General features: G+C 41.3%; 14 protein-coding genes and 1 non-coding gene across 20 annotated transcripts in view; 11 read left to right on the top strand and 4 right to left on the bottom strand.

Moving 5' to 3' along the window:
- The window catches only part of rps6 (ribosomal protein S6), a 4,042-nt gene extending 514 nt beyond the window's left edge, over nt 1–3,528 (top strand). Inside the window, exons 2-6 of the mRNA XM_086210212.1 lie at nt 262–393; nt 1,082–1,292; nt 1,859–2,005; nt 2,852–3,009; nt 3,399–3,528. Of these exons, the coding sequence (XP_086066338.1) occupies nt 262–393; nt 1,082–1,292; nt 1,859–2,005; nt 2,852–3,009; nt 3,399–3,494 (744 nt within the window). The 3' untranslated portion in view covers nt 3,495–3,528. The remainder of the gene's footprint in view (nt 1–261; nt 394–1,081; nt 1,293–1,858; nt 2,006–2,851; nt 3,010–3,398) is intronic.
- Nucleotides 3,529–3,927: 399 nt separating this feature from the next.
- On the bottom strand, nt 3,928–6,472 carry LOC147257570 (perilipin-2-like). Of its 2 annotated transcripts, none has more exons than XM_086211577.1 (7): nt 6,349–6,472; nt 6,227–6,255; nt 5,835–6,039; nt 5,538–5,620; nt 5,240–5,411; nt 5,022–5,158; nt 3,928–4,264 (listed from the first exon to the last, which is right to left on the bottom strand). In XM_086211577.1, exons 1-7 carry the CDS (start codon nt 6,356–6,358, stop codon nt 3,995–3,997), a joined length of 906 nt encoding a protein of 301 aa, XP_086067703.1. In that variant the 5' UTR covers nt 6,359–6,472; the 3' UTR covers nt 3,928–3,994. The 2 variants fall into 2 exon arrangements, with proteins under 2 accessions (XP_086067703.1, XP_086067704.1); XM_086211578.1 differs by having other exon boundaries at nt 3,928–4,261.
- Nucleotides 6,473–7,082: 610 nt separating this feature from the next.
- trnas-cga (transfer RNA serine (anticodon CGA)) lies at nt 7,083–7,164 on the bottom strand. Its single transcript has one exon. It is a non-coding gene; the product is annotated as a tRNA-Ser (tRNA).
- An 872-nt stretch (nt 7,165–8,036) lies between these two features.
- LOC147257568 (WD40 repeat-containing protein SMU1-like) lies at nt 8,037–18,066 on the top strand. Of its 2 annotated transcripts, XM_086211576.1 has the most exons (13): nt 8,037–8,254; nt 8,535–8,579; nt 9,748–9,958; nt 10,036–10,188; nt 10,267–10,383; nt 10,893–11,009; nt 11,626–11,745; nt 11,842–11,958; nt 12,308–12,435; nt 14,024–14,150; nt 14,837–14,998; nt 16,042–16,194; nt 16,306–18,066. In XM_086211576.1, exons 3-13 carry the CDS (start codon nt 9,764–9,766, stop codon nt 16,402–16,404), a joined length of 1,488 nt encoding a protein of 495 aa, XP_086067702.1. In that variant the 5' UTR covers nt 8,037–8,254; nt 8,535–8,579; nt 9,748–9,763; the 3' UTR covers nt 16,405–18,066. The 2 variants fall into 2 exon arrangements, with proteins under 2 accessions (XP_086067702.1, XP_086067701.1); XM_086211575.1 differs by lacking the exon at nt 8,535–8,579.
- Nucleotides 18,067–18,288: 222 nt separating this feature from the next.
- Nucleotides 18,289–25,629, bottom strand: dnaja1 (DnaJ heat shock protein family (Hsp40) member A1). 2 transcript variants are annotated; one of them, XM_086211570.1, is made up of 9 exons: nt 25,500–25,629; nt 23,941–24,092; nt 23,550–23,742; nt 23,150–23,254; nt 22,681–22,908; nt 22,483–22,597; nt 21,853–21,968; nt 21,266–21,366; nt 18,289–21,170 (listed from the first exon to the last, which is right to left on the bottom strand). In XM_086211570.1, the coding sequence occupies exons 2-9, from the start codon at nt 24,070–24,072 to the stop codon at nt 20,937–20,939; spliced, it is 1,224 nt and encodes a 407-aa protein (XP_086067696.1). In that variant the 5' UTR covers nt 24,073–24,092; nt 25,500–25,629; the 3' UTR covers nt 18,289–20,936. The 2 variants fall into 2 exon arrangements, with proteins under 2 accessions (XP_086067696.1, XP_086067697.1); XM_086211571.1 differs by lacking the exon at nt 25,500–25,629 and adding an exon at nt 24,814–24,838.
- On the top strand, nt 25,593–30,923 carry aptx (aprataxin). 2 transcript variants are annotated; one of them, XM_086211574.1, is made up of 7 exons: nt 25,593–25,824; nt 26,148–26,194; nt 26,296–26,541; nt 26,662–26,721; nt 26,874–27,052; nt 27,508–27,611; nt 27,759–30,923. In XM_086211574.1, the coding sequence occupies exons 1-7, from the start codon at nt 25,695–25,697 to the stop codon at nt 27,911–27,913; spliced, it is 921 nt and encodes a 306-aa protein (XP_086067700.1). In that variant the 5' UTR covers nt 25,593–25,694; the 3' UTR covers nt 27,914–30,923. The 2 variants fall into 2 exon arrangements, with proteins under 2 accessions (XP_086067700.1, XP_086067699.1); XM_086211573.1 differs by having other exon boundaries at nt 25,598–25,824; nt 26,826–27,052; nt 27,759–29,766.
- Nucleotides 29,497–34,231, bottom strand: scpp1 (secretory calcium-binding phosphoprotein 1). Its single transcript, XM_086211572.1, has 9 exons — nt 34,129–34,231; nt 33,704–33,758; nt 33,211–33,258; nt 32,831–32,884; nt 31,825–31,851; nt 31,679–31,714; nt 30,742–30,774; nt 30,575–30,634; nt 29,497–30,483 (listed from the first exon to the last, which is right to left on the bottom strand). Exons 2-9 carry the CDS (start codon nt 33,755–33,757, stop codon nt 29,776–29,778), a joined length of 1,020 nt encoding a protein of 339 aa, XP_086067698.1. The 5' UTR covers nt 33,758; nt 34,129–34,231; the 3' UTR covers nt 29,497–29,775.
- Nucleotides 34,232–36,659: 2,428 nt separating this feature from the next.
- sparcl1 (SPARC-like 1) lies at nt 36,660–44,280 on the top strand. The gene is made up of 11 exons (XM_086210211.1): nt 36,660–36,740; nt 37,747–37,802; nt 37,882–37,947; nt 38,036–39,148; nt 40,002–40,095; nt 40,926–41,047; nt 41,133–41,253; nt 41,332–41,468; nt 41,694–41,842; nt 42,737–42,885; nt 43,733–44,280. The coding sequence occupies exons 2-11, from the start codon at nt 37,749–37,751 to the stop codon at nt 43,759–43,761; spliced, it is 2,034 nt and encodes a 677-aa protein (XP_086066337.1). The 5' UTR covers nt 36,660–36,740; nt 37,747–37,748; the 3' UTR covers nt 43,762–44,280.
- Nucleotides 44,281–47,755: 3,475 nt separating this feature from the next.
- On the top strand, nt 47,756–49,435 carry scpp9 (secretory calcium-binding phosphoprotein 9). Its single transcript, XM_086210327.1, has 6 exons — nt 47,756–47,872; nt 48,740–48,832; nt 48,923–48,979; nt 49,068–49,133; nt 49,222–49,272; nt 49,370–49,435. The coding sequence occupies exons 1-6, from the start codon at nt 47,759–47,761 to the stop codon at nt 49,433–49,435; spliced, it is 447 nt and encodes a 148-aa protein (XP_086066453.1). The 5' UTR covers nt 47,756–47,758.
- A 1,942-nt stretch (nt 49,436–51,377) lies between these two features.
- Nucleotides 51,378–54,093, top strand: odam (odontogenic, ameloblast associated). Its single transcript, XM_086210326.1, has 9 exons — nt 51,378–51,437; nt 51,965–52,000; nt 52,086–52,187; nt 52,277–52,477; nt 52,558–52,614; nt 52,699–52,821; nt 53,441–53,473; nt 53,621–53,683; nt 53,848–54,093. The coding sequence occupies exons 1-9, from the start codon at nt 51,378–51,380 to the stop codon at nt 53,878–53,880; spliced, it is 708 nt and encodes a 235-aa protein (XP_086066452.1). The 3' UTR covers nt 53,881–54,093.
- A 1,820-nt stretch (nt 54,094–55,913) lies between these two features.
- On the top strand, nt 55,914–56,792 carry LOC147257561 (uncharacterized). The gene is made up of 5 exons (XM_086210325.1): nt 55,914–55,940; nt 56,045–56,119; nt 56,204–56,278; nt 56,376–56,444; nt 56,520–56,792. Exons 1-5 carry the CDS (start codon nt 55,914–55,916, stop codon nt 56,712–56,714), a joined length of 441 nt encoding a protein of 146 aa, XP_086066451.1. The 3' UTR covers nt 56,715–56,792.
- A 13,648-nt stretch (nt 56,793–70,440) lies between these two features.
- Nucleotides 70,441–72,446, top strand: LOC147257560 (uncharacterized). Its single transcript, XM_086210210.1, has 10 exons — nt 70,441–70,466; nt 70,548–70,621; nt 70,704–70,763; nt 70,867–70,929; nt 71,025–71,075; nt 71,167–71,235; nt 71,360–71,389; nt 71,468–71,518; nt 71,640–71,723; nt 72,170–72,446. Exons 2-10 carry the CDS (start codon nt 70,568–70,570, stop codon nt 72,185–72,187), a joined length of 480 nt encoding a protein of 159 aa, XP_086066336.1. The 5' UTR covers nt 70,441–70,466; nt 70,548–70,567; the 3' UTR covers nt 72,188–72,446.
- A 2,573-nt stretch (nt 72,447–75,019) lies between these two features.
- On the top strand, nt 75,020–76,782 carry enam (enamelin). 2 transcript variants are annotated; one of them, XM_086210209.1, is made up of 7 exons: nt 75,020–75,194; nt 75,322–75,380; nt 75,476–75,496; nt 75,650–75,712; nt 75,795–75,836; nt 75,921–75,944; nt 76,086–76,782. In XM_086210209.1, the coding sequence occupies exons 2-7, from the start codon at nt 75,327–75,329 to the stop codon at nt 76,140–76,142; spliced, it is 261 nt and encodes an 86-aa protein (XP_086066335.1). In that variant the 5' UTR covers nt 75,020–75,194; nt 75,322–75,326; the 3' UTR covers nt 76,143–76,782. The 2 variants fall into 2 exon arrangements, with proteins under 2 accessions (XP_086066335.1, XP_086066333.1); XM_086210207.1 differs by having other exon boundaries at nt 75,131–75,194; nt 75,647–75,712.
- A 1,157-nt stretch (nt 76,783–77,939) lies between these two features.
- cnga1a (cyclic nucleotide gated channel subunit alpha 1a) lies at nt 77,940–86,287 on the top strand. Its single transcript, XM_086211569.1, has 9 exons — nt 77,940–78,365; nt 79,343–79,433; nt 79,527–79,586; nt 79,710–79,754; nt 79,837–79,974; nt 80,060–80,164; nt 81,115–81,221; nt 81,941–82,551; nt 82,641–86,287. Exons 2-9 carry the CDS (start codon nt 79,357–79,359, stop codon nt 83,775–83,777), a joined length of 2,280 nt encoding a protein of 759 aa, XP_086067695.1. The 5' UTR covers nt 77,940–78,365; nt 79,343–79,356; the 3' UTR covers nt 83,778–86,287.
- Nucleotides 86,288–100,731: 14,444 nt separating this feature from the next.
- LOC147257557 (neuromedin-K receptor-like) lies at nt 100,732–127,632 on the top strand. The gene is made up of 5 exons (XM_086211568.1): nt 100,732–101,296; nt 108,455–108,643; nt 109,217–109,367; nt 122,409–122,605; nt 123,888–127,632. Exons 1-5 carry the CDS (start codon nt 100,929–100,931, stop codon nt 124,219–124,221), a joined length of 1,239 nt encoding a protein of 412 aa, XP_086067694.1. The 5' UTR covers nt 100,732–100,928; the 3' UTR covers nt 124,222–127,632.
- The last annotated feature ends 11,415 nt before the right edge of the window (nt 127,633–139,047 follow it).

Raw genomic sequence — 139,047 nt, 5'->3', positions numbered from 1 at the left:
TTGGGTTCACTGTTGGTGGGAAAGCTAACAGGCCGTAGCATCGCTGAATGATGGTTTAAACTGGCAGTGTTGAATGAGTCAGTGGTAGCATTCTGTTAGTGAAATTATTTGAAAGCGTCAGTTAATTTACCTCAAAGTCATGAAAACCTACATTTTCTGAAGTTACTTCCTACATCTGACTGTTTGAAGACGTCTGCTGTCTTGGATATGGTTTGAGTCCCTGGATGCAAGAGTGTAAAGGTGTACTTTCTCTCCCTGCAGCTGAACATCTCATTTCCCGCTACTGGCTGCCAAAAACTGATAGAAGTTGATGATGAGCGTAAGCTGCGTACCTTCTACGAGAAGCGTATGGCCACTGAGGTGGCTGCTGACCCCCTGGGAGATGAGTGGAAGGTAAGCATTGATGTTTTATGGTCCTGTTTTTGCTATTGGTGTGTTTGCATTTGAGTTTACATTTATGTGGCACATAAGTAAACTCTTTATAGCAACACTCACTCAAATCCTTTCATCCACAGAGTAGCTCCTTGTCTACTCGATGTGATACTGTTCCCCCAAAGAATCTTTTGTTGATGAAAGCACTGACAAATTTGTTCTGAGCTCCTTAAAGATGTTCTTTCCTCACCATGTTAATCTTTCTTAATGCAGAAAGAGCCAGCTTGAGGCAAACGTCGACCTCTTGACTAACTACTATTAGTAAATGACAGTTCATAAACTTAAGAGCCTCATTAGGTATAATCCACGTCCAATATGAACTTACCTCTTGTGGCTGAGGCTGCATTTTACTAATTTTAAGCCTCCTGTACAGCTGGGATGCATTGTAATGATCTGTAAACAGCCCACACTTGAACCATTGCCTTATATATTAGATATTGCCTTAGATATTGTTTTTTGTGGGAAATCTGGACTGAACTTGTTTGTATTGAACCAGTAGGCATTAATTAACAGAGGTTAATTATTTTCTAAAGTGTCTCTACGTGTGGAGAAACCTCATGTCAGCCAGACCAGTTGAAGGTAGAACTCTTTTGTATGCATCATTATGCTATAATATGGTAACTGTGACATGTTTTCTCTTTATTTGTAGGGGTATGTGGTGCGCATCAGTGGAGGCAACGACAAACAGGGCTTCCCCATGAAGCAGGGTGTGCTGACCCACGGCCGTGTGCGCCTGCTGCTCAGCAAGGGTCACTCCTGCTACCGTCCCCGCAGGACCGGTGAGCGCAAGCGCAAGTCTGTCCGTGGTTGCATCGTTGACGCCAACCTCAGCGTGCTCAACTTGGTGATCGTCAAGAAAGGTAACTTTTACTGAGGTCATTCTGGACCCAGAAACAGCGGCAAACACCCTCAGCCTAACAAGATTGGCCAACACAGCAGGATTACCTGCAATTATGATTTAAATTAAAAATACAGGTAATTCTTTTGGAAGAGATATTGGCACACCGGCAAACCCTTTTTGAGTTGTCCGTAGTCATTAAGGTGGGACAGTGTGTGCCAGAGTAACCGTGGAGCTGCTCACCAGATGCGACCGACCTCTGACAGTGGCTGGTTGAACTGCATTGCTCTCTCATTGCTGATGGTATGGCTTTGTTTTGCCATTCCTTCAGATGCGCTGAGTGTCACCAGGGGCAGAGGCTTTCATTTGGCAGCATCGTTTATTTGACATTGCAGTTATTTGGGGATCTTCTCATGGTGAACCAAGTCGATGTCTTCTGCCCTTTTCTTTTTTTTTTTGGAAATTTTTTTTTTTTTTTGCTTCTCCTCACATTTGATTTTGAGTGAATATGATGTTGGTATTTGAATGTACTTTGTGCAGTTTGCAGCTAAGCTTTGCTGTGTCACTGAGTGAGTTGGTCCTTCACAGGTGAGAAGGAAATTCCTGGCCTGACTGACAGCACAGTCCCTCGCCGTCTGGGTCCCAAGAGGGCCAGCAAGATCCGCAAGCTCTTCAACCTGGCCAAGGAGGACGATGTGAGGCAGTATGTTGTGAGGAGACCCCTGACTAAAGAAGGTAAGGCAGACTGTTGCCAGTTTACAGGACTGTCATGTAAGTGATGTCGCTGAGAACCACTATGGCTTTTCAAGTTAATTCAGTGCACCCTAAGATGTATGTGGTTCTGAGGGATATTTCAGATTTAATTTATCTTAAACTTTTAGCATGTTAATAGGAAAGGTTTGGATTTTGATCTTACTGTAATTGTTTTGGACGTGAACTACATATAATAATTGTAGTTGGCATTGTGACTTCCTGTTAGCTGTTTGGAGAATCATGACGATTAAAAGTCAGGCTGCAGGTTGGGGTCAACTTCAATGTTGTCACAGTGGATCTTAGTCAGGGAATGTAAAGTTTCCACAAAGGTCCTGATCCTGGAATTACGCTATCAACCAGAGGAAAGTGCACCCTTGATTCAGTCATTCATGGCAAAAGTTGCAGGGTGGGGCAGGGATCCTTAACTTTAGTGGTGTTTCTTTAAAGAAGTAGAGGCTTGTTTTGTGGGAAGAGATGTTCATGGCACACCGGCAAACCCTTCTTGATTGGTCTGTAGTCATTAAGGGGGGACAGCGTGTGCCAGAGTAACCGTGGAGCTGCTCACCAGATGCGACCGACCTCTGACAGTGGCTGGTTGAACTGCATTGCTCTCTCATTGTTAATGCTATAGATTTATTTTGCCATCCCATCAAATGTGGTGAAGGTGAAAGGTTTTTATGTAGAATTCTCTACATCAGATTGTCTTGGATAGGTCTTGACTGCAGCACATGGAGCTCATGTAGCTGACAGTCTGATTGAGGACCTGTTAAACTTTTTAGTCACCATCACTGATCAAAGATGTCATGGTATCCCTCCCTGTTTTATAAGGCAAGAAGCCCAGAACTAAAGCTCCCAGGATCCAGAGACTGGTGACGCCCCGCGTGCTACAGCACAAGCGCCGCCGCATTGCCCTCAAGAGACAGCGCACCCAGAAGAACAAGGAGGAGGCTTCTGAGTACGCCAAGCTGCTGGCTAAGAGGATGAAGGTATGACAAAGTGCTCGTCTCATTCATGTGCTTAGCCAGGTGATGTTATGATACAGGCTACGTCAATTTACCATGGGACAAATGTAACGTGAATTTTCACTTGTTAAAAACTGAAGTCCCTTGTAGGCTGGGCTTGATAACTGGTCTGTTAAATTTCATCAATGTAAAGTTAGCATTGCATTCTGAGTGCCGTTTTTCTACTAGTTTAGGTTTGGAGCAAGTCTTAGCTTACGTGTCACATATGCATCGTCTTTTTTTTTTTTTAATTCCTTTGACAAATACAAATGTAGTTGTGAAATGAATCATGTGGTTTTTAGCTTTTTGGTACAATTGGCCGCTACTTGGAAAACATTGCAACACTTCACTGAAACACATTCTGCTGTCAACAGGAGGCCAAGGAGAAGCGCCAGGAACAGATCGCCAAGAGGCGCCGCCTCTCTTCTCTGAGGGCATCTACATCCAAGTCAGAGTCCAGCCAAAAGTAAAATCAAAGTCAAATAAAGTAAATGTTTTGCTGAACATTTTGTTTGTCATTCTTACAAAACCATTTTGCCCAGGCGCTGGGCTGTGTGTGCCTGGCTTTGTTTCTGCTCTATGGTGGGGATGGGATGTTTCTACCCATGAAAACTTTGCACAGACATCCAGTCTGAAGTCCAGTCAACCCTTCCATCAGTGCTGTCACATGAGACAAACATTAGTAAAAGACTTCGTGGAAAACTTCGGCTTCAGGGATCAGCTCCACACTTCATTTGTCCGTACTGGTATCCAGTATGGCTGCATAGCTCACCCTTTGGGGCGGATCTCTGCCACTGTGTGTTGCTACCAAGTGCATCCACATCCCATAACTAACCAAAAAGCCCCAACTACTTAATGCTATGCGGTGAGTTACAGGAAAGTATTGAAAGAAATTCACAATAGTTGAATTTTATTGAACATTCAGTGAACAAACCTGGCAGTGAATCAGCACAGACGTGACTCAGTCACATCAGGGTTGCACACTGCCATTGTCAAGCACTGAGGGCTTGGAGGGCACTCTTATATGCCAGTTTGTAACTGGAGGGTGCATTTTAACCATGTCTGCTTGAGCTGGGAACCCTTTAGCAACTTTGAGGGCATTTCTGTCTCCATTATGCTGGGGGGGTTGTGAGGGGCTGCTCAAGTTGTACATCTGGAAGATGAAGAACAATACAGAGACGACCTGATGCTGGAGATACTGGGGGAGACTTGAGAACCCGGACAGGGCCTTCATTCCCTGCTGACAATACAGAAGACAAGGCAAGCTAAGAAAAAAAAAAACAGTACCAACTGTAAACCAAAGATAGTAACTACTCAACAGAAGAAAGCACTTAAAAGTTACAGTAAATAACATTGCTTTAGAAGAAATGCACCATATACTACTTGTGTAGAGGTCCAATCAGTTCAACTTGGAACTGAAACAATTTGAAAAAATTCACAAGTCCTCATTGATTTGACAGTAAATCTGAAGCAAAATTGAAAATGTAACAAATGCACCGCAACTGTTGCTGGAGTTGGTGAATTGAATTCATCACACGATGCTTTTCAAGTTCTCTCTTCATCAGATATGCTGTAGCTACCTTGCCTTTTGGGTTTACTTATAAAAGTGAGATGGGCAAAATTCCAAAACAAAAAGTGTGTATCTAAACCCGTTCATCACGATGTCTTGGACTGTAAAAACACTTAAGCTGTCCTGTAGTGTTTGTATAAAATTTATTTTGCAAATTAAAAAAATAGTGTATGGAGATCTCAGCTGTCTGTAAATCTATGATAAGGGATTGTGATGACTTGTGTTCATTTAACGCCGTGTTCTTTTACGGCATCAAGTCATAGTGGAAAAAGGCGTCAGTCAACTTAACATCTGGTGTCTGAGTTGAATTACTGAATTTAGGGAATATACCAAATATCTGAGAGAACCAATTAAACTATTTCACTATAAAGCCATTTTGAAGAATTCCATGTCTGCTGGAGACACGCCCACACCGCTGCTAGCACACCTCAATAGAAGGCATCTTGGTTCCAGCCAGCTGGTAGGCTCTCCTGCACAGTTTTACAGTGAGTGTAACCAGTCGCACAGGGTAACTTCTCCTGAAAGCGGCAGCCTCGAAACCCTCCACCAGCCGGACCGCGTCTTCTAGAGAGCCAGGAGATTCAAAGACTTACAAGTGGACATGATATCTAGTAGTTTCACACCAATGACTTCTTGGCGACGAACCCTTTTCTGCCTCGGTGGGAGGAAGTATATGGTCGATCAGAGCCTCAGATATGTTCAGGGCGGTGTCCAGTCCTGCTTTGGCCACACAGACGACTCTCTGCACAAGCAACTGGGTGTCAAACTGCTGCAGCCTCAACACATCCTGGAACCTATTCCTGACAACAGCAACCACCTCACCCAACCAGGAGAGCACAAAAATCCACTTTACTTTCCCAAAAAGAGACTGAACTTTGTCAATAAAGGCACTATTTTTGGTGACTTGAATTCAATATCTGTGGATTACCAAACAAAAAGTCACCTGCTCTGCTGGTGTGTGAAGCACTGGGAATGTCACCTCCAGCAAGTCAAGACTTTTGCATGCAACATCATTTGCAAAAGAAACTGGAAATATTGAAGACAGTGAAGCCGTTACTGAGCCTGCACCCTCATCCGCAGTCCACCTCTTTGTTTGGTTTCAATGAGTAATTGGGATACTCAACTTGTGTTAATGTATCAAAATATATATACACACTTTCCTGCATTAACACCATGCCTTATAAATATAAACAGGGAACAAACAGCAGCAAAGAGAAGGGACTGTCCCAGCAGTACTCACTCTGTGGCTCCAGTTTTAGAATGACAGGGGAAACTCGGTCACCTGCCGCTGAGCCTAGAAGGACCACACTGGTCTCCAGCACCTCACACACAGATCTCAGGCCAGGGTGACGGCACTTAGTGTCTCTGTACAAGACTGACAGCTTGGCACATGCTGACTGGACCAGGGGCAGTTTAGCCAGTCTGGCAGTAACAGTCGGCACCTTCTACAAGAAACCAGCAGACACATACATTCCTGTCCAACAATGACTGGCATAACTTGATAAGGGCTTTTTTAACCATGATATCTGCACATATCAAGATAGCACTACTCAGGTTTACGCAAATTATTTGGAGGGCCTGTTAATATCTACACAAAAGTGAAGAGATTTAGCAATTAGAAAGCTTGCTCACCTGGTTGAGGTTGTTCATTGGCATGTTTCCTGCATTATGATGGAAGGAAACAAATAAAGAAGAGTAAGAAGACTGTCCAAACGTGTATTTTATGAGTTTAAGGAAGGTAGTGATCCACTCACCAAACATCATGCTGCTGCACGGGAGAACCGCCGTTCACACCGTGTCGTTAGCAAATCAGCCTCACCTGTTCCTCTAACGCTCTCTGCACGGAAACTCTCGATCTGATCTCGCGAGATGGCAGCTATTACGTCACAGGTGGCAGCTATTGCGTTACATATACAACGTCACCTATATATTACGTCACATAGCTATATATATCGATTGTCTTCCGCTTGTTCCTATTACTATTAAGGGCCGCGGGGGAGGGGGGGGGGGGGGGGGGCTGGAGTCTATCCCCGCGGCAAGGGGCGAGAGGAAGGGTTCACCCTGGACAGATCACCAGTCCATCACAGGGCCAACACATAGAGAAAGACAACCATTCACACTCACAGTCACACCTACAGTCAATTTAGAGTATCAATCAGCCTCGTCCCCTCTTGATGTCTTTGGACTGTGGGAGGAAGCTGGAGTACCAGAGAGAACCCACACAGGAACAGGGAGAACATGGAGACTCCACACATGAGATGACATTGCTAACCACTGCACCGTGCCGCCTTATATATATATATATATATATATATATATATATATATATATATATATATATATATATATGTGTGTGTGTGTTTATTACGATGTATATGGTTTTATAGACCTAAAGCACTAAATGCCTTTCTGAGAAAATGCTTCTTCAACTTTCTTTTCCTTGAAGATTCTATTAATGCCTTTAGAGTCACATTTCTTTATACTTTAACGCTGTGAGCAGGATTTGAACCTGCGCGGGGAAACCCCATTGGATTTCGAGTCCAACGCCTTAACCTCTCGGCCATCACAGCTGTGTCCGACACGTGTTCTTTAAGGATTTCCAACTCATCTCCCGCACGTGTGCTTATTTAAGCGTTATCGTGTCAAACGTTTATGCCTGGCGGAGCTTGTTTGCATCTCCAATAAGGGATAGAATGAATGAGGGCGGTAACTCAACTCCAGGCGCCCCAGTGAAACTCTGGAGTTGAACCTGATTTGACCTGATGTGACCGCACAACTGAGCCTGCTGCAGTGAACGTTCCAGACCTTTCTGGAGCTGATTATCATTCCTGGAAATACAGCTGAATAGAACCTGGCCTTTTCTAACAATACAACCACGGCAGGGCAGCAGACATTGCATATTGATTAGTTTGTTCGTGTTCTATCTGAATTAACAGTGAATGTGTCGTTAATTGTAGGCTATGTGTATTGTGTTGTTCTGTAATGAGCAAAAGGAGTGAAGGGTTTCATTGCCTCCTCCAGGCAACAGGTAGCTTCTATCAACCAAAACACTCTCCAAATGAGAATAATTGGTTTCATGAAAGCGCCTTTGCGCGGTTGTTCTGCAGCTCTGCTCCTCTTAACGAGCAGCGTTGCTCAGAAACTTCATCCGCAATGTGCATTCAAAAGGCGTGAAGTTCGAGAGATGATCCTCAAAGTCAAAAACATGGCGCACTCATTTCTGTATCTGAACACTGACGAGGTGATTTTCCGGTCGAAGACCTGTGGAGCAGAGTTTTGGAGGCGAGCACGCTCTGAGACACGAGGGCTGTCCGTCCGTGGTGCTGATGCTGCGGTTGCTGCGGATGCTGCTGCTGCCTCCTGCCGCTGGAGCCGCGCCTCCTGCACACAACGTGCGCGGAAAAATATTTCTGTGTGTCGGTATGCGTCTGGGAGGAGGTGCGGCTCCGAGATTTTTGTGTGGCAACGGCAGTCACAAGGTCTGGGACTGTTGGCAAAATACGACACACAAGAGAAGCACGTGTAGTGGGCGGGTACCTGCAAACGGTTTTCACGTGGCTCTAGCGAGCAACGAGCTGGGTCTGGGCAGAGAGGCGCGTCAGTGTCAGTCGCACCTGCAGGAGACAGCACCAGCATGGCCGTGGAGATGGAGCCCTCCGAGTAAGTCAACATTTATTAAGACTAATGTACTCAGTAATGTACGGACCACCTGTTTGGTGGTTGGAACAGGCTAACTCCTAGATATTCCACTTTAGAGGAGAATATAATTTCAACTGTTTGGCACCACTGACACTCCTTTATGAAATCATTCTTTTGTATTATTTGCCTTTACCCTAAAAATCGTCAATAGAGTGAAAAATCTCTAAAGCAATCCTGCGTTTCCTGTGATAAAAAACAACTGCGTAGTTCGTGCACCCATGTGGCGTTTGTTTGGTTGTAGGTCTGTCTGATGACGGAGGCTTGTATTATTTACTGCGGATCCTGCGTATGGTGACCATGTGCAGTACACACAGTCATTACTGCATGCCAGAATGCTGTTGTTTTTACTTCATGTGTTGAGTGATTATACAGAGAAAAAGACAGTGTGTGTGTGTGTGTGTGTGTGCAGACTGTATATGTGTTTCTGCTTCATCGACCGGTGCCTGTTGAACCATAACGCCCCTTTCCAGTATATGTTTTTATTTCTTTATTGGTTGATCGTTGATTTTCCTTTTTTTTGGGGGGGGGGGGGACTTGAGAATTTATAAAAAATGGTGTCACTTTGTTTTGGGTTTTTATATGAAAAAGCTATAAGGAGTGTAGATTTAACATTAGGCATCATCGAGCATCGGAGTGATTTTTCAAAAATGGTAAATGAATAACTACAGTTACAAATTTGTTAAATACAAGTAAACTATTAGGTTTATAGCATCGTTTGGCCAACGAAGCATCTATTATGTACTGATAGAAATATTTAGAAGAGGGCACAACAATACAACATATGTATGTAGATCCACAAACCAACACGCACCAAAGCATTATGCAAATACTGCACTGCACAAAAGTTCAGCCTACATGCAAGCAGCTAAACCAAATACATGAACATGTGGATGCACATATATATTTTTCAGAAAGGCAGATTTGCAGTGCTGTTACCACCATTAAGGATACAATTGTCAAATTAATGAATTTATCCTGCAGTTCTGACAGTGAAACAAATCACTTTGCTGGGGGATTGTGTGATGCTCAAAACAATGCTACCAACTTTTTAGTGCAGTGACAATAATGCTGCCGTTTGGCTCAGTGGAGCCGGTGATGTCAGAATATGTCAGTGGTTGTGGTAACTGTCACTGCCACAAGATGGAGACAAATGTTCCTCCCTAGAGCTTTAACTGTGCATGTTATGTAAGAGGAAAGTTCAAGAGGAGGAAAGTTTTTAACACTTGCAACTTGGAAACGTGATACAGGTTGATGTATGCTACGCGGCGACTGATTATGCTGCCTGACGTGTCCGTTCTGACATCGTTATCTCTGACTTGTGTGAGCAAAACACCGGTGAAGAATCTCAGAAGTTGTTTTTTTTGCTGGATATGATTAAATCCTACACACACCAACTTCACACTGCAGTTTGTCAGTGGGTGGGTGGCTCTAACGTACCCTCCTGGTCTTTGTAGCGTGATCCGCCTGATAATGCAGTACCTCAAGGAGAACAACCTCTACCGGACACTGACCACCTTACAGGAGGAGACCACTGTCTCCCTCAACACGGTGGAGAGTATCGACAGTTTCATCGCTGATATCAAATGTGGCCACTGGGATTCTGTCTTGCTCGCCATCGAGTCCCTCAAACTTCCTGACAACACACTCATCGATCTTTATGAACAGGTGAATCTCATATTTTTCAGCTGCTGATCTTTGTCTGGATTTGTGAAGAAGCTGACGAACGCTGACTTCTCCTCCAGGTTGTAATGGAGCTGATTGAAATGAGGGAGGTGGGAGCAGCACGCTCTCTCCTCAGACAAACAGACCCCATGATCATGCTGAAGCAGACCCAGCCGGAGAGGTACAGCCACTTGGAAAACCTGCTCACGTGCTCCTACTTCGACCCACGTGAGGTGAGACAATAAAGGGTGTGTGTATTCGAGCAACTCCGTCGATACGTCTTCAGTAACACCCTGTGACCTCCATGCCAGGCGTACCCGAGAGGCAGCAGCAAGGAGAGGCGGCGCAGGGCTATAGCCGAGGCGCTGGTGAGGGAGGTCAGTGTGGTCCCGCCTTCACGCCTCATGGGGCTCCTGGAACAAGTCAGTGTGAGTACGCTGATCAATACCTTTGTCAATAAGAACCCTAATTATTTGAAAAAGGAGACAAGCTTATTGATCTAATTCCAAACAATGATCTCTTTATTTCTCCTCTTATCCACCACTGTCATGTTAGATGTTAATCTCACTTCATCTGTGCTATTCTTAGCACAGCCGTACATTTTCCCTCTGGCAAGGCTCTTGGTGATAATGATTCAGGTGCTGCAGATTTCGAGTAACAGAAATGTTTGTAGCTTGTGAGTTGAAACTACTGAATGGTATTACATGTATTACTGTTGATGCTGCCAGTGTCTAAATATCAAATATGAAGTAACAGTGTATTTCCTAAAACAAATTAACTTGATTAATTAGTTTTGGATGTTAACACCATTGATCATTTCTTATGAGTATTTTCAAATAGATTTTCCCTGTTTCGTTTCATATCGCTAATTACATTACAGTCACTAATTGAGTGGAACGTGTTTGTCTGTTGACTGTTCTTCATTCCTGACGTTCAGTCTCTGAGGCTAAACTCCCCGGAACAGCTGTCCCCTGAACTGACTATCGACACATCTGGCAACAAGGACAGACAAGAGAAAGAGAGCTTTCCAACCCAGCTGTACCGCCACATCAAGGTAGACCAGAACATTCTGTATACTATTGTAAACAGTTTTGAAATGAACAAAGTATCAAGAAATAAACGAATGACGCAATTAAAAAAGGAATTACATTGTCAGAATTGATTATTTTATAAAATTACTTTATATTTTTAGTTAATTTAGCGGAGTCTGTTTTTGAAATGTATTTGCATTTGATAACAATTGTATGAACGTAATGTTGATTCATCAATTTATTATACATTTTAATGTTTGGTATTTAATACCTTATAATAAATGTTAAATTGAATGCATATATATAAATACGTAATAATGAATATCTAATATTAATAAATAAACACAATACTTACATTAGATTATTTCACATTCATGTTTTGTCTTGTAATTAAATTTTTAGTCCTTGTTCATTGGCTTTAAAACATGAGTATAATACACACACGCACACACGCACACGCACACACACACTCTTACCTGGAGGCACTTGTCTCTGCCTGTGCTTTCATCTCCTGCATCCAGATGGATTTGCTTGTCCTTCTCTGCTCAAGGTGAATGTCGGCCTGTGATGCTGCAGTGGAGAACTCTACACTTCCTCTGTCTAACCTGACCTTCTTCTGACTGTCATCTCAATTTACAGTTTTCACGGCGGTCACATGTGGAATGTGCCCGCTTCTCTCCCGATGGCAAGTACCTGGTCTCCGGGTCTGTGGACGGGTTCATTGAAGTCTGGAACTTCAACACTGGAAAAATTAGTAAGGTAAATACCATGATAGTGATGTCCACGTATCAAGTATAGACATCAGGCCTTACTCATCGTTTTCTCTGCTTTCCTCTTTATACGTGGACACGTTAGGATCTGAAGTACCAGGCCCAGGATAGCTTCATGATGATGGATGATGCTGTGTTGTGCATATGCTTCAGTCAGGATACGGATCTACTGGCCACTGGAGCTCAGAATGGAAAAATAAAGGTTCAACCATCTTTTAAACGGATAATAATGGTGTTTGATTATAGTGTTTCCCAAAAGTTTAAGTCCTTTCAGAAGTGCAGTAGAACTATCAACACTAAAAATCACAGAAGCTGTTGCATACAAACAATTCAACAAATTATATATAACTAGAAATAAGTGTGTAATCCAATGTAAACAATAAGTAAATGTTTTAATTATTCAATTAACTTATTTTTCCCCTGTAAATATGCCAAAGTAACAATGACCATTATTCTAGTCAAGTTAGATTTATTCTGCGTGTGTGTGTGTGTGTGTGTGTGTGTGTGTGTGTGTGTGTGTGTGTGTGTGTGTGTGTGTGTGTGTGTGGAAGGTGTGGAAAATCCAGAGTGGCTTGTGCCTGCGCAGGTTTGAGCATGCTCACAACAAAGGCGTGACCTGTCTGAGTTTCTCCAAGGACAACAACCAGGTCCTCAGTGCATCTTTTGACCAGACCATCAGGTGGGATGTGACATTATTGTGTCTTGTTACAGTACAAGTATTTGCATTTGGTGTAGTAAAAGTGGTAACACTTCGTAATATCACAGAGGGAACTAAATCCTCACAACCCTTGTGCCAACATATTCATTGTGAAGCCATAAAATCACAGGATATTTAGCTGGACAGGAAACAAAGAGATAAAATTACTGACTTTAACAAATTAATGGATGAATACCATTTACGCGAGAGCCCAAATCAGCAAAATTAGACGCATTTATTCCACTTCTGTTTTCCTGTTGTGGCAAAACTTCACTCCTCCAGTGTGGGAGGACGTTCGCTCTCCCCGACCCCAGACATGATTCACTAGCGTTTCAAACGTACACTCATGGTGTGAGCTCTTTTTACAGCCCACAGTGGATTAGGAAGATATTGCAACAACGAGACTTCGAAGTGATGATACAATGGTAAACAGAGGGTCTGCACGTACGTCACTTTCCCTCCCACTGAATGAAAGCCACAGTAAAACAAACCTTAAATCACTTATTTTGACATGTTACAGTAAACACACGTGGAGTTGATTAGCCAGTCTAGTCAACCAGCAAGCCCATCAGAGTGGAGAAGCCCAACACTGGAAACTGTAAAACACTGTTAAACGTACTGCAAAGTGTGTGTGGTTGTATGTTTTCAACCAGTTTAGGTTGGTCTTTTTGAGCTGAGTTGAATTTGTGCCCGTTTGTCATGAGAAACCAGATTTCACTATGCTGTGTTTCTTCTATCAAAATATTGAACACAATTATCTCAATATGATGTGAACCGAGTCGTGCAGCGCTACTTTCTTCCACTGCAGCAGAGACTTCATCCTACCGTGAGATCATGCGCACAGCCTCCACTGGAGATTTGGGGCGTCAGGGATTTCAGCTGTGTAGTCAGAATGATTCACAAATGCTGCAGCTTATTTAGGCATCAACTGATAGCTGCCATCTTAATTCTCACTCCTAAAACCTCCATGCAGCAAAACTCAGCGCCTGATATCACATGTTGCTTGCACGCTTGTGTACTTGGGCGTCAATATACAGCTCCTTGGTTATGAAGTATCTCTGTCTCTGTCTCTCTCTCTCTCACACACACACACACACACACACACACGCACGTTGGAGTCACACTGACTCCCCATCACAGTTGTGGAGTTGAATATCTATTTCTGACTCCTGGGGGGTGTGGGCTGAGCCGCACTGTTGAACGTGCATGTGCTGTGTGGGTGCAGCTGAGACACCATGTGCTCAGACACAAAGCTGCAACGTGTTCCTCCACTTGATATTCCACAAGCCTGCAGTCTGAATTGTTTACATCCTCCCAGAGATGGAGTGAATCAGTGAGCATTAGGCCTTTTGTCATGGTTAAGCTAATCTGCACCCAGTCTTTCCACAGGAGCTAAAAATAACTTGTGCTCGTCTGCTAAGGAACACGTTTTGTCTGCTGTCACAAAAAGAAAAGGGGGGGGAAAAAATCCCCCCTTTTAGTTAAAAATAACATTTTTTATGAGTCAGAGAAACTGGTTTGAGTATTTTGAACAGCTTTTACATCGATATTCTATCTATTTAATTTTCAGGATCCATGAACTGAGGTCAGGCAAGACTCTAAAGGAGTTAAATGGCCATTTATCATTTGTAAATGATGCATCTTTCACTCAAGATGGACTTCACATCATCAGCGCCTCATCTGATGGCACTGTTAAGGTACGGGGACCAGTTTTTATGACTGTCTGGACTGCGTACTGTTATGTAAGATACTGACTTGTCCTTGTGGATTTGGTCATGCTTTAGTTTAAATACTGCAATAAAATAAGGGTCCGGGTACCTCCACTGTAACAAATGTGTAAAGCAAGGGAATAAAAAAGGAAGTTAGCACATTGGGGGTTGCAACTTAGTGTTTAAGAGGAACTAAAAAATAAAGAAGGCTGTAATTGTTTTAAGTACTCAACGTCGAAGGAGAGTGCAGCAATCGTGCTATGGGGTGAGAAGATTGTAGAGCATTGGGTATAAATGCTGAAATTGTAATTCAATTAATTGTAGAAATATTCTGATATATTGAAACAATGCAGTTGTAAGAACATTTATGAACACGCAAGCTCTGTCATTACACAGACTTAACAGTGACACTCTGCAGCTCTGTACACTCTAAGCCTTTTAGCTCTGGTCTCTACCCTGCAATTATTTAATTTTAACAGGTTATTAATAATAAACTGCAGCTGTTTCCTAGATCTCCCCCTTAATCCTATTACTTCCTCCCATGTACCCAACATTAGGTAATCACAGTATTTCAGAGGCGCCGGTGCAAAAATATTTACTCTGGTAATTAACATGCTGGATTCTACAGTGTGACCCAGTATGTGTGTGAATATTTCTCCATGTGTATGTTTTAGATTTGGAACATCAAAACTTGTGAGTGTATCAACACGTTCAAATCTCTGTCTCGGACATCCGACGACCCCGTCAACAATGTGATTCTTCTACCCCAAAACCCTGAGCACTTTGTGGTTTCTAACCAATCCAACGTGGTGGTCGTCATGAACATGCATGGCCAGGTGAGAGCTCTTAAACATAGAAAAGGTTCTTTCATGTCAAGACTGACTGTATTTACTCAACTGGAATGATGCTGTATTCATTTTAAAGGGATAGTTCAACCTTTTCAAAATAAAAAGTGCTAGTTCATTGGGAAACTAAAGGTCAAGTTGAAGTGACATTCTGCTTGATTGTGATGTATTTCTGAGTCAAGCAGGATGGAGAGTGATTGGAGATTTGATTGGAACACTGAAAAGCCAGCATACTCGGTGCATCTCATAAAATAATTACAGATGATGACCTGATGGCAGATACTCACGCTAGCAGTATACGTGTAAAATGTCCAACTTAAAAAGTTGTCACACATCCTACTTTCTTCAAGATTTAATACACTGAGCAACTGGGCTCCTTGAGCCACCTTATTTTGGGTAAAGAAAACGGTTTGAGGTGGCAAACAACCGCCGACACGCCATTATTGAGAACTACCCATGAATCTTATTTGCTCGACTTCTGTACACAGTGCAAAAAGCTGTAGATGGTTTGATGAGGGGTCGTCAAGCACCTATCATTTATTGTACAGAAAGAATGAAACGCTACAATTTATGGCCTTAGGTTTTTGAATAGGTGAACAATGTAGTCAAGGATCTGAAGAAAAAAGGTTCAAAAGGAATTTTTCATTTCAGGTGGACTTAAACAAGCAGCTGCTTAGCTTAGCATAAAGACTGCATATTCTTATATTCAAATGTAAAATGTTTATGTGATTTGTGAGCCTGACAGATGTTTGAGATAAGAGGTTTTGCTACTACAGAGAGCAAGGATAACAGCTTCCCCATTTCCTGACTTTATGCTAACCAAAGCGAATTTAGCCAGCTGCTTGCTCCAGCTCAATACAGACATGAGTAGGAATGTTTTCCTCTAACAGACGTTCTAATTTATCGATAATAAAACAAGATAGTGAATTTTTTTTTGTAAAGTCTTACAACCCATTATGAATCAGGATTTTAGTTAAGCAGGCAGCTACACCATACCTATCGTTATCGATGCTAAATGCGACCTTTCTCCTCAGATTGTAAAGACTTTCTGCGCGGACAGCAGAGCAGGGGCAAACTTTGTGTGTTGCACCGTCTCGCCTCGCGGGGAGTGGATTTACTGTGTGGGGGAGGACTTGGTGCTCTACTGCTTCAACTATGTGACAGGAAGGCTGGAGAAAACGCTGACCGTAAGATCCAATGCTTGTATCACTCATTATTACAGCCTGTGAGAGGAGGCGGTTTATCAACACTCATGAGAAATGTGAATTATTACATTTGTTTTCTTTTTGCATCCACAGGTTCATGAGAAAGATGTGATTGGCATCGCTCACCACCCGCATGAGAATCTGATTGCTACATACAGTGAGGATGGCCTCTTACGGCTATGGAAGCCCTAGACTGCTGCCTACATCATAATATGGAGGACCTAGACAACCAAAATTTAATGAAAGGACAGGGATTAAATATGTTTTTCATCAATTTTACAAACACTAAATCGAGATGATTTTGCCACAAGATAATCTGAACTTCAGCTTTTGTCATATTTTTTGTGGGCTCAGCATATGTTTATATAATTAGGCTACTCTCACACTTTCCTTTGTTTCTACGTCACAATCTTAATCCAAAAGAACATGGTCTAAGTATTACTGTTGTTGCTAATATTATTTTAGCATAAAGAGAATGGAACCATCAGGCCTTTTCAGCATTTAATTTTTACTAAGAAGTAAAAGTGAGACTAAAGATGGTATGCAACTCCAGTTTTATTGGAAGGTGGATAAATGTGAAAACTATGCAGTGATATTTTTGTGTTTGCAATACTTCCATCTAACTACAGTATTTGTGTTTAGAGGAATGAACAATGTTAAATAAAAAGACACGGCCAGAAGCAAACACAAACTGAATTCTGAGTTGCTCCCATCGGGCAGGCCAGCGTCACTGTATGAATGTGAATGAATGGCTAAATGAGAGGCCATATTGTAGCCCTTTTGGTATTAAGGTAGAAAGGCGCTATACCAAAGCTGGCCGTTTAGCTTTCTGACAGTTAATAGGCATTTTCAGCCTGTAGCCTGTAATTTTTCAACCCGTGATGGCAATGCAGCAGCTCTTCAGGAACCGCCATTGTTTTGAATATGAACCGCACCTGCATATCCTCAAAGGTTGCTAATTGGTCCAAACAACTGGCAGCTCGGACACAAATACATGAATTTGAAGCCTGACCAGATGGTTTCTTGGGTGAGACTTTGTGATATCGGCTGCCTTGTAAGGTAACTGGTCACATATTGTAGCGAAGTTTGTTCCGAGAGGGATTTCAGAGTACGACACCTCTCTGTGGTCATTGCAAATACACACCCCGTTTTTCCAAAAACTCAACGTGGAGTTTGTATTCATGTTATCTGCAGTGATTTACTGATTGATTTGTCTTTGCACTATCTAGGTCCTCCATAGTGTACATGTGTTCCTCATGGATCCAACCTCACCAGTGCAGTTTGAATCCCCATTTTCATATCTTTCATTTTTAGACATGAAAATGCATGATGGTGAACTGTCGTGAAAATATTTTGTAATAAAAATGCTTCTTGTTTGGGCATAAACAAACAATATCAGGTAAACAGTTTGTCAATTTTTGTTTATAATGATACTTTTGTAATTTTGATTTCTTTAGATGGATGTCATTTGTTTTGTCTGATACATTCCTGCATGCTACCTCATTACACGGCCTAAACATTACTCTACAATAATTGTAGTACTTTCCTGAAAAATATGCATGACAAAAAAATATCAATAGAGCTCCAGTGACACATTCTGTATAATCAGTGTATTTAACGTGGTCATATTACTGTCATGTAATTTGTGTTGGCTGTGCCCAGTATATCTGTGTATTAGTGGGACATGTACGCCTGCAAGAAACAGAGCTATTTCCTTGACAAATATTAATTATTTTTACTGTCTCAAATTTGTCATTGTTGCAAAAATACTGTTTAGTCATTGCAGTCTATTTTGTGTATTGTGTTGTATATAACTTTGACAGGCATTGTCTAAAATTCAATAATAAAATTTAAAAGCTGTTTCATTGGTTTGTGTGCGCCTTAAGAAATGTTTTCTACAACATCATTTTTTACTTAAGTGTATATTTAAGTTGAAAATTGTGTCTTAACTAAGTCTTAATAAATGAAACTAACTGACTAAAGTATATTAAATATAGGACAGGAATTTCATGCAGTAGCCTTAATCTTATGTGTGGTGAAGTTGTAAAAGTAAATACCACTCAAACAATTCAGAGAGGCCATCAATCCATTTAATCAGAAAACATGAGTATAAACAAGTACATGAAGATGCGTGCATCAACTAACGGTCCAGTGTGTAGGATTTAAGGGATCTACAGGCAGAAACAGAATGTAAAATTCAGAGCTATGTGTCCATATCATCAACTGAAGAACCACTGTGGATTCATTGCTTAGCACAAGTCCCCCGTATGAACACAAGGAGAGTCTTTTTCCATGGAGCCAGCCATGTAATACCACTATGTTTCAACAGGAACCTGGATGGGACAAACCAACCACTTGGCTTGTCATGTTGAAGTGGCAGCTTCTGATACGGTAATGACAAAGCACCACTTGGAAGACGGACAAGAAGTAATTGGTTGCTGAATTTTCTAAGGTCTGAAAAATCAAAATTAGCCAAATGAAAATATGGACAGGCAACAGCGGTAAGAAAGGACAAACACTGGTGTGACCCTTTGCAAATGTAAGTTATGGAAAATGGATTTACACTGAAGTTGCAATCTGCACCTTAAATTCTAGAAGCCATTAAATCCTTCACACTGTTTAAAAAAAAAAAATTGTTTTCACACGACCCACACAAACAAATTGCATTTTTAAAGGTTGCACTGTGAAATGAATTACCCTGACATCATGAATACTCATAAACGTGCAGCTGCTTCAACTATTTCAGAACCACCCACTCCATAGAGCGTAGTCATGTTTTCAATATTCAAGGCAAAAAAAAAGGGGGGGGGGGAAACAAAATTAAATTGCATCATCAAGCTTAAAAACAGACACTTCAATGAGGTATCAGGTGTGCTGATTTTAAGTACCTTCCACCAGCCCCTTTGGCATTTACAATTGCAGCTATTGTGCATGAACATGTTTAATTTACTATGTAGATTAAAATCTAGAAGAGGGTCATCAGATTGACCAAAAAAATACCTAAACAATTTATCTGATGTTCTTAAAACCTACAATTATGTCACAAACAATGACGACAACCAAACATTAGTCACTGCCTCTTAGTGCTTGATCACCATCGAGGCACTAGGAGCCTGGGACAACTGAAATTAGCTCTGAGTTGAGAGTCCTCAAAACTCGCAATCACGCAGACATTACAAGACAGCAACAGAGCTTCAGAAGAGAGAACTTGTGTGTTTGTTTCTCTTACCAAAAAAGAATAACTCAGCATAGTCACTGAATGTCAGAGTGGAGCAGCTGTCAAACCTTAAGTCACAGATAAATCTGGAGAAGACGCGGTTTAGTGCATCGTACGCCGAACAACTGCCAGCTGCAGAACAACAAGACAAGATTTTTCAGCCTTCTTCAGCGCAACAGTAATGCACCTGGTTGTCATTCTGCTGTGCATTTTTAATTCTTTAATAACTAATAAAATTCAACTGCCTTCAGGTCTGACTCAAGACATTCTGTGTTTGCCTCACTACAAACTTCCATGTTTTCTTTATCACTACTCCTTTACAGGGTCTTGGGAAGGTGGAGCCCATCCTCGCTGACACCCTGAAGTGGGTATCAGTTAGGTGCACAATCTGGGATGTTACACACACACACACGTTAGTTTTACTGGTTTCCTGGCCATGTTTTCAAAACAAAAATGTTTGACATGACAGCTTGTAGTAATTAAAATGTTACAAATTAAATTGCTAAAGCACATAAAATAGATTTCTTCAGTTTAGTAGTTTGAGCCTCAATACTCTTACCATCAGTCTCAACGCAGATCTTCTAGTCACATCTGAAAGATTGTTTAGAAAATAGCCCTTGAAAGGGTAAAGCTTGATTTGTAGCTGAGTGAACACCGTTGCCCAATCATGCAGCCTGTGCCACTGATGGGCATTTCAACCTTCACTGTGGTCGTGGAAACGCGAGCTGACCGTATGTTGAGTTTCTGTCAGCAAAGGCAGTTTATGTGTAGCAAACAGTTTTGGAGTTTGAGCCAATAAAAATTGATTCGTTACATTTATTAAAACAAATAAATTACAGAGGAGCGGAGGAGGGGATGATGGGCGATGCACTGGAGGACATGTTATATTTCAAGACGCTTAGTTATCCTTCTGAGGAGGCGCAGGTCAGGCTATGCTCTAAATCTGATGCACAACCAGAAATCAAGCTTAAAACAATATCAACTGTTTTAAATTAAATATCAGTGTACATCTTCAACATCTGAAGACTGTGTTCACATGATGGGTTGAACTAGTGGTGTACAACTGCAACAGGTTTAGTAACACTACAAAACAAAGACTATTTTATATTCATATTGGCATCAGGTTAAGAGTTGCCTCATGAATTGCAGGCAGTCCTTGTTCAGACAAAGTTCATCTTTGCCTCCGTTAACACCAGCCCTCGACTTTTGTCACAGTGATTGAAAAAATTAAATAAGAAATAAGATCCCAGAGAGGATGATGAGTCCCACTCAAACCACCTTTATGCCTGAAACTTACTGCATCTTAAAGTTGAAGCATAAAGTTGGGTTATTAATGGTCCTTAAAACAATCAAGAGGGCGTTTTACAGTTCAGCTTGAAAGCTAACTTCATTGAGTTATAATTTTAAGAAAAATAACCCCCAAAAAGTGCACATAATTACAAAAAAGGTGCTTTGTTTTCAGAGATGATAGTTTGGGCTTGTGGAATAAAAACGAACCAGCTGGGATTTAAGACGTCTGGCACTGAGCGCCGCCAGCACTGGCGTAGTCATCTTCATCCATGTAGTAGTGCTGACGGCTGTGTCTCCTTCTGTTCTCAAAGTCACAGTCCTCCAGGTCGGCGTAGATGTAGAGGTCGTCATCCATGCTGTCTTGCTGCTCCGCTTCCATCTTTACTGGGAGGTAGTGCTCCAGCTCCTTCAGCCTGTGCTTTGGGAGGAAGTTGGCTTGTGGAAATACCACCTAATGGGACCAATATCATTACATAAATGGATGAAGCGCACCGCAAAGTCGAGTTCATACAACATTTTAGACAAATTAGTAAAAATGACACTTACAGAGAAGTTAATGATCAGGTGTCCTTTCTCAAATGGTCTTCGGTGCATTGGCATCCCTTCATTCCAGACGCACTTTGTGTCCCCAGGCTTTATTAGTTCCCCTGGGGTAAACAAAACAATAACATGGTTTGTTTCAGTGATGACATGAAGAAGGAGTCAACACATTTATCATGTCTGCACCAGGGCTGTGCTCTGACCCTCGATGAAATAAATCTGTGGTTTATTTCCAAGCCTTTTATGAAGCTGAGCATGATTTTGAAAAACACTCTCTCTGGACAAGTGTTATGAGGCCTCCTCACACAATCTGTTCTGCCCTGTGCCAGATGAAACTGCCTGTATGTTGTCATCTTTGGTGGCTATTTGTAACGTCATGCTCCAGACATCTGTTGTGTAACTCTTCTAACACTGCAGCTTGGGTGATTGACAGTTAGATGTCAGCGGCTAAGAGTTACAAATAACCACCAGGCTTTGCTTCCTGTCTGTAGGACTAACTGAGGGCAAGAAGTCCCTAAGGTGTGTCAGAGCAAGCGAAAGGGTAAGGACATGCTGTGAATGAGGCCCAGTGTCTGTTGAAGCACATGTTGGACCTGGATGTGAGGTGATGAGGAGAGTTCTGTTGTCCAGTGTCTGGACAGGCTTCTGGAAACCACACAAAGCCTCTACCAGCTGCAACTCCATCGGCATGATCAGGTCCTCCCCTTTCCTGGTAGCAACAAAAAACAAGGTCAAAAGATAGAATCACCTTCTTCCAATTGTATGTCTCTGCCAACCACGTGTACGTACATGTTTTGAAGAAATCTAAATAAAATAAAGGGGGGGGGGGATTAAGTGTGCAGTGAATACTGCCTAAAAGACTGTTTCTGCAAAACACTACAGGGAAGTTTGACCTTTAAACTTTTAGATACGAATTATCATCTCTTTTCCATTTGATCCTGTCAGACATTTGGGTGAAATTGTACCCCCATCGGCATTTACATTCTTGAGTTATGGTTCTAAACATGTTTTGTGAGGTCATGGTGACCTTGCACTCTGACCACCAACATCCCTTCAGTTGAACCTTGAGTCCCATTTGTGGATGTTTTCCCTCTAAGTCCCTCCAGCTGTTCTTGAGAAATCACATTGCCCAGAGTGTGATGGACAGGGTTCAAAACCGTGACCGGAATGTAATTTCAATACAAGAATGTGAAACAAAAGACCTTGGACTGAGAAGATGTTACCTGGTGAACAATGGATGTTCTCGCTGGTCCAACACAATGACGATGTCACCTGGTTCAAGTCCTGGCTCCTGGTCTCCCTCTCCATGAAGAACTATCTTCTGGCCATCTCTCATTCCTGTAACAGATATGTGAGAAGGCAATGTGTGTGTAATATCAGAATTTCAGACACATTTAGGTCAGCTCTCGCTTAACTCTTACCCTTGTCAATGTGGACCTCTAATATCTTCTTCTGTCGCAGGATTTTCCGACCTGCGCATGCTTTGCAGCGGTCCTTCTGATTGATTCTCTGTCCCTGGCCCTGACAGCTGTGGCAAACAGTGGAGACTTGCTGGACCATCCCTGGTACCAGTTGATGTACTCTGACCTGCATGCCTGTGCCATGGCACGACATGCAGGTCTGAGCAGCTCCTTTCCGACTGCCACGACCTGTCATTGGAAAATAACACGAGCTCTTTATATGGACAACAAAGTTAGTCTTTATAGTTTAAGGGCCAATGTTCACACAATATACGGAATGAAACCACCAGGTAGGAAAATATAAGATTACAATTGCAAAACAGATGCATTGTGTGAAAGGACAAAGGGCCTTTTCATGGTCGGCTTGAGGCTGCTTGTGCTGAGAATGTGAAATGACCCAAAACCTATCGCTGCACAACTAGAGACATACCTTCACATCTTTCACAGATAGTATTCTTCTGGACTGAAAGTTTTCGTGTAGCTCCATTGTAGAGTTCTTCCAGTGTAACTGTAATCTGATGCACAATAGTTTTCCCTGCATTGGTGGGGAAATAACAAACACACACACACACACACACACACAAAACAAAGTGATGAAAGATAAATCATAAATGATCATATATTTACAAAGCAATTTACAAGTTAAGAATAATTCTCATTCCAAGTGTTAAAGCCTTTTATACAGCTGCCACATGAAATAGAACCGGCTTGAGTTCAATAGCTCTAACCAGCTGAAACATAGTTTTGCATTATGAAACTGTCATACGTGTCAACTCTGAGACACAAATTCAAAGTATCATTCAGACAAATGATTATCTTAACAACTGTACCTTTTCTCTCTCTGTGCATCCGACTACCACCTCCAAAAAACAAGTCAAAGATGTCCATGGGTGATGCAAAGCTCCCTCCACCACCGCCGCCGCCGCCACCTCCTTCCTTTATAGCTTTTTCACCTCCACGGTCATAAAGCTCTCTCTTCTTGGCATCTGACAACACCTCATATGCTTGTGAGATTTGCTTGAACTATAAAAAGAATGACAATACATCTTTGAGGAGGGCGAGGGGGCAGAAAATAGTGCTGTAAATATAAGACTGCTTAGAAAGCACTGAACTCCATGATGTAGTCAAGAAGACAATTACTGTGGTCCAAATATGACTTAAGTATTAGTTTTAGATGGCACTACCAAATCAATCAAAAATTAGTGTAAAATACATTCTTACCTTCTCTCCTTCCGTTGGATTTTTGTCAGGGTGATACTTTAAGGCAAGTTTGCGATAGGCCTTTTTTAGCTCATCAGGAGTTGCATTTGGTTTCACACCCAATGTGTCATAAAACCCAGTTTCTTTGACCATCTTTGCTTCAGAGTAACAACCTAAGAAACGTAAAAGCAAACGGTTAAAGAGTTCAAGATACCCCTGGAAAATGTATCTCTCACAAAAATGATTTTTAAAAACTTGTCTAGAAATATTAAAATTTCTGAAAAAGGGTGGCAGCGTGGAAAGTAATGGGCAACCTTCATGAAGAGTGAAAGTGAAACATAAATGCAGGGACAAAGCTTTTCATCACGTAGCTGAACTGAGTCAGCATTCTGTTGATGTGGCAAGGAAAGGATTGAGGGCTTTATCAGCTGAAAAACAGGCCAGATTTAAACACGTGCTTATTAACTGGAGAAAAGACATAAGACCCGAATACAAGTTCAGTACAATGTCACAACTAAGTACCATATATTCAATTAGTGTACACATCAGCCACACAAATTTAAAGAAAAATGAACATTTCGCATTTTGACAAAAGATTATTTTTTGCAGATCATTACCTACTCGGTGTATGAAAGAGTGACACACACACAAAAAAACATGAACAAATGAGTGGAGAAACAGGATGATAAAGTCCCAAAGGGACACAATGCATGACAGATCAGTTAATGCTTTAAAGCATGTGAAAGAGAAGTGAATCGTATGCTACAGCGGTTCTCTGCTCCCGCAAGTCCAGTGGTGGTACACACTGTAACGACAGAATTATAGCAAAAGAGGACGCAAAATCAGAAATCACACCTAAAAACCCAGGTGAGCACCTATGAGCACCTCTTTTACCATTAGCAAACCTGCATGAAGTCAGTCAGTCATATTTTTGGGGTTGTTTTGAATAATCATGCTCCTGCAATGTCATGAAAAGTAATACAGTAAGACAAACGTGATGAAATTTCATTACACGGGTTAATATTCAAACACAAAAGGCATGACTCTTCATGAATCAATTACAGAATTATTAATCAAAGTATCAATTCAGTAAATTTCCCGTCATCAAAGACTGCAAAGGAGGTTATCTGACAATGATGCGGTCGTAGATGTGCTAAGGGGGATTTCAGTTCGAGGTATCTGAGTCAACTTTATTCTAACTTATTCTTTGATTAAATGTTATAACGTGAAATTAAAAAACAACAAAACAGAAACACTGGCGACGACGGCAAGAAACTGGAAACAACGCACACGCAATTGAAGGTACATGACCAATCAGATTTATCACCACAAACCATGAAACTCAAAATAATTTTCTGTTTGACACTAGTGATACTTCAGCAACCACTTGTTCCTCATGTAAATGATAAATAACATTCGCTCTGAGGCCCTGCGTGAATTAGCCATTACCTGACCACTGATAGCAAGGCTAACGCTAACGGCTAGCTACGCTACCAATGGCTAACTGTTTTCTGACAAGGTAATTTCAGTGAGAAACCTATAAAAGCAAAACATGTACAATTATAGTATTATATTCATACCTTATTTAAGAAGAATCACAACAGGTGAACGAGGACTCTCGTGGACGACTCTTCCAGAAGATTCGGATTCAGTACCATAGACAAAACTGCGACACGGTGACGTCAATCTCATGAGACGCAGAACGGAGAATCAACAAAAGCAAGCGTGGGGGCACTTTTTGTGCATTTGTTTGAAAGGCTACAAAAGATGATAAAATGCCCACTTGTTGGCTTGTCAGCCTGGAACGAATTCATAAACCTATTCAGCTGCTTCACCTCCAGACGGTGGTCCTGGGTCGAGGTCCAGAAACGACCATTAAAGACAAAAAATGCTCCCGGCAGCAAGGTAATACAACGACACTCTTATACTGTATGATACCTTGCTAGCAAGTTGAAAGGCAAGTGCACTCAAACCACTAATAATAATAATGTACGAAGCATAATACACATTAATGCACCATATTAGAATATTTACTTGAACGGTTTTAATAATCTGTTGACTGCAGGTATTTAAAAGCCTCATCGATGCGAGCATTATGATTTCTGTTTTTATTATAGTTCTGCACCATTGCTAAAATGATTGTCTCATCCATCTCAAATTACTTTTTTAAAAAGAGTTTTGTAAAAGATATTAAACATACTTTAACTTGTGCATATGTTCTCGATCAGTTGAATTGAATGCAGAGTGCAACAAAGGTTATGTCAAAGTTAAACAGGTGAGAGCATCGTATTTTTTGTCCAACTCATAAAATAAATCTGTACTATTACTTATTGCAGAAAATTTAATTTGAATTTCCTTTCTTTCTTTCTTTCAAAGCTGGGCTTGAACCCCACCTCTGTAGACTCTGTGGTGGTGGGTAAAGGACATGAGATCAAAATGAAGCCGGGACAGCGGCTTCATATTGTCAACCAGCTCTACCCGTATACTGTACAGTTCAAGGAGGATACCAGGTGCTTGAAAAGACCACAAGAGCTGGCGTCAGATGATGACAAGAGCCATGTAGAGGCTCTGAATATGAAGGCAGCCACACCGACAGGCCACGGAGAAGCCAATGATAGAAGTGTAAGATCTGCAGAATCTGGAAGAAGTGTGCTCATGTTTAAAATGTAGATTTTTTTCCATCGCATAGCTACAGATATAATGTAAAAGCATGACGAGAGAAATAAAGAAAATCTTTTGCAGGAAAGTGGTGGACACTGGAGCCAAGGCCTGAAGACTTCAATGCAAGACCCCAAGATGCAGGTGTTTAAAATGAGCTTTTCTAGACGTTAGCTGATTTAAAAAAAAAATTTTGGCTTCATTATTTTCTCACCAAGTCTGACGTGTTGGAGGTTGTTTTTTTTTAGGTGTACAAGGATGATAAAGTAGTAGTAATCAAAGACAAATATCCTAAGGCTCGCTACCATTGGCTGGTCCTCCCATGGCAGTCCATCCCAAGTCTGAAAGCCCTGCGTGAGGAGCATTGTGACCTGTTGAGACACATGCAGGAAGTGGCTGACCAGATGGTTCAGCAGTGCCCACATGCTAGCTCGTTACGCTTCCGCAAGGGATACCACGCCATCCCCAGCATGAGGTTAGTGATGGAAACAGCCTCAATGATGTGTAACTAGCATTGCTGCTCTTATTTAAGAAAAACAAACAAAAAAGGTTTTGCATATTCAGTCCTTTTTGCTTCCAGCAAGATTTTCAAACTTTGCTTTAAGAACAGGGTTTTGCATTATTTGCAAGAAAAAAAAACTTACAGTGTACCAGCATGACAGGCTTCAGATCAAATTCCAAAGGGAAATTCCAAATTACAACACAGGGATGTAATGTGGGTGGGCGTCGTCAGTCATTATTCCTGTAGTATGTAAACAGGAATATGAGTATAAAGTTTGTAAGAAACTCACACAAAAACCCTAATCAAAATATTGCCTTATTTAGGATAAGGCAAATACTCAAATTATTGCAGTCCCTGTAAACCTAGTCAAGGTTTCAGACTTGTTTCCTAAGTAGACGACTAAACATGTTCTATTTGAACTCCTACAGTCATGTTCACCTCCACGTGATCAGCCAAGACTTCGACTCTCCTTGTTTGAAGAACAAAAAGCACTGGAACTCATTCACAACCGACTATTTTATTGAGTCTCAGGGTGAGAGAACCTTTGTTTTATGAATATTTAAGTAGAATTGATTGTAAGATGTGTGAACTGTCATTAGATGTTTTCTAGGTATACCTAATAAACTTGCAGTCAATTGATTTGTACGTTTTTTGTGGTCACTTGTGTTTTCCTCCACAGATGTCATTGAGATGCTTGGAACAAACGGACGGGTCACGGTGAAAGAAGGTGCCAGTGAGCTGTTGAAACTACCTCTCCGCTGCCACATGTGTCACACACAGCTTCCCACCATCCCAGCTCTCAAGCAACATCTGAAGTCTCACTTTCCCAGCTGAAAATGTGTCCTCGAACTCAACACAATATGTCAGACATTCACATGTTCAATATGGGTTTCTTCCTGTGTTGGCAGTTTTTACCTGTTAAGTAGGATATATTGTGTTCTAAAACAGTCATCAAGTCACAGCATTGTGGAGCTTTAGCTGCATGACCAACATGTTAATTTTCCGTGTGTATGACAGGATGCATATTAGTAATGCAGGATGTTAATTGTTTGAGGACATATGCTTGGGTGTTACAGTCCTTGGACTGCACCATTTGACTACATTTTCTGACCTCTTTCAATATATTACATTTTTTTTTTATAGAATTATTGTTTACAATGTATTTAAATTATCTGACGGCACAGCTGATTTTACCTGTGAATAATGTTACAAGTTTTTTGGGACTCCTGAGATTTTTAGAGCTTAGCCGCAATGATGTTTTGAAAATGAACATGGCCAAATGTACCTCCACCCATCTAAAACTGCTACCAGCTATATTGGTTGGCCTGTATAGCTGTCCATCAACAGCCGAAACCAGAAGGCACCTGATTGGGCAGCTTAGCTGTACATCAAAAGGCTGAGGCCGGGAAACCTAAAGCGGGCGTCAACGCCTTGTTGGATCGGCTCTGGGTGAGCAGCGGCAAGGAGGATGAGCATGGGTCCCCAAAAGCCAAAAGAAAAAGGCATTTTATAGAACAAACAATAGATAAGAGGGAGAGGGATAAAAGGCGCAGTGCAACACGAGTGATTCTTGGGGAATCGTTTGCTCGCTGGAGGAGACGAAAAGAATCAAAAGGTTTGCACAAGTTGCAGCCTTTCTTTTGGACAGGTAAGAAACCCATTTGCCAACTTTGCTTGCTACTTATGGAGGCTATATTTGCTGTAATTTAGATTTAGGGGAAGGGCGAGTGGGAGCAAGGAGGGAGGGTTCATGATCAGAGTATGATTCAAAAACAATTTGGACAGATTTATGCTATATTGCTTGTATATTGTGTTTCTTATAAAAGAAAAGATAAACACAAAAACAGGCAGCACCTACCCCTTCTTTAAGCAGCATATTTAACAACAGGAATAAGGGCTTTCCGGCTTAATTCCGTAACTGAATTTGTCTGTGGCAGATGTGTTGTTTGTCGCCATCCAGTGGCAGAGTCAGGAGGTCTGATCTGGTAGGAGTTAAAGGTCAGTTCAGTATATAAGGTTACCAGAGAGCGTATTTTATGTTACACTATAATACTGTGTTTGTGTTGGAACTCCTTCGTGTTGGTTCGTGTCACTGACGAAGGAAAAACATGCATGGCCCGTATGGGGATCGAATTCGCGACCTTGGCGTCATTAGTACCACACTCTAACCAACTGAGCTAACCAGCCTTATAAGACTTTAGCCACGGCATTGGAAATTCACTTGAGACAATAACATTTTTCTTTTTTGTTTTCATACATTGACGCTCTTGTAATCACAATCCCAACAAAACTAAAGGTTTGTTTGTTTTGTCCTGTCTTATTCACAAACTGACAACCAGGGGATGTGAGAAAATCCCACGATACAGATAACTGAAGAAGAGAGCAACATATTTGTTTGACAAGTAATTGTAATGTGATTTCTGAATTTAGGAACAGTTACACTTTACATTGTTGTATTACAGACAACATACATGGATAAAAACAGGCTAAAGGTTTAGGCTACATAACCATTGCAATAAAAACACACACACACACACACACACACACTCACACACACACACACACACAAATTAGCTGGAGGTAATATTATTGTGATAGAATCAACTATTTGTAGTTATAGGCAAGAGCCACCTGAGGCTGTTTTTTTAATGGTGTACAAGTTCATACTGGGAGATGTAACGCTGCACATAATGATGTCATCGTCTCCTTAGGCGGAACTCTCTGTCGTCATCATCTGGCACCATCAAATTGTCCACTGAGTGGAGGCCATCGTCGCCTATATCCTGGAAGAAGTACTCCTCGCTTTCACAGCTCTGAGTTCCGTTCACGCAGTCTTTGACTTTGATCTGCTCCATCTCGTCGCTGTCGCTCGCATTACTGTCTTCTGTGCTTTCACTGGTCTCGCTGGTCTCATTGCTCTCACTACTGGAACTCTCACTGGTCTCATTGCTCTCACTACTAGAACTCTCACTGGTCTCATTGCTCTCACTACTGGAACTCTCACTGGTCTCATTGCTCTCACTACTGGAACTCTCACTGGTCTCATTGCTCTCACTGCTGGAACTCTCACTTGTTTGATTGCTTTCACTACTGGTACTCTCATTGGTCTCGTTGCTTTCACTACTGGTACTCTCGCTGCTGTCACTGGTACCACCCATGATACCAGTTAAGCTCATAGTGTCTGCGCTGTCACTGGTGGTGTCGCTGCTGTCGGCGTGGTTCTCTAGCAGCGGCAGGTTTGTGTCACCCTCAGCGTTGTTGACTCTCTGTCTGAAAATCATACCGGTGGAGGTTTGAGTGGGCTGCTTCTTAATCAGTTCCTCCGACTGACCTTTGACCTCTGAGCTGCTGTTGTTCTCTTTGCTTAGGAGTTTTACAACACTTGCAAACACTTGAACCCAACTCTGAAGTAGAGAATCAACAAAGCGTTGTGTTAATGTCAAATAAACTGGACATAGATTTAACTCAGTTGCATGAGCGGAATGTTCCTCCCACCTTTCGAACGTTCTCCTCGCTGCCCATGTTGTTATCGCTGGTTTCAGCCAGGAAGTTTATCTGTGGAAACAGAGGGAAGAATATGATCAGGGTGGAGATCAGAATGATAGCGTAACATGGATTCGCCAAGCCTGTACAGGTAGTTATGTGTTTTATTCTTTTCTTACCTCATCTTCATCTGATTGACTGTTCTCTGATGTCTGTTAAAATTAGAAAATGGTACAAATCAATGAATCATCAAATGGACAGAGCAGCAAAGCGTTTACTTTGTCGTACTTTATCACAGGTATCTGCACTGCACCAACAACTGTAAAAATACATTGAACTGGGTGTTGTGGATGTTCCATAGCTTATCTCTGTTTGTCTGGTGGTGACTTGTTTATCTCAACAACTGCTCATCCAATCAACGTCAAACCTGCTGTGTGCATTGCTGGTGCAATGAAGTCTAAGGGGGGTCAGGGATCTGAGGGTCTAGGGTTTGTGATGACAATCGTAATGAGTGAGATGCCAGACAGAGCTAACTGAGATGACAGACTCCAAAACTGAAAAGCTCTGAGCAGACAGAGCTAACTGAGATGACAAACTGGGAGGACAGACTGGATCCTGGATAGCTTTGACATTCTCTATCTGTCTGTCTGTCCGTCTGTCTGTCTGTGGCAATTAGCAAAATAGTCAGAAAGGGCCCTGAGATGGCAGTCTGAATTACTGAGATCAAAGACTGAGATCAAAGTCAGATTTTTGTTTTTTGACATCATAAAACTCACGGCTCAACTTCTATGGCACTGGACTAGATACCAGTGGTGTGGTCTGGTATAATTATGCCACTGACATTTATGATTAGATGGGCTGTCTTGATGTTTTGTGATGTCACAAAACCCACACCCTTGCCCCCCCCCCCAAAAAAAACAGGCACTAAAAAGCAAACCAGTTTGAATTCTGAGAACTGTATTCATTCCCAACACAAACCACTAAATGCCTGCACAAATGTGAAATAGGTAAGATGTAGGTTGATCGTAGTAACAAACAAGCCTTTGTTTTTTTCCAGTCACTGATGACTATAACAATCCAAAGAATTTAGCATAACATTGTAGCAATATTTCCCACCTCTGAATTGGATTCCAGTGATTCAGACTCTGTACTCTTTAAAAAAAACAAACAAAACAGACACATCAGTTAAACACATTAAAGTTAGGAAATGTAATCATTGGATTAACCTGCCAGGCAGGAAATAGTAAAAATAAAAGACTCACTTGATTTGATGTATTTTCTTCAGAGCTCTGCAACACAAATAAGTATACTCATCACAAAAAAGTGAAATAAGCAGCGAAAATTTTTAAGGTGCACAAAGCGTTGTTGCCTGACGTCACTTCCGTTCACATTTGCTGTAAATACCAAACAAAAACAGAGCAAGCTCGCCCCTCCCCCCGTGTTTCTATAAATGGCGTGAGCGCGCATCAACATGGAAAGGGGACCTGTGCTGCGCTAACTGCTGAGATGAGTGAGCAAACTCCAACTGTTCGGCGAGTAAATTTATATTCTGTTTTTATACAATATCTTAACGAAATTAGATTATGAGTTCCAGTTGATATATTTAGCTCGCAGGATAATTTGGAAATAATGACTTTTTATGGGCGCGGGGGCTCAAGGGAGCAGCTCATGCATATACTACAACCAATCTTTATGTTTACCTCCCTGTCAAGTAAGGACGTAGCCAACTGTGCATTGGATGGGAAGCCCTTCTGTAGGCGGAGTTCTGCCCACTTCTGAAACGATTCCCCAAAGTAAATGCAGGTCTTCATTCGTTCCTTCTCAATCTCTCTTCTTCTTGCCAAATATTCATCTGAGCGTCTTTTCTTCGGTTTCCCAGAGTGTAACAAAGAGTTGCTAGACGCCGTCCTGCTACTACCATCTACTATCTACTCAATCGACTCTGCTTATTCCCCAATGTATGCATGCGCACTAACCACCCCCCCCCATCCCCAACCATCTTGTCTGTGATTGGCTTGAACGTGGTTTGTTATGTTTGTGTGCACATCCTGTGCACTCAGTGTTCGTTTGCCGTTTGTGAGCCCCGTGTTGTCTCCAGAGACCAGACGTTTTCATAGTGTATTCAGGGGGCAGGCAGCTAGTGGATCAAGGGGAGACGACCGCCATCGCGCTGAAACCATGCAGCAAGGCTTAGTGCACCTTTAAGGGAAATTTATTCAGCATGAGAAAATAACAATTTTCTCATTACATTTATACAGATGATCCTACCTGAATCTCAGAGGTGTCGTTTTCAGATGACTGTGAACCAGACAAACTTGCGGTCTGGGCAAATAACGAGAAATCAAACATACACAGAAGATTTAATGATAGCTTTCACCACCATAAGCAACATCGATAACCCTGTTATTCATTTAAGTTTCATTCCTGTCAGCTTTTTCCCAGACAAGTTGTAGCAGCCAGACCAGCTGCAAACACTGTGTAAACAATAGTCTCTGGATATGTTCTGAAGTGGAGAACATTTAAGCAACCACACCTATTGTGAGGGTATTCTGCTGACAGAGGAACGCAGCTCTTACAAGGTCAAATTTATGGGTTAATTGTAGGGTTCATGCTCCGTACACTCAATCTCTTAAAAGATGAACACTCACCATGTTAGCTTCAAGCTCACTTGTCTCCAAAACAGCGTCAAATGAAACCTGACAAAAAGAAAACCAAGATTTGATACAGATCCATGCAAACTAGACACTTTTATCGTGCCCACACAAGTCCCGCTAAAAGTCGTTCAAGGTGATCATTGTATTTGTTTTGTGAAACACTGCTGCAACTTGAAATACCTCAGATAAATCAGTGCGATTGTGAGATTAAAATCCACGTCGAAATATTTTTGAAATTTGGATGGATTAGGTTTTGTGTCTCACTGCACCACTTTACTCAAATTGTAAATGTAAATAAATCTAAATATATCATAATTGCATTTAGCTTTAAATTCTGCTGTTGTAATGACAAGTAGATAAGCCCTTGCACTTATTAACTTTCGAATAATGTCAATTAAATCATTCTACAGAACCCAGTGGAGATCTTTCAAATGTTTCGACAGCTTCATAATAAACTCATCTTTATTGTTCAAAAATTCATACTTACTGGGTTGGTAAAAACGACCCCAAACAGGAAAAATGTTAAAATGATAACCTTCATTCTGGAACAGAAAAGCGTTATTCATATTATACTTCTGTTTAATTCAATTGGAGACAGAAACAATACTTTTACATGCGTCAATTATGTATAAAAAAAACCTTTTCACGTCAGTTATCCAATGTTCCTCTTGTGTCTAAACATAAAAAAAGTATTTCTCAAAATATTTCCAATCCATTTTTAATTGACAAAAATTACATAAAAATCCTACTGCTCCTGATTTTTGTTCAGGATCTTTGTATAACTATAGTGGGTGGATCAAAAATGAAATAAAATAATTGAATACGCTAAATGAAAAACAACAGCAACATATAGTGAGGTTGCATGCTGCTGTGCAAAATAATAAGTACAAAAACAAAAGAAAAATAAAATACCTTTTTGTTCTTAGGATGCAGAGCTGGTGTGAGAAGCTGTCAGTGGCATACAGGAGAACCCGGCGCCTATTCTGAGCCACGAATGGGAGCTGGCGGTGAATATATGTGCTAGGAACGCCTGAGCACTACCGTATATAAGTAACCTCAATTAAGATCTGGTTGCATCACTTCCTTCCGGATTTCTCTGCTGTCGACATGCCAAGGTGTATTTCTTACAGAGAGAGCGAGCTGAAAACAAACTCATTCTGGCAGCATGATGATTGCGCATACACACCACAAACATACGCGCGTGTCTGTGCTTCTATCCTTGTGAGCTCATTACTGTAACGCTCAGCATCCCAATGAAGAGCCTAAACTAAACCGTCTTCTAACCTTTCAAACAAACCCTCAAACTGGCCGCTGTCAGACAGCACAGCGGGAACCGAAATAACCTCAAGTCTAAACAACAAAAGTGGGTCCTCACACGGATAGACGGACACACACAAACACACACACACACACACACACACACACACACACACACACACACACACACACACACACACATACACTTATTTCATTCAGTCACTTCATTTCCTCCCTCTGCTCCTCCCAAGTCTTAAGTGAAATACAGTTTAGATTACAAAACCACAGGATTTGAGGCCCTTAGAAAAAACAAACTCACCCACTCAGAGAGGAAAGAGGCCCAGACATGTTACGCTTGTTTCCGGTGACATAGATTTTCTTTTTTAAAATGGAGTAATTTGACTTTAATTACTGTCAGGCAGGAGATGTATTCTAGATTCAATACATTCATGAAAAAAAATGGAAAAATGAACACTGCAACATCTTTCTCATAGAGTTCAACTGCCAACTCGATGAGGCTGATAACACTGGAAATTAATGACTGCTGAGTTTTAACAACGTTCTTGGAAACAGGATGTTCTTGGAAACTTGAGCACTCACAAAAAGCTTAAATAAAGACATGCATATTTCCTCCCTCCAACTCATAATTGTTTCCTGGATATCCATACATGGTCAGGCCTAAAATAAGATTATAGAATTCCTTGTTTAACCTCACTTTGGATGTCAACTATGTAAGAGAAACATGTAATTAGTCTGGGGATGTTCAACCACAGCTACCAGTTGCTGTAAGGTCCTGCTTTAGAAAGAGGAGGAGTGAGGAGAAGATGATTGATGCTTGTTATGAAACACAGACACGCAGTCAGCAATGGCTGCACATTCACCCAAAAGCCTCTGAAGTTTTTAGGATTTATTGGCTCTTCTTTCCTCTGTGTGAGTGGCTGTGAACACCAAGTCAGTGTGTCCGAACCGGATTCGTAAAGTACGTCCAGCTCGTTGTTTCAGTCCAAGCGCTTTTGAGCAGAGCGATCGTTTGTTCTTTTTTTGCATTACTATGTGCAGGACATCAACACTCAGTTGTCCTAAAGTGTGTTTTAAGCTCAATTCGATGTTCTTTTAACAACATTGAAAGCAGATTATGGCCAAGTTATTTTATTACTTTCAGTGCATTGTTTTTTTTTTATTTATTGGTAAATCAGTTTAATCATCTTTTAACAACCAAATTATCTTGAGAAAAGACATTCAATCAGTACTTCACCACAGTCTGTGTTTCATAAACGTGCCTGTACTTTTGAAGACTATATACTTTTCCACCCTCTGATATCAGTGAATCAGCAGCTGGCAAATAAATGTACATTACTGAGATTTTCCAAGGATGTTGTTCAGTTAACTGATGCTCCCAAGTTCAAGAATGGAAGCCCAACATTTAAGCCAACATAGATGTAAAATAATATTTAGATTAAATCCTTCAATCCATAATCCCGATCTTAAATGGACATTTACATGTCCAGAGAGCTTTTATGTGGACCTGGAGGTGAGACCATTGGTCAGATGATGTTTTGATATTGAATGTAATTACAATTTGGCAAAAGTAAGCAAGAATTTGTGTCACGATATCAATTACTGCGTCAAAGAATTTGATTAAGAGTTACTGTAGATTACATTGATATTACTGAATTGTAACACAGGGACATCGGGTGGCAGAGCAAAGAATGTATTCATTTTTTTATTGACTGATATTTGAAGTTCAAGTTCGAAAAAGAAGAAGAGAGCAGCAACGCATCACAATGGTTCGCGTTTGTTTCTCTCGTTTCTTGGATCTGCTGTCATTCACTGAGCAAATTTGTGTGTATTAAAAGCCTTTCCAGTGTAAGAAAACAAGCTTTCTGTTCAATATGTTGATTCAACGATAATTTGCAGAATACTGGTATGTTCCTGCCTCTCCCTCATTTTTGCTGTATTTCTATAGCCCAAAAGAACCCCCCCCCCCCCATTAGCAAACAGAAAAGATCCCCACAAAAAAAGTGTGTTAGTGTGTGTGTGTGTGTGTGCGTGTGTGCGCGTGTGTGCGCGTGTGTGCGCGCGTGTGTGTGTGTGTGTGTGTGTGTGTGTGTGTGTGTGTGTGTGTGTGTGTGTGTGTGTGTGTGTGTGACATGCCCCTGTGTGGACAGTGTGAGTGCTGTCTGGAATACAAAAGCACTTCTTCACAGGTTCAGCGTCGGCACATACTGGTATTGGATTCTCATTTCTCTTGCGACCACCAGCCTCAGGTAATATTCTACTATTTACAGAGTTGTGATTTTGAATTCATTCACAGCTGAAACAGATCCAGATACTATCACATTATCGTGTTGCTGCATGGTGTAACAACTCACTCACTTGTGATGCTACTTTTTCTCTCAAACGTTTCATGCTCTAATATCAATGCCTTTATGATGTTTGTGCAAATCTAAAAAAAGAAAAGACCAAATTACAAGGTTGACAAATGATTACACAAGACTTTCTTTGACTGATCTGTTTTATGTGTCTGCAATTTATGGAATTTTAAAATGTTTTTAAAGGTATTGCATTGATTTTATTTTGCATTTATGCCAATTGTGTTATTATTGGGAGAAAGTCTTTATTAATATCAGGTTATAAAGCTAAAGATAGTAGAAGATACAGATTGATAAAAATGTGTCCACTGTGATATTACTGCTAGACTTCTAATTATCCAAAAATATTGAGTGATTTTTGACATATTGTGAATAATCCACATGCACCCCAGCTGCCTGCATCAGTCGTGGGTTTACTGGACCAAACCATGCAGCTATTGTTCCGCCGGACCGGATCAGTAATGTCTGTTTTGTTTCCGTCCAGAGACGGAAAAAAAAAAAAAAAAAGTTTGTGGACTTAGTCAACTTTTTCCAGTCTGGTGGCTTCTGATGTTTACTTTAGCTCTGAATGTGACTTTTGAGAGCAGCACATCTCAGAGGCCCGTTACCGTGACAACCGTGGAGGCCAATGCTGCAGCTCTGCTTGACATGAATGTGTTTGCAGCATACAGATGCACTCATCTGCTTTGAACGATTGGCCAAGTTCAAGTTGTTGTGACGAGTTGGATGACAAATAATCATGCATTGATTGTTTGTTGTGCGTCTTGAAGCTGTTTGTTTTGTCACTTTATCTGATTTGAAGCTGTGAATCTGTTCTCGGCAATGTTCATTTGAATTTCTTTGAGTGATTTTTATTGGAATTCTTAAGCAACTTTTTAAACTCTTCATTTCAATGTTGCAGATATGAGGGCCTGCTTTGTATTCCTTTGCTTACTGGCAGCAACGTTTGCCCAGTCTGTGAGTATTTAATGTTTTTGTCAATGAAACAAGTATTTGTCATTTACCGAATGGATGATTATTATTTCATTATATGCAGGTAAAAAGTAAACCTCATGGAAAACATCATGGTTTGCACAAGACTTCACACAAAGCTAAAGAAAAGGTAAATCCCAAATCTAGATAAAGAGTCATATTTAAAATGTCAACTTTTCAGATTACGAGGTGAATATGTGTCTTTTCTCTTCAACAAGGACATCATCGTAGAGGAGGCCAACAGGGCGCAGATCTTCCCCACTTTAGTGACATTTGAAGCCATCAGCCAGGAGCAGGAAGATGAAGAGTTGAGCTCTGAGGACAATGCAAACTCCAACAAAGAGAACGGGCATTTTGACAAGAGAGAAAGGAGCGATAAAAGTACAGCGGTCCTGCTGAGCGAGGAGGAGCTGGTAGACCTCCTGAAGAAGGAAGCAGAAGAAGAGGAGGAAGCAGAAAAAAAAGAGCTGGACAGACAGGTGGAGGCAGACCAACACAAAGAGGGTGAGGATGAGGAGAAGAAGTCAGATGCTGACATGGAGAGTGACAGGAAAGAGGTGAGCAATAAGGAGGAGGTGGAGAAAAAGCAGGCTGAAGACGCTGAGATGCTGGAGAAAGAGGCTCAAGTAGAGGAGGATGTGAAGAAGACCCATGAAAACGAGGAAGAGGATAAAGCGGATCCTGGAGAAGAGCGAGGGGCTTTGCTGGAGGAGACAGATGGCAGCACAGAGTCAGAGATACCGTTTGATATCGATTACGCTGCTGATAGTGGCATTTTACAACCTCTGCAGTTTGTCTCAGCCAATGTAAAACCCCACAGTGACGAGGACAAATCCACCACAAAAACAGATGTCAAGGAGAAGGAAATAAGTGAGAAAGAACTCACTGACACAACCACCATAGCAAGTGACTATGAGCAAGACATACAAAACACAGAGGCAGCAGGCAGTGAGGAAGTATCAGATGAGGAATATCAGCTTCAAAATGGTACCAGTGACAAAGACTCGCAGGCCAAAGCTATAGAGAGAAACGGTGATAGGAGAGAACCAAGGGACGACATGGAGTCCCCAGAACTGAGGAGCAGTATGGACCTCGAATCGGGGTTAGAACTGGCTGGAAAGGAGAAGGAGAAAAATAAAAATGAAAGCGGAAATCACACCAAGGGGAAAGCGAGGAAACAAAAGAAGAACCAGAGGATGAGGAAGCACTCACTGCAAAGGGACGAAGCAGCATTTGGACAGGAACAGAGCCAACCGGATCCTCAGGAGTCAGAGGACAGCAGCCTTGACAATACAGTCCAAAAGGCAAAGAGGAGAAGGGCAGGGAAATGGGTACAGTAAACATAATGTCAACTTCTAATTTCAAAGTATAGCTGCAATACACATTTTCAGTTTGACAATTGCATCAATCGCAGCGAAGGGAGTTCCTTCTCTTTTAAGTGAGCCAGATCATTTGGTTTGGCTCATTAATAAGAGGCAGCTTGTCACTTACTATCAGCTGTTGCTTGATATACTGTGTGGGTAAATATACAAAACAGCTGCAACCATCAGTTGGAGTTGCATGAAAAATGATCTCGTGATTTTATGAAAAAAAAGAAAGAAGACGAAAATAAGTAAGGGGACTCCCACTGTTCACCACCTAACAAGACTGTGTTGACAGATTTGAAAACATTATTTCCCTACACCGAATGTAATTTCAAGAAGCTGCTGTTAGTGCAGTCCTGTTAGTCAATCAAAGGACCATAATATGGCTGTTATGTGTTTACAGCATGTGTATGCTGCCCCCAAGTGGTCAAAAATACTAGTTTGATTAAGTAGCTTTAAAACAAAAAAACTATCAATACATTCTCCCATTTATCCTGTTTAGGGTTGCGGGGGGGGGGGGGGGGGGGGTCCCAGCAGCCTCCGAGGGAGAGGCGGGGTTCATCCTGGACAGGTCACCAGTCCATCACAGGGACAACACATACAGACAGACAACCATTCACACTCACAGTCACACCTACAGTCAATTTAGAGTATGGATTAACCCCTCCTGCATGGCTGGAATGTGGCAGGAAGCCGGAGTACCTGGAGAACCCACGCAGGCACAGGGAGAACATGGAGAACACGGAGACTCCTTTTTAAAAACACATCTCATCTGGTTACATTGACATGTGTCTTGTGTCTTTTTTTTTTTTTTTTTCAGGGTCCTTTAGTGGGCATGAATCCAGTGCAGATAAGAGCCACGGTGGATCTCTACCCAAACACCAGGCCCTCTCCCCACCCAGAAGCCCCCTCTGGTTGGTGTCTGCTTGACTCAACCGCAGCAGCAGTTGGCCATACTGACTAATTCACTACACCAACAATCTCTCAGGGGAATCTGCTGACTGGATCATTTAGATAAGACTCCCACATGAATAGTGACTCTCTGCTTCACGCTCACTGGCCAAACACAGCTCTGCTGGCTTACCCAGTGAATAAGAGACATCAGGTTGAATTTATTCACTGTACAAACTCTAATGGTGGTGGAATGCAGTTAGTGGTGGACAGTACATGTACTTGAGCATTGTATACAGGTACGATTCTGACGGAATTTACTTGATTATTTCAGTTTTATGTTACTTTGTACTTCCACTGCACTAATTCTACTCAGCTATATGTATTTGAAAGCGAAGTTGAAGATTTTACACAGAATAATGTAATAAAAATCAGCACGCAACTATAAGTTGTTAGCAGCGCCACCAAACAGGGATTTGCATTATGTTTGACCTTGCTTGACCTTTTGATCACTAAAATATTTCCAGTCATTTTGGAGTACCAGTGAATGTTTTTACTATATTTAAACACATTCACTCAAAGCATTCCCTGAGATTTTATGATCATGTGCGGTGACCCTGACTTTGACCTTTGATAGCGCCATCGAAAAGGGATTCATGTGACATTTGACCTTGCTTGAACTTGAACCCCTGATCACCAAAATCTTTTCCGTTTATCTTTGAGTCCCAGTGGATGTTTGTGCTAAATTTGAAAAAAACAAACAAACAAACAAACTCTTCCTGAGTAACCACGAGTCATTAATGTACATATTTAGTTTTTCTATTCTTTGCTTGCGGTGTTTGTCTTGTTTTAGATCCATGTGATAACTTCCGCTGCAAACGTGGGAAGACGTGTAAACTGGATGCAGACAATAAACCCAGCTGCGTGTGTCAGGAACCGTCTGAATGTCCCCCCAGTGTCAACGAGTTTGATCATGTGAGTATCAACCAGTCAGACATCTACAGTGGAGTTGCTATGCAAAGCTGTGGAATTGTAACTGATTGTTGCTCTACGTCTGAAGGTTTGTGGGACGGACAACAAAACATACGATACATCGTGTGAACTCTTTGCTACTAAATGCAACCTGGAAGGCACCAAGAGAGGACACAGACTTCATCTGGACTACACCGGGCCTTGCAAATGTGAGCCTCGCGTGGGTTTTATTGATGACATTTTGAATCAGTGCGTGCTTAACTAAATTCTCTCTGTTGCTCTTTCAGTAATACCTCCATGTGTGGATACTGAGTTGGTACAGTTCCCACTACGAATGAGAGACTGGCTGAAAAATGTGCTGCTGCAGCTCTATGAACACGACTCCATGTCCCCTGGCTTCCTCACTTCAAAGCAGCGTTTTAGGGTATTTTATCTTGCTCAGACTCTACAGAAAGCCGCAGTGATAATGTAGTTTCATCATTAGAATATTTACAATACATCTTAAAACGCAAAGTTTATATTAATTCTCAACATGCTGTTTGTTCTTTTTATCTCATGAGTCAATGAGTCACATATCTCATTTTTGTGCAAAATGTATGTTGTTAACAGTTTCGTGTTTTAGGTAACCAAAGTCCCCTGTTTACTGTAGGTGAAGAAGATCTTCGAGAGCGAGCGGCGTCTTCATGCTGGCGATCACTCTGTTGAGCTACTCGCCCAAGACTTTGAGAAGAACTATAACATGTACATCTACCCAGTACACTGGCAGTTTGCTCAACTGGACCAGCACCCGTCTGACAGGTCATTTTTATTGTTCCTAATTACTTCACCCATCCATCCACCCATCCATTTTCTTCTGCTTATCCTGTTAAGGGTCGTGTGGGGGGGGGGGGGGGGGGGGGGCTGGAGCCTATCCCAGTAGCCTTCAGGCAAGAGACGGGGTTCCCTGGACAGGTCGCCAGTCCATCACAGGACCAACACATAGAGACAGACAACCATTCACACTCACACTCACACCTACAGTCAATTTAGAGTATCAATCAGCCTCGTCCCCTCTTGATGTCTTTGGACTGTGGGAGGAAGCTGGAGTACCAGAGAGAACCCACACAGGAACAGGGAGAACATGCAGACTCCACACAGAAAGATCCTGTGTCTGAGCCGGGACTAGAAGCTGAAACCTTCTTGCTGTGAGGCGACAGTGCTAACAAATGCACCACCGTGCTGCCCTTACTTACTTCACATTAAGTTGAATTATGCACAAGCTCATATTTGCATATAGGCAAATATATAGACTGTATATGGTCTGTTTTGCCCCACCCACCAGATCATAGCTGGATCACTCGGACATGTCTGAGTCTGACAGAACTGGTTTTGAGGAACAAAAAAACTCTGGGTTGAAAAAGGACGGCGGAAGAGCATTGCTAGTTTAGTGTGTTGTTTCAGATCTTAATTAAACTTCTGTTATATTAGTACAGGACAACTTTGATTGTGTAGTCATGAGCAGAAACACATTAACAATGCAGGCCTGAATACCAGTAATCTGAACAAGAGAGGAATTAGCTGAGAGGCACCTTGTCAATCCCTGCTTTATTACTCCAGATCCTAACTACCATTGCCTCAGTGTGTGTATTGTGACAAAAGAGATTATGCTGAATGCTCAGTGATCTGGACTTGCTGTTCCTCTCTGTCACATAGGTTCCTGTCCCACTCAGAGCTGGCTCCTCTCAGGGTCCCTCTGGTGCCGATGGAGCACTGCACCTCACTCTTCTTCCAGGAGTGCGATGCTGACAAGGACAAGCAGGTGTCCTTCAAAGAGTGGACTTCCTGTTTTGGTATCAAGAACGGTGAGATCACCAGCATCAACACAAACATACAACAATATACACATGTAAATAAATTTGTGGCAAATGATATTTTCATTTTAACTTTTGAATTATGAGACATGACAAGGTTTAAACGAAATTACACTAAACTGACTTTCAGCTAAGGCAGAATGAGACTAGACATAACCATAATGATAATAAAAAAAATCAAAGAAGAAAGGAAAGAAAAATGAAAACGCAGCAGTTGAAGAAGTTAGATGAAATGAGCTAGGAGAGAGGAATCTGTGCCATGTATTATTTTTCACTTTATGTCATAATGTATATAAATCGTGTTATTATTGTAATCCATATCACGTTAAACTCACAGATTTTTTTTTTAGCTTGTACCATTACTTGAATTCACATTTCGATGATCAATATCGATACCATCTCTTGTAACCTTTGACACATTAACATTTCTTAAATTCCCAGCATTTTATACCTTGTTTACATTTGAATATGCAATAATATATAAGATTTTAAAAAAGTCAGTCATAACCATGGAGGGAGGAGAAGAATCCAAGCATTCCGTGCGAGACTCACTTGAAAGACATTTATCATTTTAATGTGACATTGTTTTAACCAAAGGCAGAAACAGGAAATGTGTTTAAACATGTAAACCTCCTGGGAAAACACATTTAGTTCTTGCATTAATGTACCAGAATATTCTTAGCCTAGTCCTCATATAGCATTTTGTTTCCATCGTTCGCCTTCAGTAATACACTGAGACCTCATCCATCAGTTGTCAGTGTGCGTAAGCTTCACTGACCACGCAGGTCAATAATTATTTTTTCATCCTATTAACACCTGCTACCGATTGTCTCCACAGAGGATATTGATGTCAACCTGCTCTTCTGAGCCACATTTTGTACCTCATCTAAAACACCCGCTGGTGTTCACCTCTGTGTGGAGAACTCTGATACGTAAAAATGAGCTGAACTCGTTTTTCCTCCTGCTACAGAGGCCAAGTGATGGTGCTGATATGTTATGTCTGGTTACGCTTGGACATTTCATTCTATTCTATAATTTAGATGCAGCTAATAGATGTTTTTCTTTTTTTTTTGCAATAGAATATAAGGAAATGTTTAGGATGTTTTATGCTAAGTCTGTTTTCTGATGCATTCCAAACTGGGGAAAAGTTTACAAAAGCTTATCAGTAGAAAATGTTTTGCAGTGTACTTCAAAAGGACTGTTCTGAATGTTAGAGTGATTTAGTGCAGAATTACTCTTTAAATAAAGGTTCTATAGATTTTTGTGTTATACTGAAATGTCAAACAATAACGGTATTACTTACCTTTTGTAGCAGTCACTGTCAATGTTTGTCTTTGCAACCTGTTTCAGTACAGTTTTAAATAAAGTTCGATGGATCCTACAATGTTTCCCTGTTGTTAGTGGTGATCATAACTATCCTGACTGCATCAAACATGATCCCTGTTGACCACAAAAGGCCATAGGACACATCAGTTTAAGCTTTAATATCATGTTTTTTTTCTGCCTGATGCCACAATGACATGCAAACATGACACCTGCAACAATGGTTCTGACAGTGACACCTGATTAGGGTTTGCCACATGATCCTGAATAATGGGCTTCTGTAAGGGACAAAGCGAAAATAGCCTTCCACGTGGTCATGATGATTACAGCGTCTCGTTGTTTTGAGATGGAACACTGGACTGTGATTGGTCCTTTCTTGGAGAAGCCTGAATCTGCCACTCTATATAAGCAAAGACAGAAACAGCTCCTCAGCTGTTGACCGTCCGCCGCCGCAGCGATAAAACATGTTTTGTATACTGTGGGTCATCTGTCAGACTCTGGCTGTTGTGGTGGAGGGTGGTGTGTCTTCAGGGAGTGCTGAGGCACCAGCTAATGTGGGGGTGAATCATAATGGAGCAGCAGCTGGCAACAACGTCAACACTGCTCAAAACGGGAGCCCACTAAACGGTGAACCCCTTGTGGCACGTTTATTCCAACTTGGTGGGTCATTTTTTGTCCAGTCAAACCAAATAGGTCAGATTCCCATCCAGCAGTTGATCCCCCTTGGAGCTCTCCAGCAAGGTGCTACATTTCCAGGTGGAGTTAATGTAAATGCACAGGGGGCTCCAGCTGCCGGAGGTGGGCCAGTGATGCTGTTGGCTCTGCTGCCTCAGAGAAATGCTGCAGGAGACCCTCAGGTGGCCGGGATGAACAACCATCAACAGCTGGGCCGTAGTGGTGGAAAGGCAGCAGGCAGAGTGAGATTTCAACGGTCAGTCGCAGCTCGCCCCCAGAGGACCATGACGAAGGTGATGTCAGCTGAGGAGGAGGAGGAGGAGGAGGAGGAGGAGTGCTCTGGGAGGACTGAGGAGGAGCAAACTAAATGAGACCACATCCTGTGACTCATTTCTTCACCTCTGATCTTGTTTCACAACTATCTGTTCTTACATGACACTGCCTTTATGAATAATTCTCATCCAAACCAATAAATAATCTCATTCTGTTGTCTTATCTCTGGATAAATCTTTTATTGGGTGAATTAGCACAACTCACATTTGTTGCCATATTATTTTACCTTAAAGTAGCCTGCTGCATTTTTGGGACAAAATGATAGAAATAGCAAGAAATTCTTGAAAAACTGAATATATTGCATATAAGAAAACAAACCCTAACCCGAGATAAAGAACAAAAATCAAAGCAAAAACCATCTTCCAGAACACACCAGGGCACTTTACATGAAGAGTGTGAATCACCTCATTTGTACCCCCCAAGCATCCTACAGGAAGATCAGGTTTTGGACTTTTAAATCCAATATTCACTTCACTGCTTGCAACATAGTAGATTTGATGGTTTCATATAAAAAAAAAACAACCAAAAATACAAAAACAATGGGAACAATTTTCCACGTCATGTGACAGTACATTATAAAAATATCCCCTTGGTCATTGATGAGGTCTGTGAAAACACGTCTACATTGTGAGAAATTCCATTCGCCTTGACGTGAGACTCCAAACAGGAAGAGACATATTTCCTACTTTGAACGGCATGACAGTGTGTAATTAGTTTAAATCCCCAGACCAGACTTTCACAGAGGGTGTTTACCTGGTCGGCTGTGGTCTGCGCAGTCAGCAAGGAGAAAAAAAATACAGCCAGACAGCTCCAGAATGCGACAACATAGTTGGCAAACCACGCTGGGAAGAAACAAAAGGCTCCAAACATCCTGAGAAACTGAGAATCTGGCACAGATTTGTTTCTCTCGGCAACGCCAGAGGCTCTGGTGATGCTCCTCATGGCTGAGTTGGTTGTGAGATATTTGTTTGAATGTGATAATATTTCTGGGCTGGTGGGCAGTAAAACAAATCTGTTGGAGTCTTTAATCGAGGGAACTAAACACAGTTTTTCTTCAGAGGTGAAAGTTTAAAGTTTGATTTGCAAGACTGGCTGGAAGACATTAAATTTGGCCAAGAAATTATAAAAAAAATGTACGTATAATGTTGTGCCTGTCTTGTATCTCACCTTAATTTATTATGATTTAATATATACATAACTAAAAGAATAAATGAATAAAAATTAAATGCATACCTATTAAATTACTTAACTTTGGTAATTATCAGACAAAATTAATTTCAAAATAAAAAAGCTTAAGAATAAATGGACTCAATTTTATAAAGCGCTTTTCTACCTTAGCGGTACTCAAAGCGCTTTACGGTGTCATCTCAGTCACGGTGGAGGCTGCCATGCAAGGTGCCAACCTACTCATCAGGAGCAATTATGGATTCAGTATCTTGCTCAAGGACACTTGGACATGGTCACCGGGGTCGAGGATCGAACCAGCGACCCTTTGGTTGCTAGACGGCCACTCTACCCCTGAGCCATGCCGCCCAATAAGGTATAAGGTCAAACAAATTCAAAACCCAGATATGAATGAATGTTATAGTGTATGAAGTGATTATTTTTAAAGTCAGTTTGCTGTGTTTATTGTTTTGTCTGAAGATGTAATGTAGATAGTACATATGCATTCTATGCTACAGGGTCAACCTGCATCTTGTCTTTCTTTATGTTCTTTTTTCCTTTAAAACCAATGCATTTATTTATATCTGAATGAGCTTATCCTCCAAAAAGAATGCTGCTTGCTTGGTAAAATATTCAAATTGTGCATTCCTGTTTTTCATGTTTTGATCTACAAAAGCACTTGATGACGTTTTCCACGTGTGACCACATCAGCAGGCAGCATTCATCATTTTTGTGCCAGCCTGAGACACTGAATCATTCTGTTATTGTTTGTGGCGGCTCAGCTGAGAACAATCGTAGATATCTGAACAGTTACGTGTCCGCGAAACTTCTCATATTGCCGTGACCTACAGGTGACAAATATAGAATCAGTCTATCTTCTGCTCTAATTGGCTGGAAATAATCTCTGGGACCCATGAAGGCTGCACTAAATCCAGAGAGCCTCTATATTTTGACGCACTTACACTCGTAGTAACATAGTGAGACATCACTTCATAAACAGGAAGAAGTCTCTGACATCATTTCGTGGATTTAGACAGCAACATGAAAATTCTTCTGCTCATTACTTTTGTTGTCACCATCAGTTATGTGAGTACTGTCAATCCATCCATCCATCTATCTATCTATCTCTCTATCTGTCTATCTCTCTGTCTGTCTGTCTGCCTGTCTGTCTATCTATCTATCTATCTATCTACCTATCCATCCATCCATCTATCTATATATTTATGTTGCTCTCATTAATAGTACTACTTTATTGCAGGTCAATGCAGGAAAGGTAAGACATATTCACAATAATATTTCATGGTTATTTTTTTCAATTATTATAATTAATAAAATAAATCAATGTTCTACTGCTTGACAGAAGCAGTGGATGATAGCAGGGGTGAACGGAGGAATGGGTAATGGGTTGATGGCTGGAGGTTTGAACCCGCCCATGGTGGCTGGTGGTGGGGCCGGTTTTGCTGGACAACCCCAGTTTGCTCAGGTCAGTGTATGAGATCTTTGACCGGAAATTATTTGAAAAATAAATCGCTTGCATTTATAATGTGGTGAAATTAATTAAAAGGGGAGTTTATGGATGTATCATTGCATTCTATGATTAGAACAATGTCTTTCGGTGTAAAATGATTCTTATAAGAAACACAAATGAAGACAGTAAAACAAGAAATTGTTGTCGTTCCAAGGAGTGACACTGGTGTTAGTTTACCTGAATTTATGCTGCAGATGTGTAAAGCAGAGCTGATTATATAATCATTATCAGGACTGTGCAAAAAATCAATTCCGTGTTGATATTTCATCAATACTGTTTCCTATCATCATATATTGTGATAAAATCGTATCATGACACGTGTGTATTATGGCAGCTATATTTCAGATGATGTTATGCTTCAGTGAGTGACACAGGAATGTATACACACTTAATTTTTCTATATGATGTTACAGGAGCAACATTTCCTGGGATCAGTTACAGCGTATTGCTCCGTGACTGCACAAATATCCCTCGAATAAACTGGAAAGGTTTTGACTCAATTTGTCCATTGACTTGACATATCTATGATGTACAGGTTATTAGATGACCCAGGGGGTACACAGCAAGTTGGACTTTCAGTTTTATCTTGAAAATCTCAGTAAATGATGCAGTGTCGCAGTATGTACTGATATCATATTGCAGCATATCTGGATAAAATCCTATTGCAATCAGTGTGTCGTGATGTCCTTTGAATGATGAGGTCATTGCAGATACCCAGCCATGATCATGATTCACAGTAATCCTGAACTACAACAATCCCGATGTGCATCCTGAGAGATCAGATTACATCTGGATTGTTGTGAGTTGTTTGTCCTCTCAAAGTTTGTTCCAGGTCTTCCTGCTTTTGCTGTTCCGGTCCCCGTCCCTAACACGTACCCTGTCTCTAATATGTACCCCGTCCCTGCAATCAATGCGGTCAGTGCTACAGACATCCTGAGCTCCTGTGACATCATTGCAGGTTTAGATATTTAATAAATTGCATCTGTTCTCCTGTTTCGCCTGCAGCTGCCATACGTGGGCCTCCCTCAGATGCCACAGATGAATCCTCCTCAGCAGCCTCTGGTGGAAAACGCTCATCTTTACCACAAAATCAACGTACTTTTTGTTGCATTATGATTTGTAGAAATGTAATGTAAGTACTGTTGTTCAGGGGCTCACAGGAGGAGCCGTGCAACTGCTTCCTCCCCTCCAGCCTGATCTCCTCAGAAGATTCAAGGTAGGAAATGAATCATTTCTATTCCCAACAACAGTAACAGAGCAGGGATGAACTCACAGCAACTGATTGTCATTGACCGTCTCTCCAGCGTCAGACGACAAAACCGGCCAACGCCTTGGAGAACACTGTGGATACTCAGGTAAAACTGTTATTTATACTTCAGTGGAAAAATAGTTGACATTATGGTACTACAGCATCTTTGTATGTATATTTCTCGTACCGTTTTATTTCTTCAGATTCCAGCTCCTCCAGAGACGAGTCCAGCTCCCTGTGTCGGTGCCCCCCATCAAGATAATCAATGACAATAATTCTAAAAAATATATATGACAATAAAACCGGACTTTTATGATTTTACTTCAATCACATATCATATCGAATGTTTTCTGAGTTTTTGTAGTCATGTATACTTTTGCAACCCAGTTTGAATTTTGAATTAAAAAAATCATGAATCAACATGTTGTTGAAACTCAGTCCCTTCCTAGCAACAATGTTGGTTCCAGAGAAGATCATTTTCATAAATATTCACCTCTCCATCCTACAAGCAGTAGATCTCTGCTGCCACCTAAAGGATAATGAACATTATGGAACAACATGAAACAATAGCGTGCCATGAAGCAGAAGAAGAGACGAGATGGGGAACTGTGCTGACTGAAAAACAGTTTCACTCATTTTCAAGACAAAGTCAGCAATAAAAAGTTCGGTTGCTTTAGGTCAGTAAGTGCAGTTGTCACACAAACGCCAGATCTTGAACACATGACACGTCACAGTTGCGAAAACTAATCGATGTAACAAGCTCTAAATATGATGACTAAATAATATAAATGATAGTTCATGATGACAATGGCTGTATTCAGTTTAAGCTTCCTGATGATGTGTTTAGTGAAGGAAGTCCTTGGGCCCATCAAAAAATAAAGAGAAAAAAAACATCAGAAAAGAAAAACAACCAAGAAAAAAAAAACATGGGCAACTTTTAAAAATTACAGCCCAAAGCATCAAAAGCGAAACAATTTGGGGATGAAAAATGGAAACGATACGATTCGAATTAGGAGCTTTCATATGACATTTGAAATAATACACATGCAGTCCTGTCTCTCAAAAACACATTTCCTACATTTTGGCTGAAAATGTTAAAGTAAAGAAGTTAAACTTCATGCAGCTGCTTTCTTCAACTGAAATCCACCTTTAATGACTTCTGTCTGTTTGTCTGTCATCAAACATGGTGGAGGAGTGTAATGCAGGCCAGGGAACAACCAAATTAATCATCATGCCACCACATAGAATGAAGAATTGAGGTATTCATCATTTTTTTCCTTGCAATTTGACATTCTCCTCATGTCGCGTCCATCAGAACCATCTCAAATTTAATGAGAAAGGTCTTAAGAAATTGGCGCTGGCTTACTGCCAAGAGAGTTTCAACTAAATGGTTTTCCCATTGCAGTCGTAGAAACTGTAACTATTCTTTCCCAGTTTTTAAACGTTTGGTCAGAATCCTGGGCTGAAGACGTCAACGAGATGAGTCACCCAGTGGTTCCAGGAAGTACAGAGAATGTTTGATTCAAATCAGAATTACATTGTGTTGTCTTCAGGTAATATGAAGCAACATCATACAGAAAGCACGAGTCAGCTCCTTCACACAAACCCATATATAATCAGCTTTATATCTTGTGTGTGTCCGATGACGACTACACTGGATTACACATATTACACTGACATCTGTAGCGGAGAGCAAAACTGAACACAAAGCTCCTGTTTTCTCCATCCAACTCCTGCTGGTCTAAACATGTTATTACACCCTGAAGCGCCACATTCAAACATAGAACTTTACTTCACACATCAGACCTCTGATCGAAACCTCTCACTCTTCTAAAAACGGCACCATCAATGAAAAGCAGAGGGTTCCATCAGCACAAGGAATGATAACAATAGTTGCTGGGACTTGCTCATATGTCACGGTGTCTCAGAGACATGACCTACAGCTAATAACACACTCACCTGATGTGTGTAAGTGTCTGTTGAGTCTGAGGCCATGAGAAACGTCTCACACTGACCACACGTTGTCTGGGTGGGTTGGCGGTGGACTGTAACAGCTCACATGCAGAGAATTTAAAAGGGACGCAGATGAGGTGAAGAGTCAAGAGGCGAAACCGTACTGGAGAAAAGGTAAGATGATTCCCCAACACTTCAGATCCAGAGAGAATGTTTTATATCATGACTGACGTGTTGTGTTTTTACTTGCAGGACATCATGAAGCTGCAGTCAGCTCTACTTGTGGCGTGTCTGTTCAGGACAAGCTTTGCTCTCCCTGTGAGTGAGGGTAAATCTCTCTTGTTGCAGCTGCAGGTGCAACTATAGCTAAAACTAATGCTAAAACCATTTTTCACATGCATGATTTGCTGTATTTTCCTCCTGGTTATTTATGTATAGAAACAAGCAGAGTCAATGTAGATTAATGTATATTTTTGGAGCAAAACTGTTGAACAAAAAGGTGACGCCTGCATGCTTTCAATCCCACTATTGGATATTGGTCAGATTTTCAAAGACTCTAATATCTGCTGTGAAAAATATCAAATTGTAATCAAAAAAGTGATGAATTGTCCAAGTGCAGGGGTTATCTTTCATGTCAGAGGCTTTAGAAAAATATCATTTCAGAGAAACACGAACAAACAACAGCTTACGGTTTGACACAAAGTCGAATTAACGCCTTTATAAGGCTTTTGTATCTCCCATTATGGCTTTATTGCAGGTTGTTGTTGCTGATTTAACAGCATAATTGGTGACTGATACTGCTCCTAATCCAAAAGAAAGGAGACAATGAAGTGTCCGTTTTGCAGGTGCAGATTGGAATTCTTGCGAGCAACAGCAATGAGGTCAGTATTTTATTGCCCACCAGATGTCGTGTTGCTACTTGTCATTTTTGAATAGTTGCGTAACATCTGACTGTTGTGTGTTCAGATCCTGAGACTGAACGGACTCACTCTCGCGACCCTTGGACAAACACAGGTACGAGCAAAAAAAAAAAATCCCCATCATTTCTTTACACCGCTGATGCGTTCTGTTTGTCCATCTAAACACTGAAGATGATACATTAGAAAATACTGTGGCGACTGAAGCAAACCGTTCTAATTCTCTAGTACGTGCTGCAGCAACAGCCGCCGGAGGTGCTGCTCACACCACAGGTGGTGAACTTGAACCCTCAGGTGACTGGTCCCTTCGGTCCTCAGGGGCCACAGCTGCTGGTTCCCACGCAGGGCCACCAGCCTGTGATTATCCCTAATGGTCAACAGGAGCAGCAGCTGGACCCCAGTGCTCCCACTGTCCCTCAGGTGGCCCAAAACCCAGTGCAGGTGACAGAGTTATTAGAGCTACTGGTAGTAGTAACTCATAATCATAGAGAGAAACTGATTGTTACTGAAATCTTTCACAGATGTTTCCACAGTTCCAGTTCCCTGCGTACGCGTTTCCTCACCTTCCCAGACAGCAGGTATGATGTCACACATATCTGCAAGTGAGAAATTCATGTATCTGGGTGCTCTCTACGAGTTCAAATGGCCTCTATCCTGTATAGGGCTTCGCCTACTTCATGCCTCCGTATGGGTATCCCCAGCAGCGGAGCCCTGTGGTGCTGCAGCCCAACAAGGCTCAGCAGAACCTCGAGAGAACAACGCAAAGACCACAGCTCCCTCTGCAGGTGAGACGTGCAACATGACGTGAAGTGTTGAGGTAAACAAAAAGATTCATGGTTTATGTTGAGGAGAAGAAGAAAAAGAAGAAGAAGAAGAAGATGAAGAAAAAAGATTTGTGGTTTGTGTTGTGAGAGGTTCTGTTTTAATCCAAACCCTGATGATTTCCTCAACCAAAGAGTTCTGCAGCTGTAGCTACGAGCCAGATGTGAAATGATGCAGCGGAGACGACAGACGAGGCAGCGTGGTAATAACACAGCGGAAGACATTTGTGCATGAATCAGACGACTGTGATGCAACGTCAGCCTGTCATCAGCTCGTCTGCTTAGTGGTGACCTGCTGAAATCATGCGACCACAGTCCAATTTGTGGTTGATGACAAACCCTGAAATATATGCAGTCTCACATGACACTTGTGTAATTTAAGAAGTTTATATCTCATTTTTATCGATATGATTTTGCTGTTCATTTCGTGTAACTTCTAATTGTAATATTATTTTTTGGGGATCGTAGCAACTTTGGATTTTGATTACTTACTTTATTTTACTTTTTAATGTCTTCAGATATGCAGGTGATGATTAATGCTGCATTTATTGTTGGAATCTAACTTCACTTAATCCTATTTCAGCAAGCATCCCAGCCAAAGCTACAAACAGATAAGGTGCGTGCATTCCAGGTATTTTATCTTAATGATTTAACTCATGAAACGTGACATCAACCAACAGGTCAGTCAAACTGATGTGTGTTTTAAACATATCATTAACATTATTTTATTAATTTCTAACCGACATGGCCACTGGGGACACAGAAAGACTCAACTACACTTCCTCCCGATCCTCGTGGTGACACATTTGGACCTGGGATGGATGAGGTCTGACTTTAAATAATGATCCAGAACCTTCAGAAGAATTCTCTCTCTCTCTCTTTCTCTCTCTCTCTCTCTCACACACACACACACACACACTAACTCACATTGAGATCTGGTGCAAGATATGAATCTGAATACTGAAAGCACTGTTTGTAATTTTTCACCAGGGTCACTCCTTCCCCTTCCTGTTTGAGCCCTAAGATTCACCTGGGAAATACCAGCTGATGAAGAAAAAACTGTGTTTTTGTCGTTGTCACAGTCTTTGTAAGCTCACTGTGGTGTCCTGTTTATAACAGAGTGTGTTTAATTTGTACTTTGATTTTTTTTTCCTTGAGCATTTTTTTTTTTTGGCTAGAATTTTTTCCAGACTTTATTGCTCATTCATTTTTCTTTTAAATTGTGGCATATCATTTTAAAAACAAAATAAAGAATGACATCAAATATTTTCCAAAGGATATTGAACCAAATCTTATTTATGATGCTGCATAGACGATCAAAAGTGAAGCTGATGTTTTCATCCTTAGAAAATAAGAAATAAAGTCAGCGACAGTGAACGCTTGCCTCCTATAGTCTTCCTCTGGGTTGCTCTCCTCTCTGACAAGCTCAGAGAACAGGACAGTTTTGACATAAAGTCAAGTTCCTAGAACACCGATTAATGCGTTGAGCTCAAGTTGTGTGCATGATATCCCAGTTCAAGGAAAAATGTCTACTAGCACATGTACTGGTGCACCAACAGGAAGCCTTTGGCTAGGAAGGCTGTCAAACATCAGATTGATTCAGTAATGTCTCACATCCATTTATCTGTACTTACAGGGAATGTCCACATACGCATCTTTGCTCTTCAAAAGGAAAAAAAAGGAGACATTGTGATTGTTGTTTTTCAAGGACAGACCTCACCTTTGTGTTGTAGTGGATTACTGGTTCTGTTACAGGAAGATGAAAAGAAACAAAAGTAAAATGCAGCTGTTGCCGATACAAAACATCAAACTCAGAAAAAAAAAACATGAATAAAGCACACAAGCTCTACTGCAATTCATAAGAACATCTAAAACTGAAAAAAGGAAAAATGTCATAAATCAGAGGCCCAGGTTTCCTTCCAATAAAAAATTACAATAAATACATAAATAAATTAATGATAATAAAAGAAATTGGGTGAATCTCTGTTATCAGAGATGTAGCATGTGGAGCGTCATTAGTATTCACTGCTGATGAGGAAAACCCTCATGATTTGTTTTTGTGATCCTTTGAAAGTAATAATCATGTAACTGTGTATTCAATCTGCATCCTCAGTCTGTTTCCATCGGCAACAGAGAAACACTCACTCTTGCAAGGAGTTCACATTTGGGATAACTGAAATTATTGCAAGATTATGAATATTCAACCTAAAATGCTTAAAAATAACTACGTGAGGTTAATTCAAAACCACATTTACCAGAGCAACATATTTAACTGAGAAATACGACTGATGCTAACACACGTGCTAACATATACCACGAATGTGTTTCCTTTCCTGAAGTGTCACATTATCAGCCTCATGTCATCTAGCGGGGTGAAAAATGTATGAACAAAGTTTGAAGTCTTTCGAAATGTTTTTAAAGCCACGATAAAGGTGGGCATTGACCACGTTGTCTCTAAAGAACCAGCAAGAAAATTCTATATGGACTGGACAGTAAATTCAACTTGACTGCTTTATTCACTGAAGCAGGTTATATCATTTATGGCATGTTAGTCACCAACCTGTGGTGTGCAAATATGTGTGTAGTGATGCTGACACGAGGCATGGCGTTGGGAAACACTCGATAAGTTGCTTCACGGATTGGTCTTCCTGGATGATTCCGAGGGGAGATGGACAATTTATTTATAAAAAGTACAGCAACAAAACAATGCTATTACATGAAAAATAATATTAACAGTTTATAAATGAATGCGCGCCACAGGAAAAAAAAAGGTTACTGGGGTTTCCTGACAGTCAGAAGGAAACACATTGGCTGGGTGTTGCCTGAAGCCACTGAGTCACTCTGTTTTTAAACATAAGACCAGTTAATTCCACGTGTTACGTATGTCTTCCAGTTTGCCCATTATAAAGGCAGATTCTGGATTTACATTACAGATTTAATAGCGTTACATTGATTAAATATATATATATATGTACATAAAAAAAATCAAATTAACTTTTAGAACTTGGGATTATAAAATATGTATTATTTTTGATTCCATAACTGGTACAGGTGACATGGTGCAGGTGTGGTTTCCATGTCAGGTGATTGGACACACCCTGAAATGTTGATGTTGACTATTTCTTAATAATTGCAATTTCCCAACAATGCCATTGAGATGTCATCCGTTCCTGTAACTGTATAAAAGCTCACCGCCACATCAGCTCTACAACAACCTCCTCAACCTTACACAGCGAGTTCTCCTCGGTTTGCAGACGTAAAAGTAATTCTACCTTTTTGTGTAAATGTCTACAGGTTTGAGAAAATGTGACTGCTGAATTACATCTGATGTTTTTTTTCCCCACAGGTTTGGTCTCCTGAAACCATGCTGAAGGCAGTATTTGTGCTTGGATGCCTCCTGAGCCTCGTTTTGGCTCATCCTGTAAGTGTAGCATTCTCAGTAGGAGTTTTACCTTATCCTCTCATTTTGTAGTTTCTTGAAGTGAAGATTGAAACCGCAAATTGTGTGTTTTCGACAGATGGGCATGAAGCTGAAACGAGTTGCTCGCTCTAACTCTGACTCCAACTCTGGCTCTTCCTCAGAGGAGGTAAATTCTGAAAATCTTTTATTGCAAAACCCAGAAGAGAATCTTATTTAAGCAGGAATATTTCTGATTCTCCAGAGGGAGTCCTCCCTCTCCCAGGCTCAGAAGCAGTGGCTGCAGGACCTTCTCCTCCTCCTCCAGCAGCAAAAACCTGCAACGACTGCACCGCCTGCTGCGACTACTACCACTGCAGCGCCCACTACTACAACTACAGCTGCAACTACAACAACAGCGGCCACGACAACTACCGCTGCTCCCACGACACCTGCATAACGGCTAACACTGAGCAACGAGGGAATGACAACTCCTGTTGTATGACACATTTTTACAGCAGTATGCTTTATCATCTTGAGAATCGAATTTGAACCAAAAAATAATGTTGCCGTTCTATGAATAAACAATGAATAGAAATGATATGGACTGAATGTGTTTATTGTCTTCCAATCTAGTATTGCATATGTGCCTAACATGTCAGTATCATACATGACAAACACAAAAATAATCTTGGCTCTTGTGAGATTTGTGGTCAGACTGAACCACCACATAGATTTCAGTTGATTAATAAACATAGAAAAACATAGCCAACTATTGTCTGCAGATTGGATGAGCGACAGAAAAATGTCTTTAAAAAGTTTGCCTGGTTAAATATCAGTGCAAAGCTTTAGTCCAGATATTCATTTTGGGTTCTGATAATAATCTCAATGTTCTCACTCATTCGTCTTAGTTCAAAGTTCAGAAGTGTAGAGTGTTTGCCACGTATTTCCACTGCAGCCACGTGCTTTCGTACGAAACACGGTGAGGCAGAAAGTGCATGGATAAAGAAACACATCTGTGTAAACACAATAGTAAAAAAAAAATAAAGAAAGAGAAAAAACAAAAAATAAAGAGCTGTCCAGTTGATGAGCGAAAGGTCAAAGGTCTCTGAGGGCGCCCGCTGACGGTGATGAGGTAGATATCGTTGTACAACATACAGATCTGGATCCGACCAGGCTTTTAGTATTCTGGATGAGCCAGGATTACATGCAGACTCAGTTCCAGCCGCTTCCTGCTCCCACAACCTTTGTTGTTTTTCCTTTTGCATTTCCGCCTGTCCCTCCGCCGGCCGCAACATCAAACAAACACCGTGATGACTCAGCACACTGTTACAGCATCCAGAAACACTGAGGAGACATTGTGGCGCCCTACAGGTGCATTTGGACAAAATGTGTTGCAAAAGCTGGAATAGCATTCTGCTTGCCGTGCTGTAATCATGGGGAATGACACACCAGACTGAAAAACAAAGCATCTCAATCAACGGCAAGAACTGTTGAACTTTGTATTTGTATATATGTATAAGTACTGCTCCAAGCAGGTTCTTCACTTCTCTAGATTTCATTCTTTTGTATTGTTCTATGCATACTGTACAAGCTGCACACAAGCGTTTAGTAAGCTAATCGTTGTCGCCAAGCATCCACCCTGAGCAGTAGGGACACGTCAACTTGTCTGGACTCAACCGGCCAATAATAGTTTCTTTGGTGGCTCAACCACTGGTGGTGGAAGCAGTTGAATACGCAAATCACTCTACTTTTAGAGGAAAGAAATTGAATTGGAAATGTCAGATAATCCTTAAGAGAAACAAAATGAGCTTTGGTGAGAAGCAGAGGCCACATTGCATTTTTGATTAAGTAATTTCCTCCGGATGAAGCTGTAAATGTATGACATATATAGTTTTTTTTTTTATTCACACCACTTCTGGTTATAGTTTTTTTGTATCTTGTATCCTGTTTGTCAAAGGTCTGTCTTCAAATTGAAATGTCAACAACCACTGACTGTTTTCTCCATCCAATGTTGCATTAAATATTTCATTACACCTCTCGCAAAACTGTTGATGTTGTGGATGATGTCATCCCACCTTGTGATTGAGCGTTCCTCATGGGAATTTGGGGATTTCTTGGATAATGAAATATTTGTTTGTGTATGTCATGATTGTATGAGCTATAAAACAGGTTGCTAAGATGCTTTTTCTGATTTCTCCAGAATTGTATTTTTTTCTCCTGACAACGAAAGCTCTTGATATGGCAACGTTTGAAATGATTTTCACACAAAAGGAAAAAAAACAAAACAAAACAAAAACCCTGTCTAGAAATGTTACTCTTAGTTACTGTTATGGTGAAATCTGTGCTGTCACGTTTGATGTGGTATATGTGGATGTCAAAAAGTATTCAAAAGCATGAAACTTCCACCCAAGTCTCCTTGTCTTCGTTGTACATTCATTTCTCAAGATGGAAAGATAAAACTAAGCAGACAACAAATTTGAATGAGCGCTATAGCGGAAATGAAGGAGGTCTGCTGTCTGTAAACAAGATGATTACAGCATGGGTATCTGCAGAGGATTTAGCAACCGTGTCTGTCTGTCTGTGTGTTTGTGTGTGTGTGTGTGTGTGCGAGCGTTTGTGTGTTTTGCTGGTGTAAATATATCTCCAGGCAATGGATGTTTTGGTTTCGCAAGTGTGAGGCACTTGAATATCATTGCAATCCTCCCTGACACGTATTAGGAAAGAGTTGAAAAGAGATATAAATACTGGACATGCTAGACAAAAAAGCAAGAGAGGCGTATTTGTTATTTTGCATTTTTGTGTGTGTGTGTGTGTGCGCGCGCGCGCGCGCGCGTGATCAGCCATGCACACATGACTTCAAGGTTAGTTCACCTCAGCAAGTGTCTCAAGGTATTTCCCATCCCTCAGGATTATCAACAGGATGTGGAAATTAATGTAATAAAAACAAAGTCTAGCCTGGTCATGAAATAGTGTTCACACCTATTTTGGTTTTGTCTCTGGAATCATCTGTGACACCGACCACATGTGAGATGAAGTAAGAGCCGTGCACGCACGCTGAGGCAGTTTAAAAGCTAATGCAGCTTCCTGGGAGGTTCTGCTCCAAGGCTGAGTGCACCTGCTTGACATTTCATTCATTATTTAGCTGTTTACGCACGCTGGCAGCTTCACTTGTCAAGGGACTTGAATTCCTGCTTCAAATAGAAGATGAGGTTTTTTCTCCTGATGATTTTCTTCTTGATCAACTCTCCAGTAGCTGTGAGTACAGACTAATACTTGTTTTGCTACAGTTTTATGGAGATTTTTTGCAAATACGCTGTCTTTGCAGACATGTCACAGCAGCAGCAGTGAATCGGAGAGTGAGGAGGGAAGAAAGGATTCTCACCACAGCAGTGGGTCCGACAGTGATGAGGTATGAATTTCTACTCTGACTGTTAAAGAAAAGACTTCTTGTTTTTTGAAATTCTATTTATTTTCTTTTTTTTACAGTTGAAACTCAATCCTTTACCGGGGTTTAAGCCATGGCCTCCGTTTCCACGATGGCCTCTGTTTCCCAATCCGTGGCCACGGTTGCCACTTACTGCCGCCCCACCTCCACCTCCTCCACCTCCTGAACCAGTCGCAACCACAACCCCAAGTCCAACCCAAAGCCCAACCCCAAGCCCAACCCCAAGCCCAGACACACAACCACCCCAGACCACAGACGTCACCACCACAGAGAGCCCACGAGGAGACAACGATTGAGCTGTACAGTCACAACACTCTGCAACGTGCTGTGGTTCCTGTTTTTATGTGTGTATTTTTCCACGTGTTGATTGTATTTGTGATCGTTGGAACTTTTACCAAAAATATGAATGTATTTGTTTCCAAGTGTTGGTATTTTTTCAGCTGATTCTATTCATTTGTTTTACTTGTCATTCTATTCCTATCCAAGAACGATGCGTTTTTAAGTTTTCACATCATATCAAGTCACAGTCAATATAAAAATCGGAAGAACTTTGCAATCTATTGTGATTGCGAGCATATAAAATGGAGAGAAGCACTTAGTCAGGGTGTAATTTTGCCCAAAGTTGGTGTAGCAACAGCAATGGTGTAATAACCACTCAGTGTTTACACACAAACACACACACACACACACACACACACACATGTCAGTTTTTCCTAGTTTCCTGGCCATGTTTTCAAAACAAAATGTTTGACATGACAGCTTGTAGTAATTAAAATGTTACAAATTAAATTGCTAAAGCACATAAAATAGATTTCTTCAGTTTAGTGGTTTGAGCCTCAATACTCTTACCATCAGTCTCAACGCAGATCTTCTAGTCACATCTGAAAGATTGTTTAGAAAATAGCCCTTGAAAGGGTAAAGCTTGATTTGTAGCTGAGTGAACACCGTTGCCCAATCATGCAGCCTGTGCCACTGATGGGCATTTCAACCTTCACTGTGGTCGTGGAAACGCGAGCTGACCGTATGTTGAGTTTCTGTCAGCAAAGGCAGTTTATGTGTAGCAAACAGTTTTGGAGTTTGAGCCAATAAAAATTGATTCGTTACATTTATTAAAACAAATAAATTACAGAGGAGCGGAGGAGGGGATGATGGGCGATGCATTGGAGGACATGTTATATTTCAAGACGCTTAGTTATCCTTCTGAGGAGGCGCAGGTCAGGCTATGCTCTAAATCTGATGCACAACCAGAAATCAAGCTTAAAACAATATCAACTGTTTTAAATTAAATATCAGTGTACATCCTCCAAAAACAACCCTCAAGTCAGAGTAATCCATCCATCGTCCTCCGCTTATTCCTACACATTAAGGGTCGCGGGGGGGGCTGGAGCCTATCCCAGCATCTACGGGCAAGAGGTGGGGTTCACCCTGGACAGGTCACCAATCCATTGCTGGGCCAACATACAGAGACAAACAACCATTCACACTCACAGTCACACCTACAGTCAATTTAGAGTATCAATCAGCCTCGTCCCCAATTGCATGTTTTTGGATGGTGGGAAGAAGCCACCATCAAGGGTAATCATCAAGTCAAAGTAATCCTCAAAATAACCCTAAATTCAGAGTAATCCTGAAAAGTAATCATCAAATCAGAGTAATCCTCAGGAGTAATCCTCAAGTCATTGTAATCCTCAGCAGCATCTCTCTCTCTATAAGAGTCAGTATCACTGCTGAGTGTCCAACGCTCACACACACCGTGTATCTGCTCACATAGCAGTTGTGTTTTTCTCTGTTTGTTAGCAAGATCAGGCAAAAACAATGGTGCTACATTTTACAAACTGTAAGATGTACACTTTGATGTACTTCTAAATTTGGTCAACACCTTAACATTTTGGGATTATGTATTAGATTTAGACTGCCCGCTCACTGCTGCTTGTTTAGTTGAGTTGAGCTCACCGTGGAGGACATATTCTCTCTCTGAGCCCATAGAAATAAACACCTCTTATTTATTTTACATATATATCGCAATACTTATTAACACTCAAAGCTGTATATAACTTTTAAATAGTGTCCCTTGTATTGTCTGCTGCTTTGAACCTTGAGAACTAAATTTTGTTCCTTTTTTGTACCCTCGTGTCCAGGAAATACAGTAAATAATCTTTTATTCAGTTAATAAAAAAATTAAGTAAATAATAAATAACACAATCATGTGTGTTCCTTCATTTATTAATTTCAAATGTAAACAGAACAGGTAATAAACCCCAAAAATCCATTACTGTATAGGGCACAATCCCACACAAACATTTTAAAGTCGAATGCAAAACTGAATCGAAGACAATGAACATAACTGCGATGAGGTCATCTTGAAAAAGTAGGATTTGTGCCGCGATCTTCAACACACTAAAAGGACATTAAAATGAAACGTTATGTTAATGCTTTTGTTTTAGTTTAACATAAATTACAGAGTGATGTAAATACAAACGTGTGCATGACTGTGTAACCAAGCCATCTTGGAAGAGAAACAGGTCCGCTGCAAGCCTCCCAATGGTTCAAAGCACTGACAACTGCACTGTAATTCTATGGTGCCATTTAGGAACCAGTAATGTATATCAGTAAAAGAAATTAGGGAAAACTGTAAACGTGCAACACAAAGAGCCTATTCCAGCTGCCTTCAGGCGAGAGAGGTTGCCAGTCCGTCACAGTGCTTGAGCTGGGGTTTAAACCTGAAACTTTCATGTTGTGAGGCATCGGTGGTCACCACTACACCACCATGCCACCCTAATTGTAGTTCCACGAATGCCATGTATTGGTTAACAGTAATGAAAATAGCATACAATGATTGTTTATTTTATCGTTTGTTTTGGCTCCACCAACTCAAATAGTGCTGTCACTGAACCAGAAAATGATTGCCACTAAGCAGCGCAATCAATGAGCAAACTGAGACAAACAGAAATTTTTAAACCCATATTTCATCACAACTTTCTCATTAGTATTTTGTACAATGAAAGCCCTTTTTTGGTTCGACAGGTAAAGTCTTCTCATTTTCTCTTCCAAAACTCACAGGTACTTCATCATATGATTTAACACTCTCTGGTTTGTCAAGCAATAATTAAGATCCAGCGCCAGATTGGCTCGAGAGCAGGTAAACCAGAATGCGCACACGCGCACACACACACACACACACACACATACACACACACACACACACACAGTGTTGAGCCTTTAGCTTCATTGCTGAAGTCTGTCAGACTGCGTTTTCACAATGACTCACCCTCTTGACCAAAACTCAATTCCAAGCACGACAACTTCAAGAGTTTGCGGCACGACTGAATTAACAATCTCAACCAAAATTCCACCTTAAATTTGCCAACGCAAAGTCTTGATGGTAATAAGATCATCTTTTTTTTTTTTCTAAACACTTCTGCCTCATATTTGTTGCCAACCAGGCAGCTGTTGGTATAAATCACACTCCAACACCTGCCAGAACAGTGACTTTGCACACTTCATCATTTACGTTGGATTGAAAAAAAGTGTTGTGACATACTTGTGGAGGTAACATTTAGTGGTTTTTGGTTTTATTTTTATTCGTCATGGCGCAATAATGCCATCCGTCTGCTTCTATGGGGACTCGTTATCCCAGTGAACTGCTGATGGATACACAGCCGTTGTTTACCACCTTGGCACAAAAAATTATAATGAAGATAAATGATTCATATATCAATTTTGGGTGCACACTCAGTCCTTTATAATTACAGGTGTGTGTGTGTGTGTGTGTGTGTGTGTGTGTGTGTGTGTGTTCTGTTTGCCAAAACAACTTGTCACATCACTCCACAATTATGATGTCGAGTAAAACAGAAAAAAAATGATCTCAGTATCACTTTATTCTTGAGGAATGACTCATGAAATAATTAATTTTTCATTAAGCACCACATTTATCATTAACTGGTTACCGTACAACCTTGAGTCCTCCACTATTAAAAAAGTCAAAACAACTCTGCGATGGTGGATTTATTGCAAAATATTTCCTCATTACGATATCTTTTAATAAAGAGGGACAAAAAACTTCTAATAAGACACAATATGTATTCATTTACTGCACTTGTATAGCAGTTTTCCTAAATTTGATGACGGATATGAAACAAATGTATGACAAATGCATATAGGCTCAGTTTAGTAACCCGTGTCCAGCATACATGTCATACAACCTGTCAAAACAGTGATGGGGAAATCAACAGTTTGCAAGGCTTCAATAAAATATCACCTTTTGGGACAGTGTATCAACACTGTATTGTAAGAGGAAGTATCACAGTATGTCTTATCATTTATGCCCTTTGGTTGCACCTAGTTTTTAAAAACATGTTCAAGCATGTCAGACATCCAAATTCCAGGAAATTCCTACCCCTACAACATTAATAATTGACATTAATAAGACTGTGTCATATTTGTCCAAAAATGCTCATCTCAATCTGCAATCCTCCTGTTTCATGGAATCGCCTGCATTTATGCACGTGCTCAACTATCTTTATGAACTGCATTTGTTCTTAATTTTTAACTGAATCCTGTTTATTGTCACTGGCTTTTCACCTCCCAGCAGGTATGAATAAGAGTGAGTGAATATCCCTCACAGTGCAATCTGAGATGGGCATTACAAGAGTAGTCAGAGTCAATGATTCAAGAGTGCATTTTCCAATAAGTGATTTACTTCTTTTACTGTTACAGCTCCCATGAGCTTTACTTGTTTGACTTAGGACGCTGGAAGGGTTCTGCCTCCAGTGTCAGTCTGCCCTCTTGTGTTTGTGTGCATAATTACAGTTTCAGTCTTAATCCAGCACATCAGACAGTCCCAGCTACACTGAAAATAACTTAATGATGATAACAGACAATTAAGATTTAATCATGATGAGAAATGTAGAATACAAATGCTGTAATTATGACCTGCTGTTAATACTGTCGTCAATATTTTGCTCAAAGCACTTTTTTATTGACTTCATTATTGTATTGATGTGTTTCCTGTCTTCCTGCGTGTCTCCAGTTTTCCTGCTGATAAAGTCAAGGGTGATGGTTCGATTGAGAAAATGTTGGCAAGATAATTGTGGTTCTGGGAGCCCCAGCAGTATTTCTAGTTTGGCTTTGTTTTTCAACTTCCTGTCAGTTTTACATATTTTTGCTCTTCTGCTGCTGGGGGTGTGGGACACAGCCCACTCAAGGGTTTGCATTCATATACCATGCACAGTATAAGAACCTATTCCTACCTTTCCCTTTCTTTGGCTCTATGTTTTCTTAGTCATCCAGGGTCACAGGTATCTGGGGAGAGTTGAATCGAGGGCAGCTGGACTCGGCTATATATCTGAAGATGTTTGGAGGAGGGAGCAGGAATCCAGCCTCAGTGGGGCTGTAAACGAGGTCATTGATTCCACAGTTTGTTCGTGGTCCTGGATGTTGCAGCGGCAGTTGTTAGAGTTGCTGAAGTCACCTGAGGTCAAGCATTAATGACAGTCGAGGTATTTGAAGTCACACAAAATCTGACAGAGGGAACGGATATGTGGTTTTGAGCTGCTTTGTTGAAGAATTGTCTCTCTAATTTGATGTAGAAAAACTTCTCTTCTTATTCAAAACAAACTGCTGTCCTCTCATGAGTGTCTCTTATCCTCCAGGTGGAGATAATCTGCTCATCCTGCCCCGGGGATCTAGGCTGCACTTAATGACTAGTTGTTTAGAATCACTCTCACACTCCAGTGCACATCAGAGTGTGTGGCTTAGAGACAGAGGGTAATGGAGCTTGATAATATTTGGACTTTGCATAAGGAGCACAATTATTTTTGCACTCTATATATCACCCACTGTATCCAGTGTTATCATACTGTACTGGAAGCTGTGCTATTGTACAACATGTGAAGAGGGTTTGTTAACACTGTGACCTCACAGCAAGAAGGTTCTGGGGTCAAATCTGTGTGGAGTCTGCATGTTCTTCCATGTCTGTGCGGGTTCTCTCCGGGTGCTCCGATTTCCTCCCACAGATCCCTAGCTTGGCTAATTGGAGACTGTAAATTACCCGTCGATGTGAATGGTTGTCTGTCTTCGTATGTCGGTCCAGTAATGAACTGGTTTAGATTGACCCCACTGCTGACCCGATGACAGCTGGGGCAGGCTCCAGCCCCCTGGGAACCTTAACAGCGTATGTGGTTGATTACCAATGGATGGATTTGACATGAAGAGAACAACTCAGTTTTATTGAGCTGTATATCAAATGATGTTTGTTACACCAGGCTTATTTGGGACTCTCATCATATGTATGAAGTTTGGGAAAGACCTGCCTGACTTTTTTGCTGAAGTTCTGGTTAGGAGTGTACAAACATCATGGTTTGCAGACGTAATCTACCCAAAACTCTGACTGAGACTCGATCATTTAATATCACCTTCCATGTAAAGGTTGCCTTAGACCTCTCAGTTCCTCAGCTGCGTGAAGAGGTGCTTTTGTCTGTGTAATCATTCCTGCAGACATTACAACGTCACTACTGAAGAAAACAGATGGTTTCAGCTCTAAAGGTGGATTTTCTTTGGATTCAACCTCATGGTGTCATCCATGTAATGGCGCTAGTTTGCGGTTGTCTGGTTTGTCTGGCATGTGATTGGCTGATTCCCTCTGAGGAGACCATAAGTCAATTCTTCCTCTCAAGCAGTCATTCACCGAATTTACTCTAAAAGCCTGAAGAAGATGTCCCTTGATAGCTTCTATTGATCCTGTGAACCAATTCAAAACAGAATTGATTTTCTTAAGCTTTTCAGAATGATTATCTCAATGGTTCTGTCAAGTTTTACATTGCTGGTGTCTGCAGGTCCAGTCAGTAGACTCACTCACTGAAAACACTGTTTGTTTGTTGCTTTTGACCGTTAGAAACTTGCTAATCTGTCATATTTCTTTTCTTCCAGGGTTAATCCGAATGGCCTTTTTCCTCTGCTGACTGAGAGAAGGCCTGAAAGTGTTCAACATGTTGATGCAACAAAACTGAAACCTCAGGCCCAGAGTCTGGGGCAACAACAGCCTGGGATCCCTCAGCAAAGTCCCCAGGATGGCCTCCAATTCCTGCCTCCCTTACAACGCTACACCTGGTTTCCATAATGGGGTGGTCCACTGGTTGTCCCTCTATTGCTCAGTGTCCAGCCTACCAACCAGGAAGGACCTCTGCTCCAGCCTCCAGTAGGGTATCAAATAAGAAGAACACTCAACTGCTTCTGACTTCATGATCCTGGCTCTTTCGTGATCACATTCCAGTTTAATTTCAATATGTTTTTCTTTCTTCAGGTTTTCCCTTCTAATGGATTTGTACCTCTTGTCTCTTCCCTATACAGAACACAACTGGTGAGATGTTGTTTTTAAAAAAAAGAAAAGACCCTAGATGTCCATATTGCTGTGTGGCTCTGTGAAATGTGACTTTGACCTTTGACCTATGTAAAGTAAATTGTAAATTTTGATCTCGCTCACTAATTTAAGATTAAAGTTACAGTCTCGTCTGTGATTATTATTCAGATCTCTTTTTTTTTGTCTTGAAGTTTTCCCCATATGGACTTCCAGTGATTCTTGAGGTGCCCCTCCCCCCACACAGCAATGGCTCAACCCCCAAACACCCCGGTGTTGTATGGAGAGGCCCCATCTAATCACGCTCCTTCAGCCGATGCACCTCAGCTTATTCAACAGGTTTCCATCCCTTTTTAACCTGATGTGCAGTTCTTATATATCAAAATGTATGAGATTTCAATTCTCCTACTGAAAAACAACAACTTTGTTCTCATTCAAATCGACAGAATCCTTTAATTGTCTACATGCTCCAGCAGCCACAGGTAAGCACAATTTGTAGACCTGCACATAAGTATTGAATGTTGGATTGCACCTCGTTCTGATGATAGTTTTGTATTCTGTTTTCTGGGATTCTTTACCAGACTTCTATACCTGGCAGTCTGAGCTCGGAAGAGTCTGAGGTAACTGTTTTCTGTCATTATCTAGCTCACACCCTCAGCTCAGTTAACTCGCTGATGATCCAGTCCTTCCTCCAATCATTCCTCTTTGTTTCAGCTGCTGGCTGAGAACCTGCCCACCGTACTCACAAACCCATCTGTTCAACCTGGAAACCAGGCTGCTGGGCTGACTGAGGGGACTCCGTCACCCGCGGTCCAACAGACACAGGGGATCCTTCAAAAAAATCTGTGTTTAAAGGCCCCGTCGGTCTGGAGAGACCACCACAGACCACAGCTCAAACACTTGGCCAACCCCAGGTCCAACACAATGAAGCGCCGTCTGAAAGTTCTGCTGTCGGCTCGGATGGATCATGATACCGAAAAAGAAGGAAAAAAAGCACAATAAATACTTTGGATTAGCAAAGTGTCAAGTTCACCATGATATTGTTACTTATCACAAAATCAATGTATGAATACAAAAAAATGAACTAACCTGCCAGGACTTTATAGATGTGTGTGTCTACATTGTTGCTCTTACAAATCCACTCTATAAACACATCTTTTTCTTGTTTCAACTGTTATATTAAATGCTGCATTGTTACATTTTGCGATCATGTGGTGTTTTTGTACGCAATACGCTTAATAAAATGCATCATACTCAGTATATCGTATTAGAGTGGATATGACAACATGCGACACGCTATGAGTGAAACTGCACACGTCCTTGAGAAAAGAGAGAAACTATCTGCTGCTCATCAGAAACATTCTAAAATCAAGCTTAGCTACCCAGGTCAGAGTGTTTTAAAGCATTTGTCTATCAACAGGTTTTGTATACTCAAAAGCGATCACTTTTATTTTTTGCTTTTGGTTTTACTTTGTATATTTTATACACTGCATTGAGCAAAACAGTTGAAAATTGCGAAGTGTTTCTGTGCTGTGTATTTGCACGCCTGCCTGTACACGAAGATGCAGACTCTGCTTTTGGCCATTGGCGTCATCAACATCATGATCATCATCACTACTGGGTTTAGAGATGTGAAATGATAGGGGCTACCGATCAACCAATCAGGAGTGAGGACAGTTTCTCACATGTCTGCTGATGAGTCAGAGTTTCTCAACACCTCAGAGTTGGAAGAGTTGTGAGGTTTAATTTTTTTTGGGATGAACTCGTTGCCCTCATCACTTCTTCAGCTCCGTTCCAGTTCCCTTGTCTGGGCCATTTGAGGGCATTGTTGTTCTTCAATAACACACAGTTGAACTGTCACACGTCTTAGGATGTCCAATAAACGAGCACACAGCTCTAATCATTAATCATTATGAGGTTGACATTCAACACAGGCAGCAGGAGCAATGACACAAAGGAGCAAAAGGGTCGGCAGCAGCAGGACTTTTTCAAAATGAAAAATTGTAAAACGTCAGACCAGATATCAGGAGGACTTTAAAGAAGTTGCAATGAAATCTCCAAACTTTGATTGGAGGAATGAAAATCTGCTTCAGATTCAGCCTCGGGCAGGTCAGTGAAAGCACACTGATCTTTAAAAATGGGATTTATGGAGCAGACCAGATTTCAGTATCAATTAAGGTGACAAGTTGTAATCTCTGAAGTGACACAAACCCATAGATTATATTTCGGTATTCAAACTTTTGAATCTGGGGCTGCACGGTGGTGCAGTGGTTAGCACTGTCGCCTCACAGCAAGAAGGTTCCGGGTTCGAGTCCTGGCTCGGGAGCGGGATCTTTCTGTGTGGAGTTTGCATGTTCTCCCCGTGCCTGCATGGGTTCTCTCCGGGTACTCCGGCTTCCTCCCACAGTCCAAAGACATGCAAATTTTGGGGACTAGGCTGATTGATACTCTAAATTGACCGTAGGTATGAATGTGAGTGTGAATGGTTGTTCGTCTCTGTATGTTGGCCCTGCGATGGACTGGCGACCTGTCCAGGGTGAACCCCACCTCTCGCCTGTAGATGCTGGGATAGGCTCCAGCCCCCCCGTGACCCTTACTCGTAAGGAATAAGCGGAAGATGACGATGGATGGATGGAAACTTTTGAGTCTGAATCTGAATTGATTGGCTAGTATAATATAGTGTCATTTTCAGGACCTTCACTCATGTTCTATGAATAGGCTATCTTGATTTCATTCAAGCCCAATTGTAAATCACTGTGTAGGTCACGCAAGCCCTTCAAAATGTCAGTAAAATTTATTTTCCCATAATTTTCACCTGTTATTTGAGCCAAGTGACTTACAGGAATGTGACGAACACAAAGATTGAAAATAGAAGTAGTCACAGAAATATAAGGATTCAGAGGATTGATAATCTCCTTACATTCTCACACTGATTTTAGTCTTAAACTTACATGGAAAATGTTCTTGATTGTGAGTAAATACATTCATCGTGATGGGTGATACCACATTTTGGCTCATTTGTTGCTCATGCATTGTCTTTGATTCTGCTGGTATTTCTAGAAGTTGTTTCTTGACCACCGTGTCTCAGCCCCTCCAACTGACAGTCTTCACATAGTAAATATTTCAGTTATTGAGCAAATATCGCCGTCATGATGGTGCAGTGAAGTGAAGGCAGACGGATGGTGTGCTGCACCAGACAGTGCAATCAGCCACAGTCTGCTATTACACATAGCGTGGACTCGACCACTGGTCATTTAGTAAAGCTGCAGACTAGACACCTTCGCTGTACCTATTCATTGAGTAACTCGGACTGTGATTGGCTGTCAGATGAGCTGCAACTATAAAAGCCAGAGGAACATTGTGGAAGATACTCGCATCATCGACATCATCTTCATCATTCCATCCAGAAGGTGAGGTGCATTTCGATCTCACGGGTTTCTCTGTTGAGTATTTAATACTTTTTTACTATGAGGTGAATATTATGTGTCTAGGATTTGTGCTCTCTTCAAAAATGAAACTAGCCCTGCTGTGCTTGTGTCTGGCTAGCTCAGCCTCAGCCGCACCGGTAAGGTTTGCTTACTTTCTTGCAGTTTGTTTTAAATTCAGTCCAACATCTTTAATCTTGCTCTTCCTCTGTTTGTTTTCAGTCCTTCTTTCATTACCTGCCTCATTTTGCGGGCTCCAGACAACAAATACCACCCACACAGGTAACTCTTCTGGCTAAATGGTTCCTGGTGATACAGATATTAATCTAATCTTTGGTTGTGGAGGTTATATTGTAAAACATTAAAACATTTTACATCCATTCAGGTGAAAAATACCTACACGACTGGTCCATCTGTACCACAAGCTGGAGCTTACAGCATGGAGCTGGTATGTTAACTCTCACAATGAAGCATTTGTGCATGTTTCTTTCGCTGTCATTGTCATTTATACTGATCATTTATGTATACATATCTGTCTCCAAGATTTATCCCCACCAAATTGCAGGCGGTGCCGGTGGAGTAAACCCTGCACAGGTAAGCCCCCCCCCACACACACACAAACTCTTTCTTTTGTTTGCATTCTCTCTTTTATAACTACATTGCTTTTATTTCTTCATCTCTGCAGCCATTTCCCTCTCACGGTTTCATCAAGTATTCTATTCCTCAGCCACCAGGTCGACAGAGTGTTGAAGTGGTACATTTTATTACTCTCCTCTAATTTTCAGTCTGGGATCACTCTGAATACCAAACATGGTTAGTACAATAACCAACTCGCTGCAACATCATGTGTTGATGGCTTGTGCTCTTGTGTGTTGCAGTACTACCCCTATGACTTCTCTCAGCAAAGGGTAAGCATGTGCTTTGGTTCCAGATCCTAATGAACATTCCACAGGGGCTAAATCTGAATGTGATTTGTTCTTTAACAGGTGCTTCCATTTGAATTCCCCTCTCAAAATATCCCCCAGCAAATCCCAAATGTGAGGCAACAAAACATTCAAAAACATCTCACTGCACTTTAAAACTGTGCATTTAATTGAAAGTCTCTTCACTTTTCTTTCATTATTTATTCTCTTGTGTTTCTTCCATTTTCCTTTTTAGGTCCGTGCATTCGATGCCAATCCCCTTCCATCCCAGGATCCCCTGCAACCTGCCCAGCAGGATCAGCCTCCTCAAACAAATCAGGTACTTTTCAAATCAAAATGTTCTATTACCATCATAATGGTAGATCTAGCTATTGTACAGTGGTTCAAATATGCTGAAATGACAAGGTGGGATTTAAATGCACGGATAAAAAAGTGTGGTTGGCGTGGCTCATAGGTGGAGTGGCTGCCTAGCAACCGAAGGGTCACTGGTTCGGTCCTCACCCCTGGTGACCATGTTGAAGTGTCCTTGAGCAAGATACTGAACCCATAATTGCTCCTGATGAGTAGGTTGGCGCCTTGCGTGGCAGCCTTCACCATCAGTGTGTGTGTGTGTGTGTGTGTGTGTGTGTGTGTGTGTGTGAATGGGTGAATGAGATGACACTGTAAAGCACTTTGAGTGCCGCTAACATAGAAAAGCGCTATATAAATGAGTTCATTTACCATAAAAAAAATGGAAATTGTGTTAAACTCTATCTGTCTTTACAGATGCCAGTGAATGTGTGAAGTAGATGAGCGGCATGAAAGGGAAACGTCAACAAGACAGTTTGGACTGTATGTCTATACCTGCAACATAATGGCGTGTGTACTAAAATTGAAATAAATAACAAAACATATGTAATAAACATGAAATAACTACTTCTTGAATAAAAATGCTGGAATAGAAAACTAAAGTATCATCTGCATAACATGACACTTGTGAAAAAAATTGTCTGCTTAAAAAAAAAGTCTTTATAGTATCTAGACAATTGTGGTAGACCTGGAAATCCTTCAGCTTCTTTATCACGGAAATGTTTTCCACAGCAAATAAGAAATTCTCTGCATCTCTTTTTGTTTAATCAACTAAAATGTTCCCTATATGTCATTTTCTTTAAGAAATAAAGTACAAGTTTTCAAGCAATTTTTACTGTTGTTCTGCATTGATCGGAATCTGTTTCAGAAATTGATAAGACATTTTTTTTTGCTGGTTACTTGTAGGGTCATAGCTGGGGTCCGTGAAATATTTTAAAATCATACATTCCAACTGCTTTTTCACAATGATGAAACTCTCCATAGTTGAATTTACAGTCAAAACTTGTATCAACCTGCTTGATTTGTTGCATTCTTGATGATATCAATGATTGAGTATATTACAACTCCATATAAGCTAATGTACTGACTGTTATTGCCACACCAACCGCATGCTCGAGGCATAAAAACGCTGGCCTCAGGTTGCATTTTCCTTTTTTCTCACTTTATCTGATTTTATGCTCCTTGCCAAAGGATTTGCAGTTTGCGCTTGACACATAAATTGACTTCCTCTAGTGAGGTGTTTCCTTCTGCTAATATAACACACTGCCTGACACGTGTATCCAACAAAATATCAAACGTGACTCATTGTATAGGGCTACACGTGCAGATTTGGCTGTTTCACGAATCTTACATAGGACTTTTATTGTGTATGAGATGGCTTCTGACTTTCAGTCATTCCAGAGGGGTTCTCTAACTAACAGGTTGTTGTCCCTGTGCCCTCAGCAGCACATCATCATCATAAATGTATTTGTTGTGTCATGGTGTCACAGTGCACTAATGACCTACGGTTCTGTCCATTCAGGGTCGCTGCTCTGCATTGTGCACAGCACTGTTCTTGCACTTTTTAACTGTGGATTTGATGAACGATTGACCCGCTGCCTCTGAGTTCAAGGGAAGGGGGGGGGGGGGCTTCCTGACTTTTGACTTAAGAAAGGTCTAAATTTACAAATACAATTCGCCAAAATTTTCTGTCTCATCACCCCAACAATTACTGGAAGCCTGCAAACACAGAATGCTCCAGAACATGTCTGTGACCAGGGTGCGGCATCACTGAAGTAAAAAAGTTAACAGTCACAAACTTTTTAGGTTTCTGTGCTGCTTGAACAAAACTATTAAAACCTGAGGAAGGAAGGGAAGCAAACATCCAGGGGCAAGATTGTAACACCTGTTAATATTGCTGCAGTGTGGTACATTATCATAAAAATAACTGATTACAGTGATTGAGTAAATTCTCCAGCGGTAATGTAATGTGTAAAAGTAACATCATTATAGGAAAGATCCTGATCCTGGCTCCCTGGAGACCTGTCATAACACGATTAGCTCTCCACTGAAAATACACAGGCGCCGCACAGACTTTCTCCTCCTTCGTAAGGTCTCTGTCCTGGAACTTTGGAAAATCATACCATAAATCATCCACAAAAGAAGAGATGGTGAGATCAGTAATTTCACAGTGTCAGCGAGATGGTCTTCTGTCTGTCAAGCAAATACAAGCAACGTCTGGAAGTCAACGATTTGGGGGAGACAGAATTTGTGGTTTATATATATACACAGTATATATGGAAACTTTTATGTTTTTATGTGACAATCAGAAAAAAATGAAGATATGGGCAAAGCAAGATGCTGGCATTCAGCTCCGTTTATGTCAGCCTGGACAGATGAGCGCTTCTATGAATTGCTTTGCTGTTTTAAATCAAAGCTCTGGAAGACCAACTTGAAGGATGTAGATATTGAGTTTCTGTCCATTTGGGGAATGTCCTGCTAGAGTCCTCTGCCTCCCAAGCTGGTATGTGAGGCTGTCAATAGCTACACCAGCATAATAGCATGCTAGTGTGTTCACGAGGAAAACCACACGCACGAAGAGCAGGGCAATAAACAATCTTACGCTTAGAAGGAAGAGGTAAGTCATGAAAGTGTTCACATTTAGCTGTGTGTCAGTTGATGGTGGTGCGTTTACACCATAAAGAATCAGATTGTATGGTGCAGTATGGTGGAAGATGCCTTGCATGGTGTCAGTACAGGTGTATCTTGCTCAAGAGCACTTTGACAGACTCACCAGGTGAGGATTGAACCAATGAAACATCTGTAACTGGATAGCCACTCTACCTCAGTTCACTTGGCAAGACGTGTTAAACTCTGCAAAATGAGACATCAAAACTCACAATCATCTCATTCAAAATCGTCAGCTCATAGAGTCCCTCGAACCTCAATGTAATTAACATCTTCAGTTGATGCGCACGATTCATAACCTGGTAAAAAAAAATGATATTTTTTGCACGGTCGTAGGACCTCTGTTTGACCATCCCAGATGTTCACCCCAGTCCTGCACTGACTCACACAGGCACGTCCTCACATACTTCGCGAAAGAAACTTGTGCTTTCAAGTCAAATGTGTTGCTTCACAGTCATAATAATCAGGCGCATGATCATATCAGCTTTTTAGGTTTGGTTTTAGGGCAACAAAGAGATGGGAATGTGTGTTGAACATACTTGCACAGCATGCCATTAACGATGAGAGGCCTTAAACTTACTTGCCTCTTTTCTTTTTTTTTCCCTTTCAAAGTGTAAGTTGTTTCCTTCAAACACATTCTTCTGTGTGTGCTTTACTGCGTGTGATTGGCTATCACAGGGGGTTACAGTCTATAAATGGCATTCATGTACGAGATGAGGGAGACTTTTTTTCCATTCCCCAGGATCTTCAGCTGCTGTGTGCACCCACCAGGAATGTGAGATCAACCTTTGCTATTTGCACTTTTTTATATTGTGTTGATGCATTGCAGAAGAAAGTTAAAATGTCTTTTTTTTTTAGCAAATAATAATAATAATTAATGTTGTTGTTTTCTCTATAATTAGTCAAAATGAAGCCAGTTATCATCCTGATTTGCCTGCTGGTCGCTAGTTTGGCTGCACCCGTAAGTCTCTCCTAAATACAGTGCATCTCTGGGGCTGCCGACTGACTCGTAACTGTTCGCAAAGCTGTTAATCACTTGATTTCTGTGGTTTACAGGTGCCGGAGCAAAGCAAAGAGGTGAGTGGTTTTTTTTGGTTTCTGTCATGTTTTGCCAGTAGTGCTGTGCTTTTATCATCCCGGCTGCAGGACGGTATTATAGATGTCTGTCAGGCAGAAATAATTGGCGTAATTGCAGTACATGTCTGGAGACGTGTGGTATTTCTACAGCAGGTTGCGGCGCATGCCAATGAGGCCCTGAGGTGGATGGAGATGTACAGGATGTACCAGCAGCAGGTTTGCGCCCCATCGGTTTATCTTAAAACATGAAGACATACTGAAATTCAAACTGCTAAAGTGGCACTTCCATTCATTTCAGGGGGTTGTCAGAAATCCTTTCCTTCCCGATGGAACCCCTCCTGTAAGATTAGAACTCCTTAGACTTTGATGACATTTCTAAAGTCTCTTACTTACTTATGCATAAACTGTTCTTTCTTCTGTTAAGGTTGAACCAGCCGGGCCTGTGGTGGTAAGAACACACACACACACACACACACACACACACACACACACACACACACACACACACACACACACACACACACACATTAAATCTGTCCCAATAATTCCTGTATGTGCTGTTCGAACTTCAAGGATTTTCCTCACACAGGTGGACGCTGTGCCGGCTCCTGTGCCTGTTACATCAGATGAGGAGACAGAGGAGTAGCAGCCATCTTCCCACCATCGTGTTCCTGCTGCCGCATGCACATGACTTCACCCCGAGGAAACGAAGATAGTCTTTATTTACCGACAAAATCATCTCCCTTGGATAGAGACAGACTTGAAAACATGTCCCGTTTTAAACAGTCAGCGAAGTTTCATTCATATTTCCTTGTAATGTGTTTTTTTTCAGCCAATTAGATAAAGACAACATGAAAGAACGGATGAATTAAGAGACATGTCTTTCAAAAAGAAAATGTTAGAAACAGTGAAAGTAAAAGGATCACTGCACGTTGTTCTTTTTTCAAAACAGAGTTACCACGCTTTTCTTGATTTTGTAGGAAAGAAACTGACAATTGATTTTTGTCCTTGAAAGCAGGAAGACAGAACTTTTTAACATACTGTGTCCAAATAATGAATAAAACATCTGATGTGATGTTTCCTGTCATTCAAACTTGAAACCCCCCAGTTTAGATGGCACGTTTTGGTAAAAAGTTAACTCCAGAGAATGCAATTACAACTACTGTACTGTCTTTTTCATTTTGTTGCCTGCCTACAGACAACAATTGGAAATGAGCTCTCTGGATAACTCTGTTTACATTCTGATGCTCATTATGTGCTCTGACAATCAAATAAACAAAAGCTGAAAAAAAAAAACCAAAATGAAAGAAAACAAATGAAGAGGGATATGTGCGCTGATTCAAGTGTGCCACTCTTTTTCCAGCGTGAGATTATCAAAACTAATCTATACTTTTGTTATTATAGATTAGTGTAGACAACTTTGTTTATGTTTTAATACTTTTGTCTTTTTATGTTTTTTTTGACAATGTATGGTGTTTTTTAATGGCTGAAAGGCTGGATTTATATACATTATATCATGGGCCTTTTAATCAATCAATCAATCAATCAATCAATCAATCAATCAATCAATTGAAGGCTGCGCTACCAGCAATATACTAAAAAACATGACTTCCTGCATCCACTAGGTGGCAGTAGAGAGCGTACACATAACATTATGCTGTTGTACATCGCTAGACGATAACAGCTTAAATTTGGCACAAATGTTTTTCCAGGCTCACTTCCTGGAACCACCAGGGGGCGCTATGGCTCTGATTTACATGCAGCTTGTAGATGTCTTCAGGCTGGGATTTTCATGAAGTGTTTGGAGAAGATCTGACCATGCGGCGTCCAGTTCCAACAGTTTTGTATTTTGTACGACAAAATATCCAAATTGGCTGGCTTGCCATGGTAAGTCTATTTAGCAGAAAGTCACAGCAGCGCTTCCCCAAGTTCATAAGGCATTTCTTAGCAAGTCTGAGAAGGATTTCATTGAAGTACGTCAAAGTGTAAAACAAAGTGGGAAAAAGTGCTTGTTTCACCAGCTGGCGCTGAAACGGCTCTGCCCCACATCAAAATGCGTCATAGCGACACCCCTCCACCAAGTTTGACGTAAACTAGCCGTATAGTTCTGACACAATCCTGCTGACACACAGCCAGGCAAAAATCTTCTTGGTGAAGGGAAATAATCTTCCAAGAATTTGAAGTCATTCAAGTGCAAACATCACATCAACCAACAGGGAGTGCCACTGAACTAAAGGATGCTTCTCTGTGGGACCCCTGAACGGAGGAGGAGTGCATGATATTAGGACACACAGCTCGACGCTGACTGAGGTTTCGATTTAATTTCACTCACATGATTACTGTTTGCTGATCTGAAACCCGCAGGACCCGGCACGATCTAATAGGATCAGAGCTGGATATGGCTGAGAGTGCTGACTGAGCAAGAGTGTGTGCCACTGTGTGTGTTCGCAAGCCGACTAAATCCTCATCTGATGCACATTTGATGCAGGAAATTGAAACCTGTTACAGGAATAAAAGAACCCAAAATGGATTTCAGTGTTCTGGATCCACAAACAGGTTAACTCATTGCTGTCCAGACAGCGCTGAATGAATGTAACTCATCCGTTACCAGACGTGGAAGGAGAACGAGGGACTTTGTCTCCCCTCCTCTCAGCTCTGTCTAATCCTCAAATCCTTATCAGGGTCACCGAATCTTTGTGACACAGCTAGTTAGACTCAATGCTTATAGGTGCCAGTTATCAAGCTGCATTTTAATATTATTTTGATTATGATACCGCTGCTGCCAGCGTGAAGACGAGTAAAAAAAATAAAACGACACAAAAAGGATCATAAGAAAATGGACTCTGCATTACATTAACTGGTGGAAAAGGTAAGTTAAGTTCCATGACAGTGGATTATAGTCCTGTTTGTGGCAGGAATTCAAACTTTGAAAGTATTCCTGTAACTCTGAGCGATTTCTACATCTTTTCACGTTGTTATCTTTTCTTTTAAGGTGAAACCTTTGCATATAAAGTGTCTAAATTAGAAGAAAACCACAAGAGCTGTGATGTGGATTAAATCTATAACCTGATTTAAATGACAATACTTAGCTGAGGTATCATCCCAACATTTACTTCTACAAAATAATCTGACTCCGATACCGGTTTCTGAACAATACTTTTTCTGTTCCAATTAATATTCATTTCAACAAAATGAGAGTTACATTATAAATCTTTGTTTGCAACTCCGTGAAAGTTTTTACATGCTCAAAAGAGTTTCATAAGGTGAAAATCTGACTGATACATCAAAATGTGGTTTGATTGACACATGCAGCTGTCAGAGACTCTTTGACAGCTTTAGTAGGGAATCACAATGTCATCGATATCAGCGTTTTTAAATAAATCGGTGTGATGACCAATATTTATCAGTGGAGTTCTGCTCAACATTTCTTATCAATAATGGGAAACAATAATAAACCCGATTTACAATTAATGTGAATATCATATGGACCTGCTTTTATGTAGACAATTGCAAAATCTGTAAAAATCAGCCAAAATAATTTGTACAATATTGTTGTTGCCAATCTGTTGCATCCCTCAAATGTGGTACTGAAAGATGAGGCATCTCAGTGGATATGAAGGCTGTTGCTCAGTGCCATAAAGGTATCAAAGTTCCAAACCCAAAACACGCTTTCCTTGGCTTTTTGCAGGACGACGCCGTTGCTAGCAGCTTGACAACGCAGCCAAATAATGAAGAAAATTTCGGCTCATACTGAGCACACAGCTGACCAATTAGCGTGGGAATAAATTCGAAATAGAACGTGACAGAAAACTCTGTATGACGGTGGTTGTTGTTTTTTTCTTGCAGGCTACACTGCTGCCATGACCTCCTCGGCCATTGTTCCCCACCTCAGCGCACAACCACACACGCTAGAGGAAGAACACAGCGAGGATGACCTGTAAGTGAACCTTAAAAGACAAGTTAAGAGTTAAGTTCGAACGGAACGTGAACGTTCGTTAATTAACTTCTTGTTTCACGCTGCGTTTTCCAGAAGTTCGTCTCAATCGACTCATCATCTGCTTAACATGAATAACAGTAATAACAATGAAGAGTAAGTACAATTATGGAGTCATGAAAAGATAAGCGAAGCCCTTGTAACACGCTGTCCCACTCTGATGTGTCTGAAAAGTCATTTCATGAGGCCAATTAAAAGATTTAATAATCCACTTTTCAGGGAGAAGAAGAAAAAAAGGAAAAAAGAGAAGAAGGAGAAGAAAGAGTAAGTATCCTAAATTGGAAACCTTAGCACATGCTGATGTAAAAGATGATGTAATTCTGAAACGTGTCGGTGCACATTACAGAAAAGAGAAGAAGGAAAAAGAAGAAAATGAAGCAAAGGAAAAGGAGAAAGAAAAGGAGAAAGAGAAAGAGAAGGAGAAGGAGAAAGAGAAAGAAAAAGAGAAGGAAAAGGAGAAAGAAAAAGAGAAGGACAAAGAAAAGTAAGTGGCTTCTACCTGAAGAACTTTTCAAACTATAATCATCCATTCTGTCTTTCTTTTCTTTCTCTCTTTTTTTGTTTTACAGACCCAAAGAATTATTTGTCATTAATCCAGCTGGGAATTTGTACTACAACTGGCTGTTCATCATCACAGTGCCGGTCATGTACAACTGGACGATGATCATAGCAAGGTGACTCCCTCAGCTGCACAGCAACGCCTTTGTTAAAGTAAAATCAAAGCACAAAGCAGCGATTTTACTTCGAGGGTTGCTGATTGAATTTCTATCGGTGCGTTACAGAAAGCGTCACAAGATACATTTAACCAGAGTCAAGAGATAATTGCAGTGAAACAAACAGTTATATTTCTATATGGATGTAAATGATCGTTTCCTTTAATTGTTTCAGTTCTGTGACATATTGCAGTTTTATTGCTTTGTAACTTTTATTTCAGTTAAATACTGTTTTCGTCATTGTCACCTTTGACCTGAGAAAAACATTTCATTTCATCCTTGAAGCCCGATAGATGTTATTGCAAATTTAAAAAACACCAACAATCTAAAAACAAGTAGAAATGTAAATCTCAAAATTGAAATTTTATAAATGTGGAAGCTGTGTCCGTCCATCCATCTACCACTTATCCTGTTAAGGGTCGCGGGGGGGTGGAGCCTATCCCAGCAGCCGTTGGGCGAGAGGCGGGGTTCACCCTGGACAGGTCGCCAGTCCATCACAGGGCCAACACATAGAGACAGACAACCATTCACACTCACAGTCACTTTAGAGTATCAATCAGCCTCGTCCCCTCTTGATGTCTTTGGACTGTGGGAGGAAGCTGGAGTACCAGAGAGAACCCACACAGGAACGGGGAGAACATGCAGACCCCGCGCCCGAGCTGGGGGTCGAACCCAGAAATTTCTTGCTGTGAGGCGACAGTGCTAACCACTGCACCGCTGTGCCGCCTGGAAGCTGTGTCCATCAGATAAATGTAACAGAATAATAAGTATAATATTTCGCTTGAATTTATGGAGAACAAGTATTTATAACATACCAGCCACTGCAGCTGCAACAAGTCATAAAGGTGCAGAAAAGACAAGGTCTCATCAGTAATAATATACCAACATACACATCTTCTCCTTCCAATCAGGGCTTGCTTTGAGGAGCTGCAGCACAACTACCTTCTTTACTGGGTTGTTCTGGACTACACCTCAGATCTTATCTACCTTGCCGATATGGTCTTCAGGACCAGAACAGGTGAGATCTTGTTCTCACATTATTGCATGCATGTGGATGAAGTTGCTATCGTTGCTGCTGTTGGTCCCTCTGATCCTAATGGTAGCAAAAAAGATCTATTTGCCAAAGCGGTTTTGCCTCAGGGTTCAGGCTCCAGCACACACGCACAGCAGGACTTTAGTACTAAAAAGAGTTTGGGAAGAGACACGCTTGGGCTGCTGCTGATTTTTTTTTCCCCAGCCTGTCAAACGGATAGTAAGATACAGCCAGGGTGAACACAGTGAACAATTACCGAGACTGAGAAAGTGAGTGAAAGAGGAAGGAAAACAAATCAACTATCTCACACAGGACCACCCAGTCACGATCATTCATGCTAATCTAACTAGCAGTGAGAAGGTCACTGAGGGTCTCAGCTCCCTCACACAGAGGAGGGAGGGGTTTCTGTCTGCTTGTCTGGCTCTGGGGAGGGGGCAAAAAAGCACATTCCCCAAAAGATGGTGTTTCTTTTTGTAGCATATTTTAAAACATCTTATATTCACGTTTTTCTTTGTTTAGAAATTAGAATTACATGCGCTGACACTAAATTGCAGAAGTTTTTTTTTTTTACCACGATTTGCCTTAATCCAGAATAATTATCATGAACAATGGCATTTATTCCAAGGTTTGTGTAAAACATTGGGCTTCTATGCTTGACCAACGCACATCATTCTTCCTTTCTCTATTAACCTCTGTGATTGCAGGCTACCTTGAGCAAGGCCTGATGGTGAAAGATAAAAAGCTTCTGCGGGATCGCTACGTGGCCAGTTTCCAGTTCCGGCTGGACGCCATCTCCATGCTGCCCACCGATGTATTCTATTTCTTCCTGGGTCTCGATTATCCGGAGATCCGAATCAACAAACTGCTGAGAATTGGCCGCATGATGGAGTTCTTCACAAGGACGGAGACTAAAACCAACTACCCCAATATCTTTCGTATTGCAAACCTGATCATGTATATTCTCATTATCATCCACTGGAACGCCTGCTTCTACTTCTCGTTCTCCAAGTCTATTGGTTTTGGTGCTGATGAATGGGTTTACCCTGCTCTGGATGACCCAGAGGAGCCTGACTTTGGACTGCCGATGAGGAAGTATTCCTTCAGCCTCTACTGGTCCACGCTCACCCTGACCACTATTGGGGAAACCCCACCTCCAGCTTTGGACTCAGAATTTCTCTTCCATGTGGTGGACTTCTTAGTCGGGGTTCTTATCTTTGCCACCATCGTAGGAAACATTGCTACCATGATCTCCAATATGAACGCTGCTCAGAGTCAGTTTCAGGCTCGAATTGACAACATCAAGCAGTACATGCAGGTAGATAACCATACACTTCCACTTAAATCATGAAAACGAATGAGCACTCTTCTTTGAATGTATTTTGAATGCTTTTGTTTCCTTTGTAGGTTCGAAAGGTCAGCAAGGATCTTGAATTGCGAGTCATAAAGTGGTTCGACTATCTCTGGAATAATGGCAAGGCACAGGACGAACGGGAGGTGCTGAGGTATCTTCCAGACAAACTAAAAGCTGAGATTGCTATTCAAGTGCACATGGAAACCCTGAAGAAAGTTCGCATTTTTGCAGACTGTGAGGCCGGTCTGCTGATCGAGCTGGTGCTAAAGCTTCGGCCGCAGGTGTTCAGCCCCGGAGACTACATCTGCAAAAAAGGGGACATCGGTCGTGAGATGTATATCATCAAAGATGGAAAACTTGCAGTGGTTGCCGACGATGGTGTCACACAATTTGTTGTCCTGGGAAGTGGCAGCTATTTTGGAGAGATCAGTATCCTGAATATCAAAGGCAGCAAAGCTGGCAACAGGCGGACAGCCAACATCCGGAGCATTGGATATTCGGATCTATTCTGCCTGTCCAAGGATGACCTGATGGAGTCGCTGATAGAGTACCCAGATGCTAAGGGCATGCTAGAGGAGAAGGGCCGACAGATCCTGATGAAAGACGGCCTGATAGACTTGGACCCGGCCAACATCAAGCCCGAGGTCAAGGAGCTGGAGGAGAAGGTCAACAAATTATACAGTATGATGGAACTGATGCAGATGAAGCTGAAGAAGATTCTGATAAATTATAAGAACACTGACAAGGCGCTCAGGCATCGTATCGCTGACCTGGAACGCCTGACAGGAGAGGAGGTGGAGGATGAAGATGAGGAGGAAGAGGAGATGAAAAAGGAGGAGAAAAAGGAAGATGAAGAGATGAAGGAAGACAAGGAGAAGAAGGAAGAAGAGGAGAAAAAGGAAGAAGAGGAAAAGAGGGAAGAAGGGGAGAAGAAGGAAGAAGAGGAGAAAAAGGAAGAAGAGGAAAAGAAGGAAGAAGGGGAGAAGAAGGAAGAAGAGGAGAAGAAGGAAGAAGAGGAAAAGAAGGAAGAAGGGGAGAAGAAGGAAGAAGAGGAGAAGAAGGAAGAAGAGGAAAAGAAGGAAGAAGGGGAGAAGAAGGAGGGAGAGGAGGAGAAGGTAGAAGAGGAAAAGAAGGGGGATGATGGGGCTGATAGGGAGAAAAAAGAAGAGGAAAAAGAGACAAAAGAATGAGGAAAGAGACTTCATGGATGAAAAGCAGGGGAAGAAGGGTTCTATATAGGTTCTATAAAACACTAAGCACTTTGTATGTAGCCACCATTTAATATTTAAGAACCACAAAGAAAAGGACTGTATGTTGCACATCTTAGTGACACTCAAAAATCAACCCAAATATCAACTTTACCATCCCACACCTCAAATGTGGATATGTTCATTTGAGAGGATGATGCGACTGATCAAATGTCAGTAAAGGTTTCTGTTTCAATTTACCTTTTCCTTCAATTACCTTATGATTATCTTTCAGGCTGGAAGAAAGCTCATTTACTCTCCAGGTGTAAGATATGCAAACCATTTATGCTAGAAAGGTTAAAGATGATTTGTAGTCAGTTTCTATGTTATTATTTCTGTGATAATTACTGGGTTACATCAGAGGAGAGACACTCTCTCTAAACTGAAACAAAAATTATCCATTAGGAAAAACAAGACCACCGCTGAGAGGTGACATGGCTGCTTGGATTGAGGTTTGTGTACAAAACTGTGAAAATAAAAATTGAAAAGTGTTTCCACTTCGAGGCACGTGAGTCTTTCCGCTGTCTTCGGAGGAAAGGCGAAGAACCGTCAACTGGACACATGGGACTCTTAGCAACTTGTGTTTCTTAGTTTAGTCTGTGTGTGTGTGCATCCATGCATACACTCCACTGCTCTGCGTCAGTGGGCCTGTTTAATCTGCCCCCCCCAGAAAAGCCGCAACCAAAGAAAAAATTATTTTCACATCAGAAGCTCTCAAATCTCCTTCACACAAACAAAGCCAGACATCTGAGGGAACAAAACCAAATCCATAAAATCCTTCAAAAGAAAGAGGAGCCTTGCCATGCGGCTATTGATCATCTTTTGCGGTGGTTTCTTGGCACTGATGACCGCATGGCATTAGCACACTTAGTCACATTAAACGGCTCTAATTTAACAATCAAATCCCTGACAAAACCAGACGGGAAGAAAAGAAAGTCATTTGGGAAAACTGGAATGGCTCAATGAGAAAACAGATATATGGATTTGTCCCTCATCCAGCCTGTTGTTGCTGAAGAGACAATGACAGCAGATGGTTTGATTTACTGAACTCCAGATGGTAACAAGTGAGCTATCAAGGAACAATTTACACTGAGTACTGTCGTTCTTTGGCATTGATCACGACTCATTCACAAGTTGTTACTGTAGATACAAATAACATAATCCTCACATGGAAACTGCTCGAGCTGATTAAATATACGCCGCAGCTTAGGAATATTAACAGTAACGTGACGTTGTGGGCTTCAGCAAATGTATCATCTTTATCTGACTTGCCTGTCTAGCACAAAATCTTGGGTGTCCTCAAGCCCCCCCAGCAAATTTGACTGTAAACGTAAAACTTTTAACATTGTTCAATGAAAAAAAGGACATTTTCCTTCATGAATAAATTGAAAAGAATATCAATAATTTCAGTTTGATATATGACTGAAAAGATTAATTGATTACCGAAAAAAAAAAGATTTTCTTTAATTAACTGATTGTGATGTTATTTCTTTCTGCATTCTTTTTTTTTTTTTGGTTACCCAAATAAAGCAGAATGTAAAGAAAAAGAACCCACAGTAACACAATTTTAGTTGGAACACTTCGCAGAGAAATGCATTAAAAGTCAAAGCCCCGTGTTATATGATGGATGGTCCTTAAGAGTTTTGTGAACAACCAGGTTATTGCCATAAAACATCAGGGGCCTATACCTGCAATCACAGATGGTCGGGGAGGTTTTTTCCCCACACAGCACGGTAGCTGTCACTGTTTTTGTTTTGTTTTGTTTCATAAATGTGTTTATAATGTCACCATATGCAAATCCAAATTGGCTCTAAAGGTCTACTGTGTAGGATTTTATGTCATCTAATGGTTCCATTTGAGATTTCTTAAATATTGGTTCTCAAACAAAATAGCTAGCCAGCATCACAAAATACTTATTCAGAACCAGTAAAACGTAATTGGACCTTGGAGGGAAATTTGTTAGATTACACTTGCTCGAACACAGGAGAGAGGTAATAATTATCCATTCTTGTGTGATTAAAGTCTGCAGAGATTTTGTGAAAAATTCCTGGAGTCTGGAGCTGCAATAACAGTGTATATAAGAAAGGAGCAGGGACATGTTGAGGATTTATTCTTCCTTTACTTCATTATCCTGAAATAATCATATTGGAAGCCCCAGTACTTCGTCAGAGGCCAACCCAGCACCGATGTTCGTTGGGTCTCAAGGAGCTGCACCTGTGACTGCTGCTTCTAACGCGCTGAAATCTGAAGGAGCGCCACCTGTTTTTGGCTTTGTTTTTCTTCCTTTTTTAAAACGTATTCTTTTCTTTTTTTAAATAAATCGTTTTTTTGAATCATACTCTGATCATGAACCCTCCCTCCTCGCTCCTCACAACCTACATTGACAATAAGTTACCGCAAATATTACCTTCATAGCGAGCTTCCTTTTTTTAAACATCATCGTTTAGTGATTACCATCAAGACATCGTGAAAAATTCAGGGATTATAACAAAAAGTACATACAAATCTGTGAGCCTACCCCTCCTTTAATTGCAATAAACATCGCTATGATACTAAAATAACTACATTTCTGTCAGGTCCATTCACATCAAGAAACACAAGACATGATAATGAGCTTGATTTGTTTATGATTGTACAAATTGGCGGTATGACTCTGTTCAGAGGAGTCCCCTGCGAAATTTTTCATGAGCACCATGAAACAGGGGACCAGCAGCGTGAGGGAAGGTTCTCCCAGTTTAAGACTGGAAGAGCAAACATACCCCGTGAACAGAGCAGCAACATGACATGGTACGAACTATGCCATGTATACACGACAAGGTGGAGCTGGGGAGGTGGAGGGTAGCAAGTTGCGAGCATGAGCAACTGTACAGCAAATAGCAGCAGCAGCAGATAGCAGCAGATAACAGCAGATAACAGCAGCAGCAGGCTGCAGTAGATAGCAGCAGATAACAGCAGATAGCAGCAGATAGCAGCAGCAGCAGGCTGCAGTAGATAGCAGCAGATAACAGCAGATAGCAGCAGATAACAGCAGATAGCAGCAGCAGCAGACTGCAGTAGATAGCAGCAGCAGATAGCAGCAGCAGGCTGCAATAGATAGCAGCAGCAGCAGCAGCAGCAGCAGCAGGTAGCAGCAGGTAGCAGCAGGTAGCAGCGATGACGCAGGCAGAGCAGCAGCCAGAAGCTAGCAAAGCAGGAGTTGAGGCCGGGTGACATTTAAGTTGAGAGGGGCCAATCAGAAGCACGGGATTTGATCAGCTGATGCTGAGCAGCTGTGGTCAGCTGATTGATCAGTTTGATTGATGGACGGGAAGCCAATAGCGCTTGACTACCACGGCCTGACAGAACTAACGCTAACACTCGATTTGGATACAGATTTGAATTCCCTATGGCTAAGAAATTCATGCAAAACAAACAAACTTTAAAAGATTGACTTTCACCACTTTTCCTTCATTGTTTCGTCACCTGTAAAAAAAGTCCAACTTAAAAATGTTTAACCAAGCATCCAAACCAAAGTAACTCGGAGCAGAAGCGAACAGATACAATTCCACTGGTGTTTAAAACCTCTGCTCACTGCTCCTTTAAGTTCAGCCTCATTCTAAACTGTGACAACAGAGTCCCCCCCCCCCCCCCCCCATATCTAGGTGTTATCTTTTAAATGAACTGCTATATCTGGAACTGCATTGGAAACTCTACACAATTTTAATATTAATGTCACATTCTCTGAGTTTCCCTGAACCTAGTGGTGATAGCCAATCATAAATAACTTTGCAGACCAGGAACTGTGGAATGATGGAGTACATGTCATTTATTCCAGGGATGCTGCTACCCATAAGGCTGATTTCCCAGCACAGATATGCTGAATCTCTGTGGAATTGAAAGCTTTCACAGTTTTGAAGTTCCTCAGCATCCATGAGAAAATGGAGTATAAGGGAACTCAAACAGATTTAGCTACTATGTATTTTACTTAAAAAAAATCGATATAGCTTTAAACTTATTACTTTGCATTTCTTGCTGCTCATCTCAGTTCATCTTTAGTTATTATTGTTATAAGTTATTGTCATGTTGGAAGAAATATGTTCCCACAGCCATGGCTGCTGACATGGGAGCAGAAATTGGTCATTTGTCTCCTGGATCTGCCATGATTACTGTAAAAAACAAAAACAAAAAAAAAACAAAAACAAAAATATATATATATATATTAGCATCCTGATTTGGATTTGATAAGACAATGGCAGACTTCTGCTCCAAAACAAAAACCAAGGGTAAGTCTGCAATTACAGAGACAATCCCCATCTCCTAAAACCAACAGGTGAGCTCTGCAGTTAAATCTGGATCGGTCAGGAAGATGTTGAAAAATTGTTTCTACAGGATTCTCCAGTTCTTGTTCAATTGCTGCTATTGAGTCTAAATCTGCAATGACTTTGTTGTTTCTACTGAAGTTACCACCCCTTGTTGCTTCCTGACGTTCCAAACTGTCACCAAACAGGGCTAATGGTGCCAAGCACCAATGAGCAGTTACTTAGAAAATGGAAGCAGAAAAAAAAGAAATACAGCAACAGTTGTGGGCAGGAAGAAGGTGCTCCGGTCGCTGGTGGCAGCAGCAGAGAGGATGCTAGTGGGCGACAGGCACGAACTACCACTCCGACGGTCGTTCTCGCAAATTAACGATCCCTTCCTTTGGCTCCCTGCTTGTCAAGACTTTAAAAATAAAGATGTTAAAATCCAGGTCAAGGTTGGGCTAGGTTTAATCCCAAAGCCCCTCAGTTGGGTTACTCATGATCCCAGTTACATGATGCTAGTGGAGTACCTGGAAGGGAGTGAAACAGTGGCCTTTAACCCAATTAGCTGGTCGAAAAAATGTTGAAGCTGTCAGGAGTCAAGCAAGGCAGATGGCGGGTGGTGAGAACACCAAGCAGGGAATGTAAAATGCACGTGTGTCAATGTGTCAGCGATTTAAAAGTAAGGTGTCTTTGTTTCACCACAAGTTTGCTTGACTGACATGAAGCTTTACATCCTTCTTTCCTCACCAGTTACTGATCGAGGAGTGTTTACTGGCGAAAGTCACCACAAGAAGCCTCGAAGACAAGTGATTGCCATCATAGCAAAACCAATGGAGGATTTGTATACCTCGGGGTTGTGATGTGTGGCTTTTGAGTATAATCTTGCTGCAGATATTTGTGGTGTTGGACACTCAAATTAGCCTGTTGCCATGACAATTACATGTAGAAAGGAGGTGTATTCTGAGCATAACATATGAGAGATGGAATCCTGCTTCACATGAAGGAAACAAATCACTGAATACATGCAGATACTTGGACAAGGGACTTATTTTTGTTTTCCAATCACTTAAAGGTAATTTAAAGTTAACAGGTGGTTGACCAACATAGCCCAGTGGAACCAGCATCCACAATGCCACTGCCACCCTGTCGGATTGGTGACACATCTAACGACTACACACAAATAATAAAATCAACCCGTTTTCCTAATTAGCTTTCTGTTCAAAGAGGACTGTTCAGCTATTTCCTCCTTTCAAATCATCTCTGTTCACTTCAAGAATATTACTTGACAAATACATAAATACGTGACATGAGGTTCCATCTGGTTGGTGTGGGTGAGTGACGCTTTCATGACCAGCGGGAGTGCTATCGTCTGAGTGTGTTTCCTGAATCATGCAGGGTGACAACATGGTGAAGAGACTGTTTTGATTTCTGAACACTGCGGAGCTGAATAAAAAAGAAAAATCCCTTTGTCTGCTGAAGCAAATTCCCCTCCCAGTACCTGAAGTTGCTCAGTGATCAACAGACCGTCTTTGTTTTGTGAGAGCTGCAGATGATTTTGCAATTCTGCAGGTCCTAGCAAAAAATACATCCATTAAATAACTGCTGGATACACTTTGATTATATTCAAATTGATCTTTTGAAGTTCGTCTTGAGCATTGAGACTCATTAAATGCGGTATGAAAATCTGCTTGCGTGATTGCAGATGCTGAGAGAAAGAGTCACGTCTCTTGTGCTGCTGCTGCTGCTGCTGCTGCTGATGACATCGGCGGAGCATGTGGCTCAACCAGGCAGCAGACAGGAAGCTCAAGGAGGCGTCCTACTGCCAGCGTCACTAATCAAGATCATCAGCCAACAATTATTTTGCAGAACAAGTATTTTGGTACACAGGGTATGTGCTGAAATATTATGAGTATTCAAGAGCGTGTCCTTAGGGTTTTTAAAAAGTAAGACAAAACACATTTTCCAGTAATATTTAACAATGTTTTCCAAGTCTTACAGAGAAGTTCCATAATCGGGGACCACTGAGGGTCTTCCAGGAGCTCCTGCGTGGGCTGAACAGTCAAATCTAACTTGTATTTTTAATGTTTGTGAAAGGCTGCACAGGAGGCTATCTTCAGACAAGCTTTTTAAAAACAAGAACTCTGACAGTGTGACATTTAAATCTGTCATTTGAATTATTAGAAATGCAGTTATTTTAGGTAGATTTGTTTGCTTGTTTGTTTTTTTAAACATTACAATTTGTTCATAATTTTCTGATAACCTCTACTGGTTTCATGCTAATTTACATGTGGCCATTCTCCAATGCTTTTCAAAGGAACAAAATGAATTTGTTGGCAACAAAAAGTATTATTATTTTTTGATTACCTGATTGATACCTGAGGGTCGGACCAGTGATGCTGCTTGGGTAGACTTCTTGGGGTTGACGCAATTTCTTCTGGACATCATCCAGAATATATAGTTGTTATAAGAGTCCACATTAACGATAATAGTTTAAAATTGGCTTCAAAGATTTACCTGAAAATATGCATGTATGTTCCTCAGTGTGACTGGGATATGACCTCATACAAGCCTCGCTGACAACTGGTGGCTTCATCATCTGCCTCATAGTTACAGCATTTAGGAGAACTGCAGGGTGGCTTAAGCTGAAGATGTATTCATGAGCTGAATTAACTGTTTTATTATATGCAAAAAGCTTTTATAGAACAATGTAGATGCTAGTCAGCTATTAGATAGCTGTATGTTAGATTGGTGTGGCAGTCAGGAAAATTTGCAATCCAGCTGCAGGGGTTTCAGAAGGCTGTTGGTCAGCAGTGCCGCCCTGCTTGGCCATACAGAGGATGAACTGATGGAACCACAGGTCGGGCTATCTGCATGTAATACATCCACATGTTACTGCTCGTTTTAGGGGATGTTTCACTGATAACTGCCTGCCGTGAGTCAAAAGCACAACCATGTCCTGTGATAACCTTTAGTCGCTGTCTGTTGGTCGTCAAGTCACCATCTGCAGGGAAAATGAAATGTGAGCAACTGAGGTTTGGTAATAAGACATAATGTTCTGCTGTTAGTGTCTGAGGTATGGACTAATTAGAAAATAATTGAGAGGCAGTGCGTTTTTCATTAGCAGAGAAACGGCTGTCCCTAGTAACATTTTGAATTGATCAAAGGAAATTGTTTGAAGCCTGACACACTTGCAGAGGCAGCTGTGAAAAACGCTGATGACAATACGGCAATGCCAACTACGTAACTGCTGCTTGGATGTTTTTCATGGAATTGTGCAGCGGGATTGAAAAAACTGCATTTAATTTGAAAAAGAAAAACAGTCCTAATGACGATCAATTCATTGCTGCACAGACATGACAAGACATGACGGACAATGAGCCCACAGCAGCTAATTAAGCATCAGGATGATCAGAGCAGAGAGCAGACTTGGGTCAACGCTGGACTGGAAAATATGCATCACTTCCGAATGAGACCTTTTTTTTTCTTAGCTTCCTAGCTATGTTTTGCTTTAATACGGTCATTCTGCTCCAGTGATACATTAGCAATATCACTAATGGGGTCCAAATGCGTTTACTGGTCAGTTGCATCTTTTTCTTTTTGTCTCAAACAGGATTTAACCTTGAGGATTTTTATTTTTTTAATTTGGTCCATTTCGTGACAAATTTGACAGAGAAAAAATTTCCTTGATAAACAGATGGAGACATTTTTAATTCACAATCTAATATTTACATTTGCATGAAGCTGTGGAGGTGTGTCTAACCTACTTGCTACATGAAAGCAACAAACTTTAAACAGCTCACGTTAGCTTTGCTGCTCTGATCTGATTTATTCAACTGGCTTGTAAGTTGGTGATGGAGACAGAAGCAAACGTTCACTCACTCCTCTGCACTGAAGGCTCTATAACTCAGCAGGATCACATTAAATCACATGTAAATGTCAATTATATTTAGATGCAGGTGGTCTTTCAGACAAGTTGTCTGCTAATGGCCCTCTCATATGTCTCCATCACTCCCTCCACCTCCGTATACAGGGTTATTTTTACTCCTGTTCATATCTTTCGACTTTCTACTTTTGTGCAGAGAATGATTCAGTGAAAAAATGTCTATCAATTCTTTTTACTCTTTGTCTTTGCTCTTTATGGGCTTTTGTGACTCATTTCGTTTTTAGTTTTTCTTTTTCTCCTTAATGGGTGACTATAAACTATCTCACCTTTCAAACCAACCCCCGTCCCCCCAGAATTTTTTTTTGTTCACACTGCAAAAGGACCCCAATAAGTTTCAGTTTAATTCAGACTGACACAACCTCTTGGTTAGACCAAAAAAGATGGGATTTGGATCATCATCATCCGAACTGTCACCTCGGAGGAACTTCAAAGATCTCCTTCCATGCATCAATGGACAACACCTGATATCTCTCTTCCCAGGCCATCTCTGATAGCTATAATCAACTGCTAAAACTGCCAGAAAAACAAATTCCCAAGATTGGTTTCTTTACGGTAAATTAATGCAGATGGGTGGAAAATTAAAGGCAAAAAAAAAGGAATAGATAAGTGCAGAAAGATAATGAATACAGGCTTCCACACACGAGTGCTGCATTGTACAATTAAGCAATTAACATCCAGTTATGCTCTGTGGCATGTGCAGACATGCTGAGCAGGCCCTCATGATAACAATTTTTAAATTAAGAAGGAAAGAAGAAAAGCTCGAAGTGAATTTAAAAGAACTGTTGTGACAAGAAATGAAGAGAGCTTCAGTCAAAGATTCTTTGAGAACAGTGACGTCTGTGCTTAGATTTATAGGAGACACGTCAGTAAATAGGGTGGAAACGCCTGAGTGCTTAATACGGCTCTGTTATGCTTGGAGGGAAAAGTCACCGCAAATCAATAGTCTTATGAGTAATTACCTTTATCTAATGTGAAATATGTCTTTCCTGATGGAAGTGGTCACTCTGAATGAATGGTTTGATGAGTAGAAAAATGATGTGAATAATATGCCACGGCGTTCACAGGCACCAGAGCACAAACCCGCTGAAGACAGACAAGATTTTCAGATGAGTTAAGATAAGAGGAGATTGCATATGATGAAGCCCAATATAATTTTACATGAAAATATTGTACCTTGTAATAAAATAAAAAAACATGTTCATAAATGTGTCGTAGGAAAATATTATGTCATATGATAAGGAGCATATGACGTTGAACATATTCCCCATGATAATTAACGTAATATAGCCTGTGGTGTTGAAAATCTTGGGCAATATTGCACCAAAGTGATAAAAGGCCCTTTCAAACACCATCATCTAGATATCAAATGAGAGACTAAATGTTGGATCCCTCCTTACTGAGACTTTTATCAATTTTTTTCCTCTTCAAAACACAGAATCTTTCTCCTTCAGCTGTGTCTCATGCTGGAAATCACCTCGTGACAAATATCAAGTGTCACTTCCAATTCATTCCTGTTCAAGATTAAAATTGCAAAAAAAAAAAAAAAAGGTAACCATTTAAAAGACAGTTTTTAAAAACAGAATAGGGTCTTCGCCTGAAGTACCTTCAGGCTCAGGCCCTAATAATTCCCTGGGTGTCTAGAGGTCAATTTTATGCGGTGAAAAGTTGCAGATCTACTGTATAAACCAAAAATAATTTTTTGAAAAAATACATAAATCGCTTGATTTTGCCCTGCAAAGACGAAGCTGTTGGTATTAGTCTGAATTCAATACTTTCATCACAACATCAGAAGCACACCAGAAGCCCTGCAGCCCAGACTGTGGCTATCAGGAATCTCTATGATGGTGAATGAAGGTTCAGGCCAAGTTCAGACTGTGAAAAGCTATTTTAACTGGACTGAAGACTCAAGTGAAAGCTTCTCATCTTTCATCAAAATAGATTTCATCCTCAAGGTTGTTGTTTTTTTTTCCCACAATGATATGTTAATTACTTCAGCTGTAGGAAGTCAAATAGTATAATCAGTCTGAAAATAAATAAGGGATTATTATTGTGCATGATTTAAAGATAAAATTATTTTTCCGGCAACATAAAGACACAACAAACCAACACATGTCTGATCCTCACAATGGAGAGCCGCTGTTACACAGACACCACCTCATGTGGTGTGAGATTAAAAACAGAAATAAAGAAACACCATTTATGCTCCACAGGATTGTCTCACTGCTCCAAAAAAAAAAAGGTGTGTGTTCATGTAACAAGATTTGACATGATGCGTAAAACTCATGGGGTCACGTATGTGTGTGATGCGTCATATATTTATGCTGATGTTCAGCCAACGACCTTCTCTGCTGCTGCGGATGACGCAGCTCAGAAAAGCCACATCCAAAAATGTTTGAAACTGAACATAGTCTCTGGCTTATGTGTTGAACAGATTATGTTGCAATATCATCCTGGAGTCATCTGCTGCTGAGAGGTGGGCGATTATTCTTCACGCTCTGAAATGCACATTGAAAGCACGAGGGAGTAACTAGCGCTGTGAATGTATGTGATGGCACGCCGCTGTGAGAGAAGACCTGACTGAGATGAAACAGCTCAGTAGGATAACAGTTGGCCAACAATCCATTTAAATCCCAGCACCAGTGTTTGTGATATGGTTTGGCAGAAGGACGACAACTGTGATGGTGCCGCAGCTGCCGAAAGAGGACGAAATCGCAGGGGAGAAGGAGGGGGCACCAGAACAGGTGTGTGATGAGCTGCCTGATGGAGCCTCTCAGGGTGGGTTCCTCTGAGTTTCCCATGTCAAATAACTGACTTACATCTTGTGTGCATCCTCCCACTTTCCTCCTTCTCAGGTGCATGTGTAGCTGAACTGTGGTGCTCTGGTAAAATGGTTTGAATAATCCAGCGGGGGAAGTGGGATCATCCAGCGTCTCAAATCTGATCTGAGGCGAAAGCTGGCCATGTGAAGCCAAGTATTATTGACGCCATCATCCTGAGCACAACCAGTGATGATAGGAGCTGTGATTGCTGTCCACTGTTGGCAGCTTGGTTTGGAGGAACAGCCTTGGGCCATCCACAGGAAACCAAAGAGGGCACAATGATGATTGGGCTGCAGCCATATGAGCAGCACACTGGTGCGGATGGTCAGTTGAACAACCTTAATTGGTCCCGTGGAGAGAGGTGTGGACATGCGTCCGCCAGAATCTACATAAAGGTCAAGTTCTTCGCTAATGGCTGGATGAGGGGGCTCCAGATCTCTCTCATGTACCTCGAGCCATGCACACTTCCTCCATCGGAGGATTAAAGCTCCATAGAGCAAAGCTAAAGCTGGGAATTAAATACACAGCAAGCAGGGCACGTTATTCTCATACCTGTCAGAGCTGCTGGCTTATGAAAATGCCCAGAAGGTAAGGGAACACCAGTGTTGGGCATTTGGCTTGCAGGATGATGCAGAAGAGGGGAAACAGCTGCTTTATCCTGATTATAATAAAACACCTGTGAGAAGGTCAGCTCACGGTGTAACTGACCCAGCAGCCAGAGCTCAGGGAAGCATCGCTGGGCCTCAGCTTCTTGTTTCTGCACTCTTGACAGCAGAGGATGAAGGGGAAAAAAATGGGAGCAGAGGTTTAGTTCAACTCACACACACACACACACACACACACACACACACACACACACACACACACGCACACACACACACAGTGGTTGCATGAACAAAAGTCTTCATGACTGCACACGACAGATGAACCCAACAGCGACAGCTCTTAGAGGGCAATTATGGAACCTAACGTTTACTTCAGGCTGAATAATAAAAGGAATATCAGATATTTCCCAGAGGATGTTTGTCTCTCCTGAAACACAGGCGTTCTGTGTGTATACATACAAATAACTAATACTGATATTGTTTAAAAGGGGAATCCTACTAAAATGATATGTAACTCCACAACATATTTCTGTGATGCAATCGGTTGCCTTTGACATTGACAGGTTTTACACGTCATAGTGGTACTAAGACCTGCATCCACAAGAAAGAAAACAATCGGTGCATATTAAGTATCTCTTTGTATTCTCCTTGTATTTCTTTGTGCTCTCGTCTTCAAAACATCTCCATCTCCCAAAGTTACTATGTGCCACTCAAGGGAAATTGGAAGGCTCGGGGGTGAACTTCAGGGATAACAGCAAGACATGATATTAGATATGGAGAAGTTTAACATTTATTCACAAACGGCCGAAACTGTACAAACACTTCAGTGGCCGTCACACACGCTTCCACTTGACCTCGAACTTGCTAAAATGACACGCCGAGATATTCTGCTTTCAGCTTCGTGAACTTCCAGGATGCTTCAGGGAATTAAAATCTTGAATATGTGAGCAGCATCGCTGGCCTCGTTGTTGTCTTGTTGTATGTAACTGTAGCGCTGCCATATTCCAGCACGGTGACTCACAGTTTGTTGGTGAAATTTGACATGGAGCTCATCAACCAACTAAACGGAGTAAATCAAAGTGTAAAAGGCATAAACGGTTTAACCACTATGGCCCAAGTTCTGCCTTTGCCCGTCTGACAACCTTCCACCAAGTTTGGTAAAAAGTGGCATTGTAATTTTAACGTATATAATATATGCCACAGTCTATATCAGCAAATATTGAAGCTTTTTTTTCCCCGAACAGATCATATGATTTTACGATCAACATCATCCTAATCTTTATGCCTTTGGCGAGTAAAAACTACAAACATATGAATGTCCGACATGAATATCCCACAGCGTCAGTCTGCAGGAGGGTCCAACGGGATGAAAAACAATTTGGTTTATATAAACTGGTCCAGCAGACGTACATGTGATACATTAACATCGCTACAGCATTCCTCATTTTCTCTACATCTTACAGTGATTCATTTTTTTTCTCTAGAACATTTACATTTTATAGCCGTACCACCAAAACCCTCACGATTGCATCAACATACTCTCCAGAACATCACGGAAGCAGTGCAAAGGAGAATATAGCGTTTGAGATGAAAAGAAGGTAGATTACATGACTATAAACAAACCAGAAAAAAGGTTAGTTTTTTGGGTTTTTTTTGGCAAACAGCAAATTAAGGACAAATCCTTTGAACTGTAACCTTCACGGACTGATATCATAATCAGATCATATTAGTGCTGGAATCTTGTTATTCGTTTAATTCTTCCTCTGAGTCTTTGACTGGACAAATGAGTGAACGCAGCCATCCTTTCGCTGCTTCCCGTTCTTCCCCCGCCATCATCTCGCTCTAATGAAACCTGAGGCTTTATTTGGATGGCAGGTTGGGACTGACCTGAAATGACCGCGACCTCTTAAAATATTTATTTTATATATATTCATATTCACAGCAAGACACTTGTGTATTTTGAGTGTCGGAAACGCCAAATACTGACAAATACTTATATATTCTGGGCAAAAGTTCATGTTTTGCTGTTGTATATAAATTTAAATATTGGGGTTTTTTTTTCTCTAAAAAAGAGAAATAAGAATTACAAACAAAAGCTTCAACAGAGAACCAACAAACTCACTCCTCCCCAGAGTGAAAGCGAACAAAAAAAGAGGCAAGAGAAAAGAAGGATATGGTCGACTTAAGAACGGTTCGAATCATTTAAAGAGCAAAACATCATCGTGAACCAAAACAGCATCAAGAGGGTAACAAACACGATCTAAGGGGAATATGTGTGTTTTAAAGACAAGGCACAGACAAATGCAGGAATTCCTTGTGTTTCGGTAAAAGGTGTTAATCTGTGGAACAGGTGCAATGAAGAAACGAAGACACATAACTCCTGAAGTTCAAGTACATCTTTAGATTTTAAAGGGAATACAAGAAAATAAATTACACAGCTTGAAACAGGTTATTAAGGTGCCTGTATGGTTTATGCTTGCTTTTAATAAACGCTCAATATTTTCTTCTGTTTTGTCTCTAAGATAATAATGATGATAACACGGGTATTTTATAAAAATAGATGAAACATGGGGTCGATTTTATAACTTCATACCACACCCTTTCAAACAAGTAGCTGATTTTCTTTTCAACTTCCTGCCTTCTTATATATTTTGTAAGTATTTTTGTCCGTTATTTAAAGCAGTTCAAGTGAATAAATAAATCAAGATCCTCGGACTTCTCACTTGTTGGTAACATAAAACTCTTTTTTTCTGTTGTTGTTTTTTTCCCTGCTGCCGCCACACATTTTTTCACAACACATTACATTGTTCCATGTAATCCAATGTTTATCACCTGGACTGTTCCGCACAACACATAGGTTGTCCTCCCAAACTGGACTGACTGGGTTCAATCAGCCTTATAGGACCTGTAAATGCACCCGTGTAGAGGTCCGCGTGTCACTAGAGGCCAAGTGAGCAGATGAGGGAGTTTCATCTGATGTGAATACAAACGTAACTGCAGGCGACTTCAGCCTGTTAGTTGTGAATATTGGTCTGACAGAAAAGGGGAGAGCAACTGTAGCACACAGCACTGAGCTTTTAAAATGCTGCGGTGATTCGTGAGGGTGATTTAAGACCGTAATAAACCAGCAGAGATCATTTGGACAATGACACATCCCCCTGACCAAAAATGATCCTTTCCAGATGCCAAAAACAGTAGGATGGAGGCATTTTCACATCCAATAATAATCCAGTTAGCATTTTTATTTTGACAAATGAAATACTGATGACTGTACCATGACTCAACTCATGCAGACCAGTGGTATTCTCACACTTGTGCATTTAAATCCTATTCCTATCTCAGTGTTTATTCGCTGTTTGAAAGAGCCACGTCTCACTGCTCCAGCTTTCTAGGAACTCTCAGAGAGCTGTGGGTTCTTTTGTGTACATGCTGGAATTGTTATCATCAATCACAGTTGCTCCATTGCCTCCATCAAGTTGTTATGGATTCTTTAACTGGTTCTTGCTGTTGAATATTGTCCAAATATTGGTTCTGTCGACTGAACTGGACCTTTTTCTCACCACCTGCGAGCAGAACCATGGCATCATTGATAGGAATCATTGCACTTCGTGCAACAGAAGTCACACAACCAGCAGAGCTGCCTTTACACCTACGACCCAACCGAGGCCTTAGTGGTTATAAAAAAAAAAGGCAGTTGAAAAACTAAAATGATTCACTGTGATGAACTGTGAGGAACAATCAAAACATGATTTATTTCCATTTCATTGGCTCACAAGCTGGAGACATGGCACAGCTGGTTGGGCCCACGCGTCGCGTGTGGTCATGTGTTCCCCATCACTCAGTTGTATAAGCATGCTAGGAGACAGTGAGGAAGGAGAGTGACGGGGAAGCGGATCATGTCATCATGGGTTCACAAACCAAAAAATAATTTCAGTTCCTGCTGCAAACCAAATTGTGGAAGATGAAAACAAATAGAGTGTTTGTTGAGAATGCTCGGGTCTCTTCAAAATAAGGTTCACGAAAAGGCATCAACCCTGTTCTCTGTCACTGTGAATATGGCTGCAGTTAGCCAACGCCATAATGGACAGTCACCTGCTCGGAGACGGTGCACGTTGGGATTTCATGGAGAAGTTGTTTCCTTGTCAGTATTTATGCAGTTTGCGAATGTTACCAAAAAAACCCCAAAACAAAACCCCAAAACAGCGTATATTAACTTGTACTCGACATGTTTTCTCTGCTGCTGAACTGCACAACACGAACAAAGAACATTGGTCTACTAATTACTGCTTCAGTTCAATAGATTTGAAGGCAGAAGCTGGCGGAGCCTCGTCGCACATCCACAAACATCAATACTGCGTTCATTTACTAAATTATTAATACCGGGTCCTGGAAAAGTGGGTTGGGGCAGTCCATCTTAGTCTAGACATACCTGCATAAACATCCAGTAGAAATGAATTAAAAATGAATATTTATTTCAAATAAATCGTAGCATTATTAGCAAGAAAGGGTCTTAATAACAGAGAACAATCGGGAATATCCAAAATAACAAGCATGGAATGTTACTTATTCATTCAACTGGCCTTTCCTGTATAAATTTAAGTACCAGCAGAAACTGCAAAGTAAATTATATTTGCACTTTCATGCAAGAAATGTACAGTATAGAATATATTTTAAAATTAAATGATTATTGGGGAAGTTGCACATGATTGAATTCATTGGTTGAATTCTAAATTTCTGCAAATTTGAGACCGAGGTCTTCATCAAACGTTCTCATAGCAATCAGTGTGTAAATGTTCGACGGTAAGAGAAGCGTCAAGTCAGAGGCTGATTCCCAAATGTGGGTAGAAAAAAGCACTGTTTAATGTGCTTCCAAAAAAAAGAAGAAGAAGAAGAAGAAAAAAAAGATTTGATTTCACACTTAAGGGGTTAAAAATGCTGTGTAATTCAACACACTCTCTATGCAATATTTTCAATATCCTGTCCTGCGCTGCTCCCTTGAGAGGCTGCTCAGCGAGCATCATCTGCTGGGTCAAAAAGATAAAAGACGTACAATGTGCGGTGACTGATAGTGCGCCGTGGCAAGCAGCGATGCCAATTTCTTATTCATGAAGTTAAAAAGCAGCAGCCGCGAGTATCAATCAATCTCTTCCAGCGCGTGTGCCATTTGTGCGTCACCGAGTGCGCACGGCGTCCTGCCCACTGCTGCTGCAGCTGGAGGAGAGGCTGTGCGCTCACACTTGCATTCAACAGGCACCGGTGGATACTTGTTGTAGTTTGACCGTGTTTTATGCCGAATGGAAGGGAAATGTATGGTTTTAGAGGAAGTTGCGTTTTGCGCTTTGTTGCCTTAAAACCTGCCGCGTCTCCCTCGGTTTGTTTCTCAGTTGCTGATCTGAAGCACCCAAAGAAACCCCGCATATTCGGATAAAGGGAGCGGAGAAAGAAGAATGGCAGCTCCACAAAACGGATCCAACATAACGGCGAACTACACTAACCAGTTTGTGCAACCGCCATGGCGCGTCGCTCTCTGGTCGGTTGCCTACAGCTTGGTGCTGGCGGTGGCGGTGTTTGGAAATCTGATCGTCATCTGGATCATTCTCGCTCACAAGCGTATGAGGACGGTGACCAACTACTTTCTGTTAAACTTGGCGTTTTCAGACGCTTCAATGGCCGCGTTCAATACTTTGATAAACTTTATCTACGCTGCTCACGGCGAGTGGTACTTCGGGGAGGCGTACTGCAAATTCCATAACTTCTTCCCGGTCACATCCGTCTTCGCCAGCATCTACTCCATGACTGCAATCGCCGTGGACAGGTGGGCAGATGAAATGTTCCAAAACCACACACAACGTCTCGTTTTTTTTTTTCTCTCCACAGGTGATCAGTTGAAGTAATAGGCGACTTCTTTTAACTGAATATTCAATTGACATGTATTGGAATAGCGTTAATAATCACTATTGTGCTGGATGATAAAAAAAAACAGCAACATAATATAATTCCATTTTGTTTTACGTTCCGCGTAATTATCTATCTGGCTATTTTTTTTTCAAAAAAAAAAAAGAAGAAAGAGTCACAGTAGCAGACCATGAATATTTAATAGCTATAAAAAAAATGCCACTGGACACACGAACACTTTCATCTCGATAGTTTTAGGCATGAATATTCATTTACCCATTTTTCCACTTGACTATGCTACCCTCCTCCAGCTATGAGAGAAAATTGAATCTTGGACTTAAATAGATAAGAAGAAGAAGAAAAAAGAAAATCAATTGTATGTCTTGGATACTGTAATTCATTTAGATCCGAACCATTTAAATTTCTTGTTTCACTCTCATGCCTGTTGCAAGTTTAATTTAAATTCCAATGATGGCATCTCATGTAGGCACTTACTCTCATGTTTCCGTGTATGTTCCCTGCTGATATACTGTAGCTCCTCAGCGGAGGAGAGGGTAATTACTCTTTATTTCTAGGGAGGGTCGGTGTTCCTGCACAATGACTTGAAACTGCCATTTTCAACTCTTTTTTTTTTTTTTTTTACATTTTACTGCCAGTGATTATGGAGCTGCTGGAAAGAGTGGAGCAAACACCTTTTCTTCCACAGTCGTACGCCCCCTGATTCTTGCTCTGTGTGTGTGCTCCTATGTTTTATTATACATTTCACCCTCCACACACACACACACACACACACACACACACACACACACACACACACACACTCTCACACACATTAGATGTCTTTCTTCTTCATATTCTGGCCCCCCTGTGATTTGAAGTGATGTGGTGATGCTGTCACCACTATCAGATGGGGTTTCCACTCATCAGTGGATCATCATCTGTCATAATATTTCAATAAGAGTATGAGACTGAAAACATACTGAAAACACAAAGCATGTAGATGCTGCATTTTGGTGCACAGTGTGTGTGTGTGTGTGTGTGTATGTGTGTGGTGTTCATGTGTGTGTTTGATGATATGAGGTGTTTTCCTCCTCCAGTGATTCTCTTTGACACAGAAAGGGAACAATGCATCTCCTCAGGCTGTGCTCATTTCGTCTCCTCTTCAGCAACTTACACGCGTTTGTATTTTTGGTCTCTAGTGTCCGTTTGATTCTATCAACTGTGTACTGAGAAAGAGAACATCGAGCATGACCTACATGATGTAGACGGAACCTCCGGTCATGCTTTTCCTAACTGCAGTTTGTTGCTGTCTCCGCTCTGATGTCTTGAAATGGCAGGAGGCCACAGTTCGTGAGCATCTGTGTCCTTCTATGTTTTGCCAAGCGTGTTTCCGTGGGCACTGCAGCAAAACGGGAGCTGCTTGTGTGAAAGGCGGTAAAGCTTTCAATCATTTTATGTTCACATGGTTGGTGACTTCCTGTGTTTCACCTTCATATTTTTTTGTATGGTTGTGTAATTTGTTTCTTTATGTTCAACCTTGGTAAAGCTTTTCTCCCTCAGTGCTACGACACCTCCAGTGTGCATTCACACTTTCTTTTTCCATTGGTTGTAGTAACTACAGTATATAGTTCCCTATTAACCTCTATAAACTGTGGAGATAACACCTTTTCAATAGCCTGGTAAAGGTCAAACTGGGTGGTTTAAATGGCCATCATCAAATCTGCTCACTCTCTCTGTGTCTATCTATCCCTCACACCAGCAATTTCATTTATGTACAGGTTATTAAAAATTTATTTTTTTTCGATATAAAAGTTTCATTACTTTTGTCTTTGCAAGTTTAACTAAAACAATTCACAACTTTCACGCTTTTATTAGATCATCACCAGGAATGCTTGAAGCTGGGCTCCCTTAAAGTTTAATGTAACTTGCAGCAGAACCTGAGAAAGAGACAGACCTGAAGCAATCACTGCTGTTTCTCATCTGAACTCATGCAGGTGGTTCATTGGGATTGTGTTTCTGCCACCTCGATAATGCTGTTAAAACATTAACATTAACATATCAGAGACTATCGGCCTCATTCTTGAAATGTGTTTTTGGATCGTTTTTCTAGGCTGGCATTTAGTCTTACAGACAAAGCCTGATGGCTGTTTGGAACCCATCTTGCTCCTGACAGTTATAGTGTCTTTAAAATGTATGTTTTTTTGACCAGTGGACATTAGTGTTGAGTAGAGTAGAGTAAACTTGGTTGTCCCTTGGGGGCTGATTTGTCTTGGGCGTCGTGATAGAGTCGTTTCTTCACATTAAAACATGACAAGAGCCAGAGCACATTTGACACCAGAGGTGGCTCACTCAGCTCTTGCAGGGATGCTGAGGAAATGGTGTAGAACATGTTAGGGACCACAGTCTGCTATTTTCTTTATTGACGATGATGATGGTGATGATTTCCCCTCCGTGCACACAATCTCCAATTACTGAAGAAGAGACAATCAACTTCACCAGAAAGAACAGCTATCAAACAATCTTGAAAGCCCGCTCAAGATGCTACAGCAGCCTGATTGTTGGACTTCAAGGCCCAATGTTGTCATGAATTTGGCAGTGAACATATGCAACATTATTGTAACTTCTAATATATATTAAATATTAATCTCTTGCCTCGTGAGGTCACTGGTATCTCTTTGGGAAATGCTGGAGTTCCTTCAGTTAATTGTTCAGTCTCGCAGGGGGCTGCTACTGTGAAGCTCAGTTGGCGGAACATCAGAAATACTCTGCTCCACTTGACATTTCATGTGTTTGCATTATCTGTGACTACTTGCTTCTTAAATAATCTCTGCCAGTTCAACGCTAGGAGATGATAAAGTGAGCGTTAAAACATTACATCGTGTAAAAGCTTCTCTGTGTAACTTCAGGCATGACGGAGTGCCAGGTTCAAAAAGAAATAAGAAAAGGATGTGAGTTTATTAGTCTGTGTCATCATGTGCGACCGTGCCCAGCGGACGCCTCTGTGAATGGAGGTGTGTGTAGTTGGTTATAAAAGTGTGCGTGTGTGCACGTATATGTGTTTGTGTATTGTTCAGTGATTACAAGTCTATTAGATCAGGCATCACTGAGTGAGCTTGTTCAATCCAAAATAACTGAAATCCTCTGGCACATACTTGATTGTGTATCTAACAAGTGATGCTCAGTGTCATCGGCGAGGACCAGTGAGACACACAATAAATGCAAAGCAATTACTGGTGACTAGATGGGGCATCTTGGCTTTTGTCACTGTCATTGTCTTGTCACTGAAGTAACGGGACAAGACCAGGTTCATTCTTGGTTATGAAAATTGAATCAGTTCAGATGCTAATCACCTGCCACATTTGAGGGCTTCTTGTGATCTTTTAATCATGATCAAATCAATCAAATGTTCCGACTTTACACGAAATATCAATGTTTTAATTATTTTTTGTGGTTTGCAAAGGAGCGCTACAACATTAAATAACAGACTCTATTTCTTGCCTACTTGTCCTTTTTTCTCCATCTATCTATTTATGTTTGCAACTTATCTTGTCCCGTTTGGACTGTTCCTAAGTCTCATGAAATGCATTTCCATCAAAGAGTGCGGTTCTTGAAGTGTTTTGGTTATAAAATAACTGTTGTTATGATGTGGTGTTATTTGCTATGATTTGCAAAGCACAACTTCAGTCGTGACTCGTGAGCACACTTGATGCATTGCCGTGCAGACTTTGGAGTCATAAACCTCCTCCTCTTTGTCTGATTGTAGTTTTATTTTACATTCCTGTAGATTTCCAATAAAATGTATCATACACACACAGAGACACTTGTGAAACAACAACTGGAATAGTTAGTGAGTTTAGAGGTTTAACCACCAATTAATATTATATTTTTATCAAAGCCAATGTGTTTTTTTGTTGCAAACACAATGACCGTTGAAAATCGTTGTAGCCCTACGTTTATTTTTCCCTCCAAATATCAATAAGGGAATTGATGTAGAATCAAGCAGACAAACCAGACTGATAATGGAATTTCTATTAATAAATTCTTGTCAATTCCCATTGGTAACAGTGGATGCCGCGATTTTTCTGTCCAGCATGTTGTCAAATTCTGATTGTAGTTAGGATTCAAGACTGCAGCGGTGTAAAAATGCATTACTTGTCGAAGGAATTCTCACATGCTATCGCCATAGCGGTGCATATTCGCTGCTCTGCTAACACTGATGTGGACTGTGATGTGCTTCACTCCGTCACACACAGGCTGCAGAAGCAGCACACACAGGCCCTTCTCCTGATCTCTGGGGACTTCAACCTTACTTCTCCTTCCTCCACTCTGCTCACTTTCATACAATATGTCACCTGCCACAGCAGCGACAATAAAACATTGGACTTGCTTTATGCCAACACCAAGGAGGCATATAACTCATCTTCCCTCCCACCCCTGGGAAGATCAGACCACAACCTGGTACATCTCTTGCCTGTGTATAAACCCCCTGTACACAGGCAACAAGTGACCACCTGCACTGTGAAGAGATGGTCCAACAAAGCAGAGGAGGCTCTGAAGGACTACAGTGTGGGAGGAATTCTGTGACTCTCACGGGGAAGACATTGACAGCCTCACAGGCTGCATCATGGACTACATTAACTTCTGTGTGTAAAACATCGCACCCACCAAGACTGTACGTTGCTTTCCCAACAACAAGCCGTGGGTTAACCCTGACATCAAGGCTCTCTTCGAGGAGAAGAAGAGATCCTTCAAGGCAGGGAACAGGGAGGAGCTGAAGGCTGTGCAGAGGGAGCTGAAAAAGAAGATCAGGGAGAGGAAGATGGAGGATCAGCTGCAGTAACCAGGGGAGTCTGGAAGGCCTCAGGACCATTTACGGCCACGGCGAACCCAGTTCCCAGACTGAGGGGGGTTACCGATGGGTGAACAATCTAAACCTATACTTAGGTTTGATCAGTCACCTACTCCTCCACCTGACCAGCCTTCACTGCTGTAACCCCCCTCATTGACACCTCCAGGAGGCCATCATACCGTCAGCCCCTACCCACTTTCACACCTCTGCCTACAGCACTCAGCTCCCAGCCACCCCCCCCCCCCACTGCTCTCCTCAGCCACTCACCATGACCACTCTCCCCCCTGTTCCAACCTGTCCCTCACAATACTTCAGGTGAGAAACCAGCTAAGGAGGATCAAGCCGAGGAAGGCGCCAGGTCCTGACGGAATCAGCTCCAGGCTCCTGAAGTGCTGCACAGACCAGCTGTGTGGGAAAGCTGAACACATGTTCAACCTGAGCCTGAAGCTGGGGAGAGTGCTACAGCAGTAAAAAACATCCTGCATGGTCCCTGTGCCCAAGACACTGCATCCCAAGGACCACAGCAGCTACAGACCAGTGACACTTACATCCCACCCGATGAAGACCCTGAAGAGGCTGGTCCTCAGACATCTCCGCCTCCTGGAGGGCTCATCCATGGACCCACTGCAGTTCACCTGCCAGCATAGCATTGGAGTGGATGACGATGCAATCTTCCTCCTTCATCGAGCCCTGTCTCATCTGAAGAAGCCTGGGAGCACTGTGAGAATCATGTGTTTTGACTTCTCCAATGCTTCAATACCATTCAGGCGGTGCTCCTGAGGGACAAGCTGGAGCATACAGGAGTGGACCATGACCTCACATAATGGATACTGGACTACCTCACAAACCACCCGCAGTATGTAAGGTCCGGGGACTGTGTTTCTGACATGGTCGTCTGCAGCACCGAGGCCCCACAGGGAATGGTCCTGGCTCCGTCCCTCTTCACCCTCTAAACTGCAGACTTCTCCCACCACACACCCATCTGTCACCTGCAGAAGTTCTCTGATGACTCTGCCATTGTCGGCCTCATCGGTGATGAGGACAGGGAGTACCGAGAACTGATCAAGGACTTCCACCAAGGAGCTGGTGGTGGACTTCTGCAGGCAGATACAGTCCCATCCGGCGCTGGTGAACATCCAGGGAATGGACATTGAGATGGTGACATCTTACTGTATAAGTACCTGGGTGTTCACCTGAACAACCAACTGGACTGGTCAGACAACACCACGGCCATCTACTGGAGGGTCAGAGCAGACTCTACCTGCTCAGGAAGCTGAGGTCCTTTGGGATGCGGGGATTACTCTTGAGGACCTTCTATGATACAGTGTTGGCATCAGCCATCTTTTATGGGGTGGTGTGCTGGGGCAGCAGTATAACAGCTGCAGACAAGAAGAAGAGTCTGGACAAACTGATTAAGAAGGCCAGCTCTTTTCTGGGATGCCCCCCGGACTCAGTGGAAATGGTGGGAGAGTAGAGAATGATGGCCAAGCTGTCATCTCTGTTGAACACCGACTCCCAACCCATACATAACACCCTGACAGCACTGGAGGGCTCCTTCAGTGACAGGCTGCTTCACTTTGAGTGTGTGAAGGAGAGGTTCCGCAGGTCCTTCCTACCTGCAGCTGTCAGACTTTACATCAAGCACTGCTCCCAGTAACCACCCCTACCAGACCCTGGACAATCTTGCGTGTGCAATACTTAAATCTGTACCGTGCAATAGCCAACACTTATGCTGCTAGTATTTATTGTTGTTGATTGTAGTTTATGATAGTGAATGATAGTGTATTATAGTTTTTACTGTAGTTTATTACTGTTTCTGCTATTTATTGCTCTGTACTTTTTATGCTGCTACTTCTGTTTCTGCTGCTGTAACAGTGCCAATTTCACCACTGAGGGACAAATAAAGGTTTATCTTATCTCTGCAGTTTAAATCTATGAATATTGTTCCAACTTTACTGAATGCAGTGCACTTTCTGTGTTTCAGAAAACACACCAATACCTGCTGTAGAAAGAAGATTTATTACAAAACCTGTGGTCCAGGACTGGAGGCAAACATTGTTAGCATTGGCCCGCCAGCTGATAAATTCAAACATGTAGTTCGGTTTCTGTTGTAGAAGCAGTCTTATTTCTCGTGAGACTCCCTTGGTAAATTGCAGCTGGATCAATAAAGACGTTACACAGCAAATGTATTACTTGTTGACACTAAATCTACTGACCTTTGACCTGCAGGTACATGGCCATCATTCACCCCCTCAAGCCTCGTCTGTCAGCGAAGGCCACCACCGGCATCATCTTGTGTATCTGGAGCCTGGCCGTGGTTCTGGCCTTCCCCCTCTGCTACTTCTCCACAATCCGAGCTCTACCCCGCAGGACCCTGTGCTACGTGGCCTGGCCTCGCATGGCTGACGACCCTTTTATGTGAGAAATGTTTTGTAACCCGCCTCTCAAAGCCAAGTCTAACTCAGCCCTCTCCACTTCAACCAGCTTAGCTGAAGCATGTTTTTATTGCATTTGTGTTATAAAGAGATTTTAAAAAATGCCCTCTAAACTCTTGCTATGTCAAATCAGGTCAAAAAAGAGGAGTTGCTTGTTCTAGATATATAAATCTTTGTTATTACCAGAATATTTGTGAAGTTCGTAATAGAAGTTCGTTAGATATTTTGTTGTAATTTGTTACCAATTAGTACCTGGTACATTAATTCTAACCAAAATCAATATTGGTTATTAAGTTATCTCAAGAAAAAAGCTGAGTTATATGGAGATAACTCAGTAAAGAACTCAGGATCTTGAGATAATGGCATTAAGAAAGGAATTACAGGTACCCTCAGCAGAAACCAAGGAACTGCACACTTAATTCTGATCAGCTGCACACGCAGGTGTAACACCACTCATCCTATATGCAGAGAGGAGAGTGGAACATTTGCTCTGTATTGATGTAAACATTTGTTTGAGTATTTTAGTCAGTGTAAAACCCTCCCTGTTTCCTCCCAGGTATCATATCATCGTGACAGTTCTGGTCTACGTGCTGCCTTTAGTGGTGATGGGCATCACCTATTCTATCGTGGGGGTGACTCTGTGGGGAGGGGAGATCCCAGGAGACTCATCTGATAATTATCATGGACAGCTTCGGGCTAAAAGGAAGGTAGACACAATGAAATTCATTTAAGATTTCAGATGTGATATATATGACTTGGTGGTGCAGTGGTTAGCACTGTCGCCTCACAGCAAAAAGTTTCCGGGTTCGAGTCCCGGCTCGGGCACGGGATCTTTAAGTGTGGAGTTTGCATGTTCTCCCCATGCCTGTGTGGGTTCTCTCCGGGTACTCCAACTTCTTCCCACTGTCCAAAGACATGCAGTTGGAGATGAGGCTGATTGATACTCTACATCAGGGGTAGGGAACCAGGTGCCATGGAGAGCCGTGTGTATGCAGGTTTTCCTTCCAACCAAACACTTTCACAGGTGATTCCACTGATTAACACTCTTTTGTGGCTGAAGGTGTGTTAATCAGTGGAATGGTTCCCTACCCCTGCTCTAAATTGACCGTAGGTGTGACTGTGGGTGAGAATGGTTGTTGGTGTCTGTGTGTTAACCCTGCGATGGACTGGCGATCTGTCCAGGGTGAACCCCGCCTCTCGCCCGTAGCCGCTGGGATAGGCTCCAGCCCCCCCGGGACCCTTAATAGGAATAAGCGGAAGACAATGAATGGATGGATGGATATATATGACTTCACATTTGTTGTAATTTATGTCATAAATCTTTATTACAATCTCTAATGGAACATGATACATGAAGCAGTGTGTGTTCAAATCAAATGAATTGTTTCACTTCTATTTGAAAAATGTCATGCAACCAGAGTGCATTGCAATGCATCTGAAAGACATTCATCCAGCATGCCGTTACACGTACACTTAGGGTTAGAGTTTAATCCTCTGTCCATACATCCCAGAGGCTGCGTGAAAGGATTTGTAGTCTGCAAATTTATCATTGTCATTTGTGTGATAACCAAATCATAAAAACTGCATGCAATTTTAGACGCATGAACTTCATCTCAGTACATAATAATTAGATATTGCTTGTTCAACAGGCTGCAGTTGATAGACAACAGCAGACGCAATTTAGAACAAAAAAGCGTTTGCCCATGAGAATGCACGGACAGCTGATTGAGCACTAGTGACAAACGTAAAGGAGAGGAGGTGGACTGCGACATTTCCTTTCACCAATTTACAACCAAGTCCTTTCAAAGCTTCCCCAAAGAGCTCAGCTGAAAGACCCATGTGGAACGGCTGCTGCCAACACAGCCCATTAGCATCTGAGTGGTTGGTGAAACTCCCTAACGACCACCCCTGAAACTCCCTGACACCTCACAACGACTGTCATTTGGGGAGGCCAGGTGAGTCTCGGGAGGGTCGTTTCCACCACAATAGCACTGACCACTCCCACATAGGTTTTATAAGCTGGAGTTTCCACACTCTTCACTAGAACTGAAGAAGCCTCTCGGATGAGAGGTGAAACGTCTTCAAGATAAACTTACGTCCAGTTGACCAGATTTTACTTCGCTTCGATCGACAAACGTAAAGGTTGTGTTGGGAGGAACCAAGAATGTTTGGCCCTGAAATGTTACGCAGTGTTTCAACCTGCTTCAATCAAACCTAACCCGTCACGATGTATAGTAGATAACACTGAGCCAAACTTGAAAAAAATGTCAAGTATTCGCTTACTATCTGAGGTTCACTTTTGCTAAAGTCGATTCTGAACAACTTTTAGGTTTTTGAGATGAACCCAAACCACGATGCCCACTTGCCTTCCAATACAACAAATAAACAAAACAATACATTCATGTTTTAATAGCACAGATGAGCTCATCGATTAAGAAGTGTTTTCATGCTTTCACTTCATGACAAAGATGAATGCAACACCTGACACGAGAACATTAAAGACGGCGCACTGAAACAAACAAGATTAAAGACTTGAATGTGTGTGAAGCAGTTCTATAGATTTGCTGCAGTGCGCTACGTTTCAGAGAGGAAAACCTTGATTGCACACAACACAACCTTTACGTTTGTCACTTGTCCTCAATCAACTGTCCATGCATCCCAACAAGCTCTGAAGACCACTCGTGTCTCCAGGCGTTATGAGTTCATCCACATGTTGGTATCAGCAGCAAAGGCTCGTTTATCTCAGGAGTCAGAAGATCATTCATTCAAGACGTGTTCTTCTGGAGAGAATGTTTACTGCTGGGGGAAAAAAATAATAAAAAATAAATAAATAAAGTGGAGAACACATCTTCAACCTGACCAGCAGGTCATAAAAAGGTGATAACGCTGAATGAATCATAAACCTGCTGCGGCTGGCTCAGTTACTTCATAATAGAAGATGCTGTGTTCAAAGTTTGACTGTAATTCATTTTGCTTTCCTCTATGAGATAAACAACTACGGGCAGAGATGCCAATTACTTTTCTACACCCACTGGCCATATTATTAGGTACACTTATGCAATCTAATATGACGCACTACAACAGCTCTGCCTTTACAAACATAATGTTCTGTTTGTATTCAACAAAAGAGAGGCATATTGACATAATTTAATTTCAATAATAGCTCACAAAGAAATGTTTGTTTTTGTCATAGTATTTTAGATTTCTGTGCAGGTCACTAAGCTTTCTCTTTTTGTATTCCTAGTTTCAGCTCACTGAACTGACATTTTTATTTATTTAGTATGTTTGCCAGGAGTCAGGAGTATGAAACATGAGCTTTTAAGCCAGCAAGCCAGGTAGTTTTGTGATGCTTGACAATGTTTCCCCAGGCTATTCTCTACTTTCTGTAACCTATTCTGACCGAAATTCTCGAGCTCCAAACTCACAGCCTGAATGACATTCATCCCCAAGAAAAAGATACTGTGCCATGTGACCAGCAGTAGGGACAAGATGGAAGGTTATCGCTGCACCTGCTTTATGCTCCACTGATGCTAAATTGATAAAACCGCATCTGAAACAGGGGAAATGACCACTTACCTCTTAACAGGAGCTGAGGTGAAGTTATCTGGATGAGAGGGTGGAGCTGGAGAGGAGCTAGAGGGGCCTCTGATACGTCAGAAAGGATGACAACCTTTGAACACAAATCACTAAAATATTTACACAAAGCCTTAAGAAGATCAAGCAGGATCTCAAATTCAGTCACTATTCGCTGATAAAACTGAATTCAGTGTTGGATAAATGATGTTTATGATGTTAAGGTCTGGTTACGTTTAGACACCCAAAAACATTCGTGACTTGGTAATCTTGTGAAATGTAATGGACTCTGAATGGACTCCTACAAACATTGTCGATAAAATTCTTAACAGATCTCGAACACCTGGTGTCACCTGTTGTTTGTCGGAATCAAACCCTCCCCTGCCTTCCTCCTGATGCAGATGTTCTTGTTTTTTAATAACCGTTACCTCCGTCCGCTGCTATACTGTTGTAACCTCATGTCCATTGTTTGTGTTGCTCCTACAAACAAATGCAGTGCCAAGAGATTGTGGCCATTTCATATATCTTCCGTGAGACATATTGTCTTGCTTGAATAATGGAATCCAGCCTCAACACATATGCAGTCTGTTCTGAGCGTACCAAGTGAGTATATAACCTCAGTATTACTGCAAATAAACAAACATACACATATTCTTTTTCACTTATTGATTGCTGAGGAAGGATTCCCTGTAGACTCATTTGTGACCCGAAAGAAATAACGAGCACCGTGGTAAAACCAATGCTGAGTCTTAGGAGGGAGAGAGAACAGACAAAGTTGTATTATCGTGACAGTCAGACAAAAGCTGGATTTTTAAAATTCATGTCAACGTGCAAAGCCCAACAGAAACCGTGCTTTTCAAACACAGTTCGACATACTTGGATAAAGCAGTTAGGATGTTTACGCTTCAGTGGGCCTCAAACACATTCAAGGGATGAACATACGACTGAATTTTAACTTTTAAATCCTCCAATCAAGTTATGAGTACAGTAGCTCCACCAGCTGCGTGTGGTTTACCCTTCACATCCAGGCTGTGTGACTGAACTAGAATTAACTCCATTCATTCTCATGCCCCTCTGTTTATTAATTACAAAAATGCACAAATGTGACAGCATGGGATCAGTTGGTTTCAAGGTCTGAGCCTGCACAGACCTGTGACATTATCACTCTTGCGCGAGAGGCTCATGTGCGGCACGACTATAATTCATTCATAAATTACGGTCTATTGTCAGAAAATTACAAACTCCGTGACTAGAGCATCAAACTGCACATTTCCATCTCGCTTCTGTTTTTTTTCTGGTTTTTGCCGTCTGTGCACGATCGGGTTTGGCAAGTGAGCAGCCTGCTGTTCTCTAACATCACACCTCACTCATCCGTCTCTTCATGTCATTTATCATCTCCTGTAGAGGTTAGCGTAGATGCTGCTATATGTAGCATCAGTTTTATCAGAACCGGACAGTATTTCTTTTTAAAAAGCAGAGCAATGAGCAGCACCAAAAGCTTTCCTCAATGGAAAAGACGTTTTTGCTACTCTACCAATTGATTTCGGCTTCTCCTCCAATTCATTAGTCTGATTGGCTGAAGTAAACGGATGCTTTATCCAATCACCTGTTAAGTGTACGCCCTTTTCTGCCCTTTTCTAAATCATCTCTCTGAGCAACCTCTTAGATGGATGTGTGAAACAAGTAATTTCTTACTTTGAAAAATGGTGGCTGAATCAGAGGGAAACAGTTTTGTAGTTGGAGCTAAAAAATGCTCCCTAAGAATAATGACTGAATATTTATTTCAGCTGTTGCAAAGACCTTTTCAAACTAACACCATTTCCAAAATAAATATAACGCTGGTAGGAGCTCAGACGCAAGGAGGAGATAGTGTGGAAATTAGCATGTGGGAATGCGTCAGAGGAAATATGACGGCATGTTGCCGTCTGCGTCAGTGCATGTGAGGAGGTGCACGTCACACCTTTATTCTGAGGATCTGAGAGCTCAAGTCACGGTAAAGTTACACGTTACTTAAACAAGATAAAGAAATGCATTTAAAAACTCAACCACAGCACCACCATGGAAGAAATGATTGTTAGCTGCTCAGTTGCGGTAGCTGCAGAGTATTTGAGTAAAATTACTCTTTAAGAAGCTACGAGTGAGGCAGTAGACTAACCCCTCTTATGGTTTTCAACACTATTGAGAAGAGACAATTTCATCTTCAGCTATTCTGTGTGTACGCCACTCAAACCTCGCAGCTGTCACAATGTGATTATTGTGCCAAAGGTCATTTCTATGACGTGAATAGATAGTGACGTAATGAGACGGAGAGTGGGTAATTTTGTCAAAAAAAAACTACATATAAGCAGTTATTATTCCTCAAGAGATCTTTTACCTCAATAATAGATTTCCTGTGCAGCCATCGCAGGTCAGTGAGGTCATCAAAAATCATAAAATACGATTTCTCTTGACAGATTCAACTGGTCCATTGTTTTTAACCGTAATCCATTTTGCTGCAATCATCACAGCACAGGTGCTCTATTTTAAGCCCTTGCTTATGATCTTGTGTTGGAAAATCATGCTGAAGTGGCTCGCCAACGACCAGTGGTAAGTCTGCAGTAGCTCTCTCTAAGACAACCTGTGTTCCAGTTGTGTTGTAAGCACCATCGATCGTCCATGTTCAATCCTGCCTTGAGATGTGTGGCTCTCTGAGTGTGTGGAAGCAACGGATAGGATGGATTATCTCTGCAATTTTTTTCCTCCAGAATTGTGGTGTTAAGTCACAAGTCACATATATTAGAGCACGTACACACATATATTAGCACGCGTGCAGCCCACACCTCCTCTCAGCACCTGGGCTACTTTTATTTCTCTGCATTTTTCCAATTCATGCAGCGTCGCTCCTGCATCTTGTCCCCAGACATATCAAATGGAATCCAGTGTTTTGCTAACAGTAACCCCTCCTTTTACACATCATATTTATGCTAGTACAACTGGAAATAAGCACAATGTTAATGTTACATGATGGGAGAGGAGCAGGAAGAGGAAAATGTTTAATAAATCTTGTATAAATGTGATGGATTATTTGAAAAACAGAGTGTTTTGCAGTGAATTTTTACAATCTTTTGTGAAACATACTATTGTTGTGCTATGATTTATATTTCTTTATATTACTGACCAAGGTTTCCTCTTTGAGTGACAACAGACATCCAACTCGCTGATGTTTGTCCTGATGAAATCAAGACGCAGATTGTTGGTAGAATTCATTTTGGCTTGGAGCTTACTAATGAGTAGTCATTTACCGGATTAATGAAGGAATGAAGGATGGAGGATGGAGAGACATAAATCTAGCAGTGGAGAAAGCCTCCAGTCTGTTTGGGTTGGTTACGATGTAACTCAATATCCATTTTATGCATTAAAAAGCTCATTAGCATTTCAGTGTCATTACTTTTTTCAGGAGCCAATAGAAGTAATATATTTTCCTCATCTATTCCTGTTGGTTTCCTGCAGCTCATTTCAATTTAGATGCAAAATACTGTGATAATGGAGATCACAATGTACAGTGAGTTGCTGCAGCCTCTTTTCATTATTTCTGTTCTTCTAATGACTTCGACAGTTGTTTTTATTTAATTGTGACTTTGGAATAGAGGTTTTCAAGAGTCCAGAACATGGTGCCTGAAAAAAGGAAACAGAATAATAGTAGTGCCTTCAGGCTCAGACCCTAATTATATCACCTGGAACCAGGCTTGACACTTATTAGAAAACCGGGACTCAGACCCAAACCCATCCAGGAGATGTGATCGGTGCTAATTTCACAGGCAACTACTAATAAATCATAATGTGGTATCACCTGCAGGAGTTTGTATCTGAAAGTTACGTCCCTTTTTGTGTTCAATCCAGCTCACCAGCATATGAAATTTCCACAGAAAAAAGCTGCGAAAATTGGAAGATGTGTGACGTGGAAAAACATGGGTTGTACTCCAGGGCTTTCCTCAAGGTTGGCGGCTACGACTGTGGAATCTCAAACAGAATAAAAAAATACAAATTAAACGGAAAAAAAAACAACCTAAAACTGAGGTAATGTTCATTGTAAGGTCAGACGCAAGAGACATTTAAAAACAATCAGACAGCTCTTTGCCAAGGTGAGTCCAATCTGAAACAAGTGTCCCTAAAGGAGGCTTCCACGTCTTCAGGCCAGAACGCTCACCTAACGGGCAGAAAGATTGGATTAGATATGACCTGGAGGAGGGAAATTTCAACAAGTTTGTGTTCTTGGGCGTAAATATCAAGGAAAAAAGAATATATACTTTTGTATATATATCTAGTACATCACATATACTATGCATGGTAACACAGTTTCAGAAAAAAAAAAATCTTCACAGGATCCAATCACCAAGTTCATCTTGAGTTGGTTCTCGTTGACCTAAGTCAAAATATGAAAAAAAAAACCAACCATTTACTTTTGCCCCCAGGTGTAATGAATTGCCCCAAAATGGAATGAATTCTCCCTTGGCCCATACTACACCCCTCGAAAAAGTTTGGTGAATAATGGCTTCATGGTTTATGCATAATCTTCCCGACAGACAAACAAATACCAAAACCATGAGCTCCTTGGAAGAGGAAACAGTAAGAGGCCTTTTAAAATGTAATACACCCCTTATTGATTGACTCTCCATCAATCTTTAATAACATTTAAAAAAAAAGAAAAATGTACCTCTGGCGACCCGTCCAGGTTGAACCCCGCCTCTCGCGCAAAAGCCGCTGGGGTAGGCTCCAGCCCCCCCGCGACCCTTGACAGGATAAGCAGAAAAAAAAAGGATGGATGGATGGAAAAATGTACCTATGTGTGCACAATAAAATATATATAGATGAGAAATATAAGATCTTTATGTTAAATTCTTGTCATTTATACACCACAACAGGCTTGACTTGCTCTGTGAGTGTGTGTGCATGATTGAGGTCCTCTCACTGTTCATTCCTCCACTATTAAGATATGTGTGAAAAGGTGTTTGCATGGTTTTTGAGCGAACATCATTTACAATCTGGCGGTTTTCCACCTCGTGCTCTTCAGGTGTGACATCCAGCTTCACAGGTCAGCCTCCAGCGTCAGAGACGACCCCTCTACTCGTAGCAAGTTTGCTATACCAACAGTGGACCGATCCAGTTTGCTCTCTAGCATTTAGTGTGAAAATGCCACTTTCTTTTTGTATTCCCTTTTCCTTTGTGATAGAATTGGCATAAAATTGCCAAGACATGGTGCCAGTTTGGTGTAGATTGACCACTTGAGATCCTACTCTCAGACTTGATGGAATGGATTTTATAGTAACTGCAGGGCGAAGCCAAAGACTTGCTCACACCAGCCTCTCCCTGTTAAAGGAATATACATTTATATCCTCCAACAAGAGGGAAATACTTGAGTGAGCGGTTGCCATGATTAACAATCAAAAGAGAAGACAAGACGTGGGGTTATTCTATCATCCTTTACCCTGGGCAACTCCCTGCATCATAACTGCTGTCCCCACTGTTACATTATGAATAAAACTGATGTGTTCATAAACATCACCTTGTTAAAATTGATAGAGCTGGCCGGTTATTCCATCAACTCTCCCACAAGCATTCACTTTTTAGGAGGCTGCAGATTCGGAGGAGCAGGTGGTGTTTGCTGTGCCTTGCTTGTGTTTTATTGCAAGGACAGAAAATAATACTAATAAAAAAATTCCCTTTGTTTATATAGATCAGCGAGCCGCTGCAGGTCTCATTAAAGCTGCACGGGAGTCGTACTGACCTTGGAGGAGTGCTTTTTTTGCTGTGACGCACATATGTGTGGATTTTTTTTCTGCGTAGTACTGTGTGAAACACAAAGATGATGGAGATGGCAGGATTTCCGCGTATACGGGGGGATTAGTGAGTGTGTGTCTGGAGTATTGAGAGAAAGCATGTGTGTGACGGTGAGGCTTGGGGAGCATTCCTGAGGCTCAAACACAGCAGAGCTTTCTGCTGGTCTGATATGAAACCACTGATCCATAAATCAGACCCCTGCGGCACAAACCGCCGCAGCACACTGCTCTCAAGCTGGCAAAAACTTCAACCCAAACATCATCAAGTTGGGCCGACTATTAAGCCGAGCCTGCAATTTTCAGTTTATTGCCAAACAGTAAGGATCCCCATTTTTAAGAGACATAAATTCTTTCACAAGTGTGATATTTGCTGAAACCAAGTGGTTCATGGAGTCTAAGTTACTCTTCAGACAACATGATCACGGTGCCCTCCTTGCGAGTGAAACATTTTGTAGATGAAAAAAGTTACATGCTGAACCGCAGAGTTTGGCAAATAATTTATCTCTGTGTTGCTGCATTGTAAACTTTCACAATTTTAGTTAAGAACAAAACTGAGATTCTAACATTATCATCAACTCCAAAAGCATCCAGGTTTGCTCTCCATTCTGTTGGGAATACTGCAGCAGATTCATTTGTTCTGAATCAGGCTTACATGGGATTTCACCTAAATTTATACAAAACATAGTCTTGAGATTTTAGTGTCCAAAAAAAAATCCTAACAGATCTGCTGCGACCAGCTACACTTAGTTGTTCTCCAAGTTATTTTTCCTAGATGGGACTTTGATATGTGTCATTATGAGAGCACGTGTAATTTGACCACATGAATCAGAACAAACATCAAAAATGTCCTATTATATCAGCGCAGTAGCAGCTGCTTTACTGAACTCTTGGGTCCAGAACTACCATTGCCATTATTATTATTTATTATTATATGAAGCTCTCTTTTCTTTTCTTTTTTTGTGTTTTTGTCCAACCGGTCTTTGTAGTCAGGACTCATAAGACATCAAAGGGGCAAAGGCATCTTCTTTGAGGTCGGCTCTTCTGCATGCAAATTAGTTATACTGGTTCTTTTCTGGTGCATTATATCTGCTCTGTTTGAACCTGCAGTTTCCAATTCAACCTGGACAGAAACCAGACTCTGTTTTCATGTTTTAGATGAAACTTTGTCGTTGGAGTGTTTGCTGTGAGAGGAAACATCATTGGCTTGCCTTGTCTTTCGTTGCTCATGTCACTCAATGTTGTTTTATAGTGCATTGTATCAGTCAAATGTGCTTCTCTTCTCTCTTTCCTTGCTAAAATGTTCTTTTTTGGTAACTTTACAGGTGTCCCTTTCCCCTTCACTGCTCTCTCATCTAGAAATTAGTGGGTTGTTGAAAAGTGACCTCAGCTGTGAAGTAAATCACTTCTTCTAACCTCTCGAAATAACAGCAACCTTTAAGAATGGCTTTTTGTTTGGCTCACTTTTTACTCGCTATGCCTCTCTTGCACTGACCTTCACGCGAAATATTTATTGAGATCATTCCCATACATTTGTTTGAATGCGAGTCACTGATCTTACAATAACTTCAGTCATTCAAATGCCCCACACTAAAGGATTTTACTGGTCCACGTTTTGCCGCGGGTGTTTTGATGTCCTTGAAGTCTTTGAGGCGTTTCAGTTTAAAACAGCTCACTCCAGGTACCTTTGAACATGAAACATGACCAAGGAAGTTGAGTTTGAGTGACAGACTCTGAGCAGCGCAATGGAGACACTCTGGCAGGTGGATTCGGTTCAGTGATGCATAAAACAACAGTAGATTTTCATGTTTTGCGTTTGATATTTAAAAGGAAAACTCCAGCTGACTTGACAGAAAGGTAAACTGCTGCACAACATCCCAAGTTTTACAAATGAGAAGGAGGGACATTATCATCATTTTTTTTTTTATTTCATTTGAACAATTTTACAAAAACAGCTCTGGTATCAGCTATAATTCAGTCTGTGCTGGAAGTCTTTGTTGGTTGAATCCAATTCAGTTAAGGCCTTTTCTTTTTAAAAAAATCCATTTTATTCATGTGTCAATTTTGTGAAAGTAAGATGAATTCCAATATCCACACTTCTCTCTTTTCAGCAAGCCTTGAATATTGTTGAAGGCCAACACCAGCAAAATAGCTGAAAAGTGAAAAGTCACGGCAGTGGTTTCATCAGCACTGCAGGGAAGATCCTAGGCTGCCTCGCGCATTCCCTGGATAAAATGGCCGATTCCCAAAGCAACTAGCATCATTAAGGACTCTTCACACCCCAGGTTGACCTTTTTCCCCCTAGCAGGCGCTGCAGGTTCTTCAAAGCGCAGACCACGAGACCTGAAGACCATCTCATCCCCCCAGGCCATGAGCTAAAGATAGTACTGACAGACCTGCTAATTACATCCACACTGCAGTTGAAATTCCATCCAGTCATCCTGCTACATCCTCATATCCAAAAATCACTGGTGGTATGAACATTTGGTGTACAGCCATACCATTAGTGTTTCAACTCTAATGGCATGCAGAGGAAGAAGAAGAAAAAAGGCAATGGTTCAACAAATTACTGGACCTGGAGTTGAATTTAATCCTTGTGTCAAGCCACAAGTAGAGAAAAACTATATTATCGTCATTGTGGCTTTGAAGCATTGTAATTTGGCACAGCTCAGGATTGACAGCGACTGTGGGACGTCCAGTACACTGTGGCAGTAAATCTGTACTATATGCATACTTTGTTTCAATATGATTGAACAGTGGAGTAATTGTACTGCGTTGCTCCTAAAAACAAACGCAACATTGTACCGCTGCTGACAGTCCCCACCTCGTTACAATAACAAACCGTTAGACAAGGATGACACTTGGTAATGGAGACATACACCCCGCACCCACTAACTACTTCATTCTTCATCTCTTTTAATGTGTCTACTCAACATTTTTAAACCCAATTTAAGCCTTCATTTATCATTTAATGTCTCACTTAATCAAAAATACGGACCGAGTGCTTCAAAACTGTTTAGCAGCCACCTATACAGTTTACAGAACAAGTTGTTTTATGATATGAATGTCTTTGAGATATTCACTCACAAAAAGAGAAGCCAGAACTTCTGTTTAGATTCCGAGGGGGGACTGTTTTGTCTGTTTTGTCTCTGCTTGTGTTCCTCTCCAACCTGTCACTGAGGAGACACACAGAGAGTTCCCAGGTACTGAAGCAATCCACCACAGTGAGGGGAGGAAATGATGCGTTACAACCGTGGTAGAATGTTAGAAGACGGGTCCAGTTAGAGCATAAAAGTTGGCCTGGAGGGTTCGGAGCAAGTTTATAGGAATTTATGGTGTTTAAATTGTGGGGGAGTCGTATTTTGGGACGTTTACACGTGGAGACACGTTGAAACTTATTCAAGGTGGAGTGTTTAGATGCCTGAAACATTGAGGACCTGCTTGAAATCATTTATTTCCAAAGTCATGGTTTAATGTTTAGCTGGATTTGTTGTGAATGAGGTATTTGAATTGGATGGCTGTCTGTTTATGTGAGTTGAAATGGAGTTATGACAGAGACGAAGCAGGTGGAGGAGGGCGACTCAGGAGCCGAGGTGGTGTTGTTGTGGGTGCTGCGATCTGATGCCCACAGTAAGAACATCAGTCTTGTGAGGAGTCGGACTCATTATTATACCGGCTGTCTGAATAAGCCCATTGGTGATGAGACCTTGACAAGACGCAACACCGTGTCACATTAGTGAATTTCAGCCCTCTGATCGACATCCCTGTGCTGGTGGTGTTCTTTCATGACCCCAAATAAACCAGACCAGAGGGATTATGGGAAATTATCCTTTGACTATGTAAATGAGATGTCAGATTTACTTTCAGCTACATGTAAAACACATTCCTATCCCTGCAGGATCCTCTTGATGATGTCAGACGCTGAATCTGAGCCTGTCTCACAAAAGCCCTTTTACAAGAGAGAATTTTTATGTGGATAATTGCCATATATTTAACATTCTCACTCTATATTGGAGTAATTCACATACTGATGGGCATCCTCCGTCATTGCAACACTGATTTCGTTTCTCTTTCTTTTTTCGATCTTTGTTCATGTTTGTTCCTACGAGTTGCTCCAGCTGATTCTTACCTTTGTGTAACGAAAAAGAGCTTTTCCTTACTTCAGTTCTGTTGCAAGCAGATGCCACGGAAAGTCTCCAGAGGAGTGTGTCACGCCTCTCCTCTAAGTACCTGTCAGATTCATCAAAGAGGCTGACAGCGTATTTCTCTGCTCTATATAATTTCCTCCGACTTCCTCCAGTCCGTCTACTTGAACACTTCCAGCCTGTTCAGCATGCCAGCCAGTCACTCTCTCTTTTGCAGGTGGTCAAAATGATGATCATCGTTGTGGTGACCTTTGCCCTCTGCTGGCTGCCCTATCACGTCTACTTCATTGTGACTGGCCTCAACAAGCGTTTGAGCAAGTGGAAGTACATCCAGCAGGTCTACCTGTTGGTGCTGTGGCTGGCCATGAGCTGCACCATGTACAACCCCATCATCTACTGCTGCCTCAACAGCAGGTGGGTGCCTGCTACTGTAAATACATTCAAACCAAAGCTGCAACAAAAGTCCCTCGATGAAAATGAGCTGAGCTTCAAATCATTCGAACTTGTGGATGTCAAATCCTCTGTTGAAGGTTCAATGCTGAAGCGTGGAAAGTTGAGTGGAATATTTGGTGGGTTTTTCTTTAACACCATCCATGTCATGTGACCCAGAAAATGAAAAACAGGACACACCTCTTTGTCCTTTTCATTGCTTCTTATATTTTACATTGATATCCTTTTTTTTTCATATTCATCTAAATTCAGTGTTCTTGTTTACAGTAGTTTCAATGCCATTTGACAACTGTGCACCCCCTTTTAATTTTTTTTTGGGGGGGGGGGGGATTTAGCAAACCAGATTGTGCAGGCATCGCTTTATCTTTCACACCAGTTCAGTCTTTAACATTAATACAATATAGTCAGTCAGCACATACCCCCACTAAAGAGATAAAACATCCCACCAGTAACCTTGAACAGACTGCAGGACCCAGAATGTGTAATTTGATCCAGATTGCCCTCCAATGTAATCACCCATTCCTTGAAATATTACCTCCATTTTCTATCTCAATATCTTCCCACCGAATTTGATCAAAGCAAACCAACAGACACATGCTAGTGATAACGTTACCTCCGTGGTAGAGGTAGAACTGCAACCAAATTACAGAAGTGAACTTTCTACTTGTGTTACTGGATGATAAAGTCAAACATGGCTTCATTTGCTATGGACTCTTGACGAGCACAGCATAAGAATAGCTTATTGAATCTGCCAAATTGTCATGAAGACATACAGTACACATGTTGTTTGACATTACACACAAAAAAATACTCAATTATTCGAAATCATGTGTTAAATGCATTCATCTTTGGATGTTTTTGAATGTAGGGCTTTTTTATTTGCTTATAAAGTGACTTTAATTGTGAATAGAGAATCTTTTTACCCAGCCTGGCAACTTTTCTTTCAGCTGTTAAATAAACTTTTTATTCATTCATTCAGAAATGTGTTCATAGCCATGATAAGGAAGGTTGTTAATACTGCACTTTGGCATCACAGTCACAAACATTTAGATGTTGGTCACTAACTGCTTTTCCTCAGAGGACAGAGGAATATACAACCAACCTTAATAGTAATACATGAGCTGCCTGTTGGAAACACGACTCAAACAAAACCCACAGATTTACTTGTGTTTGTGTTTCTCTCCTCTCTCTGATCCACCACTGTGCACCCCCCCCCCCCCCCCCCCCCCACTTGATCTGGCATCAGGTTTCGAGCTGGCTTCAAGCGAGCTTTCCGCTGGTGCCCGTTTATCAAGGTGTCCAGCTATGATGAGTTGGAACTTCGCTCTACGCGTCTGCACCCAACACGGCAAAGCAGCATGTACACGCTGTCAAGAATGGATACCTCCATGGTTGTGGTTTATGATCCCGCTGATGCCGATGGCGGCGCCGGAGGTGGCTCTGGAAGGAAGCTTTCCACGTCTGCCAAAAATAAAGGCTACATAAAGTCTCGCCACTCAGAGGTCAGCCGGTGTAACGGTAGCAGTGCAAAAATGCCCAATGGAAGTGCTCCGAATGCTCAGATGGAGGAATTCACATGAAGGGCATTTTCAGAGCCTGGCACAGACAGACATGTAAAGAATTTTACATAATACACTGTACATAGAATTATGTCGGGGTTGATACTTCGACACGCAAAGAATAATTAGACGTGTCATATTCCTTATTGGGTAAAAATAAATATTTCAGGAGCAGTCAGAGGTAAACAATGCTCAATCCAGATGCTTTCCCTCGGAGCTTCACACTGAGTTCCTCCCATCAAGATACATTAAAAAATTCTGTCTCTGATTAAGATGAGCGTTCGGAACATAAATATGAGTATTTGAACACAGCCAGTGCACTGCTGCTTTGTTAAGGCCTTGGCCCCACATTGTTCCAATTATTGATAATTAAATTAACATGAGAATTTACACTATTGAAATATTATATTTGCACAAATGACATTACCATCTCACAGTGGAGATGATTCAAGAAGATGACATGGTGATTGTAATTATGTAAGAATATCAGAGTTTCCAAGTATTAACTGTGAACTTTATGTGATACAAAGAACTGATTCCCCCTGAAGCCCTGAATGAGCGACGCTCTGTAGTTTCCAATGGAATAGCTGTTGATTGAACTCTTGTCTGGCTGTACATATGGCTCTGGGTTCGCCTCTAGAGAGTGCTGAAATTGAGTTCGGCTTTCTGTTATGTAATTGTTTTGTGGGACTTGTGTCCTGGCACCGAGCCATAAGCTAAATGCAGAATGCATCTGTAGGAAGTCAATAAACAGGATGCTGGAGAAACATCAGACAAATAACCAATCAGGGGCCCGTGGGATATTGTTGTCACACTTCTCCCTTCAATCCTAAGTGAGGGACACAAAGACAGAAATCAGTGAAGTACCCTCACCTCCTTTAAGTCATGTAAAAAGCCTTCGTAGCTTTTAAGTCATAAGGCAGGAGAGTTTGGCCCACTCCCAATGTTGGCATCTGCAATTTCCTCCAGCATACAGTGGTACATTTTAGCTCTGTGTTGAGATTACAGCAAGCAACTTTGATAAACGGCACTGCACTGTGTGCCAGCCCATACCTGGTTATAGAGACATTGTGTCCCCCCGAAACTCACTGCAAAGTGACTTTGTGCATGTGTTCACAGAACTGAAATGATTGCTATTTCTTTCACAACAAACCATCTTTTCTAATACTGCAAAGTGTTTTTAAAAAGTATCTTGCCAGTTACATCATGTGTATTAACTGATGGCTGAAAAGTCCCTTATATTTATGGTAGTGTTTTATGGCTGGAGGTAAGTGAACTATTTTTGTTCATTATTTTGCATTTGGAGAATTAAGTTGGAATGTTGAGAATTAAGTTGAGAAATAAGTCGAAATGTTGAGAATAGAAGGACGTCTTAAAGGAGGTTAGTGAATCAGCTTTTGTCTTGTACGTTGTGTAAAGTAAATAAAGCACAGATTGATCTGGAAAGTGTGGGAAGAAGTGGACAAAGTACACAAACTTCATAATATAAATCCCCCTGGACACTTTGACTCCACTAGAGATGAAATTTGCGTAGACTTTTTTTTGTACTTAAATTTAAGTATCGTAGTATTTGACGTAAGCGAACAAAAGTACATTTTCTCTGTAATATCAACTGTGTTGCTCTCTGAAGCCACCAACTGTAACAAATGATTTCCTTGCAGAACTGTAATGTTACACAAGGTTTACAAAAATGACTTTTAAACATCAGCATTGTAATACAGTCGAATAAACATTTACTAATACCGAGTATTGATTTGGTATTTTTCCTCCAGTGAGTAACACAGCTTGTAGCAAATCTCATTTAAAAGGGAAAAAAAAAAAAAAGTTACAACAACCGACTGCTTAGAAATAACAAAAACATTGGTAGAAATGAAGTGGAGTCAAAAATGTGTGTACTAAATGCTGAATATTTGTCTTGGAAATGTAGTGGAGGGGAAGTTATGCCTCCAAAGACAAAAAGTGACACAGTCTTTCCACTGTAATCTCAATATTTCAGCACAATTAATGGCATTTAAACTTTAAACTTTATTCTCAATACGGAAAAGAAAACAAAAGAGAAACTTCCTCCTCGTTTCTTTTCTTCTCATTTGCTTGACCCTCATGTTTTGTCACGTAATGTAGAAAAAAAAAAAGAACTCATCAAGATCATGTAGAAATTGTCACTGTTTAAAAGATGTATGAAAGTTCTTAATTATTAACAGTCCTGAATGTCAGAAGACTTCATGAAAGTATTTACTAAAGAATGTGAAGAACAATGTGTCGTGCATTTAATGTCGCGTATTTATACAATGTTGTCGAAACCATTTCTTGCCACGTGTAGTTGGTGAAGCATCTCGATGTGGTAACTAAACTGTGTTCACGTTCTCTGTATTGTTTTCATAAGAATGTAAAGTACAAGGTGTGCCTCTCTCTGTGGTGACTATTTGTTGTAGCGCTAAAGAAAAATTAATTGGATTTTGACCTGAGCTTTATTTCTTTGTTCCTCCCACATGGCATCATCAGTTTTGATGTTGTGCTTCACTACATATCGATATCTCGTCTGCTTTAGAGACCGCCGTCATGCTTTTGATTAAAAACAGTAACCAGGTTGAAAGTTACCGCTGTTATCTTTTAAAGTTATTGCTGGTTCATGACGATCGTTTGGATTTTTTTTGAGGAAATGTAGAAGTTTCTCGCTAAAGCTGATATGAAGCGAGGACTCTTCCGGATCACAGCCCTGTCGTTAGACCAGGGGCTTTTATTGCTCTGCATTGGTTCGTATGTATTTGCTTGATGTAGATTCTCTGCAAAGATCAACTTTACGGTTTCATGCATTTATAAGAGACATGATGATGTGCTTCTGATAAAATATATTGCAAATGCAGCCTAATTTACATGAAGAAAAATATGTAAAGTCACAAACAATGTAAGTGTTTGTAATAATCTGCAACTTTGCAACACTTTTGCAGCCTAAAAAAACAAAAAGTGACATTTTCACGGTGGGACTGTTTTCTCGATCAAGAATAGTAATTATTCGAGCATAAATGTAGCAATACGTGATTTGGTTGAAGAGATATGCCAGGTTTGCTGTAGTTAGCAGTCGGAGTCACAGAGAAGTCTGTGAGTCATTGAAAGGCAAATTACACATTTAAGATGAAGTATCATTTTAACTCAAATGCTTTTGAGAGGCTTAGATGCACCAAAACAATGTTGGTTATGTATTATGCTCTCTGTAGACCTTATAGCTGTTCATCCCTGTCAAAATCTTCATTATTTGAGTCACTTAAGTCGCAGCAGGCCAGTCGTATTTGTGTTTTGGAGCTGCTGTGCAATGATCACTCAAATTGATATCAGCAAACATGTTGCAGATTATAACAAGTTACCTCGATCAGAGTGTTACTATGTGTTGTTGTCTTTGTCTTGCTGTACAACAACTGGTTAATAAACCATGGATACTGTAACACTGGGAGTGAACAGTGGAGCTAAGTGTGTCAATATCAAAAGTTTTCTCAGGGTGTCAGAGGCGCCATCTGAAGTTTTCCTATTACACAAATCAACAAAAAAAAAAAACCTCCTTGTCCTCCCAAGCCGATTTACCTTTGGCAACAGAGGTGCAAAATGAAGCAATTTCTAGGTTTCTTTATTGCAAAGCACACAAGGGAGAATATTTGATTAAATCTGTGGGCAGCAGGCTAAAGCAGGGAGAATGACCAAAGGGGACAGAGAGCACCTGCCTCAGTACCAAAGGTCAGGTAGATTTTTGAGTGAGGAGACCAAGTCTAAAAGAGAAGGACACATACTTCATTGTTCCTTAGACAATAACCAAACTAAATACTGGGTCATTGGAGGGAGGAACAATCGTGTCATTCTCATTCTCCTTGGTTTTTGTTTTATCTGTTATTTTTCCTTCAAAATATACGACACAGCAGCTTCTGAACTGCTCTGAAAAAGCTGTTGATCAAAGCCTCAGGAGGCTCTTTTCCCATCACAATTATAAACAAATACAGCACTCGTCAATCCAAAACTTTTTATGTTACTTTAGTTTATTTGCTCTGCATAATTTTTGTCACTCCAGCTCATTTCCAAGCTTCAAATTGAAGTAAATGAGGAAAATCACAGCTTGAGGTTGTTTCTGTTAATAAATCCATGCACTTTGTGTAGCTGCATCTTTTTTATATCATAGTAGTTCATGATTTAATTAACTTATTACTGATTCTAGGCATTCTGGTGTGTGTGTGTGTGTGTGTGTGTGTGTGTGTGTGTGTGTGTGTGTGTGTGTGTGTGTGTGTGTAAGAATCAAACTGAAATGCTAGCAGATTAGAGGAATATTTTGTTTTGAATGAACTGGTTGTTTGTTCATGCTCAAATGCAGAATCTCTTTCGAAAAATCCATCACACATATTTGGCACCGTGTCTTGCAAAGTAACAGAGTGGTTACAGAAACAAAGTGTTATTTTTCTCTCAAACAAAGATCCGCACCACTAAATAAGGCAATTGTCAAAGTCAACCCAATACGGCTGGTGTGTGTCAGACCACTTGGCAAGCCAGTCATTTTCCACCCACCACGGCAGCGAGACACATAAAGCTGTCAATTTCCTCGGTGCTGTTGCCATCAAAATACCCACTTTGTGTTTGGTGTTTGATTACTTACTGTGTCTCTGATTAAAATATGTGTTAAGCCAACTCTCACTGGATCTGAGTTGATGGTGTCAAGCAAAATCAAAACCGTTTTTCGTTCCATTCTACTGCTGCAAAGAGTCCTCACCTTCCTTCTCAGCAGTTTTGTTTCTTCTCCCGTTTAAGATCTCATCTTTAAGATTATATTTCAGTATGGTTTCCCACATCTGGACGTTTCTGTCAAAGCATTTTTCCTTTAGATTCTCATTTGAACAAATTCACTGCCATTAAACGGTCCTCTCTCAAAATGTGTTGATATTCGATTCGAAATCTTCTCCCAGAATGAAAACCTCATGCAAACATCTGTTCTTATTGTTTTATCTATGGACTGAAGTTCTGCAGCTCACTGCCACGACCGCATCGTTAGACTGCAATAGCTTGTGTTTGCATGTAAAATACACAATCTTGCAGGCAGAGAAGAACTTCGCTTCAGTGAGTGTCTACCTCTGCCATGAATGATAATTTTGTTCCTACATCTAGCCTCCTGGTGAGGAGAGAACCTCCTCACCAGAAGTGGCTGAAGGGTTGAAGTTTTTTTAGTTTAGTTTAGTTTTTTTACAACTACTTCTGCATTGCCTCTTCCTCAGTTCTGCACCCTGTCAGATGCATATTGCTTCTTTAATGGTGATTCAACTTCCCCACAAGCTAAAAGCAAATGCCTTTTAATGTCAAAACCATCTATGAAACTCCTGAGAGGGAGGCTGTTAGAGCGGACGTCGTCTTATCGTCAAGACATGATTCATTTGGATCTTCCAATTGCAGTGATACATCCCTGTGTATTGCTTTGCTTACACCTGTGCTTTTCGTTCTATGACAATGCAAACTGGGATTTCTCAAATTAGTGTAATCAAGGAACAAACGAAAGCCTTTGATTTTTTTACACAGAAAATTCATCCTTTGTGGAGCTTCCACCTGCAAGCCAAACAAACACCTTCCCACTCCCTTACAGCAGACAATAACCTGCTCTTGCTTAAGTCTGAGAAATTTCTGGTTGAATTGATTTGGACATTTGCGTCCTCACGCAGCAGCTCGGCAGGGGAGTCTCTAGATGGGTTCAGGTTTGCAGAGTAAATGTGAGAGCAGCTTAAACCACCGTGACTTACTGTGCATATTTGTACCTGCATTTTTGACCGATTGAAGAGGATTGCGTTAACCCTGAGGTGCTCTACGTAATTTGTGTAAATTCAAATGTCATCAAATGACTTCTTCCATCCAAGAGTTTAGTACTTTTGTCTCCATCTTCTGGCAGTGAATTATAATGAACAAGTGGCATTGTGCGTGTATGTCATGGGTTCTACTGTTATGGCTGTAAAACAGTAGATAAATTAAGTGTCACGCAGCACCTGAAAAAGGGCCGCTTTCACTCTCCGATTTGAATTAATTGGTCTGATAACATTTAGAAAGTCTAGAAGAGTCGCACATTAAGTCACTCATCAACATTCAAGTTAGCGGGGGGGCTGCATGAATCTCTGGTGTCCACGCTTTGCCCCATAGAGCATGCTCAGCACGCAGACACATCTCCACAGAAACTAGATGCCCTTTACACTGGGAAATGGGAAGTTTTCCTTGGAGGCATTGAGCTCACTGGGCTTTGTGTGAACTCATTTGGTAAGGAATGTTAATCTGTGCAAAGGTGCCACACTATACTTTTAATGTTTGTCTGACAGGACTGCATCATCATCATCAATATCATCATCACTTCAAAATTAGGATTCTTGCCAGTATGATTGTGTGACATGTTGTTGAGAGTCGGACCAGAGAAAAGTCACATGGAGAGTTTCAGTACGAGTTGACAGTTATGTAAAATGCCACTCTCAATCAGTTTTACATTGAAACAGGAAATTAATTTTAACAGACCACCTGAAGCGATGAACACTTGCTAGCTATGATGGCTGGCTTGAACTTTCAATTATAATATAGGATACGATTCCAATTGAAATCTTTTATTTGATAACGATTTGTGTGTGTGTGGGGTAAAACCAGTGCTTAATAAACAGGATATGTAGAACAGCCTTCTCATAAACAAAACGAGCACATAATTAAAACATCGGGCAAAAGTCCTGATCTTTTTAACAAAATCTTAATGCATTGGGATTGAAAAAAGTACATCAAAATTAAAAAGGAACAATTAAATCTGATGAAACACACAGATGATGAAATTGGTCAAATCCATCAAGAGGTGAGAAAAGAGGGGTTAAAAAAAACAACAACTGACAGATTTACTGTTAAAATGAGTTTTCTAACCTCAATTCCTGTGACAAATGTCAAACGAGTGATTTGTGGAGGATGCTGACACAAAGCAGACATTTAAAATTGCTTCAGGGTGTCTGGAAAAGAAAAAAAAAGAGAGGGCAGATTCCAAATACAATAGATTTGTGGAGAGTGAGGTTTTTGAGTTGTGAAGTGGCAAGAGATTCCAGAAGTGTCCGTCTATTCTAAAAATGTTTCTTAACATACAAACGCAAACTCTCCCAGATAATTTCAATACAGAAAACATAATCTAAATGCAAAATAAAACCAGGTCAGTGAAACATGAGAGGTTAAGTTTAGCTACGTTATTATTTTCAGAAGCTGTAGAGCAATTTTCTTTGTGAAGCCCTATCCGTTTTTCCTCTGTGCATTTGTTTATACCAATAAGAGAAATCATGTGACAGCCACTCTCTGATAGATAGGTTAATTGATTGGCGATAGCAAAAAAACTTTGTAGGTTTAGAATTTCAGAAGTTGTTATTCAACAACCCTTTCGGTCATTCATCTGGTTGGTTTGAAAATTTGCCTGCAATTTCTATTTACTTTGCATATAAATTGTCGCTTTCCCTCATGCTGCCTCAGCTTATTCGACACAATCTGGAAACGCTCTCTCTCCTGATCCCCCGAGGGCTCAGCTCGTAAGACTTGTTCAAAAGAAATTACTTCACAACAAAAGGAGAAGCAAGAGTAATTAAAATGAATGATTTCTTTGGCTGTGTTATCTTGGACACTGCCAACTAGGTTTTTTGACAAAGGGGGACCCTCTCACCCAGGATAAAAAAAAACAACACAAACTCATTGTGGTCAGATTCATTGGTGCGCTGTATTATCTCAAAGCTCAATAAAAGGCATCAATTGAACAAAGCCTAACAAGTTGTGTGAGCCGTATACACAAATTTATTTATATATGGCACGTATAAAAGTGTACACTCAATTGTGCAAAACGTAAGAAGATAAGAGCATGGAGAAAAGGTCAGTGAAAAAGAACCTCAGCTTTTCTGACGATGTGTTCCTCGATTGTGGTTAGTGATGTTCATACTCAGTCAAGAGTTCTGATAGAGACCTTGAACCTATTTTCAGTCCTTTTATGATCATTCTGTGAGGGAGCCACCATTGTAGTGACTGATCTGCAAGTCCTTATTCAATGGCATCTAATTTAACAGGAGAATTCAGCTCCTATTTTGTGATGCATTGTTCCAGGTGTGTGTGTGCGTGTGTTTGTGTGTGTGTATGGGAACAAGGGAAGGAGCTCTATTCCAAAAGCTTGATGGTGTCAAATGCTGTTTATTGTTGAAAATGCGCATTCAGCTCCAGCTGTACCAGTTTCTGGCTGCTGAACTTCATCTGGACCAAAACCTGTGTTTAAAAAAATAAAAGGAAGAAAAACCAAAAAAAAAGGCAACACGGTGGTGCAGTGGTCAGCACTGTGGCCTCACAGCAAGAGGGTTCCGGATTCGAGTCCCGGCTTGGGCACGGGATCTTTCTGTGTGAGTCTGCATGTTCTCCCTGTTCCTCTGTGGGTTCTCTCTGCTCCTGCACAGTCCAAAGACATCAAGAGGGGACGAGGCTGATTGATACTCTAAATTGACCATAGGTGTGGCTGCGAGTGTGAATGGTTGTCTGTCTCTATGTGTTGGCCCTGAGATGGACTGGTGACCTGTCCAGGGTGAACCCCGCGTCTCCCCCGTAGATGCTGGGATAGGCACCAGCCCCCCCCCCCCCCCCCCGGCCCTTAATAGGAACAAGCGGAAGACAATGGATGGATGGATGGATGGATGGATGGATGGAAAAAACCCCCAAAAAAGGGAGGCAAATATGCAAGCCAGAGTAGGAAACAGTGAAGGCACGAAGAATCATCAATGAACCTGCACAAAACCACAGAAACGACTGCTACAAGAATAATTGGTATCTGATGTCTGGGGTAATTTCATCCTCTTACATATTGAAGACGTCACTGGCCAGCAGACGGATATGTGGTTAGCTGGTTAGCATTAGCGGCTAGCAGTTTTGTTGTTGTTGGTTGGACCAGAAGAACGGAAAAAGCTGGAGGTAGTTTGTTTCCAAGGTGAAACAAAGTTGTGTTGGTTTTTGGTCCTTTTTTTCAGTTTTTCAGCTCCCAAACTCAGTCACGCTGCTACCAAGAGTCTCATTACTACACCTGGGCTTCCTGGGAGTTATTGGTAAGCCCCGCCCACCACCAGTTAAAAAAAAACAAAAGGAAGTGTTGACTATAAAAGAGCATTCTACTTAGCCCAACACAATCCGACATGCAGAGTTCGCAAGCAGAGGTTTCCTCCTCATGTTCTCATTACAACGGCAGATTATCTCTCTTGCCTGTTCTTCTAAACTCCCATTTGCAGAGCCAAAAACCAAATCAATCACTCAGGATGTTTGATTTTAACCGTCAGTTCTCGTGTTGCGTGAATAGTCACAGGACAGGCAGTCTGTTCTATATAGTTACTTCATGAATAATATGTAACGAATTAAATAAGGGTCCCACACCTAAAAAAAAAAAAAGCCATTTTCTCACTTCTTTTGACGGCAACGCTTCGGTGGCTCAATGTCAGCCTGACACCTCCCCATCTCACCCACTGACCTTGTTTACTAAGCTGTCATTGGGGAAGTTAGCAGAGCTTGTCAGGGTCCTACATCTCTGGCGGCAAGTGTTTCTTTTAACTGTGTGTTGTTATGACACACAAGCAAGGAGGGACTAATGTCAAAGTTTGTCAAAGACACTCCAAATCCCTGTGTTGTCTCCCTGGACGTGACTTCCTGCCTGATTGTCTCTCCACCAAGATGGACAGGTGTGTGTATGGTAGGAGATTGTTAAATGAAAGTATGTCGTTCACAACCTTGTGATAGGGCTTTAAAGGCAGACAGAATATGTCAAGATGGTTATTTTCTGACAGAGCAGTTTGATAAATGATCATTTGAATGTGGGTACATTTATCCAGATGAGCCCTTTAGCCTTCTGGGTAAAATCCTTGAAAGCTACCACTGACTATCTCTACTTCATCTGTTTCCAGGCAACTAAGAAAAAAATTGAAGTCTGTGAATCAAAGCAGCATGTGCGGGGTTGAGATATAAACAATTACAATGAGAGGTGTGTACGGATATAAAGGTTATTTTTAACATCTTTGTGGCTTACTGAGTGTGTTATTTAAGAGGTGTCTGTACGCCTCGCCGACAAAGGTGTGTATCATTATTACCTGAATTAATGATCTGAGACAAAAATGATAGTCTTCCATTTCTCAACTCTTGATAGTAATTGTGGACACCTGCACTGTAGTTTGAGGAGTTTTGTTGAGTTTTTTTTTTGGATACATTTTGCTTTGAAAAGAATTTTTGCAGAATTGCATCTTTTACTGCCGCAATCGTGTGGATCCAAGCCACAGAGATACATCTTCATCTTCATGTCTGGAATAATAAATAAGATTTCTCTTATATTTCTCTATATTTCCAACAAGTCAGGGCTGATATGGTATTGAGCGATATAATTTGCATTCACTTAACAATCCTCAGCTTCCTCGATTAAAACTATAACAGAACAAAGCAGGAAAACTTTCATTGAGTTTCCCGTTTGTGTTATTAGATTGAATCTCTCAGCCCTGTAGCAGCGGATTTATCTGTTTTGAAGCTGTAGTTTAATCCCAAATTAATTAATACTTTTAAGAATTTCATTCGGAGAAAAAAAAAAAGGCATTAAGTATGTAGCAAATAAAGATACAACTGCAGTTTATTATCTCTTGATGGATTTGAAACGGTCGTGTAAATTTTGAGATTTTGGACTGTTTTGCTCTCATTTCATGCACAATGTACAACGAGTGGCTTCCAGGTCTGTAAATTCAGAAAACAAAAATAAGGATTTATTCCTTTTCCATGAAAAGAAAGGTGAAAAACAAAACAAAAAACCCCAATAGAATACACCAGCAACAAGAAAGCAAATGAAAAAAGAAAAGCAAAAGCAGCTACCGGCATCGGTACCAATCTATTTTATTCAAATTCATTTAAAAGTGATAGGGTGGAATTGTGTTTGTGATTCTCAAGGTTTTGTTCTGTTACCTTTGACTATATTCATGCAAAGTTCCATTAAAATTCAAAAGCCCTATTAATGATGTGACCAACTGTAACACAGAACTGTCCCTCCAATCTTTGCGACCTTTCTGCTCATATTAAAAATTCTGATAATTTTGTTTTTAATTCGCTTGAATGAACTTTAAACCGTCTCAAATAATCCTTGGCTTTGGCCAATTTCATAAGGATTTAACAAAGGAAAATTACTTTTGAACAGAGACGCTCTGCTCAGAGGAAAAGGCATTTTGGAATGTATTCTAGTAGCACTATGAAAATCTGAATTTATTATCTTGTAAGCAACTCAAACAAGTGTCGGCTCCCTCACAAACTGGTCAGTTTGAATGTTTTCAGCATAACAAAAGGAAGGAAAAAGACAAATGATCAGCGTCACTACACAGGAACATTTCCAAATATGGTCGTCTGGTCCTTGGGGCTGCCTTCATAGGATGATTGTCAAATTCATTCATTAGCTTGTAAGACTTGAAGTAATGCAGACCTGCATGTAGCATTAGTAGTCCAAGTGGTGCAGAACACATCTCAGGACAGTGACTGGAATGTTGGATAAAGTAGTCGCTATTCTTTCATCACATCAAAGACCAACATTCATAGTCAGTGCACAACTTCAGCATGGAGTTACAAACCTGCTAAATGGCCTTTGGTAGATAATGTGATTTATTGCTGAAATTTAAGTTTAGAGATAATTCTTCTTATCTAAAAGACTGCAGTTTTAAAGTTTATAACCTTTAGTTATGGTTGTATGAGAAATACAGGTGAAAGTTTGCTATTATCTTTTTTCTGCTTCTTCATGGAGGTAATGACGCATTCTCATTTGTATTCATGCTGTTTTTGTGTAAAGAATGAACAAGTTCTTCAAAGGGGAAAACTATTTTTCAGTAATACAGTATATCAGACCAAAAAGGGACTTTGGCTTGCAGCTGGGTCATGCAAGTGTCATTTAAGATGGCCGTGAAGCACAAATCACACGACTGAATGTAGGAGGATTTACAAGATTGAGGTCACTGATGTGTTCTTGACTCTGCTGGCTTCTACATGAAGTACATCTATATCAGGGGTGGACAATCATGTGCCATGGAGGGCCGTGTGTATGCAGGTTTTCCTTCCAACCAAACACGTGATTTCACTGATTAACACAACTTCAGCCACAGAAGAGTGTTAATCAGTGAGGCCACCTGTTAGTGTTGGGTTGGAAGGAAAACCTGCATACACACGGCCCTCCATGGCACATGGTTGTCCACTCCTGATCTATATGATCAAATGCTTTTTTTTTTATAGACCCTACAATGTGTTTAGTTCATGTGGAGTTTAAGAAAAATTACAGAACTAATTACTACAATCCTAATTGCATTGGTTGCATTTTGTTAATAGGCACCTAGATAAACATCCATTTGAAATTTAACTGTCTAAGTTTCTGCTTCAATGGGGATTTCATGACAAATGTTGTGTTTTTGGGTTCCAAGTCTAGAATCTGAAGCAGAAGCAGAACATGAGGTTTCAAACTATCAGCAATGTAAACAGTGTTGCCACATAACCATGGTGATGTTGTGCAGCTGCCTGATTGCTTTTCTCAAGCGACACACCAGCAGAGTGTCTTATGCATGAAGGGGGCAATAGTACTAAGCAAATTATGACTTGTTGACAGTCTTTTTTTAATTTTATTTGGGTTTTTTTCTGTTCCAAAGGGAGAAAAAATAAAATGTTTGGGGAAAAAATGTGCTGTCACAGCCACATATACATTTACATGGACAAGGAACTGAAATGTTCTCTTTGCTATTTCTTCCTTCAGCCCCCATTTAGAGAAAAGCACTCCAATGCCAAGGATCTTAGTTTGGAATCCACCAGGGCATTAGAAATGACGAGAACGTCAGTCTCTCTTTTGGGGGAAAAATAACAAACTGTGTGTGCGGAATAGTCGAACCTCTGATCGAGGAGGAGTAATGTGGTTTTCGTCCCAGCTGTGGAACCGTGGATCAGCTCTTCACCCTCGCTAGGGTGCTGGAGGGGGTATGGGAGTTTGCCTAACCCGTCCACATGTGCTTTGTGGATTTGGGGAGGGCTTATGACCCTGTTCTCAGGAGCACCCTGTGGGGGGTACTCCTGGAGTATGGGGTGGATGGCCCCTTACAAAGGGCCGTTCAGTCTTTCTACTGGAGGAGTGAGGGTCTGGTTCGCGTTGCCGGCAGTAAGTCGGACTTGTTCCCAGTGAGGGTTGGACTCCGCCAAGGCTGCCCTTTGTCAGCGGTTCTGTTCATTACTTTTATGAACATAATTTCTCGGCGCAGCCGGGTGGTGGAGGGGGTCGAGTTTGCTGGCAAAAGGATGTCATCTCTGCTTTTTGCAGATGGTATGGTCCTCTTACCTCCATCAAGCCATGACCTCCAGCTCTTTCTGGGCGGTTCGCAGCCAAATGTGAAGCAGCAGGGATGAAAATCAGCACCTCCAAGTCTGAGGCCATGGTCCGCTGCTGGAAAAGGGTGGTCGGAGGGGAGGTCCTGCCATAGGTGGAAAGTTTAAGTATCTTGGGATCTTGTTCACAAGTTAGGGTAGGATAGAGCAGGGGATTAACAGGCAGACTGGGGTGGCATCCGCAGTGAGAAGGGTGCTAAACTAGTCTGTTGTGGTAAAGAGGGAGCTTAGCCAAAAGTAAAGCTCTCAATTTACCAGTCAGTCTACATTCAAACCCTCAACTATGGTCATGAGCTTTAGGTAATGACCGAAAGAACAAGATTGCGAATACAAGTGGCCGAAATGAGTTTCCTCCGCAAGGTAGCTGGGCTCTACCTTGGAGATAGGGTGAGAAGCTCAGTCATTCAGGAGGGACTCAGAGTAGAGCCTCTGCTCCTCCATGTCGAGAGGAGTCAGTTGATGTGGTTCGGGCATCTGGTGAGGATGCCTCCTGGATGCCTCCCTCAGGAGATTTTCCAGGCATGTCCGGCTGGGAGGAGGCCGCGGGGCCAACTCACGACACGCTGGAGGGATTATGTCTCTTGGCTTCCCCCAGTAGAGCTGGTGGACGTGGCTGGGAAGAGGACAGTCTGGGTTTCCTTGCTACGGCTGCTGCCCCCACGACCCGGACCAACCAGATAAGCAGACGATGATGACGACGACGATGACAATTGAAGGCCTAGCTTGTTCATAGTATAGGTTGCTGCCATCTTGGGTGGACTGGGGCAAAAAGTGAATTTGTCCATGCTCAGTTCACCTTCCTGATTCAGAATGTTTTGGGGGCCTGGATCTTTAGAGACTTTTATTCCATAATGCTTGAAATGGTTACGGGTGGAACGGTGATGCTACTGTTGCTACTGTTGCCTGTGTGAATTTTGCATTTTCTCTCCATGTCAGCGTGGGTTCTGTCCGGGTACTCTGGCTTCCTCCCACACAAAAACTATAAACATTCCTTAGGTAAAGTAGCTCTGTAGTACAACATATACTGTGACTACAGAGCCTCGTAGCTGTATGGATCCTGTACTAGAGAATTTGATATTAATAGATTATTGCATCAAATGATACTGCCTAACATTAAAATCTATCAAATTGAGTACATTGCCATTCAAATAAAAGTATTTCAAAAGGTTAATGAACAATTTCTACCTGAACCAAGAAACAGAAACAAACCATCAGTCAGGTTGTGTCAACAATGCTTCAGGTATCAAAGGCAGAACTGCACATACGTGTTGACGTTGTTTTGTGCTTGGTCCTCTACAGGTGTCTTTCTATTTTCATTGCTGAATTTATCGAACTTGACACCAAAGAAACAGATTGTGTAATTATAAGTAATTTCTGAATAGTGTGTGTGTGTGTGTGTGTGTGTGTGTGTGTGTGTGTGTGTGTGTGTGTGTGAGTGAGATC

Source organism: Aulostomus chinensis, chromosome 8, assembly GCF_037954235.1.
Source record: "Aulostomus chinensis isolate RoL2024-O1b breed Wild chromosome 8, RoL_Achi_v1.0, whole genome shotgun sequence".
Lineage (NCBI taxonomy): Eukaryota > Metazoa > Chordata > Actinopteri > Syngnathiformes > Aulostomidae > Aulostomus > Aulostomus chinensis.
The sequence above is the reverse complement of the archived record's forward strand: the minus strand, read 5'-3'. Positions and strand labels throughout refer to the sequence as shown.

Excerpts from the sequence above, each read along its gene's own strand:
- LOC147257570 (XM_086211577.1), bottom strand. Across the intron at positions 5,412-5,537 it reads TTCACACACCAGCAGAGCAG|GTGGTTGCTGTTGTCAGGAA; the intron begins GTGACTTTTTGT and ends TGGTTGGGTGAG. Across the intron at positions 5,159-5,239 it reads TCCCACCGAGGCAGAAAAGG|AAGACGCGGTCCGGCTGGTG; the intron begins GTTCGTCGCCAA and ends CTGGCTCTCTAG.
- LOC147257568 (XM_086211575.1), top strand. The coding sequence starts at position 8,229 with ATGGCCGTGGAGATGGAGCCCTCCGA. Across the intron at positions 10,189-10,266 it reads CCTACTTCGACCCACGTGAG|GCGTACCCGAGAGGCAGCAG; the intron begins GTGAGACAATAA and ends CCTCCATGCCAG. Across the intron at positions 12,436-14,023 it reads TCTTTTGACCAGACCATCAG|GATCCATGAACTGAGGTCAG; the intron begins GTGGGATGTGAC and ends TTTAATTTTCAG.
- dnaja1 (XM_086211570.1), bottom strand. The coding sequence starts at position 24,072 with ATGGTCAAAGAAACTGGGTTTTATGACACATTGGGTGTGAAACCAAAT. Across the intron at positions 22,598-22,680 it reads AGAGGTCCACATTGACAAGG|GAATGAGAGATGGCCAGAAG; the intron begins GTAAGAGTTAAG and ends TATCTGTTACAG. Across the intron at positions 21,171-21,265 it reads ACCTGATCATTAACTTCTCT|GTGGTATTTCCACAAGCCAA; the intron begins GTAAGTGTCATT and ends TGGTCCCATTAG.
- aptx (XM_086211573.1), top strand. The coding sequence starts at position 25,695 with ATGCCCACTTGTTGGCTTGTCAGCCTGGAACGAATTCATAAACCTATT. Across the intron at positions 25,825-26,147 it reads AAAATGCTCCCGGCAGCAAG|TTGAATTGAATGCAGAGTGC; the intron begins GTAATACAACGA and ends GTTCTCGATCAG. Across the intron at positions 26,195-26,295 it reads GTTATGTCAAAGTTAAACAG|CTGGGCTTGAACCCCACCTC; the intron begins GTGAGAGCATCG and ends TTTCTTTCAAAG.
- scpp1 (XM_086211572.1), bottom strand. The coding sequence starts at position 33,757 with ATGAAGGTTATCATTTTAACATTTTTCCTGTTTGGGGTCGTTTTTACC. Across the intron at positions 31,715-31,824 it reads AAGAAAATACATCAAATCAA|AGTACAGAGTCTGAATCACT; the intron begins GTGAGTCTTTTA and ends TTTTTTTTAAAG. Across the intron at positions 30,775-31,678 it reads CACTGGAATCCAATTCAGAG|ACATCAGAGAACAGTCAATC; the intron begins GTGGGAAATATT and ends TAATTTTAACAG.
- sparcl1 (XM_086210211.1), top strand. The coding sequence starts at position 37,749 with ATGAGGGCCTGCTTTGTATTCCTTTGCTTACTGGCAGCAACGTTTGCC. Across the intron at positions 41,469-41,693 it reads CTTCAAAGCAGCGTTTTAGG|GTGAAGAAGATCTTCGAGAG; the intron begins GTATTTTATCTT and ends TGTTTACTGTAG. Across the intron at positions 42,886-43,732 it reads CTGTTTTGGTATCAAGAACG|AGGATATTGATGTCAACCTG; the intron begins GTGAGATCACCA and ends TTGTCTCCACAG.
- scpp9 (XM_086210327.1), top strand. The coding sequence starts at position 47,759 with ATGATAGCAGGGGTGAACGGAGGAATGGGTAATGGGTTGATGGCTGGA. Across the intron at positions 49,134-49,221 it reads ATCTCCTCAGAAGATTCAAG|CGTCAGACGACAAAACCGGC; the intron begins GTAGGAAATGAA and ends CCGTCTCTCCAG. Across the intron at positions 49,273-49,369 it reads AGAACACTGTGGATACTCAG|ATTCCAGCTCCTCCAGAGAC; the intron begins GTAAAACTGTTA and ends TTATTTCTTCAG.
- odam (XM_086210326.1), top strand. The coding sequence starts at position 51,378 with ATGAAGCTGCAGTCAGCTCTACTTGTGGCGTGTCTGTTCAGGACAAGC. Across the intron at positions 52,188-52,276 it reads TTACACCGCTGATGCGTTCT|CAACAGCCGCCGGAGGTGCT; the intron begins GTTTGTCCATCT and ends TACGTGCTGCAG. Across the intron at positions 53,684-53,847 it reads TTGGACCTGGGATGGATGAG|GGTCACTCCTTCCCCTTCCT; the intron begins GTCTGACTTTAA and ends ATTTTTCACCAG.
- LOC147257561 (XM_086210325.1), top strand. The coding sequence starts at position 55,914 with ATGGTGCAGGTGTGGTTTCCATGTCAG. Across the intron at positions 56,120-56,203 it reads CTCGGTTTGCAGACGTAAAA|GTTTGGTCTCCTGAAACCAT; the intron begins GTAATTCTACCT and ends TTTTCCCCACAG. Across the intron at positions 56,279-56,375 it reads GCCTCGTTTTGGCTCATCCT|ATGGGCATGAAGCTGAAACG; the intron begins GTAAGTGTAGCA and ends TGTTTTCGACAG.
- LOC147257560 (XM_086210210.1), top strand. The coding sequence starts at position 70,568 with ATGAAACTAGCCCTGCTGTGCTTGTGTCTGGCTAGCTCAGCCTCAGCC. Across the intron at positions 71,076-71,166 it reads GTGGAGTAAACCCTGCACAG|CCATTTCCCTCTCACGGTTT; the intron begins GTAAGCCCCCCC and ends TCATCTCTGCAG. Across the intron at positions 71,390-71,467 it reads ATGACTTCTCTCAGCAAAGG|GTGCTTCCATTTGAATTCCC; the intron begins GTAAGCATGTGC and ends GTTCTTTAACAG.
- enam (XM_086210207.1), top strand. The coding sequence starts at position 75,327 with ATGAAGCCAGTTATCATCCTGATTTGCCTGCTGGTCGCTAGTTTGGCT. Across the intron at positions 75,381-75,475 it reads TCGCTAGTTTGGCTGCACCC|GTGCCGGAGCAAAGCAAAGA; the intron begins GTAAGTCTCTCC and ends TGTGGTTTACAG. Across the intron at positions 75,713-75,794 it reads ACAGGATGTACCAGCAGCAG|GGGGTTGTCAGAAATCCTTT; the intron begins GTTTGCGCCCCA and ends CATTCATTTCAG.
- cnga1a (XM_086211569.1), top strand. The coding sequence starts at position 79,357 with ATGACCTCCTCGGCCATTGTTCCCCACCTCAGCGCACAACCACACACG. Across the intron at positions 79,434-79,526 it reads GAACACAGCGAGGATGACCT|AAGTTCGTCTCAATCGACTC; the intron begins GTAAGTGAACCT and ends TGCGTTTTCCAG. Across the intron at positions 80,165-81,114 it reads TGGACGATGATCATAGCAAG|GGCTTGCTTTGAGGAGCTGC; the intron begins GTGACTCCCTCA and ends CCTTCCAATCAG.
- LOC147257557 (XM_086211568.1), top strand. The coding sequence starts at position 100,929 with ATGGCAGCTCCACAAAACGGATCCAACATAACGGCGAACTACACTAAC. Across the intron at positions 101,297-108,454 it reads ACTGCAATCGCCGTGGACAG|GTACATGGCCATCATTCACC; the intron begins GTGGGCAGATGA and ends TTTGACCTGCAG. Across the intron at positions 122,606-123,887 it reads TACTGCTGCCTCAACAGCAG|GTTTCGAGCTGGCTTCAAGC; the intron begins GTGGGTGCCTGC and ends ATCTGGCATCAG.